Source organism: Anoplopoma fimbria, chromosome 18 (assembly GCF_027596085.1).
Source record: "Anoplopoma fimbria isolate UVic2021 breed Golden Eagle Sablefish chromosome 18, Afim_UVic_2022, whole genome shotgun sequence".
In the NCBI taxonomy this organism is placed as follows: domain Eukaryota; kingdom Metazoa; phylum Chordata; class Actinopteri; order Perciformes; family Anoplopomatidae; genus Anoplopoma; species Anoplopoma fimbria.
The window spans coordinates 3523630-3667808 of record NC_072466.1 but is presented as its reverse complement, the minus strand read 5'-3'; the positions used below and the strand labels follow the sequence as shown (position 1 = coordinate 3667808).

Genomic DNA, 144179 nt, shown 5'->3' with positions numbered 1-144179 from the left:
TCACAAACCTAATGTTGGCAAAGGTAGAGGCAGTGTTTGCTAAATGAAAATGTTTATTTTTCATTTAGCAAAGCCACATTCCTCCTGAATGTGACCTGAACTACGTTTTACTCCACAATTCAGTAGACTCACAGCTGCGTGAGCACATTGGGACACTACATTGTAAGTCTGGCTTTATTAAATCCACTACAGGTGTTGCTACAGAAGACGGAATAGAGATTTGACGGGCTTAGACTCAGCAGAGTAACCACACTGTCCATCTCCTCAGAGAAGAAGCAAGAAGAAAGGATTTAGGTTTTTTTTTAAACTATTTAGTGTAAATGGATTTTTACATGTAAATTCTATTTTCTAAAATAAACCATCTTAGTGAGGACATGACGTTTTGTCCTTAGTAGTGGTTAAGCTCCCAATAGTATCGATGTCCAAGTCGCTTTAAAACTCCAATCCTCCAGTCTGTAGCACAGGCTTCTGTTATAAATGTCCCTGATGTCCTCCATATTACATGATCCATGTCTGTCGGATCTGAAACGTTATACAACTGCAGTCGGGCAGAGTATTTCTCCATGTGATGAGTAATTTGACCTTCATGTGTAAAATCATCTCAGATTTATCTCGTGAAACTGGACCAGGAGGTTTGGAAACCACAAGGGATCCCGAGGATTACAAGGGATAGGGTTGCAAAAAGACCTATTGTGTTGCTTAGGTATAATGTTCTATTGGAAGAGTTGGGCCTGTGTAAAAAATAAAAAATAAAAATACAAACCAATTTGATATTAACCCCCGCAGGGTTCATGTACACAGCTGCTATCTATAAGAAGCTGCTCATGCGACACGTCTTTAGAAAGCTGTGATTCTTGTGATTCTATTTATGCGAATCATTTCAAGATAGCAGATACAATCAACGACTTTGTCAGACCGCCAACAAGCAAACAAACCATTCATAAATTGGAAAATTTATGAAGCCTCATTGGTAATCCACCGATCAACTTTTTGGAAAAGACATTCCCTTAGATTAAAATGTAAAAGAACACGTAATTTCTTTGGTATTTTTCTTTCCAGGGAATAAGTCCCACTGATTGCAGTCTGCATTTGTTTTCATGATAACATTCATTTATAAATAATATCCCTCTACTTGTGTGTTCAAACGTCTGTTATTCAATGCCAGTAGCATTTACAGTGATTCTGAGTGTGAAGTTTCAAAAGAAACTAAAACTTTTCATGTCTTCTAAATGGTTCAAGAACAGCTTTCAATGTTTTGTAGTCATTTCATTCATTCATTTATTCTGTTTCCTGTCTTATTTTGAAGTTTCTCTCCTCATGTCGTGGTTGGTTTTACTTCCTGCCTTTGTCATTCCACACCTGTGTTTCATTAGTTGATTAGTCTCTTGTCTATTTAGTCTGTGTGTTTCCCTGCAGCAGCAGGTCGTCTGCTTTAATTGATGAGTTCTACTTTTCAGCTTTGCTTCTTATGTTTTTTCATGCTCAGTGATTAGCATTATTAGTGTATTTTGGGATCGTCTCCTGCTACCTGCCTGTTTTTGGACTCCCAGCTGTAAATTACTTGTTTAATTATATCATTGTGTCATTGCAAAAAAAAAAAAGAACCTGGGGGCCAACCGGCTTCACTTTAATCTGAAGGTGGCAAACAACATGGGAACTTGGCTTGGGCCTTGAAGGTTTTAGCATTTATTCAGGTACAAACATACTGCACACCCGCTCCACTGCTACGTTCACAGGTATACAGTTACTGCTGGTGTCATACAATACACTGGTTGGCAGAAAACTGTCTTGTCTCGTAACCCCAAACTTTTGCGGGATTCTTTCCCCCTCTCACTTCTACCGCAATTTGTCAATGCATAAGTGCCTTAAACTCTCGTTCCTTTTAATGGCCAGCAGGGGGCGACTCCTCTGGTTGCAAAAGACGTCTGATTGTATAGATGTCTATGGGAAAGTTACCCTACTTCTACCTTGATTTATTCCATCAGTAAACATTATAAACATGAGTTTATGGTCTCAATCTCTAGTTTCAAGTCTTCTTCAATACAGCATGATGTTCATTTAGTAAATTAGGGTCCATTTAGAGTCAAACAGACCATAAAGCAGGGTATGCTTTAGGGCGGGGCTACCATGTGATTGACAGGTCAATACCACGGGTTTGTCCGGACCGAGAGTTGCCCGTGTTTTGTTTTATAGCTTTATTCCATTCACAGTTGGGTTTCTTTGGTTAATGAAAATTAATTGTCACATTTTTGGTCGCCTAAAAATGAAATTTTATTTAGCTTTTGGTTGTGGCTGCTGTTAGGCTGAAATGTTCTCTTTTTCCTGCTCCAAACTATTATTATTATTATAACACCATTTAAAGAAATCCACCCTATTCTCTCATTCTCTCGCTCGCTCACAAACACATTGATTTGACATCCAAATTTTCCCTTTAAGCCACAGAAAGTCATTCTTTTTTTTTGCAGAGCACAGAACACTGACCTATAACACACTTGAAGACAAACATCTTTTTGGTCGCCTAAAAATGAAATTTTATTTAGCTTTTGGTTGTGGCTGCTGTTAGGCTGAAATGTTCTCTTTTGATGAAGGAAACCGTCATAAATAATAATAATGATCATTTGGCACATGTTTCAGCCTGACCATGTCTCACTTTATTAATACTCCACAACATTGCAGGAGTAAAACTGTTGTGTATTCTTCATTCTTCAGGGATTTTCTCCGCTTTAAACTTGTCACTGTGACCTAATTTCCCTGCAGCGATGAACAAACTGTCATGTCATTTAATCTCAGGACTTAAGGGCGCAAATATTACACGCAATGACAATTAGCGCCACCGATGTGAGGAGATCATTAGGGTTTGTTTGTGTGCCTGATAGTGCCGCTCCGTTCCCTCCTCTTCGACGTAATTATAGCCATTAGGTCTCCATCAGGGTGTGCCATTGCCGATAGAAGTTGACAGCTTCTGCACACTTGCACAAGTTGTTAATCACTTCCCGTTTTCTTCATAGACCAGTCATAGGCAGAGCTGGCTGCCTTTAGGGTTCGAGTTTGTGGGTGAGATGTAATAGCTGATTCATAGTATGATTCACAACTATTTGTAGAAAGTGTATAAGTGCTTTTTTATTTTTAACTCTGTTAAACACATGTAGCTGTCACACAGCAGCAGGATTATATGGTTATCATCTGCAGTACAGATTATACCTTTTTTTTTTAAATGATTATATTTGAATCCCACAGTAATTGACCTGTTTCAACCACTTATGATCTGTAGCAGGGAGTCATGTGATGGCCGTCCAAGAGAAGATGCTGTTCATATACTGCTCCGTCAAGCTTAAAAGGAAATAGTCAGCAAAAAAAATGGAGGTCCAATCAGTTTTAATAATAGATAAATTCCTCAGTGCATGCTATGACCTTAACCTGACCCGCCAGATGATTTGTTTAATAGAACCATCGGTTTGCTTCAGTCTGTCATGCCATAAATTCACGCCAGACATTAAATTGAGTTTAAGATATTTATCATTAACAAAGTTTGAGATATTTGTTCTGGCGAAAGGGTTAGTAGATGTGGACTAAAACTTTGCGAGCCCCGGGAACAGCAAGGTCACTTTGACTGCTATTGGTGTCATATCTGATCAGTTTTAGTGTATTTCTCTCCATAAAAGTTATCTCAAATTTATAAGAACAACAATTAACAATTAACAATGAATCTTCCATTGTCTTTTTCCTGCTCCAAACTATTATTATTATTATAACACCATTTAAAGAAATCCACCCTATTCTCTCATTCTCTCGCTCTCTCACAAACACATTGATTTGACATCCAAATTTTCCCTTTAAGCCACAGAAAGTCATTCTTTTTTGCTAGCAGAGCACAGAACACTGACCTATAACACACTTGAAGACAAACATGTAATTTCCATTCTTCATTTCTGCTGAAGGGCAAAAGAGAAAACAAGATTTTTATTTTTGTTGGTTACTTGTGAGCTGTGAAATACAACACTGACATGTTATCAATTTATAAAGTTATTATGATGTTAGCAGACAGAGCAACACTAGTTATATTTCCGGACAATTTATGAATGTTTTAAGATGTACAACAAGTTTGTGCATATCATATACACGCCGCCAGAAGTTTTAGTGTCTCCTGGAATGTAAATTCAACATGATCTGCCCTTGAAGCATATTTTGGTTGTTGTATAATAAAAACAGCATATCAATATTTTGGAGTAATCTGTATTTTTTTCTAATGCATTTTTAGAGCTTGCCCCCCGAGGCAAGAGTTGGCACTGGAAAAATAGCAATATTCATAATTTCCCCTCCAATAGAGGAGAATACAAATGAGAGTGAAGAACACTGTGCATGCAGCCTTAAAATCTGCACCGCTCCTCTCTTGTTCTGGCCTTGTTGCGGTCCGACGCTGACAGTGACAAAAGTTTTATTTTGACCCGTCAGGAATGATAAGCATGCATCACGCTCAGATTAAAACTTAATGTGCATGCTCTTTCCGGCTGGCTGCTTGTCAATTGAACGGCCAAAGCAAAAAAAGAGGCAGTGCAGTGGAAAGCTAAGTGGATCTGCTCCCTCTAGTCGGAAGCCCAGAAAAAAAAACTTGGAGCTTTTTCCCCCCCCTCAAGTCAGCCACAGATACGTGTTTGCCCCGCGGCCAGTAAATGCATAATAAGCACAAACAACCTCAACCAGTTACCAAATCATTTGCTCCTCACCACTGCTTCTCCCTCATGCAAATTAGCTCCAGTTAAAGTCTCAGTCGTGAATGGATTCATTGATCATAGACGAGTGTGTCGATCACTTTCAGGGGTGAGAATGAAGAGAGTGCAGTTGTTGCTTCATCGTAAGCCTTAAAGGCATCTGCTGCTTGTTGTGCAAACCCCCCCATCCTTCATCCTGAACATGAGTCAGTGGGCACATCCACAATGCATTTATAGTACTATGAAGGTATAGTACCATGGAGGAAGGGGTCGAAATCAAATGTTTGTCGTCCTTTTTAAAGAATTTATCGTTGGTTGTCAATTCCTCCACATGGTTAAACAGAGCATCACGCATTTAAATGTGCATTTGAATGATCTGAGTCAGTGAGTTTACTGCATCGTCATGTAGGATTAGAATATGTTGCAGGCTAGATGTTTTTGCTTTCGGGTCACGCTATGAGACCAAAGCATGACCGTTACATTACCGTGACTGCGATCACATGTTTGCATGAGTTGTTCGTTCATAACATACTTAATTATCAACAGTATTGTCATCTAATAGAGCGTCTAAACACGCCATTATATATATATATAATTTTTTTTTTGTGATGCGCATCATAAAGGGCGGATGTTTTAAGCGTGCCTGAGCCAGACTGGGGGCTCGTGTGAAGCGTCCACAGAGGTTGACAGGCGGAGTAGCAGTCAACCCACCTGAGTGACTGAGAACGGCCCCGTCAGCAGGCAGCCGCGCAGATTACGCTGATGTGTTTTCATTTTTCCTGCTGAAGGCCTATATATAGGCCTGACAGGGAAGGGAAAGATGCAGCACAGGCACAATGGCATTGTGGGAAACATTCCCGAGGATCAGCTGTCGTTTGTAGACCTTTTTATATATTTACATTTCCAGTTAATATTAGACAGCAGTTAACTAGCGCTTCTATGCTATGCTAGCTACTGCAGGTATAGTGAATGTCTGCACGTGCTTCTTTTGCTTTTTAATGATTGCATAGATTAATAAAGACCTACCTGGCATTACAGGAACAATATTTTTTGTCTTTTGTCTCGATCGCCACGTGATGTTCACGCTGGGTCACGCTTTCACACTGAGCTTAAACTTCTATCTTTATCTTTCCAACCCGTTTTCACTGCTGAATCAGTTTCACACCCTGGATATGTCCTTCAAACGCATATTGTAGACCCATCTGTCTGCTTCTCGCTTTTTGTTTCTCCAAAAATGACATAATAATTCTTCAGGGAGTGCAGTTAGTGACAGTGTGGGCTCCATGGATACGAAGCTCTGACAGCTTGTCAGTTTTCACAGCCAGAATAAGGATCCAAACCCCACCTCGTTACTGTTGAGTGTACTTTGTAGCCTGCATAAATGGGAGGATAATGCACATTTTTCTCTTTTTAAAGGGAATTTCCACTGCTGGGATTTTATGAATTCACTTTATTTGTAGGGGAAACTTTTAGTTGCAGCCAAAGAGTCACAACCTGAGCTTAAACGACTAGATGATTAACTGATTCGTCGTTGGCACAGTGAATTGAGTTCACACTCCAATTTTTTCTGCTTCAGTATTGTGATCATTAACTAAGAGTTGCTTTCAACGATAGAATTTGGACTTACGGCCTTACTCACTTGAACGTTCACATAACATAACTACTTTCATTGTCTATGGCCCAAAAAGACATTTAAAAACATGTTAGCCCTTTCAAAAACTACAATGCTGAACATAAGAGAACACAATTCTTTAACAAAATGTTACTTTTCGGGTTAAAATAGATCTTCATGTTTGCTGTATTCTTTTTACAGAGATGGCCTTGGATTCTGTTGTGAAGCTGTGTCCCTGCAAACCCATCTCTCCAATTATCAGGTGAGTAAATTGTTAAACAGCTGACTTTTATGGTGGTCAAAGCTTTGCTGTATTTCAATAGAAGCCTGCTTATCATTATGATAACACAGACCACATGATCTTCAAGTTTGAACATAACAAGTAGATCAATCTCCAAGTAAACTCCGGACTCAGGTTTTTAATTCTGTTAACCCAACCCATCCCAGTTAATCCAGCCTTCCTCGTTGGTTCATCTGAACTATAAGCTTCACCATGACTCGATAATTCTCCACGGAGTTCTGGATTTGAGGGGCTTATGTTTGATAAGTACGACCAAACTCTGGACTTAAAGGGGTTTCAGGTGATGTTCTAATCCGTGACGGTGATGGGCAGTGTGTTTGAAGCTTTAGCCGGACCTGAAGGAGGAGACTATCTTAAAGGCCAGAAGACCGTGATCTAAGTCGGCAGCCAGCGTATCCGCGGATTGAGGTCACGTCAGCCCAACAAAATTTAATGCAAATGACTGGGCTTGTTTTGACTGGGCATTTTTCGTGCTTTGGGAAGAAATTATAACGAAAAAATCCTTTTTTATATATTTATTTTGAGCTGGAAACATGTTAAACACTAACTGACTCAGAGTTTGATTTCTCAAACAACTTTAGGGAGCTTCCAGAGTTCTGCAAAGACAGATTTAGGAGTATATTTGTATCATGAGGAAACTGTTGCAGACCAGAGGAACAGGACATTTATATTATGATATTAAATTCGGCCCATCAGGAATCATTGAGCTGCTTTGTGTTGTCGTTCCTCCCTTCCAAAGAGCCGCCGTGCAAGCTCCCTGATCATCTGACAGCTTCAAGAGACAAGTAAAGAAAGGATCCTCTGAGATTATTGCCTGTCTTTTTACCACTCAATGTGTCATTTCTAAGATTGGGTGAAGATGTTGCTCTGCTTTTTCTGGTCTCTGAGATTCAGTTGCCAATAGCTCTGGAGAGAGGTTTTAGACAGATTGCCACTTATGGCCAAGAAGTCTCTCGTGTCAAGAACCTCCATCATAGTTTCTGAATCCTGGTGCTTTCTGAGGCTGCAGTTTGGATTGATACACTTAAAGCGGCCCTATTATGCTTTTCCACTTTTTCCCTCTTCTTTAGTGTGTTATATATATTTTTGTACATGTAAAAGGTCTGTAGAGTGTAAAACCTGAAGTCCACGTCTAAAAGGAGTTACCCTCCCCCTCAGAAGCTCCTGAGCTCCTGAAATGGCTCCATTGAATTCTCCCCTTCACTTCTGTAACTTTATGAGGTCACAATGTTACAGAAGTGACGTAAAACTCCCTCCGGCTAGTTTGGCCCTCAAACAACAAAAGAGAGAGACGGAGCTGAAGCTCTGGAGGAAGAGTTTTTTGAAATGTGAAACGTTGACCAATCACAACAGAGAGGACTAGCTGACCAATCAGAGCAGACTTTGCTTTCTGGAGGGAGGAGCAAGCGCTACAATGGACCATTTCAGAGAGAGGGTTAGAAGAGGTGCTGCAGGACAGCCAGGATGAGAAAAACAAGGAGGATTATGAGCATTAACGCATGTAAACATGTTGTAACTGTAACTTGAGATAAAAATATGCAGCCAGAAAATAGCATAATGGGGCCTCTTTAACTTTAGAAATCTAGGCTACAAAAGTATATTTCTAAATGCATGATGTTTCCAAAGATAATGAGCCAAAATAACAGCCCTAATTCAACGTGTACTTTACTGTGTGCTGGTGCTCCTTAGTTGGCTTCCTCGGAGGGCCTCATTTGAAACCCGTTCCCCACCGCTTTCCCCCACGTTGAGAGCTCAGATACCTGGATACTGTGTCTTTGAGCCAAATCGATAGCTGTTGCAGCCGACCCACAAACCCGCAGCACAGCACCCTGACTGCATGCTCCCAGTCTGGGTGCTGCATAGAGAGGCTAAACACTCCCACTGTTACATTGTACTCCTCTGCTGGTCTTTTACCGCCTTGTATCACAAAATGGCCTTAATATATCAAGGAGGGGGAGAGAGGGTGGTAATAGGATTATTGATCAATACTAATGATTCAATTACTCTAGCAGGTTTCTACATTTTCTGGCTTTCAACGCCTGCTTTCTAGTCCAGTAGCAAGGCCCAAAAGCACTCAAAAATGAGTCTGACAAATGAGAGAATGAAACCAATTTTACAGTATATTTCGTGGTGATATACCTGCATGTTAAACATTTCAGAATCTACTACCTGGCTTGGTTGCGGAATATGTGACGTGCAGTTATTCATGTTAACTGGGTCAATGTAATACAGGGTGGGCAGAGGAGGTGAGTTGGTAGGATCTGTGCCGCAAGATGATATGGTTGTTAAATTAGATAAATGTGAATTGCAGTTTTATTGTTTGTTTTTGTTTTTTTTACATTGTTTAAGTAATGAAGCCACAAGGCAACAACACAATAAAAGTGTGGTTACCTAATTGCTTACCCCATAGTCACACCATACAAAATGGCTATTTATACATATTTGTAGCAGTTCATTGATTATTGACAGTGGATGCAAATGGTCTCTTGTGCAGCTGTTTTGGCCAAGTGGGAGATACCGTAGCTTTAGCACTTAGCAGTAAACCTGAATCAGCAGTTAACACCACAAATGCTGCATACTTTTTTCAGTTCCTTAATTACAGCAAAACCAACCTTTATTCATTTTTCATATTCAAGTTGGCCATTTTCTTTTCGATATTTGGCTTTTACCAATGAGTGTGATTGTCGTATCTGTAGCGTCTACTTCATTTTCAATGTGCAGTTGGAATGGGGGTTGCTTGGAACGGTTAACTCAATGCCCTGTCGATTACAGAAATAAGTCTGTGACCACACTTTTTCGCCATTTTTGAGAGTGTTTTGTCTCTATGTTTCTAGCTCTGGTAGAGGGAATTACTCTCCCCATTCTTTATCGCACCTACACTGCTCTGATTGGCTCAGTTCGTTTTCCAACCTGGAGAACAAAATGAGGTGAAGGAGGCAAACCAAGAGGCCCAGGAGCTTTCTTTCATATTTCTTGTTGCTGTGCAGATAATGTTCTCCCATTCCGGCTCTCCGCCACTGATTAGGACTGGCAGTACTACAGTGTTCACAGACTGTGAACAGGGGGGGAAACCCACTGAAGGGCAGCTAATGCTTTTGTTTGCCGTACATATTCCTGAGAGGGCAAGTAATGTGTTTAGCATAAGAACACAATGGGGAACGTAGAGTCTTGTTACGGGCTACAGAAGATTCTGTCTGCTCCTCAGACCGCAGCGGTGTGCCGATGCGTAACCAGTTTTTCCTGTGCTGCATACTGTACCTGCTGGGTGCCGCGAGTCACAGCCTTCATACAAAAGAGGAGGTGGAAAGTATGAACAGTGTGCAGGTCAGCACCTTTCACTTCATCCTTTGATCAAAAGCACCACTGTGGACTTAAAAAAACTAAAAACTAACGCCTACTCCCATGATGTCCACAGAGGATTCGGATTACAAAGGCCCTTTTTTTTCCACACAAGAACTCATTAATAATTTACAGGATATTTGCATGCACTCACCGTGTCTTGCATTAGTGTCTAAAGGTCTGTCTTTGACTATGAGTGTTTCTCAAAGTCAAAGACAGATCCTTCAACGATGCTACATCATCAAATCCTTTGAATTCTACCAAGGTCCAGAAGTCCTTCGCTCAGAGGATTTTCAAGGATGCGTGTGTGTATCCTCCGTGCTCCTAAAACACCAATATCCTGTGTGTGTGTGTGTGTGTGTCTGTGTGTGTGTGTGTGTGTGATGCATAACCTGTCACCTGATTGGGGAAACACGCTATTGTTGTCACTATTATTTCACCACAGCAGTCTGCCAAAGTCCGAACAAATTCGAGGCGAGAAATTGCCAATCAAGTTGCTGAATCTTCACTCATATTGGATCTTCAAGGCCTAATTTGTACTTGTCCCATCTTTTAATTTAGCAGTGAGCAATGAGGTTTGCAACTGCAGAGAGAGACAGCAGGGTAGATGCAGAAAACTTTAACATTTAACTCTGTGAATATTAGCTTTATTTCGACCCAAAAACAGAGTCGGTTGGATGTTGGAAGTTGACAGACTATAGGCTAACCAAGACGGTATTTTTATTTTGTTTCTGTCAAGTTATAGTACAACTCACGTCTAGCATATTTTAAAAATGCAGCATGGAAGAGGGGATGTCTGAATAAAGAATGGTCTTTTAGCTACATATGCATGGGGGCGTGGCGGTTGCGGGCCACGGATGATGGTGCAGGTGCGACGATATAAGAGGTTCTATTCACCCATGTAGATTCAAAGATGCAGGCTCTATATTATAGCTCATGAGCCTGACATTTGTGGGTGTTTGTGTAGAACACATAATGAACATCTCCTGGTTCTGGTAATGCACTTTAAAATATTTCAACTAGTTTTCCAATGCGAACCAACTTTTTCAAGTATTTTTTCCAAATCTAAGTTGTTGTTCTTTTTTCCAAAAGCATTGGCTTGCTTTTCTCTCTCTATTGATTATGCATGGTTTTTATATTAAAATGTCCATGGGAGAAAAAAAAAATGTCAATGGTTTTTATTAGTATTTTTAGGAGCAGAGGTTGAATTTCCCAAATTCCAAAACAAACACTGTATGCCAAAATGTATGGCATATGCATTGACACAACCAAAATGATAGACATATTTAAAAAGCCAAACATAGAAGGTTTAGATACAGGATGTTAATCAAAAAAGCCAAAATATCTCAAACATGTCCCTAGAAGGTTTAGATACAGGATGTTAATCAAAACACAGTTATACAGAAAGCAAAATATGTATATATATATGGTGTACATTATTTTCCTGCAAGGCCATCAGAACGTTTTAGCGCTCGGCCTGTATATTTCAGTGACGGTGATTAAGATTCAGCAGCAGACTGTGGGGAAAAAAAGCCATTGCAGAGTCATTGCTTAGAAGAGATTGTGCTGCCTGAGCAGGTGTATCCCAAGGGACACTTACTCATACATCTTCATAAGCATCAGTGCACCGGGGCCCCCAATCTCTGTGTGCTGCTGCAAATTTAACTGAATAAACAACGCTGTCCAAGTTATTCATTGCTGGCCAATAATTATTTTTTTTTCTATTGCAGCTGTGGATTTGACTCACAAATCTCCTTGCATAACGGTTTTGATTTTTGCTTGCACTCACTGCAGCCAAACAGCAATCAGTAACAAAGGATTATTTAACCCAATATTATATCCAATGCAACATCACAACTTTAAAAAAAGAGAAGGAACACAAAAACTGCTTGTGCAAATTTACAAATTAGTTGTAAATGTGTTATATTGTCAGGGCATGGACAAGCTAAACTGGGTGCTTATATGAATAGGGAGGTATACATGGATATACTTCAGACTTTGTTTGTCAAACGATGTTGTGTTGTCTATTACTTCCCTTTATATTGATCTCAACAGTTTCCTCCAATATGTTCTACATTTATTTTTCTTGTTTTTTCCATTGCATCTGCTTTAAAAATGTTATATTTTACTAAAAAGCAACATGAAATCAATCTGCCTTCAGTGCTTGATGTTGTCCAAAACAGACATGGACATGGACAAGCTCCTGTTTTATAGTTAATGGAGTATCTGCATACACCAACATGCACATGTGTGTCTCCTTGTCCGCTAAAATAAATGAATAACATCACATTGAAACATGGCTCATCATTCAGGTCCTTTGCACCCTCTAGAGTCATCCTTAAGACTTCAGACTTTTAGATATTTACCTGCATGGCAATTGACCTGCAGGGATTTCGCAGTCCTTTGATTGGATCATTAAACATGCATCTATGCACATAATGTGATACCATTATGATGCATGTTCAAGTAAATGGGCAACTATGAGTACAATGGATTGAATAGGAGATAGCAAATGAGGCCATGATGAGGAGAGGACGTGGTGACAACTAGCATGTGTGTGTGTGTGTGTGTGTGTGTGTGTGTGTGTGTGTGTGTGTGTGTGTGTGTGTGTGTGTGTGTGTGTGTGTGTGTGTGTGTGTGTGTGTGTGTGTGTGTGTGTATTTGCTTGGAGGCCGTATACCTCCACATGTAATCTGTGTACGTGGAAGAGGGTCTGGATAAGAAGTGCAAGTATGACATTGGTGTAATGGGAGCTTATCGGTGAAGGAAGTGGGTTGCGCGTGAAAGGCCGCTAGCTCTCCTTGAGTTTCACAGATTGTGATATCGGCAGCGGGAGGCAGATACGGTGTGAGTCCAGGGTAATAGTGTTGGCTCTGCCCCAAGGGAAGGGAAGGGAAGGATCGCGTATCGCTCTAATGAATTGCAAGAGAGACAACCCTGTGGGGTCCGCTGCCTCATGCGAGCTCGCATAATGGATATATATTGTGTTTCCTTTAGGCCTGTGGACTGGCTAATTGGCAGAAAGCTAATTCTATCTCTTGGTTGGAGACGGAGCAAACAAAAGCTGCACACCGTTCCCAACAAGTCTGTCCTCCGTCTGGTTCCTCCTGGCCTCATTTTGTCTTTAACTGTTTTTTCAGATGTCACATGAGTTTATTGTATCTATTTGTTTTCCCTACTGGGGACAGCATGACCCTAAAAACACAAAACCATTACGTAAAAAGAAAAGTCCCAAAGTTTTAGCCAAGCTGCACCGCAGAAGATAACGAGGGAAAGAGCTCATGTGTCAAAGGATGCAGTTACGTCTCATGAGGCCGTTTGCTCTAAACAAAGTAAGTTCATGCAGTAGTTCACTCTAATAAGTGCGGACAGTTGCAAGAAGAACCACTAAGAACCACTTTTATGAACAGATTGGTTCTGAAACCAATTTTGTCTTGTGTTAAGAATGTTCTCCTTTGAAATTAGGTTGAGTTATTTGGACCTATTTCTTTTGGTTATATTTATGGTTTGTCCCCGCAGGGAAAAAAACCACTGTGTAGTCTGTCCTCTTTGCAGGTGTCTGTGGTGGAGAGGAGGTCATGTGGTTCAGGTTCTATCTGTTCGGAGACACCTGGAGGTTGCTGATGATCTTCCGTTTCTATTCGTCTTATGTTTAAATACTAGCTTAGATTTTTTCAGCTTAGAATACACACAACATATTTTGCATCACTGTCCGTCCAGGGAGTTGCTCTTCCTTAGGTCATTTTTCCCTGTTAACCCTCTTAATCCCAAAACTCGCCGGCAGGATTGAAAAGCACGTTTTCTTTAAATAATCGCCAAAACTACACATTTATTTTCCTAGCCAGAAGCTGTAGAAAACCGTCACTAATCTTCAGAATTTAATCTTCCTGATGGTCGTTGAACACATCATATGCAACGAACGCTTCCATCACAAAAAAGCAACCAAACAAAGCTTCAATTTGTGATATTTCATCAAAAGAAATTTATTCTACATTTGTCATTTAACATCTTAACCACGAATAAACCTTTTACTTTAACCAGATACTGTAAAAAAACATTAAATTCTGCACTTCTCAGACAGGCCATGATTGATTCGCCTGAAACCAACAGTCACATGATAAAAAGGAACAAAAAATGCCCAAAACTGCTTGCCATTTAGAGGTTTCTTTTGTGAGTTTTTTAAATTCTAAGGACAGAGGGTGTCATATACTTTACAGATAGCCCCTTGTGATTTGTAATATTGGGCTGTATAAGTAAAATTTACTTGACATGATCCAAATACCTTTCAGATCTAGACTTTACCCAAACAGTTTGTCTTTTAACAAGTCATTTGAAAAATTTCCCCCAGCACACAAAACCTTATTTGATTTGACAGCCCCTAATCGCATCATGTCAGTGCTGTCAAAATCAATGTTTATCTAAATATTTTCCAATCTAAGAATTGGTTGAAGTGTATTTCAGGCACAAGAACTCTCTGGGTATGTTAAGGGGAACATCATGGTTCAGGTTGAAATACAAAATCATTAAGGTTAGGGGACCTTCTTTGACATGGTTACAATGATAACCACATAGTTAAGGTTTGGGAAGAATCATTGCCTTTGGATAAAAGAAAACATCAACAGCAAGTCCACTGTTTTGTTCATCCATCCATCCACACAAACCTCCTCCCTCTTAACAACCTACATCATGCTCTTTTCCTTTGACAATGTTCACTAACCTGAAGGAAGTAGTTGTTTTGAACCCAACCTTTCCAAGTAGCTACTTTACCCCAAACTTTGCATTTTCCCTTGGCCTGAAAAAGTGCTTTCTGTCCCTAAAGCTACCCAGACCTTTACCACATTAGTCGCATAGTTTGGAGGCTCCAGTTTATTCCACTGACATCTATAAGAGGTCGTCGCTATAATACATACATTTGGCACACGAGGATGATTTATAAGGATTTAGGCTCGTAGCCCAGACCTCTTATCATATGTAGGCAGTGTTGCCGATTTTGAGCTAAAACCTATAGTGCACGGTGGAGATGTTCTACTCGGCTCTGACATCACCTGCATTTGTGGATACACATCAATATACAGTACACCCACAACCTCCCCAACAAGATCAAACCACGCTGTTTGGAAATCCTCTGCGTCACTGAGCAGTCAGTGGGCACATACTGAGGATTAGTGGTCCCTTATGGGCACTAAAGTGTTTCCTTTTTAAATATGGTTCATGCAATTTTGTTTTTCAAGAAGGTCTTCTGTAGGGATTCTTAATGTCGGACAAAATTGGGAGGAGACTTGAGAATTGTACAGAACTTGACACTGATTCATCATTACAGATCGACCACTAGCAGAGGCAGAAGTGTTTCTGTGGAGCAGAGTTTGTCTCTTCTTATCATCATCTCAGTCACGGCTATAATACAGCGCTCTGAAAACCACCTCTGTGACAGCAGAGAAGAACACTGTGTGTGAAGTGGCGGTGTCCCTTCAGCAACAAAGAGCCATAACATGAACCCCATCTAATCCACGCCACTACTCCACCACCCTCAGACATTTCAGTCCAGTCTGCCTTTGTGATGCAATCAGTGACCCTTTTGTTGAGATGACAGTATTATTACATTCCAACGGTTCCTCTCGCAGAGCCTTCATTCTTGTGACATCTGCAAAAATGATTTATTGATTTCTTCAACCAATATTTCCAGGTCACTCTTCTATTGATCACTACCTCGACCTCTTCTACTGATTACGTTCCAGCGTCAGGCAGGTAGTGCATTCAAACTAACTCAAGTGCAGCTGTGCTCATCGTGTTGCATACTCTTGCCTCCAATTACAGAAAACCAGTAACCAGGTAGTATTCACCATAGGTGTACTGGGTAAAATGTAAAATGTAATGAAGCTGCCATCCATAGTTTATTTTGTGCACTCCTCTATGGAGAAGGTCAGACCGCTCTCAAACGGCCGTGTGGTCGTCTGTGCAAGCAACTTATTGCAACATATATTTACGTTTATTGTTAGCAGCGGCCTCTAGTGGTTGTAGTAATTATGTTGGGAAGGAGGAAGTCATGTGATAAAGTAGTAAAAAGAGCAACACAGTGTGCGTAGGGAGAAAGTCAAGGTCAAACAAACACAGGACTTTCACAAAGGAAACTGCTGTTAGTGTCCTGTGTGAAACCAAATCTTAACACTGACTTATTTTTACTTACATACGTGAATTAATTTACGTACATAACTGAGGTTTACGTAAAAAACTTAGGCAATTTGATTTTGACCCAAATCAAAATCTTTTCCTAACCAAATACTTTTGTTTCAATTCAAACTATTAACCATCTTGTAACGTGCGCCAACCGCTTGTACTCTCCAACGGTCATATATGATTTAGTCATAAGCAAACACGCAGAACTATTGTTGAAGTCTGAGGACGCGTTGGGGAATGTGGAGGCAGCATGGGCCAAACACGAAAATCCAGTCAGTCCTGTAGGTTTAGCATTTATCTACAATTTAAGAGCATCAATTATTTATGAAACCCAAAGCTGCCACCATTTGTCTTCTGTACACAAGCAGCGCTCACAAATGAAACGGGACCCAGCCGCATAACATAAGCAACAAAAAAAAGATCCTTTCAGACTTAAATTCAATTTTCTTTGTCGCCCACTACCTTGATAGTTACAGTTGAGCATGGTTTGATTAATGGGCTAGGGGCCCTCAGGGTAAATAGGAGCTGCTGGGTTCCTATTTCCCCATTCCACTGCATTGCCACATAAGCACAAAACTGAAATATTAACATTATTTCAATACTGAACAATAGAGTTTGACTCAGGGAGCCTCTTTAAGGGGCTAATAATGACATTTTAAATATACAAAAGAGTAACTGCCTGATTTAATGAGGAAAAATAAATAGTATTTTAATGCATGTTTTCACAATTAGGTTGAGAAACAGATTTGGAGCCTTCCTTCCTTAAAACAATGATACAAAAACAATATGTTTGATTTGAAAAGGCCACTGTTTCACATCAGGAGACACTCCACTTATGCTCATAATCAGCTTTTTCTTCTTATGCCCACTGCTAAGAACAGCAGGGAAGTTAAACAAACGAACAAACAAACAAACAAACACATGTTTCTGAAAATGCAAATCTGTGTCAGTTTCTCTTTCATAGTTTGAAGCAATGCAAATCTTAAAAAACACAAGGGTCGTCTGTGGTTTTGGTTTCCCCCAAGTGTTTGGCATCATGGTGTTCAAACACTTTAAAGCCAATCACTGTTAAAGCATTTCTTGAGGACACACGCAGCTGTGAGTCAGCATGGACCCTCAAATCAAATTGGGAAACTGCATGTTGTGAAGAAACGCTACACTACACTTTATAGCTACGATGAGAACAATAAAGAAAGCAGGTAACCGGAGTACTAACCATCACATCCCACAATACGCCTCACATTTCCATTTCACTAAAGCACCTCACGCAGAGGGAGCATTTATTTTTAGCACGGCCGGCATCAGTGGAAAAGTGTTAGGGAGGTATGATTGTGGTCCAAACTTTTGGAAAGGTCAAACACACTCTCTTCCTGCAAGTTTTAATGAGATAAAGGTGGGTCAGTACTCAAATCATTTCCTTGTTTTATTGCATTTTATGCAGCGTATTGCACATCAGTGCCTTCTAATGCCAGAGTGACGTGAAGACAGCAGTTTAAGGTGGATAAGGTTAATCTCAGTGACTGGTTGACCAGTCTGGATAAACTGTGAATAATGAAGCAGGTTTATACCATCATTACCGATAAGGTTGTCAGTCAGTATCTCAGATGCATTGTTAGCATTTGCCGCCACTTGTATATCAATAAGGGTATTCTAAATATTAGATACACCTCCAAGTATAACAAAAAACAATTCAACAGCACCACAGTTTAAAAGGAAAACTTGTACTTCTTACTCCAAAACATTTTATTATTTCTGCAAACGGAGTAAGCATTTTGGGAGATCATGTTTTTGGTTGTGTGATTGTGTGTCTGTCTGTCCGTCCAAAGCTAATCTCTCATACTACTGGACCCATCAGCCTAACAGGACGGGAAGGGGAGACCAGTTTGACAACTGAAATGCTTACTTACCCCAGAAATAAAGATTTTACACAATGAACCACAAATTGTATTATAGATCTTACTACCTGGAATCATGTAAAGTAGGTACAATTGTGTCACCTCAACCACCAAAAACATCAAAATGCACTTAAACATTAATGCATCGACAAAAATAATCAGAAGCCTGAATATATAATATCATACTCACACAGGCCATTCTATTACATATCCCTTCATATTCACTACTTATTGTTTTTCTTAAATGGTTATGTTTTTAATTGCTTCTTATATTTTGTTATTATATATTTTGTGCACTTTTATATTTGCCATATACTCTTTTTCTATATTGGAGCCTCCTAATAAAAGTATTTCACAAGATTGTACTTTTACAACCGGGGTGACAATAAAAATCCTGAATCAAATGAACTGGAAATTAGAAATAAAGTCCTGATCTAATGCGAAACAGTGAAACAGAAACTCCACACAGCACCTTTTAAGAATACCCATTCTGTAGGGTATTCAGTTTTGATCCAAGGACTATACCAGTTTTGAGTCTAATTCTTGCAGTTGTGGCCATCATTCCTAACAGTTCACTCAACGGTTTCCTGTTTAACTTGTCAAAATGTGTGTCGACCCCTCAGAGAAGCCCGACAGCTCAGGATCAAGTGTGAACGGGAGGCGGTTTGTGTGTATCCTCGTCAAGGTTTTTGCGAGGATCAAGGTGAGCAGCGCTGGCCAAATGTTTCCCCTGCAGCGCTGTCACTCATTACAGCTCCACACCTGTCCAGAGGCTCGGAGCATCCCATTAGCAGGAGTAGAGAGGACGGGGTCTGGAAAAAAGACATACTCTCATCTTTGTTTTAATCATTGGACAGAGTCTGGGATTGCTTTCCGCTCAGGTAGACGATGCCCGACATCCAGAATGGTCGTTTAGCAGCTTGTGTTACCGCAAAGCAAATGGGCTTCTCGCCTTTGTCTCTGTTTTTTTTTCCTGTTCCCAAGGTTGGCAAGTCCCTGTGGTTTGATCTTCTGTTTCCACAGACATGTAGATTTATTTAATGAGACAACGAGGCGATGCTGTACGCCATCTGCAATGGCTGATAATCGGTGGATTGCAGATGCCCCATGTATAGTCACCCATGTTGCATTGCTGCGTAATGTGTATGTAATGCAAAGCTTGGGGGCATTAGCTCCTGTACCAACCACAGCTGTTTTATGTCTGTAGAGGCTGGGGGTGTTTACAAAGCAGAGATATCCTCACCGGGAAAAAGCTCCACTCCTCCGTGCTGCAGCTCACCCCTCAATCATCTCCCTTACCTCAAATCTGTATCTGCTTCTAACCTCACCTCCATCTTCTCATCTGCCTCGCTTTGAAAAAATGAAAAAGCAGGGCCCAGACGGGGGTGAATTACAGATGTGGGTGTAATGTAGACAGGACATTTGTGCCTGGGGAAATTAAGACCTGCTGATGGTTTGTGCGATGCTTTTATCAAATGAGCTGTATCGCTCTTTAAATCGTTACCTCTCCATTTGCTGCTGTTGTTGTTCTTATCAATGCAAAGCCCCTCATGCAGCACACAATAGCCGGTGGAGCTGTGCTGTGAGATGATATATTAATAAAAAGTCAGGCCACGTTAAGTTGTGGCTAACTTCAGGGCTAACCTCCGTTCACTTTAATCAGCAGTTGGCAAGCAAGATGGAGTTGTAGCATTTATTTACCGACAAATAGCCCAAACTATTACTATATACGCTTCACTGCTACATGCTCATATCTTTATCGTTACAGACAACTCCATACACAAATGCTCCCTCTGTCTCTTGACCCGCAGGTGCTAATTTTACGCTGCACAGAGCGGGTAGCAACGACACCAAATGGATATGATATGCGGTTTGGTTCATGTGGAAATTAACTGCTTTTAATAGTTTGAACACAACATTTTGAAATCGTAGAGACCGGCCTCTGGTGCTGCTCGCTGTGCCCTACGATGCATCGCATCCAGACAGCATCATGGAAAGCAGAGCCTCCATATTCATTACGGTATACCGTTGAGATTCTTCTAAATACCCTTTTATTCTGTTATACCGCCTAAGACTAAAAAATATACATATTCAGGAGAAAATGTACTCATTTCTGCACATGAGATATAATTTGTTCTCTCAATTACATTAAATCACTGTCACATTCTGATTTATTTGCATGCACAAGAAAGTCATTTGCAGAAGAATTCAATTCAAATGAATTGTTTTGTTTTCTGTCACCATTAAGTTTGCTATCCGTCTCCCTACATGGTCACTTCTGTGTGGGAAGAAGAACTATACTATTTGACATTATGTGGATTAATAAAGCAATACTGTCCATAATCAGTTCACCAGATTTAAGAACTATTATGGTCTGGGCATAAGACTAAGTGCTGATTTTGCTCTGGGCACCACTAGCAGCCCACTCCCCACTGATCGATGAGCTCTCGCATGGTCATGTGGCTCAAGCATGTCAATGACGTGTTCAGGGCCAACTCCATTTTATCAATTACTAATAAGACCTTAAAATCTATATGTTGGCATACTGGCAACCAGTGCAGAGATTTAAGAACTGGGGTAATGGTGGCTGTGCTTTTGGTTTACGTCAGAACTTGTGCATCTGAATTTTGAACAAGTTCCAAGTATCTGATGTTCTTGTCCTGTCAGAAGGCCAATGCAGCATTTTTTTGTCCTGATGTCCCGAACTGAAGTGTTAAAATGCTGATGGTTGTTCGAATTTTGGTTGGAGCCAATTAAAACACCAAGGTTCTTCACTTGCTTGATTTTTGTAAATGATAGTGGAGGGAAAAAAATGATTGTCTTGCTTTGAAAATTGTATTGTTGAAGCAGTGAAGCATGCCTTTGTAGATAGTGTAGTGTACTTGGTGTTTGTTTTTTTTCCAATTTGCATTTCATTGGTGTTATATTTGGATCATGTCTCCAGGGTGCTTTCTGTTTATGAGTGATTGTCTTTTGTTTTACTGGTAATTTTTTTTTCTGGCGAACCAGATGTTTGTCTCTTTTGAATTATTTATTTGTTCGGTTAACAACCCATCACAGGACAGAGATTTAATACTGAACAAGCAGATCCACTGTGAAGCTTTTTTACTTTCCAGTCCTGTATAACAATTCCAGCACAGGCATCGAAACTCTGATCCAGTGATGACAGATCTGATTCACTCTGTCATTGGTTTGCCAATGGACTATCACACGCCCACTAGCAGCAGCTAGCTGGCCCAGGATCTGCAGAGAGCCTAGGCGCTCATATCAGTCTGCTGCTGAAAGGGTGTGACCATCTGCCTCTGCATATGGAGCTATGCAGCTTCTACTTGATTATACAGGGCTTCAGAGCAATGTGAAGGAACATTATACTCTGTAATAGATGCTTATGGTTGATGCCGTTGAAAATGGTGGAAGCAGATTGTTAACTGCAGTTAAACTGTTTCAGCAGCCAGTTTAGGTCCATTTTTGTACAGTGTGTCTGTAACTTCCTTGGACAGCACAACCCTTCCAAACAATGGATCTAAATGACATTAGAGACTAGTTTTCTCATTTGCATTGGTCCAGTCCAGTATGCCCTGGAATATTGTAGGACTCAGCTGCCTTATAAGTTACGTCCAGTGCCAACGTTCATGCTAATGCAGGAAGTAGTGTGCCCAATAGGTGTAGAGATTCGGAAAGGTTTTGTGGAAAGATCCAGATCTGACAAGTGAAGCCAACGCGGAAGTGCCTTCAACCTGCATTCTCTCTAGTGTCCATCAGGGGGCGACTCCTCTGGTTGTATAGAAGTCTATGAGAAAATGACTCTACTTCTCTCTTGATTTATTCCCTCAGTAAACATTGTAAACATGAGTTTATGGTCTCAATCTCTAGTTTCAAGTCTTCTTCAATACAGCATGATGTTCATTTAGTAAATGATGCTCCATTTAGAGTCAAATAGACCATAAAGCAGGGTATGCTTTAGGGCGGGGCTACCTTGGGATTAACAGGTCCCTATCACGGTTTTTGTCTTTAGAAATTAAACCATTTCATTAGCGATGCCAAACCCAAAGGTTCTAAACCATAAAACCAATGGGTGATGTCACGGTGACTACGTCAACCTATATACAATCTATGGGCTTGTAGTATGGCTGAGTCTCATGCTGTAGATTGGAGTCCTGTCATAGGCCTGCAATACATTTAGCCTTTTTATCAACCTTGATCATGATCTTTCACTATATTCATCCAAGTGTTTTAGTTGCCAAACAATTCCTGTACTTTAGCCAAAGTTCTTTTGCGGACCCAAGGGAAAATCTGCTGAATTAAGTGGGTTGTTTTCATGCTTGTAGTGTGAAAGACAACATTTATTCAAGATAACAAAGCAGCATCCTTTTTTTTTCTTTTTCTATTTAAACCAAGAAATCAGAATTCTGTGGGTGCAGATTGCAGCCTGTAATTTTCCATTTTTGGTATCAGGATGGAATCTTTCACACACATTTTGGGACCAATTTTCTTTCAAGGTTACAAACCAAAATATGAAAAGCACTCACAACACAAACACTGAAATTCTGATAGTTGAGGCTCTGTGAGTAGGCAGGTCTTTTTGTTAGGTATTTACTTGAAAACTAACACTGTGACTGCAAGAGTCTCTTTACATCGTTGGCAGATACACACGGACACTAAAAAAGAATATACATGAATAAATTACTACTTCTTTCTGGTCGGTGAATAATATTAATGCATTAAGCGAAGTGCTGAAGCATCCTACCTACTGTGACACATTTTGCATCAGAGAAGTCTTAATTGCTCCTCGAGGGGGGAGTGGAAGTCGTCTCTCGGACACGCATGGCGGTGCACGTTCCAACATGCGTGAGAATGAAAATGGATTTCAGCTTTGTTTCCTCAGATTTGCTTGTTTGTCTCCCCGTGTCACTCATTACTCTGTTAAGCCCCCTTATGACGGATTTGTTTTGTTAAAACTGCTTCGTAAATAAATTTGACTTGGCGTGCATTTTGTTCCAAGAAGATTGCTTACGCCGTAGTTGTCAAAGGATTGCAGGAATAAATTTCAGCTTTATCTTCATTCCCACTTGGCGGAGTAAGAGCTGGTGTCATGCTGTAGTACCAAAGGCAATGCATTGTTTCTGTGTGAGGGTATAGCTTTGTAATTCAGAGGCTTGTGTAACAGATTAGAAGGCAGGATAATATACATTTAAATTCTCACTCAGCGCACATCTGCCTTCTAAGGGAGCCCATTAATGCCATAAAAGGAAAAAAGAAGGATGAAAGTTAGCACTGATGATGAAAATTGACTTATAGATACTAAGAATTACAGTCAAATTTTTAAAATAGTTAAAATTGTAAAATGTGAGGTCAATCAAAGGCTTAATGCTAACTATTTAAAAATCAAAAGCACTTAATTATTTGTTTCACTCTCAAAATACCATTTAAAAAAAAGTCAAAATGATTGACTTTCAGTTAAAATTAATAAATTCAAAAAAATATCCGGGCATATTTTAATGGATTAGTTTTGGTTTAGAATAAATGCAGCCATCGTTTCTTTGCCCTCATGGAGCAAGCAGAGCGTACTTTCCTATCTTTTAAACCTGTTATCGTGCTGTTGTTTCCTCTTAACGTTGCTGAAAGTCAGCAGAGGCTAGAGGTGGCACAGCAATTAGGGAGACACTCTTTTAATTGGTTTAGATTCAAGTCCCTGTGTAGGGCCACTGAGGCCAACCACTGATCTCCCATCAGCTCCCGATCTGCTGATAGGAAAACCTGAGTCCTAAACCCAGATACAAGTCAGCATTCTTCCACCTCAGTTACCCTCGCGCTGAAGTCAGTGTGGTAAGATAACTGAAATAAGGTCTGTGTGTTTAAAAAAATGTTTTTTTCTAGGAAAGAAAAACAAGTTTAAAAAAAATCCCACTAGCAAAGCAAACCGTTACTAGCCCGCCTTTTGTGGCGATGTGAAGTAGTTGTGTGACAGACGGTAGTTGATCAGGGCGGGCGTGAAATGAAATAGTCTGAAGCCTGGTATAGCAGCTGCTAAAAAAACACAAAAAACTAAACAAGAACAATCTATATCGGTCGATGTCATGGATCCCAATCGGCATTTTGAAGATTTATAGATTTCTGCTGATCTGATCCCTGAACCTTGAGTATTGTGATCTGTTGCACCCGTAGTGCTAACAAGTGACTAAAGGTCATCGTGTCAAACTTGAGCCCATTAGCTTAGTGATGGTGTTGGGAAGTCATCTGAGGGTGGAGTAGTTCATTTATAACGTTAGCTTTTTACTTCTGCTCTTACTTCTGCTTCAACGATCAAGAAAGTGATGTTTATTTAGAAAATGTGTAATTATGTTTAATTTTGTTTGGCACAAAGCTTACTATCTGTAATAATCCAAAGGATAAGTACCATTGGCTTTTTGTAAAGGAGACCATAGTGATGATAACTTCTGGATCGGACCACAAAAACACATCATCACTGGTATCTTGTCAGTGTTATTATTATTCTGGGACTGCTCAGCTCATGGAACATGCACACTCCGCTCCGTCTGTCCTTCCACTCCACTGGTATTTAGACCATATTGGACTACTAATGTTTTTCCATTTTTATCTGTGGAAATCAGACCCATTCCAACAAAATGTGCTTTGTTGCTCTACATCTGTGAACTGGAATGGAAACAAAGCCCCCATGACGTCTCTAAAAATAGCTTTTTCTGTGTCGTGGGTCCCCTCGGCCTGCTTTACAGCCATGTTGCTAAATATGATGTGTGAACTAAAGAGGACGTGGTGCAGTGAGTAATCAGGTGGAGCATGGACAGACCTGTGATTACACTGATGGCAGTGTGCTGACATTTACCTTGGTGGTGGACTATTTCCTCCAGTGAAGGACAACAGAGCTCCAGTGTTCAGTCGACACGCTGACACAGTACAACAGTGTGGGTTTAAGGACTGTATATATATATATATATATATATATATATATATATATATATATATATATATATATACAACTAAGCCCCCTGACTCAGGAGCCACACTCCCCCCTACTGGTTCAGGATTTCAACCCAGGTGCTGATGCTTCTCGGTCTACCTTACTTTATTAGTATGCACATTGCTAACCATGGAAGGACAGTAATCAGTGAAAGCAGCTGCTTAACTGTTTGGTTGGATTCTAAACGTCTGTTCATGCTGTCGACTCAGCAGGACATATGGCTGCAAACCTCTGCTTCCACCTTTTCATTCTCGTGCTGCAACCCTTAAATACTAGGACTACTAATACTACTGGTACTACAAATCTTTTCCTTTGCTACTGCTATGACAACATACTATTATTCCTGCCACAAGTGCTTCTGCTACAACCATTACTTTTTCAGCGATTACTATAATAACACTACAAATATAACTACTATATAAATCATTTAAATGCTACTTAACTACTTCTACCTCTTCAATTACTTTTACTATTTCTAGTATTGGTAGTACTTACATGTGCTTCTTCACCATATATTTCAATGCTACTGCTACAGCTACCAATACTACTATTACTGATACTTTTACTCTATTTCAAATACTATTACTAGCCTGCTCCTGCCACTACCTTGACTACTGTATTGGGCCTCAACACAGATACTATTACTCTTGCTACTCATTTCACTGCACTACTAAAGCTACTGTAAATTAATTATGGATTCAGAAGTTAATATTTCACATAAAGTTTACAAATATAATACAATTTAATTTCCACCAGTGAAAAAATGATTGTGACTAGTGGAAATGTGATTTCCCATTTCAAAAATCAACAGATGCATTTTTGGGATATGTCCGACGTATCAACAAACCAAACGGATATGTTCATACATCATCTGCAATGACTGTCATTTTAACTACAGACATTTCCTTTTTCTTTTTGATATCTTAAAATAAATTCTTTATATATCTTTATAAAATGAATTGTAGAAACCTAAAATAGAAATGTTACTAGTATGAATATAATATCCATCCATCTTCCGTAACCTGCTTATCCAGTTAAGGGTCGCAGGGGTGCTGGAGCCGATCTCAGCTGTCAATGGGTGAAGGCAGGGTTCACCCTGGACAGGTCTCCAGCCTGTGGCAGGGCAGACATATATATAGACAGACAACCACTCACACTCACATCCACACCTACGGGCAATTTAGAGTCTTCAATGCACCTAAGCTGCATGTCTTTGGACTGTGGGAGGAAGCCGGAGAACCTGGAGAGAACCCACGCTGACACGGGGAGGCGACATGCGAACCACTACACCACCGTGCAGCCATAATATAATATCCATTAGTTACAATTATATTTCATGCAACTTTATATATCTGCAATTACATCCTTACTAGTGATAACTACTCCTACAATACTATTATTAAATGTATTAGTACCACTAGTTCTTATACTAACAGTTGCTGCCACTACTACCACAGGGGATTCTTTACCATTGTGCTACCACACCAAAAAACACAACTACTACTGTTACTGCTACTACTGTTATTACTAAATTCAACACTAGTAATACTACTGTATTATTCTATTACAGCAACAACAACGACTACTGCTGCTACGGAATGTTATAGCTTTAACAGGGATTTTATTCAGGGGGATAATAAATGATATAGAAAACATTCATTTTACATTTTAAGGGAAACTGAACAACCATTAAAAGGTTTTACCTGCATGTATTTACTGATGACTTCCTGTTGGTGCCTGCTGTTCTACAGGAGCTCTGTGCTTCAAACGGACCCAGACAGTCGCAGTGACATCTGCCCGGTCCGACCACAGCCTCCCCGCAGCAGCTGGAGGTTAAGTGCACTGTTGGAGGTGTTGATGGTTGTTGGAAGGGAAGGGGGAGAGCGTTACTCGTTCTCACTGCTCTCTCTCTCTCACACACACACACACACACACACACACACACTGGCAACCTTCCATTTTTAAGCCCAGCGCTCTGACCTTTAGGGTGCTGCCACAGCATGTGTCTGTGCAGAGTGAAAGGAAAAACAAAATAAAGTCCTTTCAATGTCAAAGAGGTTTCTCCGGGCGTGCACACGCACCGGGGGGAAGTCATTTCCTGTTGTTGTTTTCACTTTGCATTTTCCCCGCCGAATGTTTTATTCATTTCCCGGCGTGTTGATTAAGTTAATGAAAGGAGAGACAGGAATTGAACTCATCATGTTTTATGGATCAAAGGCACAATGAGGTCTGCGCTCTCTCTTTCGCTCGTGAGTTTTCTTCTCCCAATTAGCCGAGCGGCTGACACTCGCCCAGCCGGGGCCGCCGCAGATGATGGAGATCGATACGAGTCGAGAGAGAGAGAGAGAGAGACACGCCTCAGGGGAGTTTAGCTACTTCGGCGTGTCAGAGCCGTCTCACTGCATCACGCCGCCATCTTAACGTATTAATTATCTCGTTGTTGTTGTTGTGTTTTTTTAGTTGTTTTTTTTTACCCATAGTTCAATCAAAACATTCTTTCACTTCTACTGTTTCCCACAGAGGCCCTTGGATTACATCAAAGTTGCAGGGTTATTAGTGCGAGCTTCAAACAAACTAATGAGCGGATCTTGTCGGCTAATTAATGTCAGCTGATACGTTGTTGTTTTTTTGTCTGCGCACAAAAAAGAAAACAGTTGCCCCATATCTTCTTCTTCTTCCAGTCTTAAAATAGCCAAGAGTTAATCATAGGGAGGGCATGATCCCACATAGAGTTCTGTGTGACTGCAGTTGTAAACGCTTTATTGCATTCAGTGCACCTCCTAGAGAAAAGGTCAAATGCTGATAGAACTGTGAACTGTGTGGACAAAGTACTGCAGGTCTACTCTGAACTGAACGGTCTGTTCGTGCCTCTGCTCATTGGGGGAAAACATGCTACCTTGCACATCATTTTCATATGAATCCCAGTGCAAACAAGCACAGTTTGGTTTTTGGCAAGATTGCATCAGATGTCTTATATGAATACTTCAAGCAGTTTTCTCTCATACATGGCAGCTTTTGTTTTAGTTGGAATGAAGTGTGTTTTCCGCCGCTTTACTGCCCATAAGTGTCTAGAAAGGGAGTTAGTCATTGGTGGGTTGCATTCATTCAAACAGTCAATACAGCAGTGGTTGTTTGCAGACCCTAACCGACAGAGACCTGTCTGGTTTTTAGTCAGTGTTTTAGTTATCAGGTTATATTGATAATTTCAGTCAATCTAGACTCGCCAAAATATCACCCCTTTTTTCCCCCCAAAAAAGCCTGTTTGTTGTCTTTGTTAACTTTAGCTTAAGTTAGTAACTTACTTTTGAAGTCCTACTGACTGAGCTCATTGTGCGCATTTCTATTTTTTAACTACATTTTTGTCAATATTGCACGCTGATATAGTCAAAGTTACTGTTTTGATCACTATCGATGCTGTTTCGTCATTGTCTTGTCAATGAAAGGAACGTAATTGGCGATCACATCCAGTCATAGTTTTCGTTAAGAACATTAACACCTATGGTCAAATGAAGATATGGTACAGAGAGAGTATTTTGAAAAACTTACAATTTGGACATGAAATAAAGTCACTTAAAGGGTTTGCTTGATCATGAAATATCTTATCTCGTATATCATATTTGCTGTCCTTTAGTGAGGTTTTATCCAGAAACTACCACATTGAATACCACAGTTGAAGGCTGGAACATGTTTCTCTCGGCTGCAGAGAACAGAAAAACATTTCATTGTTTTTGACTACAGTTTTAAAATGCTCGCTTTCTGCACTATCACGCGGCAACCACAGTAAAGTGAAGGTCAGTGAAAGATCTTATTTATGGTTATCAAAATATGTGATTTGACACAAATGCTGCACCATTACCTTGCTTCAACCAAACTTTGTACTGAACTAAATAATATGAATTGAGTCAGCAAAGTGATGAGTTATTTCCACTTCTACAGTCAACAAATATTCCAGAACATTAACCTGCTCGGTGTGAAGAAAACGCTCAGACTCCCAGAACAGCTTTTTTTCTTTTTTAAGGTGTTTTCAGTTTTCTGCTTGCTCTGCACCTCGCCGTAATACATATTTGAACTCTCACTATCGTTCCGTCTCTCGGTTATGTTTGCATGTAATTACAGAATACATCACACCTCACCGCCGGGCGCCTTCCTATTTTGAAGTGGTAAGCATTACCAATAGTTGCCGGGGTGTAAGTGCACCGTCAGCTGGAAGCAGCCGGCTGAGACTCACTGCATGCAGCTCTCAACTGGGTCATGAAGGGAAAAAGCTGGAGGTGAAATGCCACGTTTTAATAAAGAAATAACTATAAAAGCAAAGCACGCAAGTTATTCATGCAGCCAAGATATTTTTACTCTGCTGTACTTGTTTGTACACAAGTGCCTGTGCCAGCAAGTTTTCTCATATAACACAGCGGATCGTTACATAACATGACCCCTGAATCGTTTGCTTTCACACGTGGTCCCTGAAGAATGATGTTCCAGACAGACCTGTCATATTTTGGTAACATTTTGAAGTTGGTTGTGCAAAACCCAGAAAAAAGGGACATTTATGAACACAATTGCCTGATGGAAGTTTGTAATAATTTCCCTTCTTCATAAGAAGTTTAGATTTTGTCATCAAAAGCACTTAATTAGGTTGAGAATGAGAATGTGGTTAACGTTAACTTGTCTTGCTAACTTACGAATTTACGAACTGCCGTTGTGAAGCCAGGAGTTCGGTGTTGCCATGTCGGGTTTTTTTTGCAACCAATGAACAGAAGTTACCATATTTGTAATGCAGAGGAGTGATGTAGAAACGACGTATACGGCTCTGATAGCGGCAGCGACCTGTCAATCACAGTAAGCCCCGCCCTAAAGCATACTCTGCTTTATGGTGTATTTGACTGTAAATGGAGCATCATTCACTAAATGAACATCATGCTGTATTGAAGAAGACTTGAAACTAGAGATTGAGACCATAAACTCATGTTTACAATGTTTACTGAGGGAATAAATCAAGAGAGAAGTAGAGTCATTTTCTCATAGACTTCTATACAACCAGAGCCCCCTGATGGACAGCAGAGAGAATGCAAGTTTTAAGACATTTCCGCTTGGCTTCACTCAGCAGAACTACATTTACTACTCCCATGACTACCGAGTAACTAACAATTCATGTAACCCATTTGGAGTGAAAACTCATTGGTTAATTGCCAACAAAGACAAAGAACTTGCACCTGTGTGCATAGTTGGGTGGATGTGAGAGGAAAGAGGAAAACAACATGAGAGGGAGGAAGGTATATAAAATGAATGAGGGGGGAGAGAGCATTGGGAGTGCAATATGAGGAGCTGAAAACAGAGAGACAGAGGCAGACAGGAAACTAGAGCAGAATCAGTATTTGCATTCCCACGACAGCGGCTGCCGCTGAAGTTGGTTTAACAGCTCTGCACCAAAGACTTAATTCTGATCGTCAGCATTAAAAAGGTTTGAAACGAAAGCTGACTAAATGTCTCGGCGAGCGATTAATAGTATTGAGTCCTATTTGAACCCGTGGTACGGATGAACACGGCCTCTGTGCTCAGAACAGTAATTAGAGAGTCGACTGCTCTCTGGAACAGAGAGAATAATGTGATCAGAAATCATAATCCATATTGAGCAGCGGCTGCAGTAGGCATTAAACTAGTGGGAACTAAGCAGCTTGAGGGACCTAATGAGCGAGTCTCACTTCACTGTGACTGATAGCTTCCTGGCCGCTAATCTCTCGGTGCCGTGTTTCTTCTTCTTCTCAGAGTTGGGTTTGCTGGTGGAGCCGCTGTAAGTGGACAGTTTGCATCACAGCTTGCTCCGTCCTCTGATGGGTAGCACTGCCTCCTGTGAAGAGCCTCTGTCCGCTAACAGAGCCAGCAGGAGTCTGGCACAGCAAGCGCGCCTCAATCTCCTGAGGAAGAGTCTAACATTTCTGTTCTGTTGCTAACATAACTCCAGTCTATGATGAGCTGAAGTCTGCAAATGCTGCAGTGTTTTTGATTTATGCTTTTTCGATATGTATTGGGTTGCAAGGATGTTACCTCATGTTGTTTTGTTGTGCTTTGTTGTTATCATTACAAAGAGTCATGGAGAGTCAGTTCCTTTTTTTTCACTCTGCTGGCACAGTGCTTCAGTATTCGACTACAGGGAGGAGCTGTCTCTCATAGTGCTCCCTGGAAACATGATTTAGTTTGCTGGGTTGAAAAAAGGTTGTGATAAAAGCAATGGATATTTATTGCCCAATCTCCGCAAGTGATACGTTGTGAGCATTGGGAACGTGTTGTCCCTGTTCAGCTTCAAAGATCAGTCTTGGCCTCAGAAACAGAAGTCAACGAAACAGTCGAACCTCTAGATCCATGATACTGGTAGATTGTGGTACTCTGTCTGCTTGAACACAGTGTAAACAATTTGTCAACAGTGTTAAAACTCGACCCTGGATTTCTGTATGAAATCTTAATCTACGCATGTGAAAATTAACTGAAAGAAAAACTATGTTTTATAACACCTTTGTTCTGGCCATTGGTTCACTCATTTTAATAACAATTCACTCAGAAAAGCAAGAGTTGAGATCTGGGGGGAAAAAAAGGCGACATTGCTTAAAACATACTCATTTGTGCAAGAAACAGAAGCAGTCCAACAAACGATATCTTTAACGATGTCAAGTAAAGTCGTGACCATGTACTTAAAAAACGGTTGTCAAAAACAACTGTTGTTGCTTGGAAACAATAACCCCTATATGAATATATCAAAGATACCACCACTGCTAGCATTAGTGTTTTTTCATTCAGCGGCTGAAGGCTCAGGAGTGGAAAAGTGATGTACAGTGTCATCAGACGGACAGAAAAGTTTGTGGAACGCTCTGAAAAGTGATACGACCGTGGCTTCAATATGTTGTGATGTCATCCAGACGAGTGAGTGACAGTGATTGATCGCTAAAGTGTTCTCTGTCCGTCTTCCCACAGGAGGCCGTGATGATGAGGATGTGTTCGGAGCCCAAGGCGCTGCAGAGGTGTGAAGATGGAGTCCTGACCTCAGGTGGCTCTTCCGCCTCATAATCCTCAGCCCCCTCCGCCCCCTCACCCCACCCCACCCCCCCGTTCACTGTGAGTATTTCATCCTGTCGCTGATATGCCCTCTGCGCGACTGTGAAGAGCACATAAAGTCATAAAAGGAATTCACAAAATGTCAGAGCTGTAGATGAAGAAAGGGCAGGCTGTTAGGATTCTCAAACAAGGGGTGGCAGGCAGGGATTAAGGTTCTGGAAGCAAAAGGTTGCGTTATTGAAAAGTGTGATTTTAAAAAAGCGTCTTTTGAAGAAACTCTCAGGTATTACTGCTGTCTGTGAAGCCAGGACAAAAACATTGATGTAGAAAGTCGCAATGTAGGGGAAGTATCTCAGCTGTATCACCAGGAAGTCACACGTTGTCTGCAAAACCCTGGATTATGGGTTTTCATGCCAACATTTTGGGATATTAATGCATGGTAGTTACATGATTAAGGTATAAGGAGAGTTTGTGCATGCCAGTCGGACCAAAGAGTGTATATAAGAAGTGTGACGCTATCACCGTGATGTCAAACATTGATTTTTTACTTAACAAATGACTTCAACAAATTACGCATTACAAATGTATCATCCGCAGCCAAGGATGTGGACCTCAACAGTAGTTCTGGTCCTAATTTATCTTTTTTTTCTACCTGTTCTCACTCATAACTCCTTAAATACCAACACTTGGGTCAGTGCACTCTTTAGAGCTTGTATGAAACGCCATTAAAACCCAACCGCCTCACTTTAGGACGCTCAGACATTTGTAGCATATTCAACCTTACTTCAGACACATGGGTTCACATAAAAAAGAAAACTCTAAAACAACAACAAATAAATACAATACAAGAACACAAAGACATAGGTATAGTCAAAGTCATAGTCATAGGTATAGTATATAAAAAGTGGGGTTGTCAGTTCAAGTGCTTAGGGTCGGGTGGGAGCAGCGACTTTCACCCAGTAGACCGCTGTTAGTGTCCTGTGTGAAACTAAAAGTAAACGTATGCTTGTTTTGTTACTCGTAAGTCAAGTTCATATCAACAGAGATCTGTAACTTAACCTAACTAAGTGGTTTTATTGCATTAACCTAAACTTCCTTTGGAGACAGAATTTTATTTTGAAAAGACACCAGGCATGTTACCAGCATATATTGCACAATACAGAGTTCTGCCTCTCTATTTGACACTTCAGGAGTGAGAATGTGTTTCTGCTTTTCACGCTGAAACAGTGTGTGTAATGTGGCTGGCTGGGAGCAGATCATCAGGGATTGGCTTTTCTTTCAGATTAATATTTTAACAGTGGGCAGACCACAGCCAGCACATTTTGTTCATTGAAAACTGACTTTCCAGGGTTCTTTTCTGGGTAACTTTTTCTACGCTGACCCCAAAACGTCAGCTCTGAATTGTCTCCTCAGGCTGACATGTTTGGGACAAGCGGCACAAAACAAAACAGCAATGTCCCCCATACAATGACAGTGTGTACAGAGACCTTGTTAGAAATGTCTGGCATTGCATCGCAAAAAAAAACCTCTGTTGTGGTAAATTAAAAGTCACCGTAGTGTGAGAGCTTTTCTGGCTTGAGAGATCGTTTCTATTGTTTTTCTTCCCTAGAAGATAAGGTCATTTCAATTTGAAAGCCACACCGGAAATTGTAGTTGTCAACTTTTTACTGTACTTGAGAACCACGTTAATAACGTCATTCTTTCCAGCACAGAGCTGTCTCTCTCTGTCTCTCGTTCAAGAAACTTTCATTTTGTGTGGTACCAGTACCCAACGGTTAGGCCTTAAAGTCCTACTTAGCTCTATTTATGCCGGACCCTGCAGACAGACGGCCACACTGGCCTTTTAATAGAAGCATGTCTTGCTTTAAGAGGTGGCTTCAAGAAGAATGCTTCCATTAGTTTCCCATTAGTTGAAATATTATGCAAAGGGAATGAGAGTAAATATCCAGACAGAGTATAAAAGTGACTGTGGAATGTGTATTGGAGCAGGCAATAATTCAAGTGGGCTGAAAAACAAGAGCTCCTTACCTACTGCTGAATTTTTCATTGCTATGTGTTGCATTCAAGGGGCCAAATGTGGGGAGGGAAAATGAGACCTGAGGTGTTTGTTTTTTAAGTAGATGCTTTATCTTCCTCTTCAGAGTGGAATGACTGTAAGGTTGAAACGATAAAGAGGGCAATTCATGTTTAAAACAAGATCTGAGAAAAAAACTCAACTTCACCTTAACGTCTGGGTTAGTCACAGATACAATAAAACAATGAAATGATCAGGAAGACATTGTACAAAACTACATCATTAGGAAGAAATATTATAATAAAAGCAGGTTGGTAAAGGAGTGGACAGGAGTAAGGATGTATATCTATATGTAATAAGTCGTAATGGCGTTTACAGGCAGCTTCTTTCTGTCAAACTCTGAGACAAGTGTTCCAAAGCATTCATGTAAAAATCATGTTTATTTGGAAAGTTGTAGCTGACTGGACAATTATGGCAAATAAATATGATTAACATTATTTTGATCAGTATTGAGATAATGATTATTTCCAAAGATTATTTATTGATTTTTAAGGACAACATATTTATTATATATTAAAGTACAAACTTGGGACTGTATGATTTTGGAAAAACTGACATTGCATTCATTTTTTTGTGATACATATTTCAAAATAGAAAAACTCAGGAATATTCACCATAAATTTTGCTACGTTTCCAAGTTAAATGCATCAATCTTGTGCATGTTGAGAGCAAAACTCTAGAGTCTAGATTAACAATTTTGTTTGTGTATTAAAGCAAACAATTTAATGATGAACATACTGATTGTATAGATATGAATCGTGATGACACGGCCAAAAAGTCTCACCCGAAAAGTAAGATTAGCGAGATGGGTTGCTGACATCGCCGCAGACCCCTCACACTGAGGATTTAGGCAGCGCCCGATGTGATATGAAGCAGAGTTTTCTATGAGAGCAGCATTTTAAAGGTCAGTATTGCAGTTGTTAATGGTTATTTAATCGTTGGATGACAAAATCTGTGACTTGGATTCATATTTGATCGATGTTGCAGCACTACAGCACAGCTTGCCCCCGATATATGGTTTTGTGGCTCCTTTTTTCCCTGCATCTCTACATCAGAGGTGGAGAGTGCAACTTTAGCACAATCCATATACTGCGTTCACACTATGAGCCACTTGTCGCTGTGTGACATCCGCCAATATCAACGAACCACAAGTTTTGGTTTCACCTGTTCGATTCCGTCTAAAGAAATCTCTTTAGCTGGTTCCTAGAACTTTTTTTTAGCAACATAGCTTCATCAACAAGGTTGGAGCGACAATACATCTGACCATGACTGGCCTTTTCGTTGCTTCTGTCGCTTAGAGTGTGAGGATAGCTAAATAGCCACATTTATAGAATCTGATTGTTGTGTACGCTCTGTGAGTTTGAGACTGAGGTGCACTTTTTGTTTTATTGCCGTATCTACGAACACATAAGGGATGTACATAATGAAATGACCTCCATTTATGATGATCTCTTTTGGCTTGATGACTATGGAAACATTTAGTTGTTTTTCGAGACACCATTTTTGTAGAAGATTTTAATTTGCAAGTCCTGGGAGAGAAGGTGGAATATTTTGTTTAAGAGCGAGCCTAAAGTCACGTGTTATTTTGAAATTGAATGAAACCAGGGAGGAATATTCTGTATTGTTGCTCTAATGAGCACTACAGCTCTTTGATGCCTGGGAATTAAAAATCTGGGTGATCATCCAGTTAAACCAAACAAAATCTTTTAACTAAAAAACAAAACAAAAAAACAATAAGCTCTAATTGAAAAAAAACCAGGCCCCTTTATCTCCAATCCTTGTATTGGCAGCCGAGCCCTTTGAAAATATGTTCCCTCACTCAACAAGACATATAAGTGAAACGCCTGTTAACGCTTTGCGTCAAACTCATTATCCTTCATCGCTTTTAATTGACTTATAAAAAGCCTGTGGATCTTTGATCTTGATAACCTGAAGCTAATGAGCTTTGCAGGTGTACCGCGGTGTAATCATGGAAAGTAGGTTATTAAACATTTTGGTGCAGCAGTGATTTTCTGTCAGGACGGATTAGCTTCAATTGTGGGGGAAACTCCGTCACACAAAGGCCTCCTCCCACCGCGCAGGATGTATTAACATGCGTACATGCAGCGTTGACTCCATTACTGCAGGAGATGAGACTCTGTCGCTGCACTATGACTCCACACGGTGATTTGTGGGGATTATGGGGCCTGTTATGCTCACAAGTGACAGCTAAACACCGTCGTGGAATGACAATGAAAAGGTGTTTATGGTGCAATCTTTTTCTAAAAAGGGGAATAAAACAGAGTATAATGGTACAGTAAGTAATTGGGTTTTCTAGTACCAACCTCAGTGGTGACAATCCAATAAATATGTGAGACTGGTTGTCATTTTTGTACTTGAAAAATTTAAGTCGTGGCCGCACATTCACTGAAGTGCTGCACTTGAGTTCAATTTTGATACTCATACTTACACTTGAGTATTTCTAATATTATGCCACTTTATACTTCTACTCCACCACACTTCAGAAGGACGTATTGTCCTCGTAATTTACCTGCAATTTGCAGATTTTACATTAAAAAAACAAAAACATCTGACTAGTCCAAAATATAATATAAAATGTACTATTAAAGATCAAATCCTCCTCCAAACCTTTTTGTATTGTAGCCCTCACAGAAAGCATTGTTTAGTTGGTGTCCCTCTTCATATTCCAGATGTCTATGAGTTGTTTGCAGAAATTGACATTTCTCCTCTAAGTCACATGGTTTCATTAAAACAACAGTTTGAGGCCTGAAGGGGGTCACATGATCTAATATTTTACAAGGAAAGATCATAGAAACGTGATCGTCTTGTGACAGCTAGGTATGGACCCACTGGACTAAACTATATACGGTATTTAAAGCAGTTAAAACCAGCTCCATCTCAACCAGCTCCATTAAAAATGCTGCACATACGTTGATGCATCATCAGTTTTAACAATCGAATAATGTCAGATATAATAATTAATCAGTTACAGGGGCTATTTTTCTGCAGCACGGTTACATTTACTTTGATACTTTAAGTATATTTTGTTGATAAAACAGTTTTCACTAAAGTACTTGATTTTTTACTTACTATTGAGTGTTTTTACATTGTTGTATTTAAGGGGTGACGCCAAAAAGAGTTGAATCAGCGCCATAAAGAATTGAAAATTCATACTTTTACTCAATTAAAAGGGTTGTACTTCCTCCAGCATTGGTATCAGATATCACTGTTTACCTTAAGATCTCCATTTATTGGAAGTAAGGGGATTAAAAACCAGGAAAAACAGACCCAGAAGAAAAGTTGGTGGAGTGGATAGTATTTGAATGTTGCCCACATACCTTTGGTCATATGAGAATCACCAAGGTTGGAGCTGTAAGGTTGTAGTGTACTGTAGCTTTAAATGCATTATTTATCGTGCTTCAGTATAGTCAACACTGGGCTCTGATCATATCCCACACAGGAACTGATCTCATTTCATGCTCAGTCGCTCTCATGCATGTTTAACACAGGTGTAGCTGGGTAAAAGCAGATCTCTATACTCGCACTGCTTTACAGCATGTGATTCTGATTATGTATTGTGGACTGCACAACCTTTTAATGAGTTAAAGGTTTATCTTTTCTCAACACCACTTTTCCATAACTATAAAATAACACATATTGCACTGAGAATCCGTTCACTGCACGTTTTTTTGGTTTCTCTGGTGAGAAACAAGGTTTTGATGTTCGTATTTTGGAACTGACAGAAGTTGTTACCACATAGAGCGAGGAAGGCTGTGATCACTCAGCTGTTTCAAGCCGGACGAATATGCAGATGCAGGTGCGATGGTACTGGTCTCTTACGGGTCGACTGGATGATTGCATCCTATTTGCATTCTGTAAATGATTGCGGGATCGGGCTGCCGTGTCAGTGCATCTCATCGGCTTATTCTGCCAGACGGGATTTGCAGATATTGATACGATGTCTGCCCGGCGGTGCTCTTCTGCTCTGCATTGTGGGAATTTACCAAAGACAGAACCCCCCCCAACCCACTAGAACAACGCCGCTCTCCTCCCAAAGCCAGAGAGCACTGCCAGAGGAAATATTAGGTGTAGCAAATCCCCTCCGAGGGCGACCATCGGTCAGATTCACATCCTATGAACTCTGAACACCGCACAAGGGTCGGGTCGGAAAAACAGATCAGACATCTCAATTAACAACGTTGTAATTCACTCTGAGTAGGAACACGAGCTAACCAGCTCAAAATGTAAAATGTGTAAATTAGCTGTACATTTCAGCAGAAAGGTCGTTACCATTCATCTCCATCCCAGCAGAGCGTCCAGTGAGACTAGTTACAGTGACACTGGTGTAACAGGAACTGATCTCAGAGCGGGGGGGGGGGTTTCTTGCACTGGAGCCGGCTGTTACTCTATTAATCTTCACTGGACAGGGAGCTATTGGAGCTCAACATCTAATTCCACTTTCAATTTATTTCCTCAAGTGCGTGGTGGTGGGGCAGAGGGATGTGTGTGTGTGTGTGTGTGTGTGTGTGTGTGTGTGTGTGTGTGTGTGTGTGTGTGTGTGTGTGTGTGTGTGTGTGTGTGTGTGTGTGTGTGTGTGTGTGTGTGTGTGTGTGTGTGGGTGTGTAGGTTCGGGAGTACTTGCCTGCCATGTGTGTGTGTCGGTCAGTCACTGCTGTAGATGTGTCTGTCTGAAGTCTCTGTGCAGATAAGAGAAGAGAGGAGTTACCGTCAGTCATTATGCAGCTTGAAAGGAATACCTGCAGACAATAAGGGGAAATTTAATATAGAAATGAAAAACCGCTATGGAAATATGGAACTCATTCCATGACACATCTATTGCATTGCCACCTATGTCTAAAAAGATGTCAAGATTGACCCAAGCTCTTCCAGATGATTGTGCACGTTTTCTTTTTTAGTAGTGTACACAACCTATTTTAAGATCTGATAGATGTGCGCACTGGCCTCATTGTGAGCCACTGTAACCTATGGTTGTTAAGGTAACACACTTCTTAACATTGGACCTACATTATGATACGTATATGACACAATATGATTTGTATCACACTCCCAGAATCATAATTCCAGCTGTAGTAGCTATGAAGTGCAGACATTTTAAATGAATCGGCACAATGCATTGCCTCCTGACAATAAAGTAACAACAATAAAAGCAGTGATGTTGTGGAAAATATGCTCTGTTCTTAATGAGAGTGAGATGAGAGGACTGATATCAATCTCATGTCTGTGTGTTATGTAAGGTGCAGGAGTCAGGAATTACTTATGAACTGCTCCTTTAAATTTCCAAGTCACTTTTGTATAAGTGTTCAACAGTCACTATGTGAAAACACGGGTACTGTGCATTAATAATGTGTTACTGCAGGGAGCTTGTTGTAGCCGTCATGTGTGACTGTTTGTCTCTAGTTTTTGTGTGACAGATCATTTCTGAAGCGATGGTGTGTTGTCGTCTTCTGTCCCGCAGGTCGTCTGTTTCTGTCGGTGTGGGAGTGAGACACGTGGAGGCTGTGATTAGCGGGCCGAGCCCGTGAGTGAACCTATGGCAGAGAGACAGCACCGTGCAGGTAAGAACGGCCGGAGACACGAAGAGACAAACTGACAATCTGTGCTTAACTGTAATACGACACAACAACACAAACCGTACGAGACCGTACCCGGAGAGAGAGAGAGCGTTCTGTTATAGATCATAGTCCAACATGACGAGCCATCTAAAGCCTCAAAGGCTGTGATCCATCACATCCACAACGATGTAAGAATGGTAGATACAGTGAACACAGATGTTTGTGTTGATTATGCTCTTTGTTGAGCCAAATTGCTTTCTGTTTTTCTATTTAGTCCCTCCCTTCATTTATCATAATTTTTTGGGGCTTGAACCTATCAGTCATCTCACGCTCCCTTAAAAAGCAAGCGGTTTTGTGCAGTGAAAATGTTGCTTTTGAAACAGATATGGATTGAAGCAGAATATTTTGTTAGATAAAAACATGTTATATTATATTTAAAAAATTTTGGACTTGACACACGGTGCTATTGGAATGTAATTCTACAAATAGTTTCATACTGATATTAGTGGAGCCTCGTCTTTATATGCTTGCAAAAAAACACATTCCCACATATTCACCTCTGTAATGCTTTTTGAATATTTAATCAAGACATTCCTCAAGGCACACTTAAACTTACAGACACAAAGTAACAAAAAAGTGAATAAAGAGGAATCTTCATTTGATTTCTGTGGATGTTGTTATTGGAATATGGATCTTTCAGATCAATTTTCAACATTCTTTCTTAGGTGGGTCATGCAGTGTGGGAGTCTCACTGGTCTGGTCTGGTCTTGGTCTTGACACGGTCTCACCCTGCCTTGGTTTTGGTTTTTGACTTGGTCTCAACCCATGACAGTGTTTTTCTTGCCTCGGTCTCGATACACTCTGGGTTTCGGTGGTCTTGACTACAACACTGCTGGACGATGGCTCTAGAATGTAGATCAGGAGGGCACCAAAGGGATTGCACTAATCCAAATCTAATGCCAGTAAAAGCCGAAAGTATTGAGATGATTTTCCTGAACTTGCCTATTTAGGATGTCAATGTTTTGTCATCTGATTTTGAAAATATCGTGGTTGGGAATCAGACAGCTGCTGAACTGGGATTGACCCCCAGTGCACTCCTTTTGAGTGGCAGAGCTGAGCTCAGTATAGAAGTTAGAAATACATTACCTCTGATTGCCGATGCAAACTTCATTCTTTTTCGGGATTCACATATCCCAAAAAAGCTGCAGAGCAAAAGACTGCGGGGAAAAGGGGAAGTAGTTGCTAAAATGGTCCACAGGCTTACAGAGCAGGAGGAACAAACACTGCAGGCTGCAGTTTTTGTACTTTATATAAATCAATGTTTGCAACAAGCCTCCTGCCCATGTCAGAGGCTGGAAAGTTTTTTTCAAAAGAGCTGCAGGGATGATGTACTATTGTAGGCCAGACCTGGAAGTTAGCATCGCACTGGTTTCCTCAACAAAAGGCCAAAGCGACTTTTCCATTGGATTTTGGAAACCCAAGTTTATGATACTTACACGTTTTGAGTAAGATAATCTTCACAAATGAACACAGATTTTATGATTCTGAAATGTAAATGCAATCAGCACAAGTTATCTGCTAAGTTTAGCTGATAAACAAACCACCCCATGGTCACTTGACGGGGCGGACTACTCTGCGTGATGACGTTTTGTAGTCCCATTTAGCCACTTGTTAGCCTTTACAGTAAAGTAGCCTTTATTTATCTCATGAAAGCTTCTAAATTTGCAAGAAGGGAATCTACTGACATATTTTATATTGTAGAAGCCACTAAAATCACTGATTAAAAAACAGACCGTAACCACAAATTTCAGGCATTTGATGGAAAACCCAATTTTTAATTCAAATGCAAAAATGCTGACCCATTTGCTTGGTTTTCAGGACTCATTCTTGCAGCACTCTATATCATTAAACAGATCCCCTCATTGAGCAGCTATTGAGCCACTTGCTCAATTACCTCCCAAATACACCAAGTGTTCTCCTTGCCACCTCTTCTACCAACTAAATGTACTTTTCTTAAATCTAAACTAACTGCTGCTGTAATTAAATAGAACTAAAACAGCTCCTAGAAATGAAGACAAATCAAAGAGAAACATATATATTTGCGCAGTGAAGCTGGAGAAGGTTTTTAGAAGAAGAGCAGCTGATTCTTGTGAGAGCCAGGATCTATCAGAGCCGCCGGAGCTCTGAGGGGTTCATCGCTCTTCAAGCTAATCCAAAGCCGTCCTTAGGAATGACAGATGCTTGACTATCAAGACTTTGACAGCAGATGCCTCTTTCATCCACAGAGGGCAGCCATGCATCACAGCCCAGCCCTCAAACAGCAAATCAATCTGTAGCAACCAGGTAGCAACACAGTCAGCTAGAGGAAGGCTGAATGCAGCACACATTCACCAGAGGGGTCTTTTTTTTACGAACCACAAGGCATTAATGACTCTATTCCTTACATTTTTCTGTAGTGATTCTGAACAATGGGAAGGAAATCTCTTATTGGGATCGTGGGATTCTGACCAATATCTTAATTTAAATTTTGATTAGTTTTAAAGAAAGAAATAGAGTTCATGCCTATGTTGTATGTTTGCAAATTATTAGAGGAGATTTATTTATACTTGGGGAACAAAACAGAATCACCATTGGCGATTAAAATCTGATTGACGTTGGTTTTGTGACGTAAATAGTTACGCTTGGAGAAAGATCTAAAATCACCAGATTGCAGACGTTTGATTTCTCAGAAACATTTTGCGTCGTCACCCAAAATGTTTCATGAAATACATGCTTTATATTTGAGTCATCAGTTTACGTTTAGTACACTACTCAGCTACTGCGTCAAACTGTGCATGTTAAACAGGCCCTATTATGCTATCTTCCGGGTGCATATTTTTACCTCAAGTTACAGTTTACATCCTCCTTGTTTTTCTCATCCTGGATGAAAACCGCTCCGTTGTAGCGCTTGCTCCTCCCTCCAGAAAGCAAAGTCTGCTCTGATTGGTCAGCTAGCCCGCTCTGTTGTGATCGGTCAACATTTCACATTTCAAAAACTCTTCCTCCAGAGCTTCAGCTCCGTCTCTCTCTTTTGTTGTTTGAGGGCCAAACTAGCCGGAAGGAGTTTTACGTCACTTCCGTAACATTGTGACCTCATAAAGTTACAGAAGTGAAGGAGAGAATTCAACAGAGCCGTTTCAGGAGCTCAGGAGCTTCTGAGGGTAACTCCTTTTAGGCTTGGACTTCAGGTTTTACACTCTGCGGACCTTTTACATGTACAAAAATATATATAACACACCAAAGGAGAGGGGAAAAGTGGGAAAGCATAAAAGGGCCACTTTAACTGTACCTAACCTTAAGCCATACAGGAAGATTAAACTTCATATCTGCTCCAGCAGAGCTTAAATGAGAACTACTTAACGTTTCTTTACAGGAACTCATATTCAGTGCATATGATAACTCGACAAGCATTATTTTAGAGCTTTTAACCTCCTTTGTCTTACCACTCTGCTCTCTCAGCCTTATAAAACTGCTTTTTCCTTTGAAGTTTTAAAAAGCCACGGGGGAGGGTTTTTCCTCAGACAGGATTTCATGTCTTTCTTCAGTCGCATTCTTTCTGTCGAGTCCTCTTATCCCTAAAGAGCCTGAGCAGCAATTGCAGCTGATGGATCAGTCTGAGAATTGCCCGTGAAATTCGGAACGTTCCCGGGCTGAAATCCCTCTGATTATGTTTCATGGATAATGTGGGGATTTTTAACGCACCAACGCCGAGTTTACACAATCTCCGGCACACCTTCCAAGTGTCGGATCCTCTTATGGACAAACTCCACCGGCTGGAGGCTTCAAAAGTTTTTTTTCAGATTACCTTTTAGTTCATCTTTCTGCTCAAGACCGACGCAAATGGGACGCTGAAAGCCAGAAAGCCAGGATAAAGGAGTTTCCCATTCTACTCATCCAGTCAATCTCATTTGCAGTCAAACTTTCCTTAATTTTTTTCCTTAAGTTATTCTAATCATTACAGCCAATTTATTGGGCAAATATACATTTTTTACTGAATATGATGACACTTAAATGACTAATGGAACTGTTGAACATTTGAAATCCTACAGGGCACTGGCATTCTCATATTCGTGATGCAAGTTTTTGTTGATTAATAAAACTTATTAAGGAGGAAATTATCTCATATTGCAAATTTTGTGAACTGGCTCCTGTTCCTTATCACGCCTGCTTTGTACAAACTCAATCAATTCTCCTTTTTATTCCTTATGATAATTAATATTTGTTTACAAAGGCCTGATGTCAATAAATATTCACTGGGCACCCTAAAGACATGACAGCTTCAGTTTAAAGATATTGACTTCAAAATCCCCACGTTGTGTTGAACACTACTGCTCTCTATGACCTGCTTTACATTAAACTGGCTTGTCACCCTTCATACCTGCTCAAGAGCGGGACGAGTGACAAGCAAATCTTGGCAACATGGACTCCTACTGCTTAGTCTGATGCAGTGTTTGGTTCACCGATAAGCTGATTCAGTTTGGCAGCTGGTATTACGGCTGTCGGCCTTCATGCTGCCGACTATCAGCCCTCAGAATCAGAGTGATCTCAGCTCCAGCAGATCAAAGTCACCCCAGCAGAGCAAACCCTCGCTCATGCCCGAAAAAAAGGGAGAGCGCCACAGGCGGTTACAGGGGGTCAGAGGTCAGGGAGACGTCTCTCTTACTAAACAGGCTTCTCATGTAGTCCTCTGTACAGAGAGGCACAGACGGGGAAGACCGCAGAGAGACGGCAAAAAGTTCCTCAGTTGCGGAAGAAAGTTTTTTATGCTCACTTTTTCCCTTTGTGGAAAAAGAGTTGATGTGGGAGTTGGATATGGAAACGCTTGCCGAATAACTTATGACATAGCCGACATTTAACTCTCATAACTGATCAACTGTTTCTGCTGTCAGCGTCTACTCGGATATTTCCTATAACTTGTAAGATTTTTGTCTTCATCTCAGGATGGAATGAGATGTGATCAGTATAGCTAACATGAAAGAACAATTAAAACAGATTCAACTGAATTTAAACAAATTCGTGAAGACCCTTCTCCATTTTTCTCTAGTAGACGGTTAGATGGTCAAGCCGACTTTATTTTGTTTCATGGAGACGATGTTTATCATCTTCTGAACTCTACTTTTTTATTTGAACGATCCATGCATGCTACATGGGAAAGATATGACACTCTCTGATGCCAAATGACAAATTACATTTTTCAATTATTATATGAATGAGTTTATTGGACAGGTGCATTCCAATGTTTAACTTTTGTTCCCGTTCATTCAGGTTAATTTCCCCAGGGCCTGTATAATATATTATAGAGTCAGGGCTGAGTCAGCAATGAATTATAGAGTCTAATTTTTTTTGATCCCTTTAATCAAAATGAAAATTATAATCAATAATGCATTAGATTAATGGACTAAAATACCTTATCGCAAAGCCTTTACTGAAATCAAATACAGTACAACGTTTTGCTCCTTTACTGTAAGACGTTCCTGTTAATTTGTCCATCCCCTGTTTAGTATAGGTGAGTCAGTGGAGGCATGTGATTAGAAAACTAATGTTTTAATCAATAGGTTAATTGGATAAGGAGAACCTTTACTACAATCAAATACAATGTTGTGTTTATGCTAAATCCTACTGTCCTGTTAATTTGTCCACCCCTCTGGATCAAACAAAGACTTTTCCTGTTACCAGAACGGAGATCTAAGCTTTTTTATTTTGTAAATTAATTTGTTAAATAGACAGCAACGCTTGACTTCAATGGAATACAATGCAACATCTTCTTTTTGCTCCATTCCGCTGTGTTCCTGTTAATTAGCGTGGCCCCTGTATTCTGAATATTCTCACAGCAGACATGTAGCCTAATTCTCAGCAGATATCAAATGTTAAAACTCTAATTAAATCCAATAAATTGGTCAAAATAGCACAGTATGAGTTAATTAAAAGCACTTAATGTCTCTCTAATGGGCGGATAGAGGGCTTCCCTCACCTCCCCCTCCAAACATATCGGCTCAACATCCTGCGATAAGACTGCCAACTATGTCTAATAGCCTCGGCTTCACTGAATCATCCTGTTCTCTCCCACATCCTCCTCCTCTACTCGCTCTAATTTGCTCTTGCCAGAAAGAAAGAAAAAGTTCTCCTCCGCCCTCGATCCTCAGCCCGTGTGGTTAAAATTGATTTTATATTTCTACATCATTCCTGTTTTATGTCTTTTCTTGGGCCAAAGACATAAGTTGGTTGACTTGTACTCCTTTTTTTGCCTTAAATGTTACTGATGTATGCATTAAAACTCGTTTTACCCTCTTATAAATTTTCACTAAATACAGACACGTGCTTTGCATGGTAAGGTCTAATGATTGCCAGGTTTTGCAAAGATAATTTCCCTTTGGCTTCTTTATGATTGTTATTCTTCTCTCTAACAACCACTTACTTTCAGATATAAGTGCCTAGAATAATTAAGACCTTTTCTAAGAACCATTTATTACAACAAAGGGAGAATGGAAATGACGGGGAGAGAAGGGGAGAGAAGGGAGGAGGGCTGAATCTTGTATTTCATTCCACATAAAAGGATTTTTTCTTTTTTTTATCGAAAAAGGATTTTCATATTCCTGTTTGACCATCACCAAAATATGCAAATACCCTCCAACAAGATCTTCAATCAAACACTTATGACAAACGCAACAAAGAGGTGAAATACAGACATTCTGTAATTTAAATAAAGAGCTTTAAAAAAGTTTTACAGCCTCAGAATTTGCAAAACCTGAGCAGGATTCCAGCTCTGTGGCTGCTGAAGGGCTTGAGCGCTGCAATAATTTCACATTTAACATGTATGAGATGAAATGTCTGACCACTTAGCTCGTTTACACACAGCCCATTTGGCTTTTACACATGGTGACATAAATAGTTACAACTGGCACTGTCGCTGAATGAGTAAAATAGGTAAAGAAAACTCATCGAATATGATAAATAAAAATAAACGTACTTTGGATAAGATTGTGGCCTGAATGCATAACCAGGAGTGTTGCAAGCAGTCAAATAAAAACAAGGCAAAGTTATTTTTAATGTGTAATAATACATTGTTTTTACAAGCGTTATGTAAGTTTCTTATTTCAGTTGACAGTCAGGTGCAAATCAAGATAAAATAATCAGTTAATTAAACGTTAAATATTATAATTTCATGATTCATGAAGCCAAACTCAGTAGGAGAGCGGGTTGTCTTTTAACGTAAAGGTAAGCAATTTGATACCCAGCTCCTACTGTTTTCATTTAGAAGTGTTGTTGAGCCCAAGTTGCTCCCTTGGTGCTTTAATGCAGAGGTCATATTGTATGTATGGACCTAAATGTTTGACAATTGTAATAAAGTTTTAGTTTTGAGCCTTCTAAGATTACATTGATGTTTGAAACGACAAAATCTTGTTCTTCACTACTTCTCACCCTCAGTAAACATTGTAAACATGAGTTTATGGTCGCAATAGCTAGTTTGAAGTGTTCTTCAATACAGAATTATGGTAATTTATACATTTATTTAAATAGACCATGAAGTGAAATATGCTTTAGGGTGGGCTTACTTTGATTGACAGAGGTCCATGCCGCTACCAGAGCCGTAAACGGCGTCTCAACGTCACTCCTCCGCATTCCAAATATGGTAATTTGGAGTTATCATAATTGGAATGCGGAGGAGTGACTTGGTTGCGAAAGAAAAAACATCCAAGATTGTGATGTTGAAATCACCGAACTTGAGGCTTCAAAACGGTTCTCCAAAAAACCAATTGGTGACGTCACAATGACTACATCCACTTATCCACTTATATACAGTTTATGGTCAGAGAGTCTGTTTGAAACTGCTAAGTGCTGGTGGATGGGTCAAACAAACAGCAGACATTCACCCATGAGACCGCTGTTCGTGTCCTGTGCGAAACTAAAAATCAACATTGGCTTATTTTGTCACGTCAGTTGTTAGTCGATGCTTAACGTGCATCATCTTTACACAATGCATTGAAGTCTACTTCATTTCTGCTGAAAACACACCTCTGTGTAAATTCCTTCAGTCTGCGAGAAACAACCGAGACTATGTGTGTGTATGAGGAAGAGGAGAGGATAAACCAGTCGGCATCACATTGAAGTGCTCTGTCAAGGTTAATTGGTAAACACAAACGGCATCACCCGTTGCAAACACTTCAATTATCAGGGAAAAGAGAAGGCGTCTATGGCGTCACTCCAAAGGCCTCTTCACCAACAGCCTGTTACACAAGACCATCATTTGTCAGCTTGTTGACTGAGGATACCCACTTGTATCCTGTTAAATGGGATTGTGAAAACAGTTCAACTTGTAGAATCGAACACTTGTGTTTGTAACAAATGAAGAGAAAATCTTCAACTGTGACTTTCAGTTCACATGGTCCCATATTTGCCTCAATTTGCACGACCCAAGGTGAATCACCATCCGTTGACTTAATTTAATCGCACCACCTTTATAATCTACTTTGCGTGTGACCTGAACACATCTCCAGCTTACTTATGTATATTCATTCACACACTCTGGAGCAGTGCTAACAGAGTGGGTGTAATGACTTTATTAGTCAGGTGACTAATGTAGTCAAATGTTTCCCCATAATAAATGTCAAAATCTAATAAGCAGGTAATTGCAACCATCTTTACCGACAGAAACAAAATGTTTTTTAAAGTAACCACAAGGAGTTTTTTTTGCTGGTTATGAAACCTCAAGATAATGGGTAAATAAAATAATGTTACAGTTTGGTTGAAGGTAGGCAGCTAAAACATCAAGATCAAATGTGTTACCGCTCAACGTATCCTCGTTTAACAGTTTGTTTATCTTACGTAAAGTTACCCCTAAATTTTCGTAAAATTCACATGAAACAACTCAGTTGGGTTTCGGCAACAAACCTATGTAGTTAGGTTTAAAATCAGATCGTTGTTTAGGCCCTGCATTTCTTTTTGCTGTTTTTATTCTACCTTGTTTGTGAAAAACAAATGAATGAATAACCAAATAATTTCGTGGCATATCTACAAATTACGATACATTATTTTTTGGTAGCTATAGCTACGTATGCTGGATGAGACCAGCCTGCAAATCCACCTCCCAACCCTTCCGAGGTTTGCATTACACATAAGTCGTATAATGCAGTCATTCAATATGAAAGTATAGTGCTGTATAGGATGCTAACATACTAATTATTGACAAGAAATTTACTGAACCCATACATGTGAATCAGAAGCTAAAGCCTGTCCTTTTTGGTCGCTTCATGGACCTTCTTCTAGTTCCACCTAAGGACAAAATAGCAACATTTTACCCTCTAGGGGCCACTAGTGGTGATCGTCTATTAATCGTATTTTACACTGTAATTTGAAGTTATTGAGTACAGTCTTGCTGTCAAAAGAGAAAAATGCTATGAGGTTGTTTTGTGCTGCATTGTGAAGACACAAAGGGATGAAAGCAGCACGCTTTAAAGTTAAATGTCAGCTGTGTTTTGGTTTCCTCCTGTGCTGGCTCTAACTAGATTATGAATCATCAGGGTTGTTTTCTCATTCAGATGTTTTACACCCATCATTAAGATCAATTTAAAGGCGTGAGCAAAACATCTGCAAGGGGATTTCCACCTGATCAATTATGTTTCCAGAGTTCCTCAGACATGATCTTAACTACCCACACTAGCATTATGTTAAATGTCTTACTCAATCACTTCCAATCATCAACTGTAAACTCTCAAATTGAAGCTTGTGTTTTGAAAAATAGCTGGGCTCCAGCAAGAGTTTGGAAAAGCTGGTTGCTTAGATAAGAGATGAAATAGAGGGACAAGAGGTACTTACTCATCACTTTATCACATGTCTGCTCTGATTTCTCTTCTTCACACAAACACTGTTTTCTTCAATTAATTCCATTCATGTCATCTGTTCTTTTGTGTTTTGTTTAATTGTTAGCCGTTGAGCTAGTGTCAACGAATGGTCATGAGCTCTCCCTTTCCTAGTAGGCTTTTATTGTGAAACATTGATGTGATACACTTGGTATGAATTAAAGAAAACACAAATCTGAAATGATTTGCTTAGTTTATTTTTCAACTGTAATCTTTTTCGACTCAGTTGTCACAATTCTTTAATGTTTGGTCATGTTATGTGTTAATGTAAAAACTGCCATGCAATATATCACTATAACATTTTCATGCTTCCCTGCCGGCGACAGCCATGGTCCAAACTGCTACAGATGGCTGTGCCATCTGTGTGTGACAGCGTGTAAATGTTTAGTGCTCCTGGGGAGCAGGTGGCACCCAGGCAGCAACCTCCGGTTCTGACGAGTGAAGCCAATGCAGAAGTGTCTTACAATTTACATTCTCTCTAATGTCCATCAGGGGGCTACTCCTCTGGTTGCACAAAGAATCTGATTGTATAGAAGTCTATGAGAAAATGACTCTACTTCTCTCTTGATTTATTCCCTCAGTAAACATTGTAAACATGAGTTTATGGTCTCAATCTCTAGTTTCAAGTCTTCTTCAATAAAGCATGATGATCATTTAGTCAATTATGCTCCATTTAGAGTCAAATAGACCATAAAGCAGGGTATGCTTCATGGCAACCAGAACCATATAACGGCATCTCTACATCACTCCTCCACATTCCAAATATGGTAACATCCGTTTATTGGTTGCTAAAAGCCAAGATGGCAACTGCCTTAATCCAAGATGGCGACGGCCAAATAGCCAAACTCGAGGCTTCAAAAACAGCAGTCCACAAACCAATGGTGACATCACGATGACTAAGTTCACTTCTTATATACAGTCTATGGTGGCTTCTTGTACGAAACGAGCTGCAACCTCCGGTGCTGAGAAATTCAGCCAATAGCGAGTGTCTAAAACTGCAATGCCTCAAATGGCCACTTTTGCTGGTTCCATAGACCGTCATCCTCAAACTATAAATGAAAGTTTAGTCACTACAGCGAAATGCTCGTTCATCACAGCTGTATGGCGGGTGAATTTTATCATAACTCACCCATTTAAATCATTTTGACTCATAAAGTCAGGCTCAATTCAGCTCCACTGACAGTCCACCTCTCTGTCCATTTTTGGATTAGCCTGAAATCACTGCGACGTACACAGTCACCCTGTCTAAATTTCACAACAGCTCTTCAGAAAACAATGTGTGTGTGAATGCGGGCTTGTGTTGAAGAGCACTTTGAGTGGTCGCTAAGAATAGAACTTAACAGAGTCCTCAAGACCTCTTTTATGGTAGTTCCTGCTACAGTGTGTGTCTCCAGGACTAAACGATGACTCTCACACAGGCTCACAAGCGTCGCTGGTACACATGTATGCTTCTAACTTTTATATGACATAAATAATTCAAGTAGCATAAGCATGCAAAACAAGCATCTCTCAAACAAGTCATTGTTTACTCTGCAGCTAAAGGCCACTATTTGAAAATGTGCGTCAGGCCCAAAACTAGGATAAATGTGAATGCACAAAACATGGTATAATGTGCTGATGTGTAAGCAGCTCAGCACCCAGTGGACCGGATCACAGAGGCAGTCTGGCAGTGCAGCAGATATGTTCACCCTCTTAAGAGACCACCATATGGACTCACTGTGTGTGTCTGCCTGGCGTTACACCAGCTTCCGTCTCTCCACACGGCCATGAGCACACTCAGGCCATGTGGGCATTGTCGGTCAGCCACGGTACGGCTAAATCGCTAACACTACTTTCTTCATGCCTGTTAGCTTTGAAAAGTTAATAAGTCAGGCCGTTTTACAGTCTGCTGACTATGGAGGCAGTGAGATGTAAAAATGTAGCATCACAGAATGGATGTTACATAGGGCCGTGAACTATATTGTTCACAATTTGCATGTGATTCAGTGGGATGAGAGTGTTGACATGCAAGATATACACATAAAATGTGTGCTTGTGGCATACCCAGACACATCAGAAATAACTAATGGATCCCACTATGATACTATTTATCCCCAGTTGATTTTTTACATTAAGGCAATTTTTCTTTTGTTTTACAAGTTTTCTGGAAGGTTATGTTTAAATATGCAAATTGATTTGCTAATATGTCCTAATTTCCTTTCTTCTCCAGAGCAGAAATCTGAGCAATGGATAAAGCCAGGTTACAAATAGTTTCATTTTGTTGACATATTGAAGTTAAGTATTTTTATAGAGGGATTTTGGATAGTACTCCATAAATAAGAAAACACTGTCAAGAGCCATAAAAAAAAACTATTTTCTCCATGTTTGTAGGAGTAAAATGTTGTATAAATCAGGCTATGAATGATGTATGAACAAACCCTTCTGTAAAAACCTTTGGAATATAGAGAGGAATGAAACTGGAACGTTTGGCGTATGTAAGAGCTACTGAAGTGGAGATTTCTGGATCAGAGTCTGAGAAAAAAATAATTTTGAGAAAAACAGCCTATAAAGGCTATGTTTTGTAAAACTATAGGTGAATAGGGTAAAAAAAAAAAAAAGAATCTAAAAGATATCACCATGAAACTGCCCCAGTTAATTATTTGCATTAAGACAATTATTTTCTGAATGTTATGTTTGAATGTACAAATGAGTCATTTTCTAATGTCTATGTCTCCCCTTGCCTTTGACTCATATTTTCAACTTTCAACTTAAGCCTGCATTGATAAACTATAGATATATATAGTTTAATTGATTATACAACTCAATGGGTCATTCTTACAAGTGAGATTAATCAGAAACATCTCAATTTGATCTTTGAAAATGTCTAAATGAAACTTTTTACTGGTCACAAATCCATTGCAGGAAGGCCGTACATTTCCAAATACATTCAGAGTACATATTTCTTTCTCAAAAGACAGCAGAGAACATGGAATTTTAAAAAGGTTTTAAAGTAGCAGAAAAATAACTTTAACATCAGTTGCAATTTAGTCTTCTTTCATTGTAAACTTCATAGCAGATGGGTTTTTTCTTTTTGTCATTTTGGGAAGCGCAAATTTCTTGTTCTTGTCAGATGAAAACCTTCCTACATTTCAGGACCTCAAAATGACGGCTTGTCCACCATCTCCAGGTCTCTTGGTTTTATAGAGCCACACACACACACACACACACACACACACACACACAGAGAGAGAGACAGAGACACACACACACACACACACACACACACACACACACACACACACACACACACACACGCACACACACACACACACACTCATACATCCTCCTTCCCCTCCTCTAATCATCCAAGTGGATCAGTGAATGTTGTGGCTGCAGTTGTTTTCACTCTGGGCGATACTCCCATATCACATTTCGCTCCCGTTTTCTGATTGGGACGATACATAAATCAGACTTGCTTTAATCAGCTTTATCATTACTGTCCAAAAAGCAGACGCATCATTACCGCAGGTATCCTTGAGATCTTCTCATCTTTTTTTTCTTCTTTTTTTTACCCCCCAAAAGCAAAACCACAACAACAGAGAGTGTTATCAGGATTAACAAACCTGCAGCCCCTCTCCTCTAAGTCTCTGAGGCCGGACTGTACTTTTAGATCAAAATGTTTGTTTACTTGGGAAGGATTTCAATTTGGCATTCACTACTTGGAGTTTTTTGGGTTATACCGTCAAACCTAAATAACTACAGTGGAGTATAAGATCCTTGAGTGGCTTTTATGAAAATATAAAAAGGTTCTTTATAAATTCATAGAATGAATACATGTTGACCTTTCAATATTTCAAAACACAGAAAAAAGAGGGCAGGCAAAGTGTATAAATTGCACTGCCAGAGGTTCATGAATGCTAATGAAGGTCTTGACAGTGCTTTGTCTCCCTGTGTAAATGTGTAAATAACTTATTTGAAGCATGATACTGTGCTTCTATCTGCTTGGTTGTGTCTCTGGAAACAGCTGTTCCCTCCGTGAGCTGCCTCTTCTGTCACTTGGGTTTAGTTTTTTGATGCCGACAGCGCTGTGTAGCTGCAGGATTCTTAGCGCTGCTGTTCATGCAAAAAATGTTTGAACAGCAGAAAAACATATTTTACTTAATCATGCTGTCAGCCTAAAAAGGAACATATACATGTAACCTGTTTCTTAAGTCTCAGCTTTATTGGCCATGTATCCGTATAATGCATACATGGAATTTGACTCCGGTTTCTTCCGCTCACTAATACAAAGAAACAGACAAATAAATAAAATAAGAAAAAAAAGGATAAACATTCAACTATTATGTACAACGTGAAAAATATAAATGCAAATGTATATACATGAACACAAAAACACAATGACAATGAAATGTAGAGTGCAATGATGCAGAGTGCAAGCTGCTTGAATAAATATGTGAAGGTTGTAACAGGATATTTTATGTACATGAGGAAGGGGTTTCAAACCAGAGTAGTAGTTATAATGTATAAGCATGCAGAGTGGCAATAGTGGGACACACAAACATCTTCCATTCACATGATGGGTATCGAATGAAGCTTCATTTTCAGTCTCCAGTTGAGCTCAAACTGCACAGAAAACGAGGGAGATTATCACACCTGACTGATTATGTTTTCATATCAAACCAGAGCTGAAGCTGTCCATAAAAAATAAATCCCCTGAACGCCTTGAGTTGGAGGTTTGTCTGTCGTGTATATGGGGGGAGGCCGAAATGTAATCCCTCCATCATAATGCAAGCGGCGTGTCCAAGCAGAGACAGAGGACGAGTGGGAGAGCAGCAGGATGAACGCTTGCTGTGCTGGAGGAGGCATTCAGGCAGAACAAAGGACAGACCCACCCGCCCTCCCACGCCATCTCTATCTCTGCCTTTTTCTCCTCTGCCTCTCTCATACACGTACACAGACGCAGCTTATGTCTGTTTTATATGGACTGTCTCTATACGTAGGCATAAAAATATAATGTAGCTGTGATGTCCAATTGGAATTGAATAACAGAGAGGTGGGACGTGACTGAAGGTAGGAGGAGGAAAACAGTGACTTGTGTAGATACTTTCTGTCAGCAGTTCTCAAAGTTCCAATTCAGAAGAAATGATATTTGCACATGTACTTGTGCAAACACACAAACACACTCCAGCCACGTCACTTTGTACTGTTCAAATGTGACACTAAATTATACTGAATCATTCGATTAACTTAGCTCCTAACTTGATATGATTGTATAAACATTAAACCCCTTACTTCAATATACGGAAGAAAAAACAAAAATGTATCAAACAGAATGGATAAATCCATCTCCTGAGAGCACTTTTGTTTATACAGGTGTTACTGGCAAAATGAAACACCCTATATATTGATATATATAAAAGATGAACTACAGAAGATAATTAGTATCAATGTGTTAATGTCTTAAAATTACCATGTGATGAAAATACAAATGAGATACTAATGTGAAACATTCAAAAGTATTGAGCATTTTTTGACAATGTTTTTAAAAATTCAAACAAGGCTTTCAAAACAATTTCATAGGAACACCACAATTAGAAAAACAATTCACAGTTTTCATTGTTAACATGCATGACACAATATCCAATCTTCTGTATTCTTCAGGTCATCTTTTTTTCCATTTTGTTTTTGCAGACTTTGCAGCCATCTTGACCTTCAGAGAGCCTTCTTTCACTTTTGTATTTATTTGATTTCAACTTTTCCTCTCTTGCTGATGCATTAGAGCCTATGTATTTGAAATTCTCCTCACTCATCAGATGATGTTATGTTGGGCTCACTCACACTGTTTGTATGGACATGCCATGTGCCATTCTCTATGACCAGTACTCGGTTTCCAGGAACAGTGTCTTGCAAATGCTTTACTTTAACTGGTGCCTGTGCACTGTACTGGTTCTTGTTATGCTGTTGCCTCTTAAGCTGGAGGCCACCATACCAGTGCCTACTGTCATCGAGGCCACCAAACTGGTGCTTGTGCTGCTTGTACCTGTTGTACTGGAGGCCACCAAACTGGTGCCTGTGCTATTGGTAACTGTTCTGCAGGCCACCATACCAGTGGCTGTGCTGCTGGTAACTGTTGTAATGGACGCCACCAAACTGGTGCCTTTACTGCTGGTGCCTGTTGTTCTGCAGGTCACTATACTGGTTCCTGTTTTGCTGAAGGCCACTTTACTGGTGCCTGTTGTGCTGGAGGCCGCTATAATGGTTCCTGTTATGCTCTAAACCCATTTTGGGGAGTCCCCACAGAAGCAGCAATTTCATCCCCTCTTCATCCCAGCTCTTTTTTAAAGTTTTAAAGAGGGACTTGTTTACAGGCTGTAGGCAGTTTGTTGTTGTGTGTGACTGGTGACACATGACATACACAATGTTCTCTTTTCTTATATTTTAAAAGTAACTGTTTACTTGTTTCGCAGGTTTTTTACAAACCACCCCCAGTCCAGGAAGCTTGGGATTTGGGGGGGGGGGGGTCAATCATTAGGAAGTTGTGGTAAACTGAAATTTCAAAGTAAACAATGCAAAACTCAACTTGTCTGTAGATGATAAATATGATGCATAACTCGGGACTGTAAACGCAATCAGAAGCCCTTTCATTTTGTTTTCTGTCTCAGCTCCTAACGTTACATCTGTCATTTTATCACGTAATATAATTCCAGAGGCTTGACAGTATTGCTGCACTCTGCCTACGACTGCTTGCGATAATGCTGTAGAACTAAGAATTTAAGCTTCTTTTACGTGTTTGCAAGTCAGAGAGTCACGCGGGATAAAGGCATCAGCAAAATGCCTGTGATGTAAATGAAAGTGCGACTGATGAGCAGGAATATGTCTTGTCTGAAAGCTCTGCAATCACAACGGCACAGGAGATAATAATGCCGGCTGTCAAGGTGAAGCCATCTGAGGCTGAGATGACTGGGGGAGAATATTGGAGGCAAAAAGCAGAGGAAGAGGGAGAACAGAAACAGGAGATAGAAAAAGCATCTGGTTGGCAGTAACATGCTATTAGATACAAATACTTGAAGAACACAGAATTGAACTACGAGCCAGAGAGTTTTAGTTCATTGATATCAAGCCCATTTAAAAAAAAAAATGTACTTGGATTAAATGATAATAGTCTTTCCCTCGAGAACAAAGTCAAACCAATAATGGTGAATCTACATATTTCCCACAATATCTCAGCACTAAACAGGGCCAATCTCCCTCCTTTTACTATCAAAACCCTTTTCAATTAAGCTTGTCCGGTCTGAGACTCGTTTTTAAGAGTCTGCTGGGACCTGGAGTTGAGCACAAAATGTCCAGGTATGCAGACGATCTCCTGCTTTATACTGCTGATCTTGATTTTATAGAAATTTCCGGCTGTAAATTAAATCATTATTAAACTGAGATTCTTCCTATAAATGTTTTTTCCTATCAAACTTTTTATTTGGGACCAGCATCACAGCACATGAAGGGAGTTAAAGTTTTGCAACTACAGGAGACCTTTTAGATAAAATATTACTTATCTTTTAACATCAGCGTTTTCAGTTTGTATAAGCAAACTTTGAGGCCTTTTATTGTCTGCAGAACCATAAACAGCTGCTACCTTGGTTATTAAGGACGCAAATCTAAGACTAAAATAGTTCTACATTGAGTTTCAGTGGAAAAGTGTCCTCTGAATGTCAACAGTCATGTGAAACTCACCAATCTGCTCTGTTTAGCCATGATAGTGGCTTGAATCTATGGATGGCAGTTTTTGTCTGTGACTTCATTGATCCACAACTATAAAATGGACTGTCATGAAATTGGTGACGATATTCATGTCTCCCTCATCATCAGGTCAATTTTTTTAAATATTTACCTGCAAAACAAATAATATTCCCATCAGAGTCAGCTGTCCTTTGTGTTTGGAGCTAATTAGCAAACATCATTATGTTAGCATTGTCCTTGAGAGCATATTGACATTGGCACTGAGCTCAAAGCACCACTTTGCCTAAGAGCAGGAGTACCTAAGTACTCATAGAGTTCTCACAGCATGGCTGTATTGTTGACACAAATACTGATTCATTCAGTAATTATTTTCAGTTGTTTTTTCTATGCTTTTCTGTATTTTTTTTTTTTATTTCTGTTAAGTTCCATCAGTAAAACCCAAAACTGAAGATGGTTTTATATTAAAAGCCTTCCAGGAACAGGCAGGATTATGCCCCTGGAGTTGCCAGAAGGCTTTTAAGACTCGGACCACCAAGAAGGTGCAATGCATTTGAGATCAGAGCTGCCATACTATTAGGAACGCATCCTCTGATTGGTCGAGAAGTCAGGAACACAGTTTGTGATTGTTAACCAGAAGCAACCGGAATTACTAGAGGATGGCTAATGACAACAACAACTTTTTTCAACACGGATAAATGGCTTAATAATTGCAGAAGACGCTCAGTGTTGTATTTATCCTCATGGATCAATTTAGTTTGTCTCCAAAAAGTCCCTGCAGTTCAAGGCTGGATTACAAAGCTTCTAAAAGTTATACAATCTCACCAGAACCCTCAACCAAACGGTTACTTCTCGGCTAAAAGTTAGTCTCTCAAATGCAACTTCTCAGAAATAATAAGTATGTCATAAACGGCATACTTTGACCTATAGCCTACACTAAATTAGACTGCAAGCTGTACTTTCGTGTAGTTGTTTTTGATCAGTGTAAAGCAAATTGGTTTGTTGGATGGGAACCATGTAGCAGTACACAAACGTGTGAGGCCCCGTTGTGTTTTGTCCTGCATCTAGTGTGATAGTACTGCGCCATGCGACTGTGTTGTAGTCTGACAGCTTCAATTAACCAGGTCACATTCTCCAACAGTCCTCTGTGAATTCAAGCCTTTCGGATTTTGACTTTCCATCTATCTTCCATCCCGAATCTATGCAAGCACACCGCCGGCTGAGCAGCAGAGACCAGACTGATCCCAGTGGCAGTTGTCTCCACCAGCACGCACACAAGCTGAGGATAATTGTTGATAATTGCAGAGGGAGCCATTATTTTTCAGCATTTGGCCCCTCTAGCGTAGCACCATGAGTCACTGTGTGCCTGTGAGATGGGGGGGTGGGGGTGTCACTGAGACACCTGGAGACCACAAACAGGGATTTAGGGCCTGCATGCAGCCTGCCACAGCTTGACGGCGTCAGAAATATGTCGCCTGCAGAACAAATGGATGGATCTGCACAGGTGGGACTCAGTTAAGCCTAGCCGCCGCCGGAGAAACGGAACGCACTTATTGAGCCGTCGTCTTTGCTCCCCGTCTGTTCTACAGTGAAATCAGCATTTTGTAGAGACTAAGTCTGTGTTTGCCAAGTGTTATTCTCTCAGCCCACACTAGGCTCATAGTCCACCAGCTCTCAGGCGTATTGTAGCAATGCTGCCACTCGTCACTCGTGACAGCGTGGTAAAACACGCCTGACGGTGGAATGTTCATGTTCACGACAAGACAGACAGGTTGAGGGATGACTGATGAGGAGGGTTTCTGTCTATCTTATACAAACCACCCTGTCTTAATAGGCCAACCTGTAATATTTATCTCCCATAGATTTGCACTGAATTGATTCTCAAAAATACAGGACAAAGCGCTGATCAGGTTCAGTACGGAATACGGATACTTTTAGTTTCCAAATACGGGATGATTCCTTTATTTCTGTCCTTGAAAAATATTTTCCTACCATCTGGAGAAACTCTAGATAAACTAATAACTGAGAAAAAAAATATCATAAACTGAGTGTTGAGTAGCTACAAAAGGCCATGGGTTACTATATGATAAAATAATATGACATCAAAACTAAGATACAATTGTACAAAGTAAAAAAATACAACAGTGATACTAGAGAAATGTCATAAGTAGCTTAACTCTGATCTTATCTAAAGGTCCACCTACTATCTTTTTCAACAATCTTGAGCAACTATCTTATGAAATATTACCCCTAATGTTTGTGCCTTTTCCTACGAAACAACACATTTAAAAAAAGTACTTCCTCAAATGAAACAACTTAATTAAATTCTGGAAAAGATTGTGGTTTGGTTTAAAATAAATAAATAACTAATAATAATTACGTGACAAATAAATCAACGTTCTCGTTCCACACAAGTCACGAACAGCGGCCCTCTAAGTGAAAGTTTTGTCGGATATTTACGGATTAAAGATCATGAATTTTTGAAGGTATCTCTAAGAACGCTGTATGAGAACAGTTAAATAATATTATACTGTTTCTACAAACAAGAATGTAAAGTATGTTAATGTCACTGTAACTGCCTACCAGATATGTCCTGAGTCTCTACAGGGATACTATTATAAAGGGCTTGAGGTGATGAACTAAGTGACATAGTGCTTTTTTTTTAAATTGCACTCGGCTTCAGCTCATATCCAGCAGCACTTACCACAGTAAGACTGGAGACCTCTATGTTTTAGCTGCATTACCTCAAAAGGTTGGAAGGGATTAGCATCGTTCTGCACTGTGCTTCACACACTGCCGAGTCGAGTCATTTAAAATGTCATTTAAACCTCCATCAGACTGCAGTTCTTTCTCATCCCTGTGTGTAATAAGAGGGTCAGAAAGCCAGGCTCAGATGGGGAATCGGTCTCAGTGCGTTTGAGACAGGAAGCTTAATAAAAACTGTCACTGATAATAACCTCATCTCCCAGTTGTCTACACATCACTGCGTCTTTGGCTTTCACTTACATTCCGCCTGTGTGTGTGTCTATACACCATGTTCACAAGGTGCTTTCATGATTCAGCAAACTCCACTGAACTCCATAAAGATTGAGTAGCTTCATTTAATGTTCTCCAAGCTGAAATTCCATTTAAACAGGGGGAAAAAACCCACACTTTATAGACAGAGCGGCCGACTCTGACGTTGATGCCATTTTCTCCAGCTGATTGTTCTGTCGTCCAGTGTTCAAACACTGTGAACTGGATCCCAGTCCACCTCTACCGTGACACAGTAGAGGTGGACTGGTGCCAGCAGCCGTTCGACACACACAGCTGAACCAGCAAGCAGCTCATCGCTTGTACAGGCTGCCCAAGCTAACACATCATGCTTTTCTTTTTTTTTTTTGCTCTCAACCTTCATTTACATCATATCATAACATCAAAACATATTTCAGGTAGCTGAGCAGTTCAGTCAGCAACAACATTCTCATGATAACAATGTTATTGAGCGTATGGAATCATGCCATTTATGGAAACTAAAAGACGCATTCTACTAGCATAGTACACTTGTGTACAGAAATACAGGAGGGATGGGGAAATACCATTTTACTTCATTTTAAAAAGAATAACAGAATAATACATGTTAAACTGTCCATTTGCACAGCTCAAAGGAAACTCCTAAGAAGAGATCTGTTACAAAAATACGAAGCTGATAAAAATAAGGTTTGTGTGTTTGCTTATCTTAATACATGGGCCTGTAGATACAGAGGTGTTCCAGTGTAAAGCCGGCAGCGAAGGTAACAGGCCGCAACCTCCATGAAGTCAATGCAGAAATGTCTTAAAACTTGCATTATCTCTCCTGTCCATCAGGGGGCGACTCCTCTGGTTGTATAGAAGTCTATGAGAAAATGACTCTACTTCTCTCTTGATTTATTCCCTCAGTAAACATTGTAAACATGAGTTTATGGTCTCAATCTCTAGTTTCAAGTCTTCTTCAATACAGCATGATGTTCATTTAGTAAATGATGCTCCATTTAGAGTCAAATCACTGTCACTGTGTTTAAAGGAGACCGTTGTGTGTCTGTGCCCTTCTGGCTCAACTGTCAAACTTGCCAACCTGTAATATTACAATTATACAAGATAATACAAAACAATTAACATAAATGTGACAATCTTTTTTGATAGATTGTTTTATTTCTACAGTTGAGTGTGTTTTCAAGAAAAACTAAGTGATACAATATGTGTTTTAAAGTGTGTTCCAGCGATGAAGTGGCTGCTCTAGCGTCACTCTTTTGAATTCAAACCAAAAATCCTTATTCCTGTAGCGTGACAGACTAAATGTTGCGAGTAGTCTTTCTTTTGAGGGCAACAAAAAAAAAAATCGTTGAATTCTTGCTTTCAGGGCCGATTTAGAATAAAGGCTTTGGAGAAGAATGTGAGTATGTGGTGACAGTAAACACCATCAGTGTGTGTTTTCCCGCTGCACTGTGTGTTTCTGCAGCTCGTCACTATTCGGGTTCAGCCTTGGCCCCGAACATGTCTTCATCAATGTGTGTGGAAGTTTGAAATTATCAATATAATGGCATTTTATCCCCATGCGGACGACGCTTCCATGGCTAACTATACCCTCACACACACACACACACACACACACACACACACACACACACACACACACACACACACACACACACACACACACACACACACACACACACACACAGAGCTTTTCATTACACCAATGACTTATTTGACAGTGTAGAGCCGCACAGAAATTATCTACAGAGTGTTTATGGAGGAACAAGACAATTTATGCCTCTTTGAATTTTTCTCTTCCGCCTTTGCCGGGGATGCAAACTGCATTCCGAGAGGCAAAATTCCCCTCTCGGGAGAAAGAGCAATTTGTGGGACTCGGGCAAAGTACAGAGCAGATAAATCCATCCTTATTAATATTTCATTGTGCTTTAATTGCTCCCATTACCTCCAGATTACCCTGTGCTCTGTCGATACATTTTTATAAGGTAATTAATTCCTTTCTTTTTACAGTAAGCAGCCGCAAATCCGGCCCGTGAGTATTCCCCTTGAAGCATCTTAAACAAAATGTCAAGTCGACAAACGGTAAACAGCGTAAAGTGGGTCAGCTGCTCACGCGCGGTTCACGGTCCACAAAAAAGGCAGGATCCCCCGTGGAGGGTCGCATTCATCTCAGAATCATCTCGACAAAAACCTCCCCGCTGGTTCACTGACGACGCCGAGAGAGCTGCAGGAAACCCGTCAACAACAGTTCCTGTCATGTCTCGTTGGAGTTCGGCGCTGCAGTACGCGGGGTTGTGGGGAGTTCTGCGGTTGCTGTGCATTAAGCTCAGGCTGTAGTATAAATATATGAAGTTATATAAGCCTTTAAAGGGGATGCTAAAAATAACAATGTTCTTTTTTTGTGAGTTGAAAAGGCTCACACACACACACACACACACACACACACACACACACACACACACACACACACACACACACAACGGGAAAGATTACTTGCTCAACGTTTGAGCTTTGTCATCTCTGCACTAATGAGGGGGTTTAGCCTTAATGTTTTCAAAGCCACACCTCTACGCTTTGATCAAAACCTGTTTCTGTGCAGTGTTGCCGCATTCAGGACTAGAGTGGGTGAGGATGAAGGGATTTCTTTGCAGCATTAAGACTGCATTCACCATCATCATCATCATCATCTTCACAATCGTGGCTTCCATTCCAATCGGTCCACCACGCTGTAATCACTTCTTTTTAGAGAGTTGTCTGTTTTGTCTCTTGGGGTCTTCGTGCTTCTGGGTGGTTGAAAAACCTCCTAAACAGAGGAGAGGGAGTGGAGGGTTGCTGGTTCAAATCCCCCCTGGGAAAACTGTACAGAGAAGTGAGCCCATTAATTCCCTCAGTAATTACGTTCTTGTTAAAGGAACAGTGTTTAACATTTTGGGGGATTAATTGGCAGCAATCGAATATAAATGTCCTAACTATGTTTTAATCAGTGTATAATCCCCTGAAATTAAGAATCGTGGTGTTTTCATTACCCCCAAAAAAAGTAATAAATGTATCTTGAGGGAGCAGGTCATCTTTCACGGAGTCCGCCATCTTGCACTGGCATGTTTCTTCAGCAGGAAACACTGGACACAGTGATGATTACTAGATTGACAACATGTTTTTCTTCCCTCTCCTACCTCGGCCTTACACTGGCAGAGCTCCTAAAGACTGAACACCTCAAAGTTTGATTCCTCGCCAGCAGCAGCAACTTCCATATGGGCGTCCTAGTCATCAGACATGCAAAGCGAAAGCCAATGCCTGGCTCGATATGTCTGCAGTCACAACGCGTGCGGAGCAGGGTGTGTTTTCATTTGCACTCATTGAAAATAGGAATGCGATCCTCTCCAACTGTGCTCGAGCGTAAGTGAGAACACTTTTCCACGCATGCTTGCCTGCCAGGTTTGTTTTTGTGTTGGAGGATGTGGGACGTGTCTGACACACACAGATAAGAGTGAGGTTGGAGATCCAGAAAAGGCTCTCTGTGATAGAGAGAACACAACCGGCGTAGTTATATGTGAAGCGCTCCGTGTCCTGTGAAAGCGTAGAAGGCATGAGCAGCTCGGTGAGTGAAGGAGGAACAATGGAGCCGACCTATCACACAGTAATAGAGTTTATGGGGTGATCCATGTGTGAGGTGTGGTACTCTGAGTTTCTATATCCAGTGGCAGAGTGGAACTGATGGTGGAGTAGTCATAGTAGTAGTGATTTGAAGTGAGACAAACAACAGGATTGAAAGGGGATTTGCAGATCCTCCTGTGATTACATCACAGCAGAATACAGTCAGTAGTCCAGTCCAACAGAGGCTTTAATCTGGATAATCTCTCCCAAACAAAAAAGAGTTGTACAGTTCACAATAAAACAAATCTCTGATTGTTGTAAGGCATGGCTATGTTGTGTAACATTTAGTGAAATACATGTGTAGGGCTGTAACACGATGCCACTAGCAATACCAGTACACTTAAGGTCATACCGAGCCCATTTAATTACACATGCAACATTTGTTGAAGACACTTAAACCTGTAGGGCCACACATAAATCTGTCCTAATTGCATGTTTAGGCTTGTTATTTTCATGCACACACAATTGGAAATAATTTGCTTAATGAAATGACACATTTAGAGAGCATAGTGGAAACTAATTGAGCAACGGTTTCTCCTCAGAGATGTGTCAGCAGCTGGAGGTAAACATCATCTCGTCTAGAGGAAATTTAACAGATGAACTTTTGTTAAACTCTGCCGATGATGTCTGAAGATGTTGTTTCCTCTCTTTTTTCATCCTTTTGATTAAAATCAGGTTATTGTTCGACTGTGTGCTCACAGCGGGAAAGCTCAGTGAATATCGGAGAAGGATATGGAGAGAGGGATGCTGGCAGGCGAGTTAGTTAACCACAGCCTACTGCGTCGCGTTTGGAAGATAATTTCCAAAACACAGCTCTCCGTACTCTCGCTGGCTCCCCGTGATTGGCCTCAGAGGCCGGGAGCTGACATGTATGCGCTGAGCTGCATGCATAATGTATGTGTGTTATGACTCGCTTATAGCTTGAAAAGCAAGCAAGTCCCTTCTTGGCAGCGGAGCAATGCATCGGAACATCATAAATAATGAAGAGCAGGTGAGAGTAAAGAATATCAAAGTAAGATGATGTGCAGTGTGGAGGTAAAGTTTAAGTTTGGTGTGTGTGTATAAGAGTCTGCGTGAGTGTGTGTGTGTGTGTGTGTGTGTGTGTGTGTGTGTGTGTGTGTGTGTGTGTGTGTGTGTGTGTGTGTGTGTGTGTGTGTGTGTGTGTGTGTGTGAGTGTGTGGCTTTATACGCTGCACAAACTCAGAGAGTGAACAGCGTGTACAGTAATACGTATTCGGGCCTTGTCGTGGAGACAAAGCTTGTTATGTCCTTGAATGTCCTGAAGCCTTATTGAACTTGTAATTTACATTTTACAGTTTTGACATCTAGATGATGTTTGGATCCAGAGTGACTCACATTGAATGAGCAATAGCAAGACTAGTGCTTGGCTCAAGGACAACTTTCAAAGGAACAACTTGGTGTTTTGTCTGCTCCAGGGATCAGACCTAACTTTCTAGTTCAACAATGTTCTTTTTTTTTTCCCACTGCATTTTACTATATATAGCTAGCAGATGCTAACAGTCATATTTATTGTAAAATGCTAATGCATGCTTAATACTTGGACAGATACACCATCAGTTAGTCTGAAATGAGTTTTGGCTGTTTAAATGTTTTGTGACTATCTATATTTGCCATCATCCTGCAGTGTTAAGCCATTGAAAATGAGGGTAAGCGACCAGAACTTTCTGTAGCGCATGTCATTTTAGGGAGAATGAAATGTCCTTCACAGAAAAACAGCCAAAAGGCCAGAAGACCTTAGACGTCTGCGGCCAGTTGTACAAAACACCTAGAGTTAAGAAATTCTTTAAAATTCAAGCTAAGGTTTAATCAAAAGGTTTGCATTGTTTACATGCAAGGTTTTCTCCTTATGTTGGTCTTATACTTAAGGAAACCCTTAAAGTTAGTTAAACCTTTACACAAAAGACCTTAGCAACCAAAGTAAAGAAGAAAAAAAACTTAACTCACCTCTGACTCTGTCTTAACAACAACAAAAGATAAGATAGAAAACATTATTTATCCCAAAGTTAATTATTTTGCCAGAGTTTGAACAAAGATTACAACAGCAGAATAACGAAAAGGAATAGAATAAAACTAGAAACAGATATGAACAAGAGTAAAACTTAAGTATAAAAGAAGTGATACTGACACCAGTGCAAAATAGATTAGCAACAAGAGTAAGATAAGTATTGTAAAAATATTCAACTAAAATATATAAAAAGTGAATTACAACATGTGTATAAGAAGTAATATCAGCATCAGTGCCTTACGTTTTCAATTGATTTGAAGTGTCTGAATATGTCTCTTTTTTTGGGTTATGAAAAAAAAAACTAGAGAAGCTTTGTATTTGTATTTAATGCAAAATCTAAGGTGCTCTTTGCAAGCACACGGGAAAAGAAGAAACTGTTTTGTTTGAGCCCAAAACATGATCTTTTCCTTTGAAGAAGGAAGCTTGCCAGCAAACTTTGCAAACTTCTCTTATGTGCTCTGTTCAACCTGCGACTGATATTTTCTCTAAAGTTAGAAATCTGACTTGTTGCCTCTCCAAAACTATCTTACTTTGCACTTGTTCCTACCCACATCAGCTGACCTCAGCTCACATCAGACACAATCAGAGCAGGAAGCCTTCCATGGTGTGTGTGCTGCCCTTCACTCAGCTGCCCTGGCATTTGAGGAGCCTGCTCTCATTGGAGCCTGTTATCTCTTAGTATTGTCCCTGGACCATGAAAGTCAGTGATCTGTGGCAGTGTGATCTACAGTGCACAGACGGAGGTTAAAAGGCTGCCGCCGCATTACAGGAGCAGGAGAGGTCCTTTGATATTTTCAGATATGAGCAGAGTGCTTGTCCTGTTTTATCAGTATTTGATTCCACATTTGCACATTTGATACCTTTATCAATATTACAGGAAGGTTTGGAGCCGCAGACTGTGATGCTTGGGGAAAGCCTCGAAACTCTGGCTTGAAATAAAAAGCCAATACATTTTTATGCCTTTTCACAGCCGGGGCTGGAAGTTGTCTTTACGTACATACAACCTCAGTATCGCTAAAATCCTGGCTATGGCTCTACTCCGGCTAATGGGTATTGTAGTACTTAGAGCTATCAACCATTGAAAACTGGTGTAAAAACATTTCTCAGACAAAACATTAGCGTATAGTATGGTTATGTTAAGCATTGTTTTATGTGTTTCTTATGTTGATGGATACTGAAAAAATCTGTAAAAAGGGAAAATTCAAATGGGAATTTCTGAGACCTTTTAGAATGCTACAAAATGTCTTCAATAAGTCCAACATTAGCAGTTGGACGAACAACTTGTTAACATCAGCTACCTCTTTTTATGTCACTCATAATGCGTTAAACTAAGTATGGTGTCCTAAAGTTGAAGAAGGAAGTGGATCCATGGGCTCTGAATGATGTTTTTCAACAGACAATTTTTCTTCAAATTAGTTTTACTAACCATGGGATTTGTTTACAACCTATACTTTTTTTTATCACCACCAGGAGATCATGTATCCACTGGTATGCGTGTGTGAGTGTGTGCATCTATGTGTCTGTCTGTCCATGGCTAAATTGCAAACTGCTGAGCCCATCATCTAATATTTTCTGTGCTCATTTATGACTAAATGCTGACGGACCTTTTGTGGTGTCAGTGATTCACACGGAGCGTCATAGTTTTGGCTACACATTGCATAGAAAGTGTCACTGACCAAGAAGAAAAACATCTGATAGACTTGTAGTCTAAACGTGGAGCAATTGTGGTTTAAAATCATTAAGCTACAAAAATAAAACCCAATAATGTATTGATGCTAACTCAAGTCTAGGCTTTAAAGTTTCATACTTATTGAAGTTTCTCTATGTGATTGTTAGCAGAATATCTAAAATGTCAAATCCCATCGCTAAGCAACGCTCCCCAATTTGTATCTAGGAAGAAATTCCACCCATAAGGCCTCTCAGCCCAGACACTCGAGGGCAAAGTGTCTTTGTTCAAACGCTGGTGTCTGTTCTTTGGAAACTGTCCCTCTGTGCTGCTGTCACACCAACTAGGAATCTGAGAGACCATTCAGAGCGCTAAGCAAGAAGGTTAATTAGCCAGACAATAGAAAAGCAATTTCGTGATGTCACTTCTGCTTCCAGCCGAAATTATTAATCGTTTGAACGGAGCCTCCTGGAAGCAGGGTTGAGACCTGTCTCAGAAAGAGTCAGGCGTGAAGCAGAGCTGGACGGACGGCGAGACACAACTGGAGTATTAACCAGAGAGCGAGGAGGCCTGGAATGACTGCCAGGGTGTGTTTTCTTTCTCTTAGTTAGCTGAATAAGCTGATCTTTACCCCGAGTGGCTCTTATTGAAAACGCCTCCCTGTCGCTTTTGATTAATGAGATCGGTGTGACTACAAAACCACTTGCAGCCATTCGGGAGAATTGGTTCTAAAGTATAGTGCTTATGTCTCAGAAACAGACGATGTGCATGCATTTGGCCGGGCTGTTTTTGTGTGTGAAGTTGTGATTGACAAAGTTAATATAAAGTCTTATATTCCAAGGAATTAGATGCATTAAACACAATATAGAGCCACTAAGTGTTTTTAGGTAAACTTCTCATATAAAGTTTGGTTCTAATGATCCTCAATGTTCCTCAGGATAGAAACACAAGAACCTGCTTGATAACTCAACATGCTGAACAGAAGCATGTCGATAGCATGTGCATAGTTAAAGCAACAAAGATCAGAATTTGCACAATTAATAGAAAACCTGTTTTTGGTCTATTTTTTTCTTAAATTCTATTGTATTTTGAATGCTCACTGGATTATTTAACATATTTATTTTCATGAAAATAATCAATATTTTCTTAGATATCCTGATTATTTCTTAATTTTTATTTTTTTGTATTGTCAATACTTTTTTATTTTATTATTATTATACAACAAATATAAATTAAACGCCAGTCATAACATAACATAACGTTTTTATTTGATGCGTGTGTGTGTGTGTGTGTGTGTGTGTGTGTGTGTGTGTGTGTGTGTGTGTGTGTGTGTGTGTGTGTGTGTGTGTGTGTGTGTGTGTGTGTGTGTGTGTGAATGAGTATGTGCTTCTGTGTGCATCTCTCTGTCTGGCTGATCTCACATACCGCTGCACCACGCAGCTTAATATTTGCGTTGTCATTCATGGCTGCATGCTCAAGGACCTCGCCGTCGCAGTGACTTGCACTTTTTCCAAACAGGCCATTGATTGACTGCTGACTGCTCACTCGTTACCCGTTAACGGCCCCCTGGTCACAGACGGTAGTTCTGAGCAGTAGGACTGTAGATTATCTTGAGTGACTGTATCTCGATTTCTGGAAAGAGACATTGCTATTGAGTTTTTTCAAATGTATCTTTCTCTTTTCTCTCTATACCCGAGAGAAGGCAGACCTCTATGGCAGGTTTGACACACACTACAACAATCTAGATTGATAAATAGCACGACAGGTAAGAGGGTAAATATGCAGTTTAGATTTTTTTTGATGGACTGTTCCTTTAAAACATATTTTGCCCAGCAGCAGACCTGTCATTCTTTCCACATCTCTTCTCTAGACCTCGGCCTGCAGCGACCCAGACTGCAGCTCCTCTCCGCGGGTCACACCTTTAACCGTCTCTATTAAACTCTGCACTCTGCATTCATCCGCTGAAGTGCAAACTCAATGCAACATCTTGCAGACGCGGCTTCTCCTCTGAAGACGATAGGCAGATTTCTGCTCAAAAGCTACTTAGAGCTGTTCACAAAAACCCAACAGCGGCAGAATGCTAATAGGAGCTAGTCTGCCATGTCTCGGAGATTAGATTAAATATCAGGACCCTGATCCTGCTTCTCTAGCTGCTCCAAATGTTTCAACACGCAGACTTACACCCAAATCTCGTGGATGAGATAAGTCTGATAGTCACATCTGAGCTGAACCCTCCGCAGCACAAATCCCCATTGGATCAGAATATGACAAAACGTATAAAAGTAAAGTAAATAAAAGTGTTTTGTGACCTCTTTAACTTCGGCAGGTTAGTACAGAACAAACAGCCATGCTGATCTGTGGAATCTAGCTCTGTAGGAGGAGGGGGACAAACTTCTGTCCGTTGCAAACTAACTTACTTTAGCGTTTCAGACTTAACTTCCACATACCAATCACCTTAAACAGGAAATGTGTTAACTGGAATGTTCATTGTACACATTTAAAATGTTTTTTTCAAAGTACCTAACAGCTTATTGAAGGATATTGGAGTTTTACTTTCATTGTTTTGTTTTGTTGTACCCGGCAGCGTACATTGGCCAATGCCATCATTAGCTTCGCTATATGTGTGTGTGTGTCAGATGATGGTCTGTCCTTCAACACGGACGACTGTGGCTTCCATCCAGGTGCCACATCCCTGTCTTTGGATTCTTTACGTTTGATCGTTTCAACACTTAGCAGGGGTGCAAGTCAAATGTTTGAAACCACTTCAACAAAGCTAGCTGTCTGAGCTGTCCACCTCGGTTCCACGGTTCCCAGTTCCTGTGCATGATGTTTATTATATTCTCATGGGGGCCCGCTCATATGATTTGCTGAAAAGGAAGAATACATCTGATTGGCTACAGATAATTCCCTGTTGAAAACACAATGCATTTTTTTAATCAAGCAATGTCAGAGGAGTCCCAAAAAACATACACATAATTGCAGTTAAGTTCATTCATGACAAACAGTTAGTAAATGCATGTTAAATGATTTGCATGTAAAAATCAAGTATGTTTTTCATGAAACTTGCTTTTAAATACATATGTAGCCTTGCCTAAATAATTCATTTAGACATCAGGATGTTAATAGTTTTTACACAAGTTAAGAATGTATAAGTATTGGTAAAAATAGATCCATATGAATAAAACAGTTAAAATAAGGGAATCATAATCTTTACAGTTCAAAGGTTAGAGTTCATGCAAATGAGCATAGTTTGGTTAATATGTACATGATCCAGCATGTGTTCAGCCCGACACCCTAACTTGTTAGCAACATAATATGTCAATCTTTGTATTTCATTGTTTAATTGGATGTTCTGAATCTAACAGCAAATCGAATCCCATTCTCAAGTAGAGGGGTGGGGCTTAGGCGTACAGAAGCGAATTATCACCGTCCAGTGAATAGTGTAAGAGAGCAAATTGTTCATAACTTAGTGGTTGACGACCAGTTATCCTATGGTTTGGACTTTTGTGATCTACAAGAGCAGACGGACATTTGTGACTGTAAGAGAGAAGAGGGGGAAGTCTCCTTTGGACCGCTATGGAGAAGTGTTTCCCGTCCGTGTTTACGGCATTTTAAATCAGTTTTTAATCTTATAATATTAGAAAATAGTCCTTTTTATACACTGGGAACATCAGTGTAACATTACATTACATTACATTACATTACAGTCATTTAGCAGACGCTTTTATCCAAAGCGACTTACAGGAAGTACTTTACTTTACTTCACCACATTTATATGTCATAAGTTGTGTACTGTTCTGCTAAACGGTGGTTTTATTATCATTAATGTTATTTACAGCTCATACGGCGTCTCATAATATCTGTACTATATTCTCTATATCTTTAAACATGACATGTTGTTTATAGTGACTTCATCATGCTTTACTTTAGTGATTTCTGCAGTAATCACACTTTATGGTGTTTGATAACTTCTCTATTATTTTCACCATTACTCCGACAACTTTTTTTATGACTCCAGTATTCAGAGTAACATTCAGAGCATCTTTGGCAGTTTTTTAACATTATATTTTGGTTAAAGCAGTTCACAATGTATTGATTGTCACATGTTAAAGATGTTCTGTCTGCCTGTATGGTAACCAATGAAGATTCCAAAAGAAGGATTTACTGAGAGGAACTCATAGCCATTTTGTGTTTATTAATAGGTCTATTTACATTCATTTTAGGAGTCATCTGCAATAATATTGTTTGTTGTACCTGCTCTAATGAATACCAAACATTGTGTGTTAAGGCATTTAAAGTATATTTGGTTTATCAAAGTTCATCACAAATAAGCTAATTCATGTTTTGGTAATAACTTAATAATTTAAAACAAGATAAAAGGACTTAATAGAAGGCAAAGACCTTTTATTTGACTTCCTTAATTCTATTGGAGGCACCGCCAGTCATTTCAGTTTTCAGAATAAGACGTACTTAAATAATTCATAAGAACAGGTAATAGCGCCATTAGGTTTAAAACTGTACCCAGGACCCCGCCCATAGTACTACTACACCTGGCAGATTAACGTAATACTATATAGCTACATGGGATGGGTGTTCCACATATATTTATGGATTTCCATAACATTTATTTAAAACAAGAAATGTTTGTATTTTTGCATTTATATACAACAATATGTTATTCATAGACAAATCACAAAAGTGTTAATCTCTGTGTGCATTCATTCATATTGAGACTGATCTGGCTCCATACATAACATCTGTTGTGATTTGGCGTTAAATGAATAAAATGAGCTTGACTCATTTGATCATTGGAGTCCATTTCAAGACATATTCCTATAAGAAAACGTTTAGTCACCAATTACCAACCAAAAACAATGAGTCAGAGGTAAAGGGGAGATGCTATCTGTGAACAGAGAAACCTCCCACCACCAGCTGTGTGCTAATGAGGAGCATTCTTGTTCTAGCAATGTAAGGACACAGAGGTTCATATTTTAAACAATGTCTGAATCATCATTTCTCATTAGTGGATCGCATATGATGTAGAACAGCGGCATGTGTAACCTGAGTACACGTTGGCCTCGTCAGTAATGTGAGGGAGCCTGAAAAAGCCTGCAGGGGTTTTATCTTCATTGGGTTTAGGATGAATGTCTGCTATAAATCAACAAACAACTCTGTGGTGCCTCTTCGTGTTGGAGCTCGGTGCTCCTCAGGTTTATTGAGGTGCATAAATACATCCTCCCACCATCCCCCTGCCTACTCATGGCTGCTGTATGAGCTGACTGCAGCAGCTAACAAACATGGATGTCAACAAGGCAGGATTTCTAAAATGGAGAGAATGAAAATTTGGCTTTGCAACAAAAAAGAAAAGAAAGAAATGCATTCAACATGTTTGTTAGGCCTCAAGGAGCCACACTGTGTTTTTGGTAAAAGAGACTGAATTCACATAGTTTTTATTTGTTTGCAAGAAAAGTCAATAGGAGCCTTTTGACAGAAGAACTGAAAATCTAGTCTTCAATGACTTCCTGTGGTTTAGCTTCTCACTGTAATGTACAGGCACACTCCAGCAACCCTTGACATCTCCATTGGTTTACTCCAACAAAGCGCAACAAAGCACACTTCTAAAAGGTTAAATAGACGGAAACTTTCAGCCAGAGATGAAAGTGAAAGCCTGCTGTTAAGCAATCTATAAAATGAATAGGAAAGGTCTAGCTGTTTGCTGCAACAGCATGTTTTGCAAAGATGAGCTCCGAGTTTCTCTGAGCTGAACTTTTTGAGAAAGCATAGAAGATGTAGATATTTCTGACATCCTCCAACTTGAAATGGAATTCTGCATTTCTGTACTGTTATCGCAATACAGACTTTGATACCAATACAAAGTTTACCATGTAAAAAAAGCTCTTCTGTTATGATACTCCAGCGGTCAATGGAACCTGCGATAGACAGAAACTTATCTTTTGCAACACCCCCCTTGCACAGGGTTTAAAATGCAGTTCTGATCTGCTGGTTCCAGTTTAATCAACCACTGTATGTGGACTGGGATCCAGTTCCCATTTTCCCTTTTTTTTTGTAGATGAATTTTGCATTGACTGCTGCAGTGTGCTGTCAGGAGACACACTGCGGTTCTGTATATATATATATCACTTTTTTTCCTCTTCCATTTTGCCATTCAAACTCAGCTACTGTCCGTGCAAACTCCATACCCTCTGGAGCTCGTGCTGAAATGGAATTTCAGCTCGCACAACGCAGTCGGTGAAAGCTGCAAGTGTTGGGGAAATTCAATATTGACTTAAATCTTTCACAACGGCATGGATGTAGTATTGAAATTGTCTGAGTCCCATATTTCCGAAGGCTATCTTCAGTGACAGTCCAGGCCTGTCTGTGCTGAGATAAGTGTTCGCTCCCCGTCCACCTCTGGGCCAGACGGGGCATGACGGCTGCAGCTTGGCAGGCCCTGAGGTCCAGCGGCATCTGTCAGGAGCTGTGATGAGTGTTTCCATCAAGGTCTTTGCTGATCGCCGCTGTCCTGTCCGTGTTTAACATATGAGCGAGTCACCTGCTCGGCCCGCCATGCTCTGCTTGTCAGGAGAGATCTCGTTTTGCTAACTCCCTGACCTCTACACCAATCCATCCTCCACAGAGCGCCCTTGACTTTGACCGGATGATTTACTAAACATTCCTCCTCGGTGCGCCGCTCGGCTCTCTGTGATGGAACGCTTTTATATTTGCGCTCCCCAGGCCCTGTGAGCACATTCTGAAGGACTCGGCAGGTCATTTGCAATGTGTCATATTCTAGGCAGAAGTTTGGGGCAAAATGACCAATCAATAGCACATGAGGTATGTTAACAGTTACAGAAGCTTTGGGGTCCTTGGGTGAGGCAATAATCTGTGCCGTTTTTATTTTCTGCTACATTTCACTTTGTTCATCTAATATTGATTTAAAGAAAGTTGATGAAAAGTTTTGCATTTGTTTTGGCCAGATAGATAAAGGTGCAGCCAAAGGTTAGATGATCATGGATATGGGCTGATATTAAACTGGGATGTGTAGTTTATTTTTGATGAACAAACCTTACTAGCTTTTCCTGGAGCTTTCAGCAGAATCTGTTTCTCAGTGGATAACATGGTAAACAAGACATTTACTCAGTTCAACATGATATTTATTTTGTGTGTTGGCACTTGGCTTATTTTTGTGAATCAGCCGTTGTGGTGTAGTGGAGAGCAAGGTAGTTCTCCAATCAGAGGGTCGGTGGTTCGATACCCGGCTTCGGCAGTCGATGTGTCCTTGGGCAAAACACTTAACCCCAAGTTGCTCCCGAAGGCTTGCCATCGGTGTGGACTGGATGTTGCATGAATGTTAGTTAGAGTCTGATGGTGGCACCTTGCATGGTAGCCTGTCATCAGTGTGTGAATGGGTGAATGATATGTAATATACTACTGACTGTAAGTCGCTTTGGATAAAAGCGTCTGCTAAATGACTGTAATGTAATGTAATGAATCTTCCATCCATCCCTCCAGCTGTAACACTGAACATTTTAGCTTCATCATCACGACCATTAGCTACTCTTTCATATCAAGCAGGAGAGGCTTTGCAGAAAAAACCTAGTGTTCGGTTTAAGGTGATAGGAATAGAGATAGTTCAACGTTGGTGTCTACTTGGGTGTTTGGAGTGTGGGTGTGTGCAGCCTTCTGAGAGAGTATATGTGCAGCTACAGATGTGTGCATTCATGTGTGGGTGTGAGCCGGCAAGGAAAAAGGGGATCATCTCAGTTTATATTGGAAAGCATGCTGTTTTTTTTTATTTCATGCTGTTTATATGCATCATTTTCGTGAATAATAATATTGAATAATAGCACTGCATAAAATGAAGTGTAAATCTGAGTTATTACACTGTGTGTCAGAGAGATTATGAAATGTTCCAAAAATGCATAAATAAAATGTGCAGGTGTGTGGTGCCTCCACAGTAAATGTGGGACAACGAGGGAGGATACTGCACCAAGTGTAGGAGGCTGGAATGGTCCTATTTCATTTGACTGCTGAGATATGTTAATTTATGACTGTCCCATAAAAATATCGCTTATCACCACAGTCCCCCCCCGGCGGCCCGCTGTTACAGCTCACATCACATCTCTGAGCGCCTGCACACTAATGCTCTGCACTAGCGTTATTGCACTGTATATTCCCTGATCACAGGACTATATTGTGATTGCAGGATGATCAACACCGCAGTGATCTATCCACCTAGAGAATTGGATCTGGGTCACGTGACGTCCCGGATAGAGGCTGTTTCAGGTTCCCCTGGGGCCAATAACTCAAAAGCCTAAATTATGGAACAAACTATACAAGACAAACACGAAATGTATGCCATTGACAGTTGAATAGATATTCACAATCTAGATGCTTTATATATTCTGTGGTAGCATGGCTATTGTCACTTTATTCCTGCCCATAAATATGTGATTTCCTAAAGGGAATTTACTATTACAATTTGGATTTTATTGCCACCCTTCCAAATTGGATTAACAAGATTTTACTCAATAGGGAGTTATTTCAGGCAGAGCACTAGCATTAAGCAAAGTTCACATAACACAACTTTGCCGTGCAGCAGCTCAACTGTACACATATTATACAATAAAATAAAAATAGAATAAAATAAAAAATAAGAATACAAAATCATGATGACAGACTGTGGTCTCCGCTGTTGTTGTACAGTCTGATGGCAGTGGGCACAAGTAGTTAAGTTGTTGAGATTTCCACACTACATGACTGACCGGCGACAGGGAGTAACATACCAGATATTTCACCAGGAGAAAAGCCCAGATGTCTGGTCTCCAAACTATGTTTTGTTATGGATACACATGTGTGAAATTACATGGGAAATTGACCATGTATGTGGCAAAAATCATGCTTGCTGACGTTGTTCGATGTGAACACATGCGCCAACGACAACATCAACTAGCATAATTATGGCTACTTGTTAGTAATGGGATTCATAATAATGAGTTTTTACTATTTATCAATTTCCCTGAATGCACCTTGGCCCATAAAAAAGCATATTTGATGTACATGCATGATTCTTGCACTTTTTGGGGTGGTACCCACATGATTGAATGCACTTATTGTAAGTCCCTCTGGATAGAAGAGCCAGCTAAATAAATATAATGTAATGAATGAATCGCATTGATTTCAAACATCTAGGAATACGGACACATAAGGAAAAATGCATAAGTAAAAGGCTTAGTTTCAGGTTTAACTCTCATGTTCTACTCTGCTAAGATAAGATAAAAGTTTAATGAATCCTACTGGCATCGGATAACGATTTCAAATGAGGCAGACAGCCACTTAAAAGTACCCAGTTAACACATGCAAATTATTTAAGATTTTAATATTTCTGGTAGGGCTCTCTTTTAACCCTTTTTGTGCCTGTCTCTATGGTCTTTCAGAGGGGCCTTGTTGAATTGATGATACAGATTAGAAGATGATAAAATGTTTGAATGTTACCTTGAACTCATCCGTCTTTATTTTTCTGTTTGTCACAAAGGTTCCCATGTATGACTCTACCATGGACCACATCATCTACTGCCTGCTGGTCCTGGGAGCCACAGTGATGACCACCTATGCATGCCCTAAGTACTGTGTATGCCAGAATCTTTCCGAATCCCTAGGGACATTATGTCCCTCCAAAGGCCTTCTTTTCGTGCCTCCGGACATTGACCGAGGCACGGTGGAGCTCCGGCTGGGAGGCAACTACATCCTCCGCATTACGCAGCAGGACTTTGCCAATATGACCGACTTGGTGGACCTAACCCTCTCCAGGAACACCATCAGCTACATTCAACCCTTCTCTTTTGGGGACTTGGAAACACTGCGCTCACTGCATCTGGACAACAACCGATTGATCGAGCTAGGCCCTGACGACTTGCGAGGCTTGGTCAACCTGCAGCACTTCATCATTAACAACAACCAACTTGGACGCATCCATGACAAGACCTTTGAGGACCTGGCACCTGCCTTGGAGGATGTGGATCTCTCCTACAACAACCTGATCTCTCTGCCCTGGGACTCTGTCCGCCAGATGATTAATCTGCACCAGCTTAGTCTGGACCACAACCTGTTGGACTTTATTCCAGAGGGCACCTTCACTGACCTGGAAAGGCTGGCGAGATTGGACCTGACCTCGAATCGCTTGCAGAAGCTACCCCCAGACCCGATCTTTGCCCGAGCCCAGGACTCAATGATGCTAACTACACCCTATGCACCTCAACTGTCCCTAAGTATAGGCGGAAACCCATTGCACTGCAATTGTGAGATGCTGTGGCTGAGGAGGCTTGAGAGAGACGATGACCTGGAAACTTGTGCCTCCCCTCCTAATCTGAAGGGTCGTTACTTTTGGAATGTGAACGAAGAGGAGTTTTTGTGTCAGCCACCTCTCATTACTCAGCACACCCACAGAATGCTGGTCTTGGAAGGTCAGATGGCCGGCCTCAGGTGTGAAGCAACTGGAGACCCTTCCCCTACCATCCACTGGATCTCCCCTGAGGATCGGCTGCTTGGCAACACCTCCCGGACCGCAGTGTACAAAAATGGAACGCTAAGCATCACCATCACCACCTCCAAGGACTATGGCACCTTCACCTGCATTGCCGCTAACGTGGCTGGGGAGTCCACAGCCTCCGTGGAGGTGTCCATCGTTCAGCTCCCCCACCTCAGCAACGGCACCGGGCAGCCAGCGGCACCGAAGTCACGTCTCTCTGATATCACAGGGACAACAAGGACCAGTAAAGGCACTCCCAAGAGCCAACCGGAGAGGACCGTGACCGTCTCTGAAGTGACCGCTGTTTCCGCACTGGTCAAGTGGACAGTGAGCAAATCATCTCCCACGGTGAAGATGTACCAGCTCCAGTACAACTGCTCTGATGACGAGGTTCTAATTTACAGGTAAACACTTGCATATTCTTTTAAAAACACACAGCTTTTGTCAAGTGCCCCAGGAAGCCATGAGAGTGTGACAGTGAGCCAGCATTCACAATATGAGTACCTGGAAACTGAAACAGCTAAGTGGAATTGTTCCATAACTAATTTCAGTATTTATACCAGTGACGCTGTAACCATGACACCCGCTGTAGACTGCCTACCCAGCACCAAACCACAGGCAAAGTTAGGATCTGGCTGGTGAACCAAGTGGAACTTCTAGTCTCTTTTTTTAGGAGTTGGTGTAGAACAAATCAGATCCAAACAGAGAGTGATTATTGGACAATGCATAATGTGGCCAGTAACCCAGCTCCTAGTTAAAAAAGATAATTTTGTGTCTGTTGGATGTGTGAATTGGTAATATCTGCTATGAACAACAGTTTTTAGGTAAAACGTTGCCCAAAAAAATGTGTACACTTGCCAAAAAAACATAATTTTCTCACGGTTAGCTATGCTTTTTGTTCATGTTTAGTATTGTGCACCAGGAAAGCTTGGAGGTCGGAGGTTAGACATTTCAACTAAAATGCTGACCTACAACGTAGCTTCAGTACATCATCATTAATGTAAAATGAGAAAAGTATTTAATGGCATTAACACAAAATGTGTTGGAGAAGCAACTGGTCTCAAACAAAGATGGATGCACATACATAAGGATGTAGGTGTCGTCCATTGTCCATAGAATTGTTTAACACTAGTAAAAACAGCTCTTTTCCCTCTACATCACCTTTTCACCATGTCATGTCTCCCTCACTAAGCACAGGGCTGTGCTATACTGGCCTCCATTATGCTCAGCAGGCCAGAACCAGAAGGGCAATTTCTAAGCTGTGGAAGCAGGGTTTTCTGTCAATCCAGCAGCAGTTGATGGGGATGAAACTGTATTAGACGAGGCTTGTATTCCACCGCCACAGCCTCTTAAACGAATGTGAAACCACCCAGAAAAAAATCCAATTACTTAATGCCATATAAATCTATTCTCAAAACTGTAGAAAGCAAGATATTTAGAGCTGTAGCCTGAGGGCTGTGGCCACCCCCTTTGTTGCAATATTCTCCTTCATTATGAAGCATATTTTCTTTCTAGTTTCCGCCAAATTAATATGTAGGAAGAGTGTTTTTCAGACCTTTATGTAATCATATAGAACAACTCTGGCAACTAGTAATGTAATTAATTCTATTCAGACTTCATTTTTTCTAAGTTCTTGCATAAAACATTTTCATTTGAAAAATCAACACTTTGAATTTAAATATGAATAGTTTAGAAAGGTTATATAATGTTATGTAAATATTTAAATAGCATACACTGTACATATGTACTAAGCTACACAGGACTAATAGAAATGACAGCTGTTCTAAGTCAAATCCTAAGGACGTCATTTCATTAAAAACGCATATTAATTAACATTTCAGTAAATGTGCCAGTGTTGGCCAGCTGGTTCATTTTCAACTGCAGTCCTTTGGCTGGATGTTTTGAAACCAATGAGATGATGGACAACAAGACGCCATAAAAACCGCAACTGAATAAATATCAAGACCGTGCACTAGCCATTAAGAGCAACAGGAAACAGCAAAAACATTGGTGTAGTAATACAGAAACAACAACATGCAGACAAGCACAACAGTAAAATGGTTATACCATATAACTGCAGAGCTGTGAGACACAACAGAAGATCCTACATCACGGTTAAATGAAGCATTAGTAAATACAGTATACATGCCCATGCAAATCTGACCATCGAAGGGTTTGGAAATTTGCAGAAAGCCAGCAAATTAATTAAATAAAAAAATTCACATGCCAGATTTTTTAATCTGGCCTTGAGACTTGTGTAAAGCTAAGCTATGTGGCACAGTTTTTTAGTTCAGTTTGTAGGGTAAGGAATCATGTTCTGGTTGTTGATTGGTAAAAACCCAAGGAAGGACGTCCTCCCCTTTTCAGCATTTTGTCCAGTAACAGATAAGCATGAAAGAAATTATACATTTAAATGATATAAGAGGTTTCGCCCTAGGGAGGACAGCAGGAGACCCCGACCCCTCACTTTCTTGCCTGCCTTACAGATGTCGCTACTGAAGCATTTAAATAATATAGTCTTTCTAAAGAAAAGAGACAAATATTTTATAAATAATACTGAGACTTGTTTTTTTATTTCAACCAGTTTCTTTTTTTATATTTCGATCTCCTTTTGTGTCTCAAAAATAGAGGAGGAGCAACTTACTCTGTCCTCTGCTGATATATATAACATGAATGACATTCAACAGTAAGACAATGGCAATGGCACATAGTGTAAAATATGCTAGAATAAATACGGAGTGATTCATGTTGCTTTATATATGTGTTCAGTGGATATAGTGTAGGCAGCATATTTCATACAATAGTCTGCATATTTTATATTTTTTTATATAAAATATGCAGCAGCTCTGGTGTGGTTTGTATTCTAGGCTTAGTTGTACGTTGTATGTGTGGATGATGTGGCCCATTGGGAGCCTCAGACTGAGCCTTGCGAGGCCCCACTGATGGTGTCTGCTGAGGATGTCTTGAATTTGAATATGAGACAGATAAGAGCTGAACCAACAAGTCCTCAACGCCAACCCAGGCTGATCAATTAAGATGTTAGGAAAAGCTCTACCAAATCTAGAGGGATTAGAGCTTTTATGCTGCCATGAGAATGTGATTTTCCACCGTAATAAGGGCAGTCTCTGTGGTGTACGTTGTTCTGAAAGCAGCCTGACACGTCTCACAGATTGAGTCATAAAAGCTCAATTGAGTTCAGAAAAGTTGAGTGGAGTTAACTCTCAGTAAAAGTTCAATTAAGAATGGAAGTTTGGAAAAAGTTCTGTAGCTGCTGGGATTCAAGGGATCCAGACAACTTAATCATTTCAGCTGTATGCAACTGTGTGCAAGAATGAGAGTTGTTTCCTCTTCAAACGCTGGAGCTGGAGGACAATGTTATCGCTGCTCTAGTTGAGGTGATTGGCACATTCTTACTTAAACTAACGGTTTTACGTGATTCTTTATAAAGGATGGGTGAATTTGAAGGCCTGAGGGCCAAGACAACTTATTCAAAACACCTTTAAATATGTGCAATTGCCAGGCTTACATTTTTTTTGTAATTGCTGAAAAGTTGATTCTGAGATCGATTAAAACAATTTGACTGTGGCATAATCGGAGGTGGGTAGAATGTAAAAAGTACTTTTACGTTTTAATAACAAGTACTCAGGTAAAGCCCAGGACTTTGACTCAGGAGACCGCTGTTCCTCTCCTGTGGAAAACCAAAGTCAACATTGACTTATTTTAAAGGGATATAATGTTACAAAAGTGGAATTTGACACACGTAAAACTGACGTTCGAGCGATACGTAGAGCTTTACAGTTTGAGGATTATGGCCATTGACCAAGTAGCGTATTTGACTAGTTGGGAGTTAGAATGTGTTGTCTCTGTAGAAGCTAATATGCATTAACCATGAAACGTTAATGTAAAGAAAGGTTGATATGTAAAGTATCAACATGTTACAGTATCCTTATAATTACGAAAACAATTTAGTACTTTAGTAATTTAGTAACCAATGAAATCTTATATTCTACAAGGGTAGTTCAGTAAACAAGGTGCTTCAAATATCAGGCTAAGAGCAACCCAGCATTTTTAAAGAAAGTAAGCATCAAAGGCAAATTACGAGATAATGACGAAAACTTTCATCACAGAGATAAATAATATTTAATAGATGAATTAATACAGGACTACGTCCACCTCTTATAGTCTCTGTCTTCATCTACTACATGAATGTCCCAAAACTCTCCTAAATACCATTCCGCAGATGAAAACCATTAGTCGTTCCATCTCATTTGGATCTTGTTATAGCTTCATCCATTATTCTACAGAGTTCTGAAGGGGTGTGGCCACCTCAACAGAAAGACACATTAGCTAACCAGCCATCTGTGACACCATTACAAATGTGTAAAATTGTCAATTTTTTCCCCCAAAATGTAGACCACTAGAGTAAAGAAGAGTGTGTTGAATTCAAACTACTTTTAGAAGTACAATTTACTCAAAAAGGTTACTTATAAAATCCAAAGTGTCCCATTACCATTCACCTCTGATAATATTTTATAATTCCCGCTCATGAATAGGTGATTCTCTTCAGTTCTTTATGTGGCTGTCGTAAAAGAAGCTTCTGTTCAGCTGCAGCCTGTCAGTGATATTTCAATAAAATTGCAATACGCAGGGCAATACTTAACCACATAATGGCTACAATGTCACATGTCATGGGATTTAGTGCCGGGGGTGCTTTGTTACAGAGATGTATGTATGTCAGGACTGAAAGCAAGCTCCTTAGGCTGCCATTACTGGTTATTAGCTAAATTGAAAATCCTGTTGGATTCATGGATTCTACACTGAAAACATACTGCAGGGTATTGATCACAGCTCTGACAACAACATGACCCTACCAGCTTATTTCTGAAATGTCAAGCTTTCTCCAGGAGCTTGAGGTTCGAGAGAAAAATCATGTTTGCATGTGTTCTTCAGCAAGCAGCAAGAAATGTGCAGGAATGTGTTACAAGCATTTTTTTATGCGGTGTAGAAAAAAAGAGTGCATATAAACTTTCACTGGATGGACTATGACACTTGGGATTATCAGCTATCTTCAATGTAAAGTGACAAACATTTCTAATCCTAGCAACTTTACTATAATTACATTCCAAGAATCCTCTACGCATGAATTGTCATGTTTTTACACAGAGACACAAAAGTTCAAAACGCCTACAGGATGTGGGGTTTTGGAAAAAGCAGTTGTCAAAACAGTCATAACTCAATGTCGTCTTATTTGCTTTTGATGGAGATGTTTAAACATCCCGTTACTCTCAACACACATATTGTTCCAGACTGCTCATATCCACTGTTCGCACTTGTGCCTACAAAACGTTGTGTACTGTAATTACCAAATAAGCCACAGAGTCAGGATGTGCAGAATTGACGCTAATGAAGCAGGGGGGAGGTCAAAGTGGAAGGACGGGTCAAACAAACACAGGACTTTCACCCAGGAGACCGTTGTTCGTGTCCCATGTGAAACCAAAACCTTGAATTATTTTACCTAACTTTTGTTACGTAACTTACAGACTTAACTAACGACACGAACAAATAACACAGAAAACATAGTTATTTACCGTACAAATGTACTAATTTTACTGATCGCTCATGTAGCTGGACATTTGTAAAAGAACGAACAAAAAATTTGAAAAAACTAAGATACACGAACGGTTGTGTCAGGATACGTTGACTGTCCATGTAGGCTTAAAAACTAAAAGGACTCAAAGTGAATTCCTGTCCACTGAAAGTCCATAACAACTGAGCAACTCCATCTGCTAATGAAGACTGTAATATGCTTGAAATCTCCAGAACATGAGATGAAATTGTTTTTTCTCAGATCATTTAAAAGACGAGCAACTCAGGCAAACAATCCCAAAAAAAAAACATTATCAAAAAGTCACAAAGTAAATTATTCACCAGGATTGAATTAGAGGGTCTGTTGATATACAAGACAAAAATACAAACGTAAACAATAAAAACATGTTAATATACAGCAAGCATATGTTAAAATGTTGTGTTGAATAAATAAAGTGTGTATGTTACTTTACTGTATATCTCAATGTTTAATTATACATGAGAAGGTGCATAGCAGATATCACCTAATATCACTTAATCCTCTGAAAGAAGATTAAGTGTGGAATCAGAAATACAGAAGAGAACGTGCATGAGTGCCTTGGATAGTTTTCTAAATCCCCTTTTAAACACGCACCTCATTGCATTAGCTCGATGACAATTCATTTCTTTTGCCATTTGAGTCATTTTAGGAATTTTGTTAAAGCCACGATAGCAGTTTCTACTAGTTCTTTTTTCAAGTAATCTGAATTAAATGCCATCAGAATTCACTGCCGCAGCAGCACAAGACGAAACATAAAAAGAAAGAAATGTCTCGTATCACATTCCAGGAAAACTGTAAGAAATGTACTACTTAAACAAATAGATGAAGCCAGCAAAGTTATTATTATTATTATTATTATTATTATTATTATTATTATTATTATTATTATTATTATTATTATTATTATGTCTGAAGAGCGTGTATGTGAGCGTTGGGAATGGCAAAGCAAAAACTTGAGTAGTTCAAATTGCAACATCTAAAGATGAAGAAATTCTAAATTCCCAGTTTGCAATGAGAAAGGTTTGAGTTGGATCGTATGCGTTGGATTTCAATGAAGTGCATTTCTGTTTTTACAAAGAAAAATAGGCCATGACTTCAATTTTGGCAGCAAATGAGTTTTTGTCATTTTGGTTTGTGAGCGTCGGGTCAGAGAAGCATAAGAGGATCAAGAATAAACTCTAAACAATTCACAACATTCTCAGGACTCATCTCAGAATCATTTGATGCACAGGAAAATAAAGGACTTATTGGTTATTTTAGACTGTGCAGTAAAAAAACCCATCTGAGATTCATTTGAGACCAAAGATGGGAAGTAACTGAGTACATCGTACTTTGCTATACTTTACTTGGGCATGTACATTTATCTGACAGCTGTCGTTTCCAGTTACGTTGCAGATGAGGATTTTCTATAAAAAAGATAAGATAAGATAAGAAAGGATAAAATAAAAAATATCATTATGAAAGGGGCAATTCTGCATAATGAGTATTACTTTGATACTTAAGTTCTGCATAATGAGTATTACTTTTGATACTTAAGTTCTGCATAATGAGTATTACTTTTGATACTTAAGTTCTGCATAATGAGTATTACTTTTGATACTTAAGTTCTGCATAATGAGTATTACTTATGATACTTAAGTTCTGCATAATGAGTATTACGTTTGATACATAAGTTCTGCATAATGAGTATTACGTTTGATACATAAGTTCTGCATAATGAGTATTACTTTTGATACTTAAGTTCTGCATAATGAGTATTACTTTTGATACTTAAGTTCTGCATAATGAGTATTACTGTTGATACTTAAGTGTATTTTTCTTTATCATACCTAAGTACAATTTTACTGGTATTCATCTATAATCTGTACTATGAAATGTATACTTTTTCATAAGTAAAGGATCTGGATACTTCTTCTACCACTAGATTTAACAGTTCAGAGTTAATCATTGAGATTTTTTTTTTTTTAAATGTACATTTTGTAGGATTTGATGGTTTCCATCAGTGTGGTTACAAATTGCAACCAGCTGAATACCCCTCCACCCACTCCTCCTGCCGTTCCAAGACTGTGGTAGTGTGAGCAGTCGCATCATAACCCTTTGGCTACTTTAGGAGCAACGGAAGACCACGCTCGTCAAAAGAATTTCTCGCTTGAGCTGAAAAATGTTAACTCGTGCTAAAATGCAGATGACACCTGTTGCAAATTTGCATCTATGCTTGTCCTCGCATTGACTTTCAATGTAATCACACTGTGCAACAAGTTCAGTTGTGCATTTGTTGTTAAAACACGATAAAGACACATGTTGTGTTTTCAGCTTGTTCTGCTGTTTCCAGCTGGTAAATGCAGCTTTTGCTATTCAATACTTCAGTTTCAAAATTTCAAGCCACTCCATTTTTTAAAGTTACGTTACAGGCAGTGGATGTTGGCTGTTGTGTATTCAAGTCTCTGGCAGGATTGTCTTTATTGCCAGATACATAAAGGCTCACTGCAGTGCTGGCATCGTGTTTACAAGAGTTATGCTGTGTTATCAGAGTTATCTCAAGCGGAGACTTTAACACAAACCACAGGCCTAAGGTGGCAGCGTTTTCAGCAACAACCTCCTCTTCCTAATGCATTCATCCATTACACTTACACGGAGGAGATGTTTTATTGCAACCAAGAGATATTCAAGGGTATAGACACAGACAGCGAACAATGCCACGACCCATTTAATCCTCTACAATACGGCTGCAGAGTCCAAGAGTGAGGAGAAGACAGTGAGAAACCATTAGGGATTTTGCTTATATAAGCATAATCAAATTTCCCAGCAGCACCCCGGATGTTTAGGCAGAATCAATGGAGCAGGAGACCATTTGGCATGACCTTGTCTGCATTTGTCCAGAGGAGTCCTTAAGAAATCAGTACATATAATGAATAATCATTCAGCCATTCTTTGCAGCTGTGAGAAAAGGAATAAAGCTGATCATGAATTAGTGGCTGAGGACAGGGAAGATGCAGCCTGGAGTTATGATACATTTGTTTTGTCAGCTCTTTTTCTTTGAGCTGAGAAAAATATGTTGAAAAATAAAACTGTAACTGACAAATCTCTTGCGAAGCTCAAAGAAGCGTAAGCCGGTCTCTCCTCCTGCGTCTCCTCTGCCTTCACTCTGATTAATGCTGCAGCCTCACCCCATCAACGGGAGCTAAGCAGGCCACTCGACAAATTGCCTTTCGCAGCCTGAAGGGGCAAGAAAGACATTTTTTATCTCCCCGTGATAAGCGTGGGCATAGGTTTCTGTGGACTCCGGCTATATTCCTATGAATTAAAATGAATTAGCCAGTCTATGCAGACAACCTGAAATCAATTAGACCCAGACATAGGAGCAGAGCAGCGCACAGCGAAAAGCATCACCAGGCTAAAGAATTTCGCTCTCCCAAACCCAGGCAGCCAATTATAATAGTGTAATGAACTGTAGCACAAGTTGGACAAGTGGAACTTTTTTATTGGAAAGCAGCTTCTTTTTGTTGGAGCCGTGGTGGCTAATTGGGATGAGGCCAAATACAGAGGTTGAACTCATGTGATCCTTGTCGCATGTCAGATAAACGTCCTTTTTGGGGAAGAATGTGAGATAAATTGCGAGTCAGTCTCAATGAGTAAAAAGACCAAACCTGCAGCTCAGACTTGTATCACATGAGGGATGAAACACATGTCTGCATCACACATCTTAAATCAAGACAACTTTGGAACTAAACCACAAAATATGTTCGGTATTGCTGCCTTCAAAGGTCCTGTATTGTAAAATATGAGATGTCTTTTATGAATATAAAGCAGGTATTTGTGCTTTATAGATACTGTGGGCTCAATCCCCAGAGGAATACAAAAAAAAACCTGTATTCAGAGACTTTGAAGGAGCTAGGCAGGACGTCTGTAAAGTTGTGATGTCAAAACTAAACAATCACCTGTAACATTTTTACGCTAAACTCCGTGTAGTTGACACACACAGCTGCAGTGACGCTGTAAAAACTGAGACAGTGCATTTGCATAAAGCAGTTTGGGCTTCTTCATGCTTAAAGAGACAGGCGCTAAAATGAAGCGTATTAGACAGAGAGTGAATACAGATATATTCAGACAGACAGTATGAGAAAAATAATGTGTTTTTTTAACATTAAGTCATGTAAATATGTTCTAGTAAAGACCAAAATACAAGTGTGAACGTAAAATATTGGCATGATATGTCTCCTTTAAAATGACCTTTATTTGTGTTTTTCTTACCTCAACAATAGGGTTCTACAGCTTTTTTTGTGTGGCAAAGGGCTGCAAAAAGTGGGATAATATGACCCTGACTAGTTTTAATAAACCTAGAGAAACAATTAGTCCTATTGTAAGCCGATATGAAACTGATATCACATCATAAACAGTTTATAATCGAGGTAGATTTTCAGACGTAAAGCTGGAAAAAGGACAAAGCTGGCAGGACAAAATCCTGAGAATGATTCAGCCGAAAGGTTAGACGGTCAGGTTCATCATGACTGATGTGAATCCCTGCAGGGGACACTGAGTCTGGGCATGAACGAGTGATATCATTTAAACAGCAGGCGGGAGGTGTTACTGCGGCGGTACAACCTCCGGTCATCTGGCCCCTGAGCAGCTCAACCCGGGGCAGTTGCAGGTTCGCTGGATTCGCACACTAAAAATGTTCCCTCACTCTCTGTGTCTGCTTATTTATTTATCAACTGCGCCGGAGCTCCGATATCAAATGGACCCTCTGTTCACTGCTGCAGGACAGATGGCTATGAGAGATAAAGCCAATTACTGCTGGCTGTCTGTTAGAGCAGCAACCGCAGAGACTAAGCAGTGGAGAGGAACTCCGGGGAATGCAAATGGAAATCCTGACTCCTTTTAATGAAAGAATTGGACAGTGGATGGAGCTTGTGTTACCTCCTGCAGCAGTTAGTTAAGTCTCCATGTACTGAAATTACATGATTCATGGTTCAATCATTGATAGCATTTCCTGTATGACTCCTCCTGGTTTTCAGAGCTGCTTCTGTGTCTTTAAGAGGGATATTAGAAGAGGAAGACCTCTTTATCTTAACAGAGTAATTAACCTGCAGGTCTTGTTTTTCCCTGTTTTTTTTTTTTTAAGGATGATCCCGTCCTCCAGCAAAGCTTTCTTGGTGAACAATCTGGTGTCGGGGACCCACTACGATCTGTGCGTGCTGGCCGCCTGGGACGACACCGCCACCACGCTCACTGCCACCAACGTCGTGGGCTGCACCAACTTCTTCACCCTGGACGACTACCCTCAGTGCCAGTCTCTGCCCAGCCAGCTGCTGGGAGGCACCATGATCCTGGTGGTGGGGGGCATCATCGTAGGCACCCTGCTGGTCTTCATCGTCATCCTCATGCTGCGCTACAAAGCTGCCGACACGGACCCCCCGGTGGGCAAACTGACCAGCGTCAGTGACACGCACTCTCAGACCAACGGGGGGCGAATCGGGCAAAATGGACTTCTAATGCCCCCGACTCAGCCTCAGCCCCAGCCGAAGGTCAAGGCCAAAGTGGCTCTGCAGGACGAGGTGGTGGAGTTCAAGTGTGGCTCCCTCCAAAGCAGCCTGTCCACTTCTTCCTCATCGTCGGGCTCCATGGCGGGGGGTCCGTACAGCCCCAACAGCACACTTGCCAACATTTGGAGGTCAGCTCAATCCAAGCCTCGGACCAACCTGGACCACCTGCTCGGGGCCTTCACCTCGATGGAGCTGCGGGGGGTACAGGGCCGAGACCCGGGGGCCGCCAGTAGCGCTGCTGCCGCGGCAACGGGGAAACCCCGCACAGACAGGGAGCCGCTGCTAGGCCGGACGCTGGACTCCAGCCTCAGCCGGCTCCTCATGCTGCCTCTGGACTCCAAGCCAAAAAGGAGCCAGTCCTTCGACATGGGGGACATAACGGGCTCCGGGGCCGCTCAGCCGAGCAGCAAATCGCGAAGGTTCAGCAGTATCTGGACTAAGAGGAGCCTGTCTGTAAACGGCATGCTGCTGCAGTGCGAGGAGGAGGGGGACACGGGAGGGAGCAAGGGGACAATAGACGGCGCCGACTGGGTGATGGAGAGTACTGTGTAGGGAAGATGGAGGACCGTCACACTGTCAAAAAACACTGCCCCAAATTGACCACGCCAAGACAGACCTGCCGGTCTAACAGCCTTTGTCCTGCATGAAGCACACTCATGTTTTCATCCTCTCCACTCCACCGCTCAGACTCAAGTGGGACAGGACGAGGGAGTCTTCACAGTCATCGCCAAAAACAAACTTTTGGATTAAGACTTGGATTGTTTTGGCCCACACTTTGTACAGAGATGGATTAAAGATGGCTGGTCGGCCTGAGATGAAGGGAAATGACAGAGCGTTGCTTTCTGCTATGAGATCCTGCCCATGGACTGCTATTATACTGTATAAATTTAAAGTATGTAATGAAATTAAAGTTTTATATTTTTTATTTTGCGGGTCAAACACAAATGGCCCCCTCACTGGTCTCTGCCTTGAAACACGAACAAGGCGTGACCAGCGGTTACACTATGAAATCCTCTACTGTAAATTCAACCTCATGTCAGTTACCTACTGATGCAGTTTAACCTCCTCTGACGGAACGGTGAAGTATATATATAAACGTAGATGTGATGCTTTGATTCATGAAGATTTATGAAAAAAAGATTTATTGACAAAGCTGTATGTGAATATATTTACTTTCTATACAAAGTATATATTTGAGGGGGTCACTCAATAATTCTGTATGCTAATCATATCAAATTTTATGTGACTGCATAGATTAAAAAAAAAACATCATCTCCTAAACTATGGCTGTACTGTATGTGAAGACACAATTAATTGTTTAAAAAATGCCAAAATATTGAAGCGGAAAAAAGTGGTGCAATGGGTAGGATGTTCCAAGACTATTTAGTTTGTGTATATTTGTTAAGTCCAATAGAGCAACAAATGGGTTTTTATGGGTTTAATTGTTATTCATTTAGAAGTTATTTTTCAAATCAGGATGTATATTTGTGGAGGATAATTCTGGTTCATTACAACTTGTTTGTAGTTTTAAACATCAAGTCTATCAGTAATAATAACACTGTACTCACCAAAGTCATTGTTGAGTTCTGCAAAAATGGCCACATAAATATGACAAAGCCAGCAAGCCCAACAAAAAAACAGTCAGACCATAACACCAATAGTTTATCCAAAAGTTCCCAACCCCTAGGACTAGTACTTGACCACAGAACATTTATTATCAGTCAGCAAGGAGACAATATGATGAGGCAACAAAGCTAAATAATAATCCACCATCAACAATACACCAATTCTCTAACAAAATAATGAATCTGTATGTGAGGTCACGCTCCATCATCACAACCTCTCAGCATTCTGCAGGACATGAAATCTGTGTGAGGACTCCTGATTGTCTCTGAGAGCTATATCTGTATTGTTTTAATTCAGTAAGTATCCACAATAAAACTCCAAATCAAGGGGGCCTCATGGAATATTGTGAAGAAGCAAAACATAGACTGTATTTAAAGATGGACAACACAACAGCTTTCAAAACATATTTATCCCCCCCTGGTGGCTGGATGCAGTATAGGTCATAAATCCCGCCTCCATCATGTTAATGGATGGGAGATGGGCAAATAAATCGAATTACAAAGATGGTTTCTGTCATTTGACGTAGTTCTTCTGATGTTCATGTGTTTCTGATAAGTTTGAATTAGTTATTCGATGCTGTAAAAAGGGGTGTGACATCACGATTGACAGCTGTGATTAACAGCTGCTGAGTGCGGAGCCGGAAGCTTGGGAACTGTTCGTAGAATAGAAACATGGAGTTCAAACGCTTCGATCTGTATAGACAGACTTACTGAATATATCTTTATATACACTCTACGGTTCATATAGTCACTGACCCTGTAGCTAGCTAGCTTAGCAACATCTCCACGGAAAGCAATGTTAGATGGCACTATTTTACTGTTGTTTGAGTTCATATCCTGGATTGCCAGCAGACACTTAGGAGACGTTTCTGAAACATAAATCTGTTTTAAAGAACCTGTGTCCTTTTGATCACACATGTACTTAAAGAGATATTATAGTTTGTGTCTTTCTAGCCAAACAGCTACTGTGGTGCTAACATAGCAGCTAGGTGGCTCACGCTAACAAGCTTCGGCTGTGCTCGGCTCTCCATTGGCGGAGGCGGTTGTGTAGGCGGGATCTTGATACTGCGGCTCCAGTCCCATGATTGCCACTGGAAAACCGTTGGCTCCAAATGACGTGAAAAGCACAAGATGGCAGCTTCTGTGTCCAGGATACTATAGCTTCACTTTTGTACAGTGGGAGGAAGTGGAGACGCGTTGCCTATCTATATATACAGTCTATGGTGCAAACAATAGAACCACGGTGTAAACATCACAACGTACCCCTTTCTATTGCAATAATTCCAAGTTGTATAAAACCAGAATTTCCACACTAAATTTATTTGGGGGGGAAGTAGCTATCGGTCATTGTTTGGTATCTTTAAAATATACAAGTCCAGTCACAAAGTATCTCACTGTGTCTAACAAGGCCATGAGTTATATACATACAGAATACAGAAATTGTGCTTTAAATCATTTTGTTCGAATACACTTTATTCAAATGTTTGACATCTCAGTGTGAAAAACTAAATTCCTCTGTGGTCTCCTCATGCACTGCTCAAAAGTTCATATAATTTGTTCCATCTGGAGGAGATATATGGGTTTTTATAAGGGTTTAAATATGTATTAATGAACCTATTTAATGAAAGTTCATTGTCCAGAAGGTTTCTATTAAACAACATGAAGTTGTTTGCTTTTATTGTCTGGATGTTGCATGTTTCTGACCCATGAGACAGTCAAGTCCAGTGTAAACAACCATATTGTCATTTCTCACATGTCCGAATGACTCTTTTTGTGATATTTCTGAAATGACTGCGTGTGTACAGTGTCTCGATATATTGGACTTTTTTTTGTACCATCCAGTTGGACTATGTGTTGCAGTTGAAGAGGGGAGCAGCAGCAGCTCCACTGTGTTGTTACAGTGTTGTTGCACATGTCTTACCTGGAGCTGTAAAAGATGTTTGTGTGGTCAAATTTGTTGTTTTTGCTACTAAGATAAAAACTAAAAAACTCCTGAGACAGCCATGTGATGTCAGAGCTTTCTCTCTATGACTGCATCAGTTGGGTTATGTGGGGACTGAAAAACAAAACAAAAAATAAAGGTTATAAATCAAAACAAAAGTCATCGTCGACGTGAGACTAAAATGGTGGAAGTGCAAAATAAAACAAGGTGATGAGAGTGGATTGGAATAACAAAATGCTAATTAAATTGTGAGTTCAATTAGAAACCATGGTGAATTGTATCCATTCATTTGGTTAATTCATAGGTGATTGGATAAAATTATGTGTATATTATGTAAACTTCAACTACCAACATGAGAAGACACACTCTATTGTTTGTCATTTGCTAAGGGTCAATGTTTGCTTTAACTAAGCTTAAGTGAAACAATGTAATTAATTCTCTACAAGACCAAATAAAAAAACAAGGTCAAATTTATTTTTATTTTACTTAAACCACTCATTGGCCACTTTGTGTGACTTAAAATCACATTATAAGGCATTATAACAGTGATTATAATGCATTGTAAAAAGATTATAATGTATTACAACTATGGGAATTGGGGAAAAAAGTTTCAGGGAGTGACCAGCAATTGGGAAATATTATGATACTTACTAATTCTCCCTATAAAATGCTTTATAATGTGTTGTGATTATTGTTATAAATCATATAGCTATAGTATATGTGCTTATAATTATAATCATACATTGCTGTGCAAACGGTGGGAGTGAGTCATTGCCCCAAGCAAGAGAGTTCAGGTATCTCGGGGTCTTGTTCACAAGTGAGGCTATAAAATGGATCATGACAGGCGGCGTCAAAAGTGATGCAGGCGTCGTACCGGACCGCTGTGGTGAAGAGGGAGCTGAGCCAGAGGGCAAAGCTTTCCATCTACCTCTAACAACAAGCAATGCTGGGGGTCGACGTCTGGAATACCCTCCTAAACCTGCTGCCCCCGAAACCCAGGATAGGCAGAAGATGTTGGATACTTTCCTCTTCCAAAACCAATTAATTGTGCTTCCTTTAAATAATACTTTTCAGGAGAAATCATAGATAATATCTAAAGCTGCCTGAAACCTTACCAGTCATTCATAATAAATGAATTCAATAATCACGTAGGCCAGCTACAAAGAAAGAAAAAACAAAAAAACAAGAATCAAAATTAAATTAAAACTTTACAAGAATCAAACTTCACAGGATATATTCCAGAAAGACAATGTTATTAACAGCTTGATCGGATTACCCAGTTATTACAATACACTAGGTTATTATACACGTAAACAGAATGAAGGAGGTTCGAGTGATATAAGCAGGTTTTAATGCATTATAAGTTTGTTTATAATGCATTATAGACATAGGTGCTGTAAAAGGTTGTTTCCAAACAGTCAATAAAACATATTTTCCAAAACTATGAATCACAAATATTAGGTTGAAAGGTCCAGCAGGATGCAAAAGTGGTCGTGGACAGACAAATATGTGCACACACTCACTCACACACATCCCAGAACACATAATCTCCTGGAGGAGATAATCATAAAAAGACTGAAATGTCTTTGAAATGTAGGAGTTTACATATCCCATGTCACAGCATCTGTTACCCAGCATGCATAGATGTTTTCATGTCCTATAATGAAACCCCTAAATTGGCACCCAGTGGGAAGCAGATCAACAAATCAATCATCTGATAGCAAATGTTGCCCACCCGGACCAGGAGCCAGAGGCAGGCGAGATGGCGGAACGTGATGTGGATCATAATATTTTAGATTTGGAGAGACGAGCGCTGAAACAGAACGCCAGCAGCGATAATAATAATAGTCATTGCAGAGGTGTGCAGCGGTACGCGTGGGAGGGCGTGGCTGCCTTGTGATTGACAGGTCGGCACCACGGCGTTGTAATTACTGACTGTGAACTACACATCCAAGCAATGTAGGTTTCTATGGCAACACATGCTGTTAACATTTCTCTGCAAGTAGAAACTCTGCTTCATCAGGCTAATGATATTTGTATGCCTTAAATTGACAGTTCATCCTCGGAGATGGAAAAGTTGTTGAATTGTTTTCATCCATCCAAACTGCTTTTGGAATTGAATGAGTCATCACCTTTTAATTTCACAGTTATTTAAGGCAGATTTATGATTCATATTAAGTTTTCATCACCCTTCAGCTCTTCACTGTTTACATCACGTTTAACTTCCACAGACTTACCTGGATTGAAAAAATAGGATTTGGTGGTTGAATGATTTGACAAATTTCCATGTTCAAACAACGAATATATTTTATTTCAGGGTTTTATTTTTTAACAAAGTGGTGAAAACACAAATGATGGAATATCTATTTAAACAGTGAAGTCTCTAACTACTTACCCTTTGATTTGGGAAATCCTTCCTAGTTCTTTAGGGTAACCATTAATCCTAAATAGCATTAAAGCCACCATGTTTTTCTGATGCCGTCCTGAGGTGAAGATCATTAAACTGCTTGGCTCACATGCAGCTTGTGCAACAACAAAAAACGTGGATTAGATGTCATCAGAAGTTCTCGATCAGGTCACCCCACTTAATCCAGACTGTGTTACGGGGCTGAGAGGTTCAGAGCAGGCCGACCCAGGATTTAGCTTTTGTTTTAGAAGAATATATTTCATTTCAGGGTTTTTTATCAAATCACAACTGCTTTAATGAAATCTTCCAATCACTTGATTAAGTGGCAAGTTTTAAAATGTTCAACACCTCAGAGCTGCTCAGCACAACCAGAGCTGTGTGTTAATGCATCTCTGGCCTCCCCCCAAGGCTGTTAATGCATTTCCATCCCGCCTCCCTTCCACTCCGTTGGTCAGGTTTTTGCCCTGGCACCTGTCAGTCATCTCGATGAGCTGTCACTTTGCCTGAGCGAGCAGCTGAAGCACACAACCAGTGGCACAGAGGGGGAAAAAACCAATCTGCAATTTAAAAAATCCTGCTGAGGTTTGTGATTGTTCTTCTTTTGTTTGTCCCCATCAGCACTTCACTCAGACAGAAAAATAATATCCAATTTCACTCTTGTTTTTCTAGTCTTTTTAGGATGTTTAAACTAAACCTGTGACAGCTACAGGTTGCTAAACAAAACAGAAAATACCTGACAGAGATGCAGCACAACAGAAGAGTAAAACTCCAATAAAAAAACAATAAAGAAGGCTGATTACTTGGGAAGTAATTTATGTCAACATTAGGAGTGTGAAGGAAATCTGTAGAGAATTTATTGAAGCTTGAGCGAGGAGAATTACAATGTGTTTGCCACCCAATTGTGAAGGTTACTTTTCTGGCGGGGAATATATAACCTTTTCACCAGTCTCAGGAGACGCACCATGTCTCAAAACGAGGTCATTCTGTACAGAAAAATATATATATGTGTGAAGATTTGATTGGATATCGGACCGTAAACATGAAACTATGCTTACTTAAGTCAACCTAAGTGACGCATGTCCCTCAGGTCACATTGCATGTTATTGTAAGTGGAGACAGCCCGTCTGAGATAAAGTGCAGCGTATCTCCTGCGACCTTGGTCTCCTTGGAGACGGAGACAGGCCGTCCTTATCAGCTGCACCCACCAGTCATCCCAGAACACCGGGAACTGAGTTATTGCTCTGAAAGAGACAGGCCATGGATGTGCAAATGACCTGAAAGTGACCCGGAGGAATACTGCATCACACACTGTCTTTAGCCTAAAGAAGGACGGTGACACAGTAAACGCAACTGTTGCATGCTTCCTCCTCGCTAGATTTCATTCCTTTTTTATTTCCACAATTGTTGCATTATACGCATTGTTATGAAAGGTATATACATTTCCACTGTAACACTTTAGATCCATAACTATTTTTTTTGTGGTTTTGTCCATCATTTTTATCAGTTGTGATGACTTTTTACTTAAAAACTTTGGGAAAACTTCATCCTCATACAACAGTTCATAGGATATCTTACAAAAAGTACATTTTCTTACAAAAGTCAGCAACACCTGTCAATTTCTACTCGTTACAAACATACAATCTTTTCAAAATAAACTTCTGCCTACACAGGACATTCAGTTCATGGTTTTGTTGAGGGAAAAGATGGTTGTTCAGGTTGAAATACACATTAGAGTTATTATTACTTTTTGCAATGATAATTAAAACTGTGAATATTAAAGCAAAGTATGGAATATCTATTTAAACAGTGAAGCCTCTAACTACTTACCCTTTGATTTGGGAAATCCTTCCTAGTTCTTTAGGGTAACCACTAATCCTAAATAGCATTAAAGCCACCATGTTTTTCTGATGCCGTCCTGAGGTGAAGATCATTAAACTGCTTGGCTCACATGCAGCTAGATTAGACATTAGATGTCATCAGAAGTTCTCGATCAGGTCACCCCACTTAATCCAGACTGTGTTACGGGGCTGAGAGGTTCAGAGCAGGCCGACCCAGGATTTAGCTTTTGTTTTCGAGGAACTGCACGTCATCATGGGAGTGTTTTTGTGGAACGACGTGACGCGTGGAGCAGACGGGCCAGTGAACTCAGAGGAACCTGAAGCTGCTTCTCACAGTCTCTTTAAGGTGAGGCAAAGGTTGAAGGGCTTCATTAGGTCTCCGTTCGGCTTTCATGATATAACTTCCTCTTTGCAATAGAGCTCCAGTGTTGTCCAAAGATATTAAAACACATAGCGTTGCACTGAATGAAATGTTCTTTCATCACCTTGAACACGCACACTGTAGTTTATTTTGACTCGCTCCCAATATACCATTCTGCTGCCACAAATACTACAGTCCACGTGATTAATCCACCACTGAAAATAGTCCCCCCAATGTATGAAGTTTGATTAAAACTGTTTGTCCAGCTGTTTAAGGAAAATACGGAGAGTTATATGCAGAAGATAATTATTTGTACAAGTTATTATCTTCACCAAGCACAAGATAAGACTGTTTCAGGACTTGAGACCTGAGCCAGTTCCATTCACTGGTGAAGACCAGGAGATTCTACGAGATTTTAGCCCATTTATTTTAAATCATTTATATTGTTGATATTATTAAAATAAACATTTTAAAGCGCACTCCAGTGTTTTACATTGAGTGCATTTTTCCGAAAAGTTAAGTCAGCTTTTTCGTAATTCATGTCATCTATGTCATGGAAAATCTAGAAAAATGTATATTTTAAAATATGATGCCATATGATGTGTTTTACTGTTATGTTTCAGTCCCGATGATAATAGAGTTTTTTTTACAGTGTTTAAAAATAAGTTTAAGATTGACATCTTGTTTCATATAAGTAGATTCTGCTCTTTTTTTACTTCTTCGCCACAGCCTCTTCCTGCAATCTGCATGTTTTCCAGATACCTGATGGAAGTGGCTCATTAGAACCAACACCTGGGCCCAGTGTTCCCAGTCTATAAAGCCCTGCTGCTGCTGCAGTAGTTATCTGCTTCTCATTTAGGCAACAGCTTTTTGTTTTGTTATGTTGAATTGGTCTGACTTTATATTTTGCACACCAATATTAAATATTCAATTCCCCATTTGGGTTGTCTGCTTTTGTTAAAGAGACATTTGGTGAGTGTCCGTGCATGGCTTGTTCTGTTTTCTTTTTTCTTCTTGTACGATTTCAACTTGCTGTGCTCCACGCTTAAAACACCAGCACAAAGTATGTTGTCATGGTAACACATCACCTGTGGATTTTGATACCACAAAAGTGCAGGACAAATGCATACACAACACTGAATGATGCCCTCCTCCTGTCCTCCTTTTGATGCAAAAAATATTTTGTTAATGATATTCGCTGAATGTTAGTTTTGCTGTTTGGTGTTATTCCCTCTAAATGAATGGCCAAATGATGTGACAGTGTGCCAAAATAATGTGTTTCCAGCAGCTTCGGCTGAATTCTTCTTCCATCTTTTACCCTTGAAGAAAGTAAAAACTGGTCCTCCTGGTATTTTTTCCTTGTGTGAAGATCTGTTATAGTTTCTTAAAGTGCTTATTTAATTCAAAAACATTTGTGGGGAGAGCTCGAGATGGTGCTAGCTGATGATGAGTTAGCATAACAAAACTTAAAACCATTCTAGTAATAATAAACAGTTGATTCTGCATTTAGAAATGCTGCTACAGCAAAATGTAGGGATAGAAATGGGTGAAAAGTTAGTTTTTCCCAGGCATCAGTGAAGCAGACGGGGAGGTGTTCTAAAACTTGCATTATCTCTACTGACCAGCAGGGGGCGACTACTCCAGTTGCAAAAATAAGTCAGATTGTATAGAAGTCTATGAGAAAATGACTCTACTTCTCTCTTGATTTATTCCCTCAGTAAACATTGTAAACATGAGTTTATGGTCTCAATCTCTAGTTTCAAGTCTTCTTCAATACAGCATGATGTTCATTTAGTAAATGATGCTCCATTTAGAGTCAAACAGACCATAAAGCAGGGTATGCTTTAGGGCGGGGCTACTGTGATTGACAGGTCGCTGCTGCTGCCAGAGACGTATACAGCGTCTCTACGCCACTCCTCTGCATTCTAAATACGGTAACTTCTGGTCATTGGTTGCTCTGTGCGGCTGTCCCATACTTCTTTTATCCTTTTTGGTTTTTTTGGCCAGGCCTCCAGACTCTTTTAGTTTTGGTTAATTCATGCCATTATTAATAAATAAAATAAAAACTATAACTCTCAGGTATGGCATCCTTTGTACATTTTGCTGATCACAAGGTTGAGCCAAACGTTATCTTAAGCACCAGCACAATGTCAGACCAGAATTAGTGGATTTGGTTTCGGAAGAATTATATCAACTTTCACTGTACTTACATAGAGTTTCTTTTTCTACGAGGCTATATAAATGAAATTGTCTTGACTTGGCCTACCTTTTAAAGGAACATAGCCTGAAATCATATGTGCTGCGTTGCATTATCCAAGTTTATAAAACCTCAGCAAAAATAGCAAGCTAGCTAGCTTGGGGGTGTTATTGTGTTGTGTGCCAGGATGCTGCAGGCCAGTAGTCCCGATGTCGGCACACTTCCAGCACCAGTATGCATGGTGGTGGGAATTTATTTTTGCTGTTTCAATTTCTGATTCGACTCGGCATCAGATTCATGTGCTCAAGGCGAAAGTATTTCAACTTGCATGAAAATCTTTGCTTATTCTAAACGTAGAGAACGCAAATAGCTAGGGGTCTGAGAAAAAAATGCTGTCACGCTAATACAGAACAATCTGCCTGCTAGCTAGCTACACCATCTGGATGGTTGGTTCATAAGGTTTATTGTTGTGAATGAACACTGACTTCAGAAAAAATCCTGCAAGATTCTGCTTCACAATTAAACTGATCATATGCAACAGCCAGTATACACTGTTTGTGATATACACTGCATCTACTCTTTTAAGTATGTATGCATTATGGCCATTGATCCAGGATTTCATTGTTCAGTAAAACTCAACAAAAATCTTCTCCAATCATAGTGAATATTCCCTTATTGCTACAGAGTTTCTGCAGCATAATGGGACAATAAAAGCTCTCCACTGAAACCTAGATTAATAAAAATGTTTACTGTAGGTGAGGAAGCAGTTCCTCCTGCTGGCTGATGCAGGATTCATAGCAGGTTTAACTGACTGTCTCTACTAAAAATGTTGAGTCACATCCTCCACACGGCTGTCAACAATGCTGAATGGCTGATTTTTTTTTGAGGGAAAGATACCATCTGATCCTCCTGCATTGGTTGATATTAATTTGTGATGTGACTATGTTGTAGTTGTCTCACCACTTTGTTTGGAGGTCAAACTGATAGTGAGCACAGCTGAAATGTCACTTATTATTTCTTATTGCAACCAACAGGAGGTTTGCAGGTAACCTGAGATGAGTGTAAACAATAAGCAGATCATTTGGGTCATAATTTCACAATTCTTCGTCATTTTCTCTTCTAATGAAGTCGGCCAAACTTGGAGGTTTGTTTCCAAACTGTCTGATCATCTGATGACCGGAGTTTCTGGAGCAGTCAGAACAATTTCAAGCGATGCCATCCCTTACCAACACTTACCTTGGTGAAAACAAATGAATGTCTAAAGCTACATATATAACAGCCAATTTAAGCTGTAAGCAGTGATTATCGGGCTTTTTTGCACAAAAAATACATGTTATATAAGCATCTGATCTGATGTTAATAAAACATGTATTTTCTGTGTGTACACTTTATACTGTATGTGTATGTATGTGTGCAAGCACGTGCATGTAGTTAAGTATACATCTGTATGCATGTTCAGTATGTGTATTTCTGAATTGAATATATGTAACAAATGACTGCTGCAAAAATTATATGTATATGTTTTCTGCTACCTCTGTGGTCAAGGTTTGGTTCCGTTTAGGCACATAAGTGATTGAGGTTAGTGAAAGATGACGGTCATGGTTAAAGAAACTATAATGTTGACTGTTGGTAGCAGACAGGAAACAAACAGCGGTCAGACATCAGCGTCATCAGTCACACAGACCTCAGAGGATCCAATCATCATTATCATTTAAGGCATTCAAACAAACAACAATGTTTAGTTTTGTCGAAGACAGTCTGCAGCTTACGATTCATCCTACAAGGACAGCAGTCTTTTGTCCCTGGACGTCGCCCCCTCCTCCTCTTTTATCCTGATCCTTCTTGTCTCCTCCTCGTCTAGCATCGAGGCTGACTTACATCAAGGGAAGTTCACTCATTTGCTGTGCTTAGAGGTATACGTGTGCATATATAGACATGTATATGTACATATACCTACATCTAATTTGTCATCTATGTGTATGTATCTTTAATTTGAAGAGAAGACATGGGGTACAAATTATAACTAACAGATATCATCATGAAACTTGCTAATTTGCATACATTTCCAAAACAGAAATCTGACACCTGGATAAAGCCAGGTCCAAAACTCTTGTTTCATTTTGTTGACGTATAACAGTCAAAAGTTTTTAGAGATTGAATATTGGATATCTCTTTTTAGCATTCCATAAACTGTCATGAAAAAAATGTATTTCATCAATGTTTTTAGGAATAAAACTTTTATAAATCAGGTTATGAATGAAATATAAGCAAACCCCTAAGTAAAAACCTTCAGAATATAGATTGAAATGAAACTGGAATGTTTGTAGATTGAAGTGGAGATTTCTGGCTAAGAGATAGAGATAAAAAGAATATATATAAAGTAATACGGTTCAAGCCAAACCTCCTTGTTGGAGCCAAGGTAAAAAGGAAAACCTGCTACCACTCCAGCTACCTAACTTCTCATCTGTCCATCAGAACCGTAAAGGGAAACAAACACATTTTTAGATGTTCATGAATGTCATTTTAGCATAATAAGTGGATGTTACATTAAGCTTTACGCTTAAAGTAGATCTCCCTTAAAATAAGAATTCACATTTAAATCGCTTTGCATCTGCCAATAAACATCTGTTTGATAAAAAAATGTATCCTGTGATATGTATGTGAGGGACATAGGGGCCAATCATACTGAGATGTGTCGAAACAGGCGAGGATCCTTCAAAAGCGGCACTTGACAAAGCAAGTCGGGCAAAAGAGCTGATGAACCAATAGAGCGTGGATGCGTGTGCAACCAAGTGATCAAAAGTAATAATGTTGATGTGAATAAAAATGATTCAATGCAGTTATGGAGCTCTTGCTGTTGAATGCGGAGAAGGGGAGAATTATATAGTCGTATATAATCGTAATTAACAATTTCTTAAATCAATGTCCATTCAAACCACAACTGCCGAAAAAAACAGGAAGCCAGTGGTTAAGCAGTGAAGCACGCCTCTTGCTTGATTTGACTGGCTGCCTTGGTCAATTGTTACATTGACGAGTTGTGCAACTATACGCCTGGCGCTGAAAAATTGAGAATATAATTTATATATTTGATGCATGTCTAAAATACGCTTAAAACTTGTACACCATGTCAAGAACTCAGTAGCTCCCGGATCAGCATCCTCAAACAGACATTCACACACTTATCTCTGACATCTGTGTGCAGCAGTGGTCACCAGACACTACAATAATTAGCGTGGGAATCAAACGAATGCTTTGTATTGAAATCTGGACCACATACAGATCTGCTGTGCTCGCATTATATTTCAAAGCTTGCCTGAGTGCTTGTTGAGCCAGCTCATACTGACGTCTAATTCAATTGGTGGGAATAGAAGAGTGTAATTACTGAGGAGAAAAGGGACGGTGGTCACAGCTGAAACTCATTGCTGACCACCCTCCAAATGCAAATTCAATCACAGGGTTATCCAGGGGTGACGAGAGCCTGCAGCTCTAATCAAAGGAATCTTTGATCACAGCTGACCATTAGCGGTGGCAATTTCATCAGTCACACTGAAATATTCACGGCCATGTTCTGCTTTAGAGTGAGATACAGGTGTTTTGTGTAATTACTTGGCATTCAGACTCAAATTGTATTGAAAGTTCTTGAAAAAGCTCTTACGTGGCCCTTGAGTTTACATTTGTCTGTCAAGATAAATGTCTTTGAAAGTCTTGTTGTTTCCTAAGCTTTCTAACACATCTTATGGACTTCCTCGGCAAGTCGGATGGCAGATTTTCTCAAAGGGTTGCAGTTGGGTAGAAAAGGTAATCCCTGGTCTTTGGTGCCAAATTTGAATATCATCCTTGATCTTTATCTTGTTTTCCCCTTGCTCCTGGTTGACAAACGTTGACCTCTTCCCAATGGAGGGAAAATCTAACTGAGTAAGGCCCAGAGATGGACGTTTGGAAACAAGAAGTAAGAAGGATCTTGCATTGAGAACTACTATTTTCAAGGATGAACCTTCAAGCTCAATTTTAAAGTTGTGTTGTTTGTCCATGCTCTGTTCTTCTTGTCTGTCCTCAATGAATTGTCTTACCTTTGCTTTATAATTCATGTTGTGGTATTGCAGCCCCTTTACCACCTGACTAGAACCTCACCACAGTAACTATGCAGATAATAGAAGGTGAGTTTTTCATTCACCTCATCCATCTTTCTCCGAGCCTGAAGTTTAAATCAATCTCTTGTATCTTGTTTGTTTAATCTGTACACAAACCGCTTTCCAAACCAACCACATCCTGACTCCAGCTCTGTACTTGACATACGCACACACATACACACAAGATTTGAATCTTCTTATTTCACACTTGGAAGGCAAACAGATAAGTGTATTTCCCAGAAAGTTTAAATATTTCATACGAATGTGGTCAAATTGTACAGATTATATTTACACCTGCATGAGATCTGATCACAGTGAAATCAAGCAAGATCAGAAATACATAATAACTTGCATTAAGATGTTTTTCCTGATTAAGATAAGATATCCAGATGCAGAACACATGTGTTATATCAACATTTGACTCATAACGATTCGACTTGCATTTCCTGTTATTTTATCTCCATTCATTTATGTTTTTATTTTATCTGTTGTATTTCTCTGCAACCAATCCCTTGCATTATTCATATATTTACCATCCTGTGTCCCAGCTAACCTAAAACACAGCTAGACAAGTTGCAATGTGTATATATTGTTATAGAATCTGTTCCAACTCTGTACATCTATTATTGTGTTAATAAGACATCTAGAGTACCATGTAAGTCCACATTCAGTGAGTCAGCACTGCCCCAGTGTGATCAAAGATGATTACTACACAACACTAAGGCTTCATGTACATTGTACTGCGAATAGTGCACTGAAGGACTCATAATGATAAAAGATACTAGAGAATATTGTTGTCCTCATCTTTTAAATGCGCAAATACTATATGTAATGGACAGAAATGTGTTCAAATGTGCAGCTTGTTGATTTGGGATTTCATTACTGTTAACAATTAATCAATTTCTGTAAATTTGTAAATCTAAAGATGGATACAGTAGGGAAGCATGTACAAGTGGACATTGTTGTGTGCATGATTGTATCCTGTATACCTCTTTTTTTTAAAGAACTGGTCGAGTTGGTTCTAAACATACTGTTGGCTCTTGTTATTTATAACAATGCAAAAAGGGAACTCCTCCTTTAGATATATTAAACACGTTGGAAACTCTTCTCATGCATGAACCTTGAAGTTGCTATGGAGAACTACATAAATGTTATTGCTGCATGAACTACTTAGCACACCCGGTATGTAAAAGCCTTAAAAGTAAACACTGACATTTCATTAGCCACGAAACCTGTTAGTATCGTTAGTCGTTTGTCACTTGCTTGACAGGTGAGTTGTTCATCAGTCTAGTTCATGTCAACCATGGTTTTCTCTAAACCTTACGTGGTTTTGTTGCTTAAACGTCTTTGAATTGATCAAATTCAATATTGCAGAAACATAACATGTATGTTTTTGGGGGCTTTGAGGTTTAAAGTGGACATGTTGCATGATGATGTTAAGATATCTTATCTGACATTGTTCTCCCACCAGAGGGCCCCTTTAACCTCAGCGGAAAGTTTGTGCTTGTCATTATTATTCAGATACAGTTAATGTCCTCATTTATGAAAAAAAAGGAAAAAATGACACCAATTCACTTTCAAGTTATAACAGTGTAACAGTGTTGTTGGCCTGCTGCAAAATACAATCACTTTTTCTCAACCTGGAGCCACGATTGTAAATAAAGCCTTTATGTAGTGTGTAGCCTAGTTGATCCTGTGCAAGGCGGCCAATCTAAAAGCGGAAAGAATAAAAATCTAATTTAACACAATATCATAATAAGCAGATGGAGGTAAGGGTTCGTAATTACCTCACTGAAATTAAACTGAAAAATAAACTAAATAAATTGAACAAAATGAAATGAAAGTGACAGGAATGTATAGGAAATCAAGGATGTAATTTGTGGGATTAGTGAAATATAAAGGAAACTCTATGTTTAAATGCTTAAGTGATAAATTGCATACAGTAACACGTTTGTAAGCAGGGTTTGTTACAGCAGAAAATAGCTGTATTATATTAATAAAGCATTTCTTGAGATTGTCCTCCACTCAGTGCTTCATTAAGAATAGTTACCTCAGTTTTAAATGAAAACACAGGTCTAATATTAAATAACTATACGGGAGTGTGAGTTTGAACAAAATAAATAAGCAACTGTATAATTATAAATGATGCACACCTATAACTCCTTATTATATCAAAGTCATTTTAAACAGGGGAATGAGGGTAGTACGATACAACCATGTGATTATTATACAATTTATATACAAATGATTCTTAGAAACTTTTAATGTGTGAGTTTTAATTATGACTGCGGTATTAACCCCTCCTGGAGATATGCCAACACATTTGTCAATAAAGTTTCCAAGACTCTTCTGCGCATGCGTACTAGCTCACTGCTGCAGAGAGAGAGAGGGGGAGGGGAGAGAGAGAGAGAGAGAGAGAGAGAGAGGAGAGAGAGAGAGAGGCAGAGAGAGGGAGGGGCAGAGAGAGAGAGAGAGAGAGAGAGAGAGAGAGAGAGGAGAGAGAGAGAGAGAGAGAGAGAGAGAGGAGAGAGAGAGAGAGAGAGAGAGAGAGAGAGAGAGAGAGAGAGAGAGAGAGAGAGAGAGAGAGAGAGAGAGAGAGAGAGAGAGAGAGAGAGAGAGAGAGAGAGAGAGAGGCAGAGAGAGAGAGAGAGAGAGAGAGAGAGAGAGAGGAGAGAGGAGAGAGAGAGAGAGAGAGAGGAGAGAGAGAGAGAGAGAGAGAGAGAGAGGAGAGGGGAGAGAGAGAGAGCAGAGAGAGAGAGAGAGAGAGAGAGAGAGAGAGAGAGAGAGAGAGAGAGAGAGAGAGAGGGAGAGAGAGAGAGAGAGAGAGAGAGAGAGAGGAGAGAGAGAGAGAGAGAGAGAGGAGAGAGAGAGAGAGAGAGAGAGAGAGAGAGAGAGAGGAGAGAGAGAGAGAGAGAGAGAGAGAGAGAGAGAGAGAGAGAGAGAGAGGCAGAGAGAGAGAGGAGAGAGAGGCAGAGAGAGAGAGAGAGAGAGAGAGAGAGAGAGAGAGAGAGAGAGAGAGAGAGAGAGAGAGAGAGAGAGAGAGAGAGAGAGAGAGAGAGAGAGAGAGGAGAGAGAGAGAGAGAGAGAGAGAGAGAGAGAGAGAGGGAGTGAGAGAGAGAGAGAGAGGGAGAGAGAGAGAGAGAGGAGAGAGAGAGAGAGAGAGAGAGAGAGAGAGAGAGAGAGAGAGAGAGAGAGAGAGAGCAGAGAGAGGAGAGAGAGAGAGAGAGAGAGAGAGAGAGAGGGAGGAGTGAATGCAGCAGCTGTCAGGAGCTCAGGAATGTGAGCGTCACTGTGTGAACGTCTCCTCTGACAGGAGCGTCTCTCTTCAGCCTCTGGTCTGTGTAGTCATACACTGTAGTGAGACATTGTAGTGAGACATTGTAGTGAGACATTGTAGTGAGACATTGAGAGTCTTTGTCTCCTGTCCCCCCGCAGCTCTCGGACTAACGTCTCCGGAGCGATGAAGGACGCCGTGTAGCCCGCTGAGGACACCCGTCCCCGGGGTCGCCATGGCCTCTGTCACCGTCGGCTCGGCGGCGCAGAGCCTGGAGAAGCACCGCCGGTCCTTCTCGCTGCTCTTCTACCGGGCTGTGCGGGACCTGAAGCCGGTCTGGATGCTGGAGGACATGAGGACCATGGAGGCGTTTCACCAGGAGGAGGACGCAGGGTGCTCCAGGACGTACAGCCCGTCGGAGGCGCTGCTTTACGCAATAGTCCACGACCACCAGCTTTACGCACGGCATCTTCTCAGCCGGTACATGGAGGAGGCTCTGGCCAGGCCCGGGGATCGCTTCTGCTGCTGCCCTTCACCTGCAGCTCCTCACCTGGCCATGGCTGTGCGCTACGACCGGCTCTACATCCTCAGCCTCATCCTGCAGGAGACGCACCGGACAACCAGTGCATCCTCCTCATCCTCATCCACCTCATCCACCTCCTCCTGCATGGACAGATCTGGGTGCTTCCACCTGGAGGATGGCAGAAGCCCTCTGCATCTGGCCTGCGAGCTCCTGCGACCTGAGGCGGTGTTCATGCTGCTGGGGAGCGGTTCCTGCCCTCTCACCCCCGACCGAGATGGCCTGACGCCTCTGGATGTCATCTTGGAGAAGCTCCAGACGCACGGAGCGCAGACGCAGAGCAGGAGGCAGTGTCTGGACAACCTGCTCATGTTCATGCCCAAGGTGGACTTCAAGATGAAGGGGCCTCTGTGCAGGGAGCCGGAGCTCTGGAGCGATCTGCTGGGAGAGGAGACCTACAAGTACCTGGTGGAGAGGAGACCGGCTCCACTGGTGCTCACCGCCATGCAGACCGTCCTGAGGCAGCTGAGCCCGGCCACCTTCCCGGACAGCCTGCAGGAGCTGCCCATCCCCTCCTCCCTCAAACCACCGGGCCTTCCTGTGAGCCAGAAGGTGGTGGTGTAGCCTCAGTGTGACATTGATGCATGCTCCACTATTTTAGCATGATGTGTGTGTGTGTGTGTGTGTGTGTGGCTACAAAAAGGTAACACTTCATTATAGGGCTGCACAAATAAACACAATCAGGGAACAGATGAATGAATCTTATCTACAGAGGTGACTTCATCACACTGATCTAATTAACTGCATGCTGATTGTAGTGTAGCAGTGAAATAACCAGGGAATAAACAGCCATATTTTTATTTTTTTACACTAATCCAGGCATTAATAAGCAGTTTATTTGTCTAACCTCGTGCTAAAGTGTTACCTACTAATACTACTAATGTTTAAGCCACTGTGTCCTATCAGGAGTAGACCAACTCTGATGACGGTCTACTGTGTTACTGTTGATTTCTAATTTATTTGGGTTTTATTTGATTGTAATGTTTGAGAACGTGATCTTATAGATCATTAAAGAACAGTCAGGTGACTAAAAAAAACAAACTGTTTGGATGACTGATTATTTTTAAATAAATAGGAATCCAATTGTTGATCCTATGTTATCTTTCTTGACTCCATGAATGCCATTGAACACATTTGTTGAAACAAACAAAGGAAGACACAGTACGGGAGGTTAATCTTGATTTACAAGCTTGACAAAAACAAAGCTTGACTCAATCCAACTTTTTTCTAGAGCTTTCTGCCACAGCTCCCAATCTAAATAACTGAGTAAACTCCACTGGTAGATCTTTCTATGAAGCCCTTATAATGCATTATAAACATACTTATTATCTGCTTATAGCATTCATAATTCTATATAGTCATAATGCTCTATAACAATAATCATAACACATTATAAAGCATTTTATAATGACTTATAATGTAGCATCACAATACTTCATAATTGCTGGTCACTCAGTAAAAATAAATTTGTATTACAACCGTGGCCGACCCCCAGAGAGGCCCCGTCGGCCTGGTCGTCCTCCAGTTCGCCCCCCCAGAGGGGTTCTGCCCGTCCAACTTGCCTCAGCCTTCAAGGTTTCTGACTCTGTGGCCTCGGAGGAGTTCACTCCGGCCAGTTCCACTTCCAGCTCACAGCCCAGCCCCTTCTCTCTCACCACACCATCCCTCACCTAATCAGTATTACTCAGTGCACCTGTCTGCCACACCCACCTCATCAAAAAACTTGCGGCCAGATCGTTCGCCACATTCATGCCAGACCTTCCAGAAATTTCCCTTGGACTGACTTCCTGTTGCCGACTCTGCCTGCTTGGACTTCCCTGCCTTGCCTTTGCCTCGGTTAGCCGCCTTAGCCTTCTGTCCCCGACCACGAATATAGCCTCCGCTTCCTCTGGTTTCTGTCTGCCTGTTCCCCTGACGGATCAGCGCTCTCCTCTATGTGAGTCTGACCCTGCCTGTATGTCTGCTGTTTGTCCCGTTTTACATAAAGCTTCTGAACACTACTCCGTCTCAGTCGTACTGCTCTTGGGTCCATACCACATCTGTGACAATTATGATATAATTTACCTTTTAAATCCTTTAAATGCTTTATAATGTGTTTTTGTAAATCATAATGGACGTTTATGAGTTCTTATAACTATAAGAATACAGTGCTATAAGCAGATTATAATGCATTATACGTAGATTTATAATGCATTATACAAATGGAAGAGTTATAAGTGTTACCCCTCCATTATGCTTAACTAAAAGACGGACTAACCCCATGAAGAAAATGAGCTGGAGGCAACAAGTGACCTCCCCATTGCTCCTACTCTCTATGAATTGGGTATTTATTGATTAGGAATTACTTTAATTAATTATTGTGAACTTACTTATTTAATCAGAAATGTATTTTGTCTGTTGCACCATATCACAGATTTCACTGTTTTATGCAACGTGTTGGTCTAATATTAAAAGAGATCACTGAAACAGATCTCAAAACCTGAAACAAAGAAAATGAAACCTACATGAACAGAAAGCACTTCAGAGTAAGTGAGTCAGACATGTTGCTATGTAACTTGGGTGAGCTGACCATTATTGACTCTATTACCTGGATACGTTTGCTAAGTAACAGCTTTGCAAACCTGCACTGGGACTCAAGTGAAAAGGACCTGTTGTGACTTTTACACAGAAACGTGATCCCTGTGAGTCAGTAAAAGGTCTTTAATGCATTTGTGTTTTAGATTATTCTGGTATGAGAACCACCAACATAAACAAAACATCACCCATGATAGAACTGCTTCTTATTCTTATATTCAAGTCTTTATTGTGTGTGACATTTGAGATTTAAAGTTACCAAAAGGAACGTTTAACTGTTTATAAAATAGTTTTGATTAAATAGTGATGCTTCCATGAGATAAGATAAGATAAGATAATCCTTTATTAGTCCCGCAGCGGGGAAATTTGCCTGAAAAATTGACCTACATAAGCAATCGATTGACCATCAGCAAGGAAAGTGGCTGTTTCTATATAGTTATTCTAAATGCCAATCCTCAGGTCCGATTCCCAGCAAAATCAGACAAATGAGGAAACTCTTTCATTAATACATATTTAAGTAATACAATATTTTTGTTATACACAGACCTAAAACCGAATAATTAACTATTTGTAAGTAAGAATATAAGGGTGTCTTTTACACCTCCCTCCTCAGAGATTAGTTCTTTGGGTTTCGTGCTGTTAGGTATCCGTTTCCTATTTAATGTAATGGTAAAATAACAACAAATGAGCAACAGTCGCAATTTCTCATAAGAGCAATGATGAAAGATGAGATCAGAAAGATTAAAAAGATATCATGTGGTATAGGGCTCAGTAACGCAGGCCAACAGGAGACTGGTGAAAGATACACTTTTTATCGAATGAACATAAACTTTAAAGACTAATTAATGATTTAATCACATGTGATTTGTGTTTTCATTGAGCTTTTAGCAAAAACACATATGACAAAACTGTAATTGCATGCAGTGACACAGTCAGGATAACAGATATTTGCATAATGATTTGTTTGGAGTCAGATAGGCTGACTGTCCTGTCTGTCTCATGGTCTGATGTTTTGGGTTTTTTTCAACTTAAATATTTGCATTGAAAGAACATCAAATAAATTGTGTATATGTATCATTTAAGACATTTGCTTTGCTCAGAGGGCATCCACAACAGTGTTTAGGGCATGAACTGGACGACTAGCTGAATGGGTTTTAAAGCTTCAGGTGGAGGTTTTGTATCACTTTCATTTCCTGGCTGAAAGTCTGTGCTCCTCCTGGAGCTGTGTGAAGTCTCCTGCATCTGCAACATGTCTGGCTGTAATTTACCAGCAGAGGGCAGGTTTGTCCAAGGTTTAATCACAAAGGTCCCTCCTCCTTTCATGATCCTGCAGATAGACAAAGCTGTCCAATGCAACTACAGTTTCAGTACTAAACATGACACCATCACTAGCTCCATTAGATAGCATTTTATTCATTAATGAATTTAGATTTGAGCAATTATTATTTGTAATCTGATAAATTAAGTCAAATTAACTACTATAAAAGTGAACCTTCACACATTTTGATCTCATTATAATTTAGACTCATCACTTTTATACTACTGTTTTCTATCAGCAATAATAAAGGTTTCTGGATCATCATTATGCAGTAAGATACTCAGTCCATGTTGAACTTAGACCTACCTACAGATATCACATTTTAGCGTATTAATATATATAAAAATGTTATAAATGTCACAGAAATGTTATATATTTTGCACTTTAAAAAAAGGCAATGACAGAACTATACATATTCACTATGCAGAGATACATAGTCAGCAGCTGACCAATCAATTTCTGCATTCACTGTGCTGACTATGTGAAGAGTTTGGATATCAGTATTCAGAATTGTTTGTTAGAAATTGACAAAAAAAATGAAAATGTTATAAATGAAGTTGTTGAATCAGACATTTATACTGAGTAGATGGGTGTCAGATAAATAAAGAGTCTTGAAACCTCTCTTGGATGGTTTTAGGTGTCACTGGTAAAACTTTTACCAGCACGAGATAGGATTCATCACCTCAGTTTAATGAAATCGTTCCCACGATTATGTTTAATTTTTAAGGATTTACAGATATGGAAATTGCACGGCTGCATGCATGGAGAATTGAGACTAGGAGAAGCATTCAACTCACCTGAATAAAAGATGGAATGACATCCCAACAAAACCTGTTTTTAAAACAGGCACTGAGCTCCACCTGGGCCTAGCTATATCAGAATAAAAACAAAGAGCATACAAGTTCAAAAAGGATAGGAGAATGTTATTGTTTTCATGAGACTAAGTGGCAAATAAATAACTAATCCGTTCATTCATTGTGACGACCACCAAGAAGGGCCTCTGCAGAACCCTGGACCTCCCTTTGGGAACCACAGAAACAGTCTTCCTTATTATTCTACGCAACACTTGAGTCATTCACAGATACTTTTAGTACTTTACTTCCTTGTGTCAGCACACATGAAGCTCAGCGTCAGTTCATTCAGGAAGACTAGCTTTATATTCCTGTTCAGTCATATACTCATTCACTCTGTCCCCGTGAATACTCTATCAGGTGATTGGGGGGCGTTTACGTAAGAAGAGTTAACCAACCAGTTTTGGCCAAGGGTTCCTTTAGCCAATCACATCATTGCTGTCAAAAGTTGTCATTTCAGCATATGACAGACGTGACCCTCCTCCACCCCAGTCACCGCCAGTCGTCAGCACAGGCAGCATTGGGATTGAAGGAAGTCCCTTCGTCATCATCACCACCACCAGTGTCTGAACTCTCGGGGGATTGTGCTTCGCTGATCTCAGCGTTGGGCCCCTCTGTTACACGGCTTGGCCATGGAGTCCAATAGCCAAAGACTTTGTACTATCATTCTTAGGCATGTGTAATAAATCATTGTTAAAATCTTATTGAAGTCTCTCCTGATTGAAAATGAAGTGTCTGGAGGATGACACTTGAGGCATGAGACATTCTTTTCAGTTCCGCTTTAAAACAGGTTTCATTGCCAGCTACCATGTCTAGCACCACCCAAAGTCCACATGAGAGCAAAGTGTTCCTACAGACAAGTGTTTTTTTTCACCGAGGCCATTCAGGATGCAGATGTGTGGTCGGCCGGGCAGCTTCTTCTGGGCTCTGATGATACTGAGCAGCATCCCGGCTCGTGTGGATGGATGTGACTTTGCTCAGTCGGTCTGCGGCGCTCACGCTCCTGGAGATGTTCTGATTGGTATAATGTTGCCGTGTCATCGTAAAGTGATTGCTCTCCATGAGCGGATCAGACCTGAGAGCTTCCACTGCGCAGAGTGAGTACAAGAAAATGTACATTTGCTAAATTAGATGGCCTTCATTTATGTGTCAGGAAATATATCATTTATTTTTAAGTGTGTAGGTTGTAGTAAACAAAAAGAGCATGTTTATTTCCCCTTAATATTATTATTACTCCCTAACTGTTTTATTTTTTTGTCATATCATAATTTTTGAACCCCCACAAAATTGTTTGCGTTTCATACAGCCATATTCATTTAAAAAAAATGCACAATGTGGAAAGTGACTAATAAATTTGACATAATAGAAATATGAAAAATAAAGCAGCTGAAAAATACATTAATAGTGTGTTTATAAAAATATATTTAAAAAAAGAAACATGGGGAAATATATGTGTGTAAAGGCATAACCTAATAATGTTCATTTTAATTATTTTTGTGATAGGTGTAATAACCTAAACAGTGTAATAAAAAAACATATTTTCACTCATTGTTATGTTCTTAATATGATTATTTCAACGTAAAGACTCTTGTAAAGATTGAGGGATTCTGCAGTATGCTTTTAAAGGATATATCCAGGACGTCAAACTGATTCACGAGTACCGAGTATCATTATTACACAATGTTTTACCATGCCATTGCTCGAAATCCACAAAACAAGCCTGAAAATGAAGAAAATCAAAAAATTGTGAGAGGATAAATAGAGCAGAGCTGGATAGTTGAGGCTGGATAGTTGAGGCTGGCTGATGCTACGCTATGATTGGCCAATATGTGTTTGAGGGGCGGGAATAGCGAAGGGTCAATTAAGGCTGGGGGTGTGGTCTTTTTTTCTTTCTTCAGTGTTGTGATCCTGAAGACACTCATAAATATTTCTCATCTTAAAACATTTTCACCTGTAGGTTCCCCCTGTGTGGTCTTCTAAGGACTTCCTGTATGAACTCAAACACCTCGAACCAAAATGTCTTTAAAGATGTACATGTAGAAAAAATCTTGTAAACAGCTGTTTTTTTGCTACACATTTTCAGTTTTTATTGGGAGTCATTTCTGAGATCCTTGGCCGTTATCCATGAAATCGAGGCAGTAAATGCAGCCGGGTTCCTCCCAGGAGTGCGTCTCGGGTATTTGATGTGTGACACATGCTCCTCTGCAAGCAAGGCGTTGCAGAGTGTGGGTCACATGCTCGATGTCAACGGCTCTCAGAATGTGATGTGCGACTACAACGACTACAGGCCCAGAGTCAAGATCATTTTAGGAGCTCTGTACTCTGAGGTGTCCATCGCTGTGGCCAAACTGCTGAATGTGTACATGGTCCCTCTAGTAAGTCACAAATACTGTCTGATCAGCAAGTACTTTTAACTGCCAAGTATTTAGTGCATTTAGGTTCTCATTCATGATCACTCATTCTGCTATCATAAGACTTTCTGAGGGTGTTTCATGCCTATGATATTACATTTAATGATGTATTTCTTGTGGAGGCTTTAATGTTTAAGCTGCATTTGTACCAGACCAGACCATACCAGAGTTACTGTAAATGTTCCAAAAGTCCGACCAATTTAAAAGATTTCACAATAGAAAGAACTGAACCATGGATCACTTTGATCAGGATCACCTCTTTCTGTCGGACCAAGGTTTGGCTGTTTGGAAGGGATCGTGGTTTCAAGCCTGTAATTTTAGTTCGGATCAAACTGAAAAGTACAAAAATCCATACAAAACGATGTAGGTGTGAAAGGGCCCTAGGATTTTAAAATGTACACTTACTGTTGTTGGAAATTTGGTGATTTGAGGGGACTTTTGGGTGCAAAATAAACGTAATTCTAATTCTTTTTTCATTATTTTTTCGATCTTTTCTTATAATCTCTTTATCAGCTGAGCAGCACATCATCTGCACCAGACCTGAGTAATAAGTTGCGCTACCCAGTGTTCATGCGCACGATTCCCAGTGACGAGCATCAGACCAAAGCACTGGCCAAAACTATGAATCACTTTGGCTGGAACTGGGTCGGGGTTGTGTACGGGGACGACGAGTACGGCACTGAAGCTTTCCAGAGTTTCCTCAGGGATGCTGAGGAAAACAGGGTGTGCTTGGCCTACCAGGAGTCGGTGCCTCATTACCTTGATCATTCACTCAGCATGCAACGTATCAAGCGAGTCGCCAAGCTGATCCGCTCCTCCAATGCCCAGGTGGTTCTGCTGATCCTTAAGGCAGAACTGGTGGAGGCCCTCTTTAAGGAAATGATCAGAACCAACACTTCAAGGATCTGGATTGCCAGTGATGCCTGGTCTAAGAGCAGGTCTCTCGCCCAAATGGAGGGCATCAACAAGGTTGGAGACATCTTGGGCTTTACGTTTATTTCAAAGAAGAGTAAATCATTTGATGATTATCTCAAGAATCTGACAGCAACCCCAGGAGGGTACAACCACTTTATCGAAGAATACAAGAACCTGAGATTCAACTGCAGCTCAGAATGTTTCTCAAACAAGCCTCCATCCTATTGTCCCAACCCTGATCACCTGAGCATGAGGTCTGCCAATGCATGCACTTCCACGGATCCCCAAGAGCAAAATGATGACTATCTCGTAAATGCTCTGGATACCAGTGAAGCCTTCCTGCACAGAGTAGCAGTCTGGGCCACAGCAAATGCTCTCAAAGAGCTACTGAAGTGCAACAGTTCATCATGCTTGGGAGAAACTAATTTCCCGCCATGGAAGGTGAGAATTGATATCATCATCAGATGATTAATAGTTTGGGAAATCAAATGATAAGGTGACCAATCTCTCCAAACAGACCTTTTTAATTGACCTTCTACCCTTTTGCTTTGCAGCTTCTCCGGGAACTGAAGAAAGTTAAGTTCGAGTTTGACAACCACAGTTTCTCCTTTGACAAAAATGGTGATTTCGCAAGTTTTTATGAACTCATCATGTGGGAACAAGATGGACACCACAGACAATTTCAAAAGATTGGGAGATACCATGTCCTTAAGAAAGAAATAGAGGTCAATGTCAAAAATATCAGCTGGCTCTCAACAGCCAATACCACGGTAAGTCAACAGCGTACTCACAACATCCACTTACAGATTTGATTGCTGCAATAGTCAATGTAGTAACAGGATTCATTGCGTTTTGTATAACTACAATAGGTCGGTTTGAACTTCCCTCTCGAGTTGATCAACCTGTTCTTATGCCTGTGTCCTTATTAGACACTTCGAGCAACGGTATGAAGTAGTATGAAGAGCAAGATAATCAACCCAAGATGGTTGGGAGAGGAGATGCATGAGTCATACAAACACAGGACTTTCACCCAGGAAACCGCTGTTTGTGTCACTTGCAAAACTAAAAGTTGTCTTTTTGTCATGGGAGTCACACTTTTCCTAGACCTAACTGTGAAGACGGAAGTTTTATTTTGGAAAGACACCATGCATGTAAAGAGCGTATATAAACGTGCCCTGAATACGTAGAGCTGCAGTATTCGACACATTGGGTTCAGATATTATACATGAACAACTGATTGTTACAACATGAATGAATGATTTTGAGAGAATGTATGGGACTCAGGGAAGCTGTAGCTGTCGAATGCTAACTTTGTACTGTAAATTTACAGTTGTAGATATTCTTATATCTTCATAACCAAGACCAAGTTTAGTGGAACAAAGGTTAGCTTAAACATGTACATGCTATCTCTCTAAAGACTACCCAGTTACAGTGACTCTCTTTCTCCCTTGTTTTGCCCTCTCAGATCCCTCAGTCCAGATGCTCAGAGCCCTGCGCCCCTGGCTCAGTGAAGAAGATCCTGAACGTATCCTGCTGTTACGACTGCAGACTTTGTGTGGAGGGGACCTTTTCAGACACCTGGGGTAAGACTCATCGACATACTGACTTTATGTCCAATTTAACCTCAAATTATAAACCAATTTAAGACACTGGGGCCCTTACAGATGGCGTTTTCGCTGTGCTCAAAGGGTATTTTAATAATTCTTTCCACTTGAGGATTCTTTTCAAAGTAAATTACTGGCAGCTTTTAAAGTACATTTGTTTTAAATAAACCACGATTTTGCCTAATCACCATCTTCTCTAACAGATCTTCGTACCTGCAAAGCGTGTCCCAATGGAACTTGGTCTCTCAAGGGTTGGGCTCAATGCAGGCCAAGAGCTGAGATCTACCTCCGATGGACGGATACTCATCCCATCATCATGCTGGCAGCCACAGCCTTTGGCATCCTGCTCTTGTTTGTTACCTTCATTATCTTTTTGGTGTACAGAAATTCCCGACCAATGAAAAGAGCCGAAGTGAGATTGTCCTGTGTGATGATGGCTGGTCTGTCGGTGAGCTTCGCAAGTGTGATATGCTTCATGGGTAAGCCAAGTGTGCACCTCTGCCGGGCCCACCAGCTAATGTATGCCATGGGCTTCACCCTGTGTGTGTCCTGCATCCTAGTCAAGGCCTACCGTATCTTCCTGGCTTTCCTTCCCTTTGGTCAGCTGGCAAACAGGCGGCTATACAAACTCTACAAGCCGACCATAATCGTCATCGTCATAACTTCTCTTCAGGGGATCATCTGTCTTCTCTGGCTGATTTTTGATTCCCCCAATATTGATCCCACTCCTCCGTCCCCACAAAGCATGAGCAAACTAATCCAGTGCAGTGAAGGTCCCACATACATTGGTTTTGGCATTATGTTGGCCTACATAGCTCTGCTAGCATTGGTTGGCTTCCTCTTGGCCGTCAAAGGCCGGAAGGTTCCGCAGGAGTTCAGCGAAACAGGCTACATAATCTTTAGCATGCTGATGTACTTGTTTGTATGGGCGTGTTTTGTCCCAGTCTATATCACCAACAATGAAGCAGCCTCTTCTGTGCAGGCTTCGGCCATTCTGGTGTCCACTTATGGCATCATCTTCTGCCATTTTTTACCCAAATGCTACGAAGCACTTTGGGGGTCAAAGGCTGATACTCTGGAGAGGATTCTGAGGAGATGGCAAGTCATCTCCAGTCCAAAACTTGATTCGGTGACAGAGATAGACATAGATATCCCTGAAATGGATACACCCTCAGAAAAGAATAACGGGTCTTCCATTACAAGTACAATGGCTGTATTGAGCTCCGGGACTCTGAGCGTGTTCAGCCCTACTGAATCCGATTTGGTCATAACTACTCCGTGCAATGACAAGATTCATGCCTATGCTATGCTAGGAAGAAGACTTAGGAGTGTATCCATCTAAAACTGGTTCCAGGAAAAATTGACATGTACTGTCCTGTAGTGATATTTAATAATACATTTTCCCTTTTTAAAGCCAATATTTTGTAAGATCTTTATACTGTAAATAAAGCAAAAATGAGTTTTTTGCTGTAATTTGTTGCATTTTTCAATGTACAGACAACCAAAGAGGACTCATGTGTATTGTATACTTTTAAAAGTAATATTAAAGTAAAAACGTTTAAATATTAAAGTAAAAACCTTGTTGTAAATTGTTCATCATTCTGCCTTCATCATAACCCAAAGTCTGCATCTTAACAGATCAACAAGGTGTCTACTGTAGCTGGATAACTTGCTACTTAACGTGGCCTCTTTTGTGTCAAGGTGATGATAATTAACACAGAATATAAAACATTTTTTTGTTTAGACCAAAACAGCTTGGGGCATTATATATATTCAGGTTCTGTGAGACAATAAAATACAGTCTAGGAAGTTCCATATGTATGTATACGTACCTTTAAATATGCATTTTCAAGATTGCCATTCAGTGTAATTCATACTTCATCTGGTTTTATTCAGCTGTTTGTTACCTTTCAGCTACTGAGGACTCCGAATATATAGGGGAATTAGATATGTGAAGCAAACTATATTCATTTTGTAAGTGTAATTAAAGAAGGAATCAAGAGAGGTTAGGGGTATTTTTTTTTTTGCAATTTGGCATCAGAACCTGGACCCCCTGGGCTACAGGTTAATTAAATCTCTTCCTGAACAGATTTCAAGATCGGCAGATGGATTTATTAGTAATTTAGTTTTTGAAATCATGCTCAAATCCAATATCTGATATCATAAAGTGCTGTGGCTGTAAATGTATGTTTGGTTTTATTTACCCTTTGTGTGTTCCCACCTTGTTGATGGTCTGCCCCACCCTGATCAGTTTCACCTGGCCCTCATTAGTCCTGCACTGATCACCTGTTCTCATTTCCCCGACTAGTGAGTCACTATTTATACCAGCTGTTCCTTTGTTCTCTGTTGGGTCGTCTTTCGTTGTAAGGGGTTTTTCTGCCAGCTGTATCTGCCAGCCTTTTGAACATGTGAACCTACGGATGCAAGGCACAATTTCTAATATGAATATTGTTTTTGCATTCCTCAGAACAATTTTAACAGATTCAAAACATGTAGACCTATCAAAAAGTACATCAATAAATTAACAGGAATTTTAACAAATATTCAAATTCATAAATGTAAAAAACATGGCATTAATATGCTCTCCTCAAAGCAACCAGACACCATTGAAAAAAACAGCATTTTTACCTCACTGATTGTGAAACACACATAATTTAAAAAACAACAAAAAATACCAAGTCTGGTTTTGTCAAAATTAAGCCTTAATTTGCAGAGTGGAACTGCACCGCTGTTTCCGAGTGCTATAGCTCAGTGAGCATCCTTTTAGGTTAAACCTTGTATAATCTAATACGAGTGAAAACAACTTTATTGAAAAAAATCTTGCCTCAAATTTGCTCAGAAACAGATCACGGCGGACTGCTGAGGGGAAGTTAGTGAACGTTTACAAGAATATTCATGTTCCCAAATCGGGGGACAAGCATAAAAAATTGCGAGCATAGGATTGTGGGTGTTTTAGGAGCGCCAAAGAAAGACACATGCATCCTTGAAAATCCTCTGAACGAGTCCTCGTCGTTTGAACAGTCCTTCAGCAAGATTCGATGATGAAGCATCCTTGAAATTCGGCCGTTGGAGGATCCTTCCTTGACTTTGAGAAACAACCACTGTTTATGAGTCAAGAACTCCGTATCTGTCAAGGTCAGGGCCCTGACTCTGGGGTTTTACTTGTGTTTCCCCTCTGTATCTATGTCTATTACTGAACTACGTGATTCTGCTAGGATAGACTAAGTATATTGTTCTTGCTTTCATAATTTGCTCTTAACTGTACCAAGCCTGCTTAAAAGTGTTAGTGTTTGTTGCTGATTCTGTTGCCTGTGCTGTTGCTGTAATCAGGAACTGCTTTGAGAGGTGTGGTTTCGTTTCAATAGGTCAATTGTCCTCTTAACTGCTAGGGGGAGTGGCTTACACTCCTGGCAGACAATGAGCAATCAGTAGGTAGGTCCTTAACCAATGCTGGTGGCTGGAAGCGTCAGGCAAACGAAGGCTAGGGCGAACAAAGGCAACAGGGCGACTTTTTCAAGCCAGACTTCTTCAAGTCAGACTTCTTCAAGCAATGACTTCTCGAGCGTGTACTTGTACGGGTCAGTAATTTGCTTATATTGACTACCATGTGTTTGCATCCTATTTCTGTCCATTCCTCTGTCCGGTGGTCACGTAGACAGTGGGTCACTCCCAGGTGCCGTGACCCCACTAATCTCATCTATCCCACTCTCTCAGCCCATGGTGAGCAAGTGGTGTCGGGGGGGCTTTGGAATTGCCAGTCGGCAGTGCCGAAAGCTGAGTTCATCTCAGGCTACGCATCTTTGCTCTCCCTCGACTTTCTTGCTCTAACTGAGACCTGGATCACACCAGAAAACACCACCACACCCGCAGCTCTGTCAGATGTGTACTCCTTCTCTCACACTCCCAGAGCTGCGAGGCCAGGTGGTGGCACTGGCCTGCTAATTTCCCCAAAATGGAAATACTCTCTTGTCTCTGTTCCACAGTTCTCCCCGTCCTCTTTTGAATTTCATGCTGTTACTGTCACTTATCCAGTCAAGCTCACCATTGCTGTTGTGTATCGCCCACCAGGCCCTCTTGGTGAGTTCCTGGAGGAGCTTGACACACTAGCCTCGCACTTCCATGACGATGGCTCTGCGCTCATCATGCTCGGCGACTTCAACATCCAGACTGATAAGTTAGAACCTCTGCTTTCCTTCCTCTCCTCCTTTGACCTCTACCACTCCTCTTCTCCTCCTACCCACAAGGCCGGCAACCAGCTGGATCTTATCTTCACTAGACACTGTTCTACTGCTAACCTCTCTGTCACTCCCCTCCAGCTCTCGAACCACTACTTCATGTCCTACTCCCTCTCCCTCTCCTGTCCCCCCTTAAATAGATTTGAACTGTGATTGTTAGTATGTTCAGCTGATTTTCCAATAGTGCTAACCCTAGACTATCCTTCTATTCCTATCGTGAAGTTTTAAGAAAAGCTTTCTAAAGCATCACGTTGCTTGTTAATTGTGTTAGGCTGCATTGTTATTTAAATCTTCACACATTTTATGCCAATCTTCCAGTTTATTTTACTGATTTCTTCTCTTTTATTATATACTGTTTCTCTGGAGTGTCTTTGTCTCTTTCTTCCCTTTCAGTTGTCAGTCTCCTTGAACCAGCATTCTGTTTTCCATGTACAAACAAACCCTTAATACAAAATAACATCTAGTCAAGAAGACTTTCGACAATGTAAAAGCATAAAAAAACAACTTAAACATTTGCATTGAAAGAACATCAAATAAATTGTGTATATGTATCATTTAAGACATTTGCTTTGGAGGGCATCCACAACAGTGTTTAGGGCATGAACTGGACGACTAGCTGAATGGGTTTTAAAGCTTCAGGTGGAGGTTTTGTATCACTTTCATTTCCTGGCTGAAAGTCTGTGCTCCTCCTGGAGCTGTGTGAAGTCTCCTGCATCTGCAACATGTCTGGCTGTAATTTACCAGCAGAGGGCAGGTTTGTCCAAGGTTTAATCACAAAGGTCCCTCCTCCTTTCATGATCCTGCAGATAGACAAAGCTGTCCAATGCAACTACAGTTTCAGTACTAAACATGACACCATCACTAGCTCCATTAGATAGCATTTTATTCATTAATGAATTTAGATTTGAGCAATTGTTATTTGTAATCTGATAAATTAAGTCAAATTAACTACTATAAAAGTGAACCTTCACATATTTTGATCTCATTATAATTTAGACTCATCACTTTTATACTACTGTTTTCTATCAGCAATAATAAAGGTTTCTGGATCATCATTATGCCGTAAGATACTCAGTCCATGTTGAACTTAGACCTACCTACAGATATCACATTTTTAGCGTATTATATATATATATATATATATATATATATATATATATATATATATATATAGCATATGTCACAGAAATGTTATATATTTTGCACAAAAAGGCAATGACAGAACTATACATATTCACTATGCAGAGATACATAGGTCAGCTACAGACAACAGTTCTGACCAACCCCTCAATTTCTGCATTCACTGTGCTGACTATGTGAAGAGTTTGGACAGGATATTTTCCTGTGCCGATGTGAGGGAAGGACAGAGGATGTCGCATGTGCACAGATTGTAAAGCCCTCTGAGGCAAATTTGTAATTTGTGATTCTGGGCTATACAAAATAAACTGAATTGAATTGAATTGAATTGAATATCAGTATTCAGAATTGTTTGTTAGAAATTGACAAAAAAATAAAAAAATGTTATAAATGAAGTTGTTGAATCAGACATTTATACTGAGTAGATGGGTGTCAGATAAATAAAGAGTCTTGAAACCTCTCTTGGATGGTTTTAGGTGTCACTGGTTATTCTTAAAACTTTTACCAGCACGAGATAGGATTCATCACCTCAGTTTAATGAAATCGTTCCCACGATTATGTTTAATTTTTAAGGATTTACAGATATGGAAATTGCACGGCTGCATGCATGGAGAATTGAGACTAGGAGAAGCATTCAACTCACCTGAATAAAAGATGGAATGACATCCCAACAAAACCTGTTTTTAAAACAGGCACTGAGCTCCTCCTGGGCCTAGCTATATCAGAATAAAAACAAAGAGCATACAAGTTCAAAAAGGATAGGAGAATGTTATTGTTTTCATGAGACTAAGTGGCAAATAAATCCGTATATATAATATATATATATAATAATACTAATCCGTTCATTCATTGTGACGACCACCAAGAAGGGCCTCTGCAGAACCCTGGACCTCCCTTTGGGAACCACAGAAACAGTCTTCCTTATTATTCTACGCAACACGTGAGTCATTCACAGATACTTTTAGTACTTTACTTCCTTGTGTCAGCACACAATGAAGTGTCTGGAGGATGACACTTGAGGCATGAGACATTCTTTTCAGTTCCGCTTTAAAACAGGTTTCATTGCCAGCTACCATGTCTAGCACCACCCAAAGTCCACATGAGAGCAAAGTGTTCCTACAGACAAGTGTTTTTTTTCACTGAGGCCATTCAGGATGCAGATATGTGGTCGGCCGGGCAGCTTCTTCTGGGCTCTGATGATACTGAGCAGCATCCCGGCTCATGTGGATGGATGTGACTTTGATCAGCCGGTCTGCGGCGCTCACGCTCCTGGAGATGTTCTGATTGGTATAATGTTGCCGTGTCATCGTAAAGTGATTGCTCTCCATGAGCGGATCAGACCTGAGCGCTTCGACTGCGCAGAGTGAGTACAAGAAAATGTACATTTGCTAAATTAGATGGCCTTCATTTATGTGTCAGGAAATATATCATTTATTTTTAAGTGTGTAGGTTGTAGTAAACAAAAAAAGCATGTTTATTTCCCTTAATATTATTATTACTCCCTAACTGTTTTATTTTTTTGTCATATCATAATTTTTGAACCCCCACAAAATTGTTTGCGTTTCATACAGCCATATTCATTTAAAAAAAATGCACAATGTGGAAAGTAATAAATTTGACATAATAGAAATATGAAAAATAAAGCAGCTGAAAAACACTTTAATAGTATGTTTATAAAAATGTATTAAAAAAAAAGAAACATGGGGAAATATATGTGTGTAAAGGCATAACCTAATAATGTTCATTTTAATTATTTTTGTGATAGGTGTAATAACCTAAACAGTGTAATAAAAAAACATATTTTCACTCATGTTCTTAATATGATTATTTCAACGTAAAGACTCTTGTAAAGATTGAGGGATTCTGCAGTATGCTTTTAAAGGATATATCCAGGACGTCAAACTGATTCACGAGTACCGAGTATCATTATTACACAATGTTTTACCATGCCATTGCTCGAAATCCACAAAATAAGCCTGAAAATGAAGAAAATCAAAAAATTGTGAGAGGATAAATGGAGCAGAGCTGGATAGTTGAGGCTGGCTGATGCTACGCTATGATTGGCCAATATGTGTTTGAGGGGCGGGAATAGCGAAGGGTCAATTAAGGCTGGGGGTGTGGTCTTTTTTTCTTTCTTCAGTGTTGTGATCCTGAAGACACTCATAAATATTTCTCATCTTAAAATATGTTCACCTGTAGGTTCCCCCTGTGTGGTCTTCTAAGGACTTCCTGTATGAACTCAAACACCTCGAACCAAAATGTCTTTAAAGATGTACATGTAGAAAAAATCTTGTAAACAGCTGTTTTTTTGCTACACATTTTCAGTTTTGATCGGGAGTCATTTCTGAGATCCTTGGCCGTTATCCATGAAATCGAGGCAGTAAATGCAGCCGGGTTCCTCCCAGGAGTGCGTCTCGGGTATTTGATGTGTGACACATGCTCCTCTGCAAGCAAGGCGTTGCAGAGTGTGGGTCACATGCTCGATGTCAACGGCTCTCAGAATGTGATGTGCGACTACAACGACTACAGGCCCAGAGTCAAGATCATTTTAGGAGCTCTGTACTCTGAGGTGTCCATCGCTGTGGCCAAACTGCTGAATGTGTACATGGTCCCTCTAGTAAGTCACAAATACTGTCTGATCAGCAAGTACTTTTAACTGCCAAGTATTTAGTGCATTTAGGTTCTCATTCATGATCACTCATTCTGCTATCATAAGACTTTCTGAGGGTGTTTCATGCCTATGATATTACATTTAATGATGTATTTCTTGTGGAGGCTTTAATGTTTAAGCTGCATTTGTACCAGACCAGACCATACCAGAGTTACTGTAAATGTTCCAAAAGTCCGACCAATTTAAAAGATTTCACAATAGAAAGAAACGAACCATGGCTCACTTTGATCAGGATCACCTCTTTCTGTCGGACCAAGGTTTGGCTGTTTGGAAGGGATCGTGGTTTCAAGCCTGTAATTTTAGTTCGAATCAAACTGAAAAGTACAAAAATCCATACAAAACGATTTAGGTGTGAAAGGGCCCTAGGATTTTAAAATGTACACTTACTGTTAATTTGGTGATTTGAGGGGACTTTTGGGTGCAAAATAAACGTAATTCTAATTCTTTTTTCATTCTTTTTTCAATCTTCTTTTCTTATAATCTCTTTATCAGCTGAGCAGCACATCATCTGCACCAGACCTGAGTAATAAGTTGCGCTACCCAGCGTTCATGCGCACGATTCCCAGTGACGAGCATCAGACCAAAGCACTGGCCAAAACTATGAATCACTTTGGCTGGAACTGGGTCGGGGTTGTGTACGGGGACGACGAGTACGGAACTGAAGCTTTCCAGAGTTTCCTCAGGGATGCTGAGGAAAACAGGGTGTGCTTGGCCTACCAGGAGTCGGTGCCTCATTACCTTGATCATTCACTCAGCATGCAACGTATCAAGCGAGTCGCCAAGCTGATCCGCTCCTCCGATGCCCAGGTGGTTCTGCTGATCCTTAAGGCAGAACTGGTGGAGGCCCTCTTTAAGGAAATGATCAGAACCAACACTTCAAGGATCTGGATTGCCAGTGATGCCTGGTCTAAGAGCAGGTCTCTCGCCCAAATGGAGGGCATCAACAAGGTTGGAGACATCTTGGGCTTTACGTTTGCTTCAAAGAAGAGTAAATCATTTGATGATTATCTCAAGAATCTGACAGCAACCCCAGGAGGGTACAACCACTTTATCGAAGAATACAAGAACCTGAGATTCAACTGCAGCTCAGAATGTTTCTCAAACAAGCCTCCATCCTATTGTCCCAACCCTGATCACCTGAGTATGACGTCTGCCAATGCATGCACTTCCACGGATCCCCAAGAGCAAAATGATGACTATCTCGTAAATGCTCTGGATACCAGTGAAGCCTTCCTGCACAGAGTAGCAGTCTGGGCCACAGCAAATGCTCTCAAAGAGCTACTGAAGTGCAACAGTTCATCATGCTTGGGAGAAACTAATTTCCCGCCATGGAAGGTGAGAATTGATATCATCATCAGATGATTAATAGTTTGGGAAATCAAATGATAAGGTGACCAATCTCTCCAAACAGACCTTTTTAATTGACCTTCTACCCTTTTGCTTTGCAGCTTCTTCAGGAACTGAAGAGAGTTAATTTCTCCTTTGAAAACCACAGTTTCTCCTTTGACAAAAATGGTGATTTCGCAAGTTTTTATGAACTCATCATGTGGGAACAAGATGGACACCACAGACAATTTCAAAAGATTGGGAGATACCATGTCCTTAAGAAAGAAATAGAGGTCAATGTCAAAAATATCAGCTGGCTCTCAACAGCCAATACCACGGTAAGTCAACAGCGTACTCACAACATCCACTTACAGATTGGATTGCTGCAATAGTCAATGTAGTAACAGGATTCATTCAACTACAATAGGTCGGTTTGAACTTCCCTCTCGAGTTGATCAACCTGTTCTTATGCCTGATGCGTCAAATACTGCAGCTTAGTCAGTGCGCCTCAGTGTCGACACTGATGCAAGTAGGCACGCTTTAGCATGTGTATGCTACGTAGCGTGCTTGCACCTAACTCCAATGTAAACACATCTGTGTCCTTATTAGACACTTAGAGCAACGGGAGTAGTATGAAGAGCAAGATAGTCAACCCAAGATGGCTGGGAGAGGAGATGCATGAGTCATACAAACACAGGACTTTCACCCAGGAAACCGCTGTTTGTGTCACTTGCAAAACTAAAAGTTGTCTTTTTGTCATGGGAGTCACACTTTTCCTAGACCTAACTGTGAAGACGGAAGTTTTATTTTGGAAAGACACCATGCATGTAAAGAGCGTATATAAACGTGCCCTGAATACGTAGAGCTGCAGTATTCGACACATTGGGTTCAGATATTATACATGAACAACTGATTGTTACAACATGAATGAATGATTTTGAGAGAATGTATGGGACTCAGGGAAGCTGTAGCTGTCGAATGCTAACTTTGTACTGTAAATTTACAGTTGTAGATATTCTTATATCTTCATAACCAAGACCAAGTTTAGTGGAACAAAGGTTAGCTTAAACATGTACATGCTATCTCTCTAAAGACTACCCAGTTACAGTGACTCTCTTTCTCCCTTGTTTTGCCCTCTCAGATCCCTCAGTCCAGATGCTCAGAGCCCTGCGCCCCTGGCTCAGTGAAGAAGATCCTGAACGTATCCTGCTGTTACGACTGCAGACTTTGTGTGGAGGGGACCTTTTCAGACACCTGGGGTAAGACTCATCGACATACTGACTTTATGTCCAATTTAACCTCAAATTATAAACCAATTTAAGACACTGGGGCCCTTACAGATGGCGTTTTCGCTGTGCTCAAAGGGTATTTTAATAATTCTTTCCACATGAGGATTCTTTTCAAAGTAAATTACTGGCAGCTTTTAAAGTACATTTGTTTTCTATCTAAATAAACCACGATTTTGCCTAATCACCATCTTCTCCAACAGATCTTCGTACCTGCAAAGCGTGTCCCAATGGAACTTGGTCTCTCAAGGGTTGGGCTCAATGCAGGCCAAGAGCTGAGATCTACCTCCGATGGACGGAAACTCATCCCATCATCATGCTGGCAGCCACAGCCTTTGGCATCCTGCTCTTGTTTGTTACCTTCATTATCTTTTTGGTGTACAGAAATTCGTCACCAATGAAAAGGGCCGAAGTGAGATTGTCCTGTGTGATGATGGCTGGTCTGTCGGTGAGCTTCGCAAGTGTGATATGCTTCATGGGTAAGCCAAGTGTGCACCTCTGCCGGGCCCGCCAGCTAATGTATGCCATGGGCTTCACCCTGTGTGTGTCCTGCATCCTAGTCAAGGCCTATCGTATCTTCCTGGCTTTCCTTCCCTTTGGTCAGCTGGCAAACAGGCGGCTATACAAACTCTACAAGCCGACCATAATCGTCATCGTCATAACTTCTCTTCAGGGGATCATCTGTCTTCTCTGGCTGATCTTTGATTCCCCCAATATTGATCCCACTCCTCCGTCCCCACAAAGCATGAGCAAACTAATCCAGTGCAGTGAAGGTCCCACATACATTGGTTTTGGCATTATGTTGGCCTACATAGCTCTGCTAGCATTGGTTGGCTTCCTCTTGGCCGTCAAAGGCCGGAAGGTTCCGCAGGAGTTCAGCGAAACAGGCTACATAATCTTTAGCATGCTGATGTACTTGTTTGTATGGGTGTGTTTTGTCCCAGTCTATATCACCAACAATGAAGCAGCCTCTTCTGTGCAGGCTTCAGCCATTCTGGTGTCCACTTATGGCATCATCTTCTGCCATTTTTTACCCAAATGCTACGAAGCACTTTGGGGGTCAAAGGCTGATACTCTGGAGAGGATTCTGAGGAGATGGCAAATCATCTCCAGTCCAAAACTTGATTCGGTGACAGAGATAGACATAGATATCCCTGAAATGGATACACCCTCAGAAAAGAATAACGGGTCTTCCATTACAAGTACAATGGCTGTATTGAGCTCCGGGACTCTGAGCGTGTCCAGCCCTACTGAATCCAATTTGGTCATAACTACTCCGTGCAATGACAAGATTCATGCCTATGCTATGCTAGGAAGAAGACTGAAGAGACTTAGGAGTGTATCCATCTAAAACTGGTTCCAGGAAAAAATGACATGTACTGTCCTGTAGTGATATTTAATAATATATTTTCCCTTTTTAAAGCCAATATTTTGTAAGATCTTTATACTGTAAATAAAGTAAAAATGAGTTTTTTGCTGTAATTTGTTGTATTTTTCAATGTACAGACAACCAAAGAGGACTCATGTGTATTGTATACTTTTAAAAGTAATATTAAAGTAAAAACGTTTAAATATTAAAGTAAAAATCTTGTTGTAAATTGTTCATCATTCTGCCTTCATCATAACCCAAAGTCTGCATCTTAACAGATCAACAAGGTGTCTACTGTAGCTGGATAACTTGCTACTTAACGTGGCCTCTTTTGTGTCAAGGTGATGATAATTAACACAGAATATAAAAACAATTTTTGTTTAGACCAAAACGGCTTGGGGCATTATATATATTCAGGTTCTGTGAGACAATAAAATACAGTCTAGGAAGTTCCATATGTATGTATACGTACCTTTAAATATGCATTTTCAAGATTGCCATTCAGTGTAATTCATACTTCATCTGGTTTTATTCAGCTGTTTGTTACCTTTCAGCAACTGAGGACTCTGAACTTTCAAATATAGGGGAATTAGATATGTGAAGCAAACTATATTCATTTTGTAAGTGTAATTAAAGAAGGAATCAAGAGAGGTTAGGGTTTTTTTTTTTTGCAATTTGGCATCAGAACCTGGACCCCCTGGGCTACAGGTTAATTAAATCTCTTCCTGAACAGATTTCAAGATCGGCAGATGGATTTATTAGTAATTTAGTTTTTGAAATCATGCTCAAATCCAATATCTGATATCATAAAGTGCTGTGGCTGTAAATGTATGTTTGGTTTTATTTACCCTTTGTGTGTTCCCACCTTGTTGATGGTCTGCCCCACCCTGATCAGTTTCACCTGGCCCTCATTAGTCCTGCACTGATCACCTGTTCTCATTTCCCCAATTAGTGAGTCACTATTTATACCAGCTGTTCCTTTGTTCTCTGTTGGGTCGTCTTTCGTTGTAAGGGGTTTTTCTGCCAGCTGTATCTGCCAGCCTTTTGAACCTGTGGACCTATGGATGCAAGGCACAATTTCTAATAGGAATATTGTTTATGCATTCCTCAGAACAATTTAAACAGATTCAAAATATGTAGACCTATCAAAAAGTAAATAAATGAATCAACAGGCATTTTAACAACTTTTTTAATTCATCAATGTACAAAACATGGCATTCATATGCTTTCCTCAAAGCCACAAGACTCACACCAAACACCTCACTGAGAAACACAATTCATTTAAAAAACCGAAAGAAACAAAACGAAACAGAAAGAACACCAAGTCTGGTTTTGTCAAAATGAAGCCTTAATTTGCAGAGTGGATCTGCACCGCTGTCCCCGAGTGCTATCGCTCAGTGAGCATCCTTTTAGGTTAAACCTTGTATAATCTAATACGAGTGAAAACAACTTTATTGAAAAAGATTTGCTCAGAAACAGATCACGGCGGACTGCTGAGGGGAAGTTAGTGAACGTTTACAGGAATATTTTTCCTGTTCCCAAATCGGGGGACAAGCATAAAAAATTGCGAGCATAGGATTGTGGGTGTTTTAGGAGCGCCAAAGAAAGACACATGCATCCTTGAAAAAGGTCAGGGCCCTGACTCTGGGGTTTTACTTGTGTTTCCCCCTCCCGCTCTGTATCCATGTCTGTCTCTATGTGTTTGTGACTGTATTTAAAACCACCTACTACATAATACTGACCACCAGTATGCAGTATACAGTACTGGTTGCCAGTAGTAGGCATTGGCACTGAGAACAGGTTGGAATTTTACAAAAAAAGAATAAAACATATCTACAAGTTAAAGTCAGATTACTTTGAAGTAGAAATGTGAGATGTGGAGCCGACATAGACTCATGCCATCAGAAACATAGATGATGTAAGAAAGGTTACTTATGTTTAACATCATATTCTGTACATGAATAAAACAAGAATTAAGCACATAAAGCATTCAATCCAGCACAGATAATGCTGAATTTAACCAAAAAATCATTCAAATAAAACATACTGTAGACATATTTTCGAGATCAATCCCTGCACGGGCGTCAAATACAATCCACAACATCGATGAAGCAACAATAAATATCACCTGATAGCCCTGACATGATCTCTGTCCTCAGGTGTGTGTGGGGGGATGAGCTTCAGAGTTTCACAGCGCTCTTGTCATGCAAGCCTGAGAGAAAAAGCTAGAAGGGAAACAGCTGAGAATAACACAGAATGACCACCTGAGACCGTTACACAACCGTCAGTCTATCACTAATCTACGGTGAAGGTATTAAAGACACATGTCCTGCCAGCACACAGACACAGTGGCCTGAAGTATGATTGTCAGCCTTCTGGGAAATGTCTAATTACTTCCTTGTTACTGCAATGTTTTGGATGCCGACACATCTCTGTGAATGCTCCACACTCAAAGTGACAATGCAGCTATTGTTACGTTGTCGTTCTGTTTTTGTTGGCAGACAGATGAACCATTTCATAATACTGACGTTATCAAGTGTTGCAATGCAGAAACAGGCAGGCGCTTCTGATCTTCTGATAACTTTTTCACACTTGTGCATCTGATCTATATAAGAGTGTAAGTGACAGCATGTCAGTGACAATGACTGGACTTAAGTGTTTACTTAAATTTAAATAAAAAGATATACTTACATTAGTCTTCTTCCCTAGAGGCATGTAGCATTACTAAACTATTTATGATATTGACACAACAAAGTTTCATAAGGATCGACAAATTTTAAATCATGGATATATATTATAAAGTGCAAAATAAAATGTTGTGATGTGCATGTTGTGGTATGAGTCATGTGAGGGAAAATGTACTTGTTGCATTGGTAGTATAGGCCAAATAAAAGTAGAATTTACTTCCATGTTTCATACAGCACAAATATACAGCATGAATGGGCAAGGTATATTATATTACTTTATATTTTATTTTTATTTTATTTCATTTCATTTCATTTCATTTCATTTCATTTCATTTCGTTTCATTTCGTTTCATTTCATTTCATTTCGTTTCGTTTCATTTCGTTTCATTTCGTTTCATTTCATTTCATTTTGTTTATTCGTAAGCTTCATGAATAAAATCGACTCATATTTCATAAGATATCGTAGGTAAAGAAAAAAAAGTAAAGAGTAACTATAGTTGCAAAATAAATGTTGTGGATTTAGTCAAGTCGATTTTATTTATATAGCCCAAATATCACAAATCAGACATCTGCTCAGGGTGGGCTTAACAAACTGTATAGCGTACGACATTCTCTGTCTTTCTGGAAAAAAAAACACCCCCTAAAAGACCCTTTGAACAGTTAACAAATGGAATAAACCTCAGGAAGAGCCATGCACAATAAGAGATGTATCACACTGTTGACTCTCAGTCTGAGCAAATTATGTGTCACCAAAACAGTTAGAACCTGATCAAACAAGGCCATGGAGAGCTGGAAGAAGACAGACTACACAAACACACCAGACGGCAGACCTCCAGCAGTTTAAGCTCCTTCTGCTCCGTTGGCCGACAGCGTGGCCAGTTCCTGTTACTGCAGTACACCTGGACGTGGGTGGGAAGGATTACAGAGATACTTTGAGAGACAGATAGCTGGGCTCAGTGCTCCCTGGGACTCTGTGACTCTGTGATTACCCCCTATTGTGCAGTATTTTTTATAATCTCTGTTAATCCAAGGGAGAGTCAATGAGCCTGTTTTCAGCAACGCCCTGTCTAACATTCACACAGTTGTATTCAGTGTCTGCAAAAATCTTTTGTCTCTCAAGTGAACTCAACATCTGCATGTACAGGAAAGAATACTGTTGTTTCCCCCAAAAATACACTTTGATTATGAATGTATTTTCCAGTCCAGAAAAGCACAAGTGAAATTTATTGAACCACAACGTTGCAACTGCGCTTCGAATATTGAGTTTGTCTGTTTTTAGATTAAATAGATTTGAACTGTGATTTTTAGTATGTTCAGCTGATTTTCCAATAGTGCTAACCCTAGACTATCCTTCTATTCCTATCGTGAAGTTTTAAGAAAAGCTTTCTAAAGCATCACGTTGCTTGTTAATTGTGTTAGGCTGCATTGTTATTTAAATCTTCACACATTTTATGCCAATCTTCCAGTTTATTTTACTGATTTCTTCTCTTTTATTATATACTGTTTCTCTGGAGTGTCTTTGTCTCTTTCTTCCCTTTCAGTTGTCAGTCTCCTTGAACCAGCATTCTGTTGGCGTTGAATCGTACGTTTATTCAGCCTATTTTTAGATGAGGCAATCAAATAAAAAAACATCCTGTTCATCTTTGTCACAACTCTCAAGATGTTATCATACAAACCGATTATGCAGGCACAGTTTATTTTACACACTGGATAAATGCCAGGTGAGAAAAATGTTTTTGTCTTAAGTTCAGGTTAGTCAACTTTAGAATGGGAATTTAAACTGAGTCAAAGGTGTCTAGTGTGACTGGATAACTATCTTACTATAGGTCCTATTTTCATTTTCTCAGAAAACCTGTCAACTCTTGGCTCAGAACTGGTTCCCTTACCCAACATTTACAGTAAGGGCTACAAGTGAATTTCCGTGTGCGTGCATGTTTGTGAGAGAGAGAATAGAATTAGGATGGCCAAGACATAAAAAATTGTACTATAAGTCTAGGTAAAATATTATATACATCAAATAAGCTTGAGGTTTCTAGAAAAAATGTCTGCAGAAAACAGAGTTGTTTATCTCTCTGTTGCATGTAAACTACCACCAGCAGTGGATGAGGCTAAAACCATCACCTGACAAACTTGGCTCTGATTAACCTGATGAGCTTAAAGTCTTACGTTTAAATGCATGTGTGTGTGTGTGTGTGTGTGTGTGTGTGTGTGTGTGTGTGTGTGTGTGTGTGTGTGTGTGTGTGTGTGTGTGTGTGTGTGTGTGTGTGTGTGTGTGTGTGTGTGGGAGCGTGTTCGTGTTGATGCACTTAACATGACCATCTGTGCATGCTGAAGGAGAGCGAGAGAAGAAACCCCCCGATCCGTCTTATCCTCTCAGCTCCTCACGATCGCAAGCCTCTGTAGAAAGTCGGTTCACTCAACAGGTTGCAGGCGGCTCCTGCACTGTTTGACAGAACAATCCTGAGGAGAAGGAATAAAATAGCTGAAGAAATATATATTCAGCATGAATATATATTTCTGCATTCAGCATATTCAACAAAAGGACATTGTTGGTGGATTCTAGAAGACCTTGTCCAACCAACTACACGCATCCTTACCTATGGATTTACACATTGGCTTTGACTTTTGCTCCTGACTGATGTTTCTTCAGAGAAAGTGATTTTTTCAAGGTTTTCTTGATACACTTGTGAGAGCAAAAATGGGCTGCTCTCCATCCAAAGGGAAGTTATTTTCCAGGCCAGAAGGCCCTGGACCTCAACAGGTCCTGTTGGCTGAAGATCCACCAGACGGACCTCTAAAGGCTCTGCTGGCTGAAGTACCCCAAGATGTTATTGATTCTATACCTGAAGAGGAGAAAGACAAATGTTTTGAGGCGGATGAGAAAGACAATGATCCTTCGACAGAGGCTGCATTGTCTCAGTTGGCCTGCGACACAACGGGAGGCCAAGACGCAGAGGACATTGAAGAACTCATTGAGGTCAATGTGATTCCCAAAGAAACAATCAATGAGGTTGTCAAAACAGATAATATTAAAAAGATGGCGAAAAGAAAGAAAAGTAAAGGCAAGAGAAGGTCGGCCGAAAAGCAGAGAATGTCCTCTTTTGTTCAGACAAAGTTCGACTTCCCGCCACACATGGTGAGGGCTCACCAGGCAGCCTATGCCTTTCTGAACCCTAACATTTCAAAATATGAAGCCCTGTTGGGACTGCTGGACCAGGCCGCCCAGACACAGCTGTCCCTTCAGCCCACAATGACTGCTTTGGTGTTGCGATTCGAGGAGATCAACCAGGCTCTAGAGGAGATGGCTGAGGAGGGGGAGCTCATGTTGAAGGAGCATGGGGACTACATGGCCTTGCCTTCTGGAATGATGGGCCCAGCTGTTATAGCAGCTAATCCTAGGAGTGACTCTGCCAACCCACCCCCTGATCTGTTACAGCAACTGCTTCAGCATTCAACAGAGAAAATGAGGCTTGTTGGGGGTTCTGTTAAGGCACTGGGTGACACCACGCTTGAGGATGCAGTGGAGTATTTTTCTTCTCTTTCTAAACTGCTGGTTGAGAAGCGGCAGGCCAAGCAGGCAGCAGAGCAGAGGTTGACTGTGGTTCTGGCCCGGGTGGAGAAGGCTGCCAACAGGAAGTCGAACCCCGAGGATTCGGCACTACACAGTGAGGACAGCGGTATCGGCGGAGAAAATGAGAGTCTGACGGGGTCAGAGAGGCACCGCCGCCACCGTGGGAGTGCTGGATCGGGAAGTTGTGGCTCTGGAAGCAACGTTCGTGGTGCATTTGATACGCTGCCCAGTAATTTACTTAACCTGGTAGGCTATAATGAAGATGATGAGGGGGGCTGGGAGGAGGAGGACGATGATGACGATGAAGAGTATGAGGATGATGAAGGTGAAAGGCCTGGAAGGAAAAGGTCAAACTCCTACCCACCAGATCCCAGTCAACCTTTTATTTTAATGTGTGCAAATTACATGCAGGATCGGCAGCCTACTATCAAACGACCCCTGACTGCTGTCACCCAAACCAAACACTCTTCAACCACCCGGTGTGTAAACATTATGCTGGAGCTGCAAAAGAGCCAGAAGAACTTGGATCAACGAATGAAAATGATGGTTGAAAAACGAGGAAAGAAAGAGACAGCAGGGCCTCATTATAATAGATCTGGTCTACGACGGCATTCATTAAGTGGATCAACAAGTTCACAAAAAGGCCCCTTCAGAACAAATCAATCACCTGATGCCTTACCAGTGTTGGCACCCCATCCACCCAAGCACCAATCTGTCAGAAGGCTGATAAATACCTTTAGCCAAGGGGTTGATGGTAGACCCGGGCAGAGCCTTGCTAATATCCCCCCTCATATAAGAAGACCCAGAAAAAATAGGATGATTCAGTTATCAGGCGCAGTACACGGCAATGATGGGGGGTTGGTCATCAATGGCAATAACAACAACAACAGCTGGCCTGATAGCAGGGATGACCTGGATGAAGACAACCTACCACCTCCACCCCCAGAGGTTCTGATGGACAATTCCTTCCAGAGTACCGAGGGCATAGCAGGAAACAAGCAAGGGTCACCGGAAGATTCGGTTCTGACTCTCCCAATGATAAACCAAAAGACCGGAGTTTCCCAGCGACTGAAAGCATCCGTGCAGAATGTGGAAGTGCTGCCAAACAGAGCCAGCATGAAACCAAGATCGATCAGTATCTTGCCTGCACGTCCTGTCAGGCAGGATGCTGTTATGGGGGCTCAAGAAGCAGAGCAGCAAGGAGAAACTGATATGGATCCAGAAATAGAGAAGGTCAACTGTCTCTACAAGCAGGCACGTAAGGTGATTCACCCGAGCAATGCAGGAGAATCTCCTGATATTACAGAACTAAGAGGCAGAGGACCTTCACCCCTTCAAGCCAGAGTGGGTCAGAGATGTGGAAGCAATGACTTCTACGAGGGTGAGATGTCCTCTTACAGCCTGCCTGTGACAGCACCGCCAGTCTCTAGAGTCCGCCTACCACCATCTTGTCCTTCTGTGTGCCACAGATTTCCAACCCCTCCTGCGTTCAGACCTCAGTCCACCTCTAGGCCCTCATCTCGTCCAAGTTCTCCAAAAACTGTGACACGTGAAACCGATAACAACACTGAAGAGATCATTCCTTCTGTGTCCTTTCGTGATGCCCGCTCGGTCTTCTGTCGAAAGGACTCACAAAACCCTCTGCCCTGCATTCCCCCTGGAAGTTCTGTACTGCCCAAACCATGGGGTGAGGCCTCCAGAGGCAGGCTTTCCACAAAAGGGATAGACAACTCTACCCGTCGCACCCAATCAGAACAGAGGCCTAGTTCTTCCCATTCAGAGTTCTCCAAAGATGGCTGTTCAGCCGCTGCCCAGGTCCCAGGGGAGTGAGCCTTTTACCACAAAGTAAAGGTAAATAATATTACAAAAGTTATGGGTCTAGGTAAACCTTGCTGGTTTTTGTAACTGCTTCATTGATTTTAAAGAAAAAACTTGACCGGGTTCTTACCAATACAAGCATTACTTGGCAAAAGGGCTTATCTTGTGTTTAAATTGGCTTGTCAAGTCTTTACTTGAGTTTTGAGGTAGTTATTGGATACTCTTACAAATCTGATAAACATATTTCTGTATCTTCTTCTCAAACACAAATGCTTCCATGTAGCTTAATGTCTACTACTCTATAAAACATGGACAGAATTTCAAACAGAGTGAGGATTAAACCCTTGTGATTAGGGTAATGTTAGTGTACTTAATGAATCCAATAAGGGTGTGGTTTGAACTTTGGGGTTTGAGCTTTGGTGGTTGTTTACTTGAGTCAGGAGCCATCTGTGTAAGTGAATGACATCAGCACGGCTTACCATCTGCATTCCCAGCAGAACCAAAATAGATATGGAACATACAACTGTTTTATATACTTGTACCTGCTACCCCAGATGGACTTCTTAAATTGTAAAATAGAGCTCATGTTTTTCGATAACCTAAATTGTTACTTGTTAATCTTTTGTAATCAAGTTTCATGGGAGTTGTGAAACAAGTTATCTTGTTAAAGTAATTTAATCATAAATCATTGGAAATAGCATTGGTTCAATCCTGAATCAAACTTTCCATTTATGGTGTGAGAAAATCAAATTATATAAGTACTAAGTGCATAAGACAAAATGTACATGCTTAATGCAACAATGTTCTGTTGTCAATAAATTGACAATTTCAACTTTTAAAATAAAGGGATGTATAAAAAGGATAACCACAACACCATTTAATAATGGGATGGAGGAATGGCTCTTTGCTTTAGCAATGCACTGGACACTGAATTTAAAAGAGATTTGTCAAAATCCATCCAAAAAAAGAGCCAAGATATCCAGACTTTCAGTCTCTAGTATGGGTAAAGCTAAAAATACACTAGATCTCACACTTCATTATACACACCCTGGCCCTGCTCTACGTAGTGGAGATTAGCTTTTTATTGTTCTTTGTTTTGTTTACCAGAGTTCTAAAATATCTGTTTATCTATAAAGAGATTGGCAGTAGAGATTTAGTCACTGCGTTTATCAGAAAGTGTTTGGAGACCTGCAGTAAAAGCTTTTTCAAACAGTTTACCTCTAATTCATACCTACTGTAACAGTCTGAGTTGCATGTTACCAGCTCACCTCCTCCCTCCAGAGAAACCACCTGGCCTAATCCAGATTGGATTAGCCCTCCTTCCTTACTCTCCACCTATGTGGTTATCTGAGCTCCTACGCCTGCTATCCCCCATAATCCACTCATGTACTAAAACTCCTTTCCCCTCCTTTGACGCTCCTCTATAGGCCGGACAGCCCCTCTGATGACAGGAGATGACGCCCAGTTGGATCCAAGTGCCACTGTGACAACAGTCCAGAGCCCAGCTGTGATTGGTCAGGGTTGCTTAAGTGATATAGGTGGGAAGAGAATGGAAAAAAGGGATTATGGATTAGTAGGATTCTGAGGTTTAGGCCCTTTCTCTTTTCTTTCCTGATAAGAGGTGTGTACTGAGAGTGGGTGTTAGATACATTTGTAATATGTATTCAAGCGGGTGATAATGTCTTAACAATTTCCCTCTGAGTGACTTCTGAAGAATTTGTCTATGTCGCTTTCTAAAAGGTCATACTTAATATTAATCTATACGTTGCATTTGTAATCTACCTTGAATTTGTGTGATTTAATTTTGTTATACCAGCTATTGGCACTCCAGTTGAACCCCAAAAGCTTGGAGAAAATAAATGGCATTTGGGGGAGCCTTCAGCTGCTTTAATTGACATAATAATCAGATGTACTAAAGTGTTTTTGTATGTATTCTATCTTGTGTTTGGACGTTTTGTACTAGCTTCCCATTCGTATTTACCATGTTTTCTACCTCGACTGTGTCCCAATAAAAGAGAAAAATCTTCCAAGTCTTTTCTAGAAAACTCTAAATTCTAAAAACTGTTTATGGGAAATGTTCAGGAACTGTTATCCCCGCCCAGTGCGTAATAAGAAACATGGTACCGTATGTCAACAATTTCATTGATGGTACCCTGTGGAGTTTCTTGTCAGCAAACAAAGCAAACAAACCTCATGTGTACCTAGTGTGCATGCAAGTAGAGCACAACATTCTAACTAAACAGATACCACCCAGAACCCACAGGTGTTCAAAAACTCCAGAGGATAGCTGTAAAGAAGTTCAGCACTAAGACACAATGTGATTAGGGTAAACCAATTTAATTAATAGATATCGCCAACAAACTTTCCAAGTTGATGACTTACATTAAGCCTATTCATTTTTGAATTACAGGCTTTCTGAGAAATGTATGTTTAAATATGCAAATTAGGCATTCTCTTTTTAAATACTTGCTAATGTGCATACATTTCCAGATCAGAAATCTGAACATTGAATAACGCCAGGTTCCAAATTCTTGTTTTGTTGACTTATTAGAGTCAAATGTTTTTACAGAGGGAATTTTGATTATCTCTTTGTATCACTCCATAAATCCGAAAATACTGTTCCATAAAACATGATATATGAGCAAACCCCTCTGTAAAAACCTTCAGAATATAGAGAGGAATGAAACTGGAAAGTTTGGTGTGTGTAAGTGCTGGTGAAGTGGAGATTTCTGGCTCAGAACAAACATTTTGACAGATGAGTATCTTTAAATGTCATACATTTTGCAAGAGGTGAAAAGGGTCAAATGATTACTTATATTGAGACAATTAATTTTTGTATTATAAGTTTCCTGCTGCGAATCCCAGTAATGAATTCTTTAATCTCCGTTAACTCTAATCCCTTTGCAGCCTCCAGCTATCATGCATCACGATGACTACATCACTTTTAGAAATTGGCCTCTTCTCTAGGAATGTAAGTGACCCACTTATATGGTTCTGTTAATGGAAGAGGTGGAAAATAAATGACAATCACGTATCACCACAGCATTTATGAACATTAATAAATAAGAGCTGGGATTCACCAGATTGAATTGAGTGGAACCTTCAAGACTGAAATTGAATTTGGTGCAGAAATGCTGCCATCTATTGTCTTGCATTTCGAGTAACATCTATTTGAATTTCTTGCTTTCCTCCAAGCTTTCAGTGGGTTAAATTCATCTTTGTTTTCAATACATTTTGTTCTATTTTTAAACAGGATGATTTTATTTTTCCCTTCTGTTTTTTGGCCTTAATGCATGAGTCATTTCCCAATTAAGGATTTACTACTCTTACTTCCTCACAGAACTTGTATTTCTTTTATACCAATGTCTAGTAAGAGTTTTGTACTTCTCAACATGACCATGTCCATTAAAGGGTCTGCTCTTTTATAGTTCTGTTCAACCTGCCGTTCAGGAAGGATTCATTTGGGGTTAGGAAATGCAAGGATCAAACCACCAACTCTAACATAATGTAAGACCCTCATATCGCACCATTTCAGAGGACCTACAGTGAGTGTCCTGAATGTGCTTCAGAGGGTCTATAACAAAACGAGGAATCATTCAAATTTAAATTCCACAAGAAATGATCACTGGAATTATCACTTCCCTTGTAATAGTCAATGTTCAATATTATCTTCTCACATTAACGCTGTAAAACCCCAAAGAGCCCAAAATGTCTCAAATCTCATATCAGACACACGTTTCAGGTAAAAGCAATTCAGACAAATGTTTTTGCGAGTCTGAAACGTTTGAAGACTCATGGACTACATTTTTTATTTTACTTGTGAACAATGGTGAACCAGGAAGAGATTGTTTTGCTGTTTGTTTGAATATATTTAGTCTGGTGTCATTATTTCTTGTGTAATCGTGAAGCATTATTGAAAAGAATGGAGCATTTAGTTATTCGATGGCAAAGATGAATATGAAAGTGGTAGTTTCTTTTCCTACCATTATAAACTCAAATCATACCTTTTGTGTTGGAGCAGCTGTATTGTTAGATCTCTGCAGGCTCTTACTTTCTAAATCAATGGGAAAACGGTATTTCTCGGAAAAAGTAGAGCATTATTTGGAAACGAGTTACATGACAAATAAATCAACGTTGACTTCTCGGGTGAAAGATAGATGTTTGTTGAACCTTAGTGCTCTACCTGCACGCCCTGAGTGGTCTTTTTTGCAGCCTTTTTGCGTCCTTGTTCATGATAACGTCGTTAACATACAACAATAATTTGTGGGATTACTGAGAATTAGGGAGCATTATTTTTCAAGACCTACTAGACTAACAAGCATGCATTTAATTACTTATGAATACAGCTTTTCTTTGAGAGTGAGAATGAGTTCCTTCCAAAAATGTGTCACTTTAATGCTATTTAAAAGTCAGAAACTGGCAATTACAATAACTCACATATGACATGAATCCAACATTTGCCATTTTTAGTCACTGTCTTAATAAACACAAGTGTGAAACAAGCTTTAAAACGCTCTGCTCAGATGATAATTCTCTGTTGGTTCATTGCAGCATTATACCTTGCCATTTGATAAATTGTTGATATAAAGGTATATATTTATGCATGGGGTCTCCATAGGATTAATAAATATGCACAGCCTTCTCATATGTACTCTCATCCCTATGATGTGCTACGCTCTGTTCAGTGAGCCTCTGGTAAATATCGCTGAATAAAATATTATGTCGGCATGAAAGTGGTGTGTTGCTACTCGGCCCACACTCCACATCTGCTGCTTAAATAGACTCCTGTATATCTGACTCTCCCCATCCTCCCTCTACATGATTGATGAGTTCCTTTGTTGTCGGTAGCGCCGTCAGCCTCGCTACCTGATGAGGCTGCAAGATGAAAAGGAAAGGGGACATGCAGCTGTTAGTGCTGCTGTAAAACTAATCAGAGCTGCTAACTGTAAAGTGAGATGCGGAAGGCAGAGCCGGAGGACGCTGTGTGGTCAAAGCCAGTTTAAAGATGTAGACTGGAATCTGGAATAACAATTATTTGGAGTAGCCACTGTAAAAAGCAACCATCATAGCATAATGTAAACCTGTTTCATGTCAAAACATTATTAGTTATGCAATTTATGTCATCTGATCCATTGTGTAAAATGAGAATGGACAGTGCACAAGGTAAAATCTTCCCCGGTTCGTGAACTGTCGTTTTTGAAGCCTTGAGTTCCACACCTGGCCATCGCCATCTTGGCTTTTTGCAACCAGAACTGACACAAGAGGGCGGAGGGCTTAGTGCAACGGAATGCTGAATAAGAAATATTTAAGCAAACAAAATGTTAAAATGAACTTTCATGAACTGAAAACACACTGTGAAAGAGTTAAAGTTGTAAAGCGAAAAACACGTACAACTCCCAGACCGGACAACGCCGTGGTAGCGACCTGTCAATCACAATGTAGCCCCGCCCTAAAGCATCCCCTGCTTTATGGTCTATTTGACTCTAAATGGAGCATCATTTACTAAATGAACATCATGCTGTATTGAAGAAGACTTGAAACTAGAGATTGAGACCATAAACTCATGTTTACAATGTCTACTGAGGGAATAAATCAAGTAAGAAGTAGGATCATTTTGCCATAGACTTCTATACAATCAGACTTCTTTTTTCTCCCTGACGGCCATTAGAAAGAATTCAGGTTCAGGCTCCAAATCACACATTTTCTCTTTTTTTTGGCCACAAGCTATCCCTCCTTTCAAACCTTACAATAGCTCTATGCAGCAATGTTTTTACATTGTTGGCATCATGTTGGCATCTTGCTTCTGATGTAATTGTTAAAAGACATAAAATATTATTCACAAAATACAAATAGATGATCCGGCAATCCTTGGAAACTGCATTTTTATGTAATCGCTTCATAATTTCTAATGATCACTGTAAATAAGCAGAGCCGAAATTGCTTTTTGAACATCATCTTGTATGAACATTAAAGTTCTCTGTATTTTATGTTCTCCGACATAACTGGGAATTTCATATGGAGTTATAGCTGTTTTCCATGGTGCTTTATGTCTGGCAGCGGAGGAGCAGCACGGCAGATGCCATTTATTTGGTTGACAAGCAGGTAGTCGCTCAAGGACGGACGTCTGATAGATCACTTGGAATGCATTCCAAATACGTAAGAAGGATAGTTATTCACCACAGCCGCTCTAATGACAAGCTGTAATGAGAAAGGTCAGACGGATAAACAAATGCAAAAGATTTACAATCATGCTGATCGCATCAATGGTGCTTTGATTTCACTGCGGGGCAGGTGAAAGCCTCCTAACTGCAGTTTGGTTGGGTTGGCCTGACCTATGAAAGCTGCTAGAAACACAAATGTGTTTGTCTGTGGAGAAATAAGGATTATTTTTCACCTTTCGACAGAATAAAGTGGTTCTCAGTCTGAGGGATATTCATGTGGAACAGAGTGTTTTTTCTGAGAATGCAATACACCTTGAATTCCGTCTGCAACAGGATGTGTTTATTATTTCAACAGTGAGACATAGAGTGACATTCATATCAATCAGGTAAACTCTGTTATCATTTTGTGCTGGCGGTAGTTTTCATTTCATTTCAGGTTGACAGGTGACTGAATCATAATCAGCCTGCTCGCTGCTTTCTGCTGCACAGAAGTGAAACACTACGAATATGTTGTTGTCTACTTCACACAC

At 40.3% G+C, this 144179-nt stretch overlaps 5 protein-coding genes across 5 annotated transcripts; all 5 read left to right on the top strand.

The window, feature by feature from the left end:
• The first annotated feature begins 77205 nt into the window (after positions 1-77205).
• Positions 77206-89913, top strand: lrfn2b (leucine rich repeat and fibronectin type III domain containing 2b). The gene is made up of 2 exons (XM_054618022.1): positions 77206-78596; positions 88941-89913. The coding sequence occupies exons 1-2, from the start codon at positions 77206-77208 to the stop codon at positions 89911-89913; spliced, it is 2364 nt and encodes a 787-aa protein (XP_054473997.1).
• A 17215-nt stretch (positions 89914-107128) lies between these two features.
• Positions 107129-108757, top strand: zgc:112001 (uncharacterized protein LOC550384 homolog). The gene has a single exon (XM_054618021.1). The coding sequence runs from the start codon at positions 107371-107373 to the stop codon at positions 108277-108279; it is 909 nt and encodes a 302-aa protein (XP_054473996.1). The 5' UTR covers positions 107129-107370; the 3' UTR covers positions 108280-108757.
• A 4589-nt stretch (positions 108758-113346) lies between these two features.
• On the top strand, positions 113347-118730 carry LOC129107550 (G-protein coupled receptor family C group 6 member A-like). Its single transcript, XM_054619052.1, has 6 exons — positions 113347-113555; positions 114542-114833; positions 115383-116225; positions 116339-116554; positions 117250-117367; positions 117592-118730. Exons 1-6 carry the CDS (start codon positions 113347-113349, stop codon positions 118728-118730), a joined length of 2817 nt encoding a protein of 938 aa, XP_054475027.1.
• Positions 118731-123914: 5184 nt separating this feature from the next.
• On the top strand, positions 123915-129542 carry LOC129107549 (G-protein coupled receptor family C group 6 member A-like). Its single transcript, XM_054619051.1, has 6 exons — positions 123915-124123; positions 125086-125377; positions 125924-126766; positions 126880-127095; positions 127899-128016; positions 128247-129542. The coding sequence occupies exons 1-6, from the start codon at positions 123915-123917 to the stop codon at positions 129392-129394; spliced, it is 2826 nt and encodes a 941-aa protein (XP_054475026.1). The 3' UTR covers positions 129395-129542.
• Positions 129543-134797: 5255 nt separating this feature from the next.
• pcare2 (photoreceptor cilium actin regulator 2) lies at positions 134798-136221 on the top strand. The gene is made up of 2 exons (XM_054619050.1): positions 134798-135995; positions 136082-136221. The coding sequence occupies exons 1-2, from the start codon at positions 134798-134800 to the stop codon at positions 136219-136221; spliced, it is 1338 nt and encodes a 445-aa protein (XP_054475025.1).
• Positions 136222-144179: the final 7958 nt, after the last annotated feature.

Coding starts and splice junctions, on each gene's coding strand:
- LOC129107549 (XM_054619051.1), top strand. CDS start 123,915: ATGCAGATATGTGGTCGGCCGGGCAGCTTCTTCTGGGCTCTGATGATA. Junction 127,096..127,898: donor TCTCAACAGCCAATACCACG/GTAAGTCAACAG, acceptor TTGCCCTCTCAG/ATCCCTCAGTCCAGATGCTC. Junction 128,017..128,246: donor GACCTTTTCAGACACCTGGG/GTAAGACTCATC, acceptor CTTCTCCAACAG/ATCTTCGTACCTGCAAAGCG.
- LOC129107550 (XM_054619052.1), top strand. CDS start 113,347: ATGCAGATGTGTGGTCGGCCGGGCAGCTTCTTCTGGGCTCTGATGATA. Junction 116,226..116,338: donor CTAATTTCCCGCCATGGAAG/GTGAGAATTGAT, acceptor TTTGCTTTGCAG/CTTCTCCGGGAACTGAAGAA. Junction 117,368..117,591: donor GACCTTTTCAGACACCTGGG/GTAAGACTCATC, acceptor CTTCTCTAACAG/ATCTTCGTACCTGCAAAGCG.
- zgc:112001 (XM_054618021.1), top strand. CDS start 107,371: ATGGCCTCTGTCACCGTCGGCTCGGCGGCGCAGAGCCTGGAGAAGCAC.
- lrfn2b (XM_054618022.1), top strand. CDS start 77,206: ATGTATGACTCTACCATGGACCACATCATCTACTGCCTGCTGGTCCTG. Junction 78,597..88,940: donor GACGAGGTTCTAATTTACAG/GTAAACACTTGC, acceptor TTTTTTTTTAAG/GATGATCCCGTCCTCCAGCA.
- pcare2 (XM_054619050.1), top strand. CDS start 134,798: ATGGGCTGCTCTCCATCCAAAGGGAAGTTATTTTCCAGGCCAGAAGGC. Junction 135,996..136,081: donor AGAGTATGAGGATGATGAAG/GTGAAAGGCCTG, acceptor AATTACATGCAG/GATCGGCAGCCTACTATCAA.